Source organism: Astatotilapia calliptera, chromosome 14 (genome assembly GCF_900246225.1).
Source record: "Astatotilapia calliptera chromosome 14, fAstCal1.2, whole genome shotgun sequence".
In the NCBI taxonomy this organism is placed as follows: Eukaryota; Metazoa; Chordata; class Actinopteri; order Cichliformes; family Cichlidae; genus Astatotilapia; species Astatotilapia calliptera.
The window spans coordinates 17158163-17282776 of NC_039315.1; the positions used below are offsets into that span (position 1 = coordinate 17158163).

General features: G+C 40.5%; 7 protein-coding genes across 9 annotated transcripts; 4 read left to right on the top strand and 3 right to left on the bottom strand.

Moving 5' to 3' along the window:
* The first annotated feature begins 1401 nt into the window (after positions 1-1401).
* slc1a5 (solute carrier family 1 member 5) lies at positions 1402-8273 on the top strand. Its single transcript, XM_026192014.1, has 8 exons — positions 1402-2115; positions 5674-5716; positions 5894-5962; positions 6093-6259; positions 6722-6955; positions 7076-7270; positions 7455-7589; positions 7715-8273. The coding sequence occupies exons 1-8, from the start codon at positions 1580-1582 to the stop codon at positions 7917-7919; spliced, it is 1584 nt and encodes a 527-aa protein (XP_026047799.1). The 5' UTR covers positions 1402-1579; the 3' UTR covers positions 7920-8273.
* Positions 8274-10533: 2260 nt separating this feature from the next.
* On the bottom strand, positions 10534-13902 carry fkrp (fukutin related protein). Its single transcript, XM_026192013.1, has 2 exons — positions 13489-13902; positions 10534-13251 (listed from the first exon to the last, which is right to left on the bottom strand). The coding sequence occupies exon 2, from the start codon at positions 13136-13138 to the stop codon at positions 11549-11551; it is 1590 nt and encodes a 529-aa protein (XP_026047798.1). The 5' UTR covers positions 13139-13251; positions 13489-13902; the 3' UTR covers positions 10534-11548.
* Positions 13903-14589: 687 nt separating this feature from the next.
* strn4 (striatin, calmodulin binding protein 4) lies at positions 14590-31134 on the top strand. Its single transcript, XM_026191251.1, has 18 exons — positions 14590-15204; positions 21608-21711; positions 21885-21961; positions 22141-22219; positions 22359-22544; positions 23980-24157; positions 24249-24405; positions 24930-25025; positions 25360-25478; positions 25585-25760; positions 25862-25909; positions 26102-26223; positions 26309-26476; positions 26615-26755; positions 26888-26986; positions 27063-27149; positions 27567-27755; positions 28022-31134. The coding sequence occupies exons 1-17, from the start codon at positions 14890-14892 to the stop codon at positions 27734-27736; spliced, it is 2322 nt and encodes a 773-aa protein (XP_026047036.1). The 5' UTR covers positions 14590-14889; the 3' UTR covers positions 27737-27755; positions 28022-31134.
* Positions 31135-33798: 2664 nt separating this feature from the next.
* prkd2 (protein kinase D2) lies at positions 33799-63998 on the top strand. The gene is made up of 20 exons (XM_026191250.1): positions 33799-34058; positions 34176-34916; positions 52915-53053; positions 53503-53634; positions 53764-53963; positions 55347-55530; positions 55636-55707; positions 55894-55911; positions 56058-56217; positions 56322-56433; positions 57113-57190; positions 57281-57599; positions 57728-57780; positions 57871-57943; positions 58617-58723; positions 60197-60358; positions 60603-60701; positions 61125-61392; positions 61812-61897; positions 62425-63998. The coding sequence occupies exons 2-20, from the start codon at positions 34566-34568 to the stop codon at positions 62647-62649; spliced, it is 2838 nt and encodes a 945-aa protein (XP_026047035.1). The 5' UTR covers positions 33799-34058; positions 34176-34565; the 3' UTR covers positions 62650-63998.
* A 5111-nt stretch (positions 63999-69109) lies between these two features.
* gpr184 (G protein-coupled receptor 184) lies at positions 69110-75903 on the top strand. Its single transcript, XM_026191252.1, has 2 exons — positions 69110-69466; positions 73921-75903. Exon 2 carries the CDS (start codon positions 73964-73966, stop codon positions 75008-75010), a length of 1047 nt encoding a protein of 348 aa, XP_026047037.1. The 5' UTR covers positions 69110-69466; positions 73921-73963; the 3' UTR covers positions 75011-75903.
* Positions 75904-82777: 6874 nt separating this feature from the next.
* Positions 82778-96587, bottom strand: LOC113036346 (prolactin-releasing peptide receptor). Of its 3 annotated transcripts, none has more exons than XM_026192643.1 (4): positions 96316-96587; positions 85153-85631; positions 84476-84873; positions 82778-83655 (listed from the first exon to the last, which is right to left on the bottom strand). In XM_026192643.1, the coding sequence occupies exons 2-4, from the start codon at positions 85613-85615 to the stop codon at positions 83437-83439; spliced, it is 1080 nt and encodes a 359-aa protein (XP_026048428.1). In that variant the 5' UTR covers positions 85616-85631; positions 96316-96587; the 3' UTR covers positions 82778-83436. The 3 variants fall into 3 exon arrangements, with proteins under 3 accessions (XP_026048428.1, XP_026048429.1, XP_026048426.1); XM_026192644.1 differs by lacking the exon at positions 96316-96587 and adding an exon at positions 94329-94377; XM_026192641.1 differs by lacking the exon at positions 96316-96587 and having other exon boundaries at positions 85153-85830.
* Positions 96588-111273: 14686 nt separating this feature from the next.
* On the bottom strand, positions 111274-118827 carry gvin1l2 (GTPase, very large interferon inducible 1-like 2). Its single transcript, XM_026192726.1, has 3 exons — positions 118778-118827; positions 111663-116565; positions 111274-111574 (listed from the first exon to the last, which is right to left on the bottom strand). The coding sequence occupies exons 1-3, from the start codon at positions 118818-118820 to the stop codon at positions 111430-111432; spliced, it is 5091 nt and encodes a 1696-aa protein (XP_026048511.1). The 5' UTR covers positions 118821-118827; the 3' UTR covers positions 111274-111429.
* Positions 118828-124614: the final 5787 nt, after the last annotated feature.

The window sequence follows — 124614 nt, forward strand, 5'->3', positions numbered from 1 at the left end:
AAACACACGGCCCGTTGCTTCACAGTCATTCACTCATCACTACAACTGGGTGAGAAACAGTTTCCAAAGAACATACTGCTCCTCAGTGGCCATTCTTTGCCATCCAGACACGCCAGATGTCAGATTAATGTTATTACTGCACTTGTCGTTCCACGTGCGTTACCCTTTCATGATCTAAGAGGTTTCTTCTTCGTTGATTTGTGACTTGGGGAGAAAGCAAATAAAGCCGCAGAGGAGGGAGGGCACATCAAAGCCCCAGTGGCTTCCTCCACAGCTGTAGAGACGAACCCTGGTGGCTTCCTCCACAGCTGTAGAGACGAACCCTGTACCTCTCCTCCGCTAATGTGCCCTAGTTCAACTGCTGTTCAAATGAAAAGAGGTAATCTGGGAAGGGATTAAAGCTGACAGATATTCCAGTGGATCTGCATCATTTTTAAATGTGCCACACCCTTATTTAAGAGCCCCAATACAAAGTAAATGTAAATAGTTGTATTCACTGAAAGTTGGAGACTTAAAACTGTATCATCACATGTGGTTGCCAATTTCAGCCCTCAATGGAAGTGTTGTGATGTCACTGCATGATGCAATATATGTTGCTTGTTTCAATCTAGTGAACACCACACATCATAAAAGCATCTCATTATATAATATGAAAGTACTGTTAATATCTACAGACTTTCTCTGTGCTGTAACTGATGTTAAATTAACCAACTTTCCCTTTTTTAAAAGGTAAAAGGTCTAAAACGTCTCCTTACAGAAACACTTGTTTTTTTCCCAATCATCCAGCCAGAGGCTCATTCATGAGGCCCTTACCATATTCTTTCTTTCTTTTATTAATGTCATGGAACATGTCCCTGTTAAAACATGCCAAAATCTACGTCAATATAAAAAAGCAAGAACATTTTCTTTGTTGATGTGTGACTTGATGAATGCAGTAGCAGGCTCCACACCCTGTACCTCTCGTCAACTCATGTGATCTAGTTGTTTAACTGATGAAAGGTAGTAATCTAGGAAGAGATTAGAGCTGGCAAATATTCCTGTAGCACTGCATCATTTTGAGTGTACCACACCTTTAATTAAGAAACCCATTATAAAGTTAATTTCGACCTTTTTTTATTTATTTGATAAAAGTTGGACACTTTTCAAAGACTTTTCAACGTCTTTTGCACGTGGTTGTAACTTTCAGTTCAGGTGGTTAGGGGAAATTTTTATGCTGTCTTGCTTTTAACAATGCGTGACGCAACGATCGCCTCTTGTTTCAGGGTAGTGAAGACATCAAGCATAAAAGGCGTTGCTGTTACATCAGCGACATTTTTTTAATACGTTTCCGTCCAAAAACGCTGTTTTTTTTATAATGAATGTTGCAGCCTTGGTTAGACACGCCCAGATTACTAAGAGGTGGGCGTGGAATGCTTCCCGGTAGATAAGAACCCACGCGGTCCTCAAGCGACATTCACTAATCGCAGGAGGAAATTTGTATGCAGTTGCCTTAATTTTAGAAAGGTCTCCTGCCACGTTGCTGCTAGTTTTCAGACACGTTTTCCTTCGTTAAGTTTTAGGGGAAGTTTAAACGCGCGTCATGGCCTCGACGGTAGACATGATAGAGAGCAGCAAGGAATCCAACGGTGAGGCTCACCTCGACGAGCCCATGCCCAACGGGCTGGACAGCCCCAAGAAGAGCACCCCGGAGACGTTGTCTCAGCGCGTGCTGAGGATCGTCAAGGCCAACCTGCTGGTGATTCTCACCGTGGCCGGGGTTATCGTTGGTGTTTTTATTGGACTTGGTGTGCGTAATGTAACACTAACGAGAACCCAGGTGATTTACATCGGCTTCCCAGGTGAGATTCTCATCCGGTTGCTGAAGATGATCATCATTCCTCTGGTGGTCTGCAGCCTGGTGTCCGGAGCGGCCAGCATCGACCCCAAAGCCCTGGGCAAACTCGGCGGCTTGGCTATGCTCTTTTTCCTGATCACCACCTTGATTGCGTCCTCGATTGGGGTCGTGATGGCTTTCATCATATCGCCGGGGTCTGTGTCCGTCAGCAAGCCGGCCTACTTGGAAGAAGACGTGCCTGCGCATAAAGAAATTATAGACTCCTTCTTAGATTTGATAAGGTAAGCGAAACCTTAACTCTTGCTCACACACAGTCGGTCTACATACTCTCAAAAAAGTCGTTAAACCTTCACATGTAATTAGTCCTGTATGTAATGACGCGCGTAGGACGCTCCAAAGATCTAATAATAGTAGCCAAGTTACACAGAGTAACCTGTTGTACGTGTAGCAGTACTTGTAAGAACCAGATCGGGCACATGTCTTCTTAGTTGTCCACTACAGCCGGACAATGCAGTGCTGTAATGCCAACAAACGGTTGCATCAGCTGTGTCCTCGCTGAGGGTTAACTCCCCGGCACAGTCCTGTTGTCCCTTCTTGGGCGCTTTATAAAAAAATGAAAAGATTTTATTTTGTGTTAGTGTTTTGGGGTTTTTTTGTTTTTTTTCCAGGACCACTAAACCCATACACTGACTTATTTGGTAATATTCCACGTCTTGTCCAGTGTGACGTTTTCACGTGGAATCAGAAGACGTGCGTGAAACTTGTCCCTAATCGCAACTGTGGTTCAAACACTTCCTGCTGGGGGCTCACTTGTACTGCTGCTACACGTGTTTTATCTTTAGTCTGACTCGCTTTACGCTTACGCTCACAGGTTTTCTGTTCGCAACTTTTGTCAAAGTTTACTTTGAAACACATAACACGGAACATGGCGCAATGCCGTTTAAACTTGTTGAACTTGTTAAGTAAAAATGACTTCCGTCTGTAGGTGCCCATGCGCCCCCACCCGCCCGATATTTTTATTTTTTAAATCAATGCGTCATGTTCACAGGGCATTCATGAAGCATGTGTCACCTCTATGGTGTGGGAGAGGGGACACCCGGAAGCATGTATGACCATTGTACACAATTGCGTCAGAAGGAAATGTTCCACGTCATCTAAATAACTATTACATGTTCCTATTGATGTTGGTCCACTGTGCACGCTTCCCCTGTACCTGCTGTGTTTTGGTCTAACACTAATTGGGGGGTGAGGGCTTTTCTTACATGTCAACAGCAATTCAGTGAAGCTTAGTTTTTCTATTTTTTGGAATTTTTTTTTTTTTTATTCTAAAGACATAACTACACAGCATGATGCAACAGCATAGTCTGAAATAAAATACAGTGTCAGTGTTTCCCACCACAGAGGTTAAAAACATGTTTAGAGTGTAAACAAGAAGACTTTGGGTTTACTGTTTGGATCTGTAATCTGAACCACGAATCACGTTAAGCTTATTTGGTTTGCCTCAAGTAGACGAGATGGAACACAGACAGTCTTAAAACACCTGTAAGAGTCTGTTTACATCCAGTCTTAGTAATGCTTGCAACTATTGCATCATTATTCCTGGATAGTTTGACTGGTCTGTTCATGGTTTGCTCAGTCTGGCGCTCGGTGAATCACGGACTTGTGCGCTATGAAAACCAGAATATTCCACTCGCCACCCACCCCTTGCATCGTGACTTACCCTTGGCAACACATCCATAAAACAGTCCTTGTGCCCTGATGGAGATTAACATTTTTACCTGACGTTAATTGGCACGTTACATAACGTGGGGTGGGAGGCAAAGACAAGAGATGATAAATATGAAACCAGGGTAATGTTTGTCTTGTATTGGACACATGCCACCGTTCCACATGCACGCACATTATCCCAATAGAAGACCCGTGCCTCTCATTAGCGTGAGCCTGGTCAGCCGGTGTCCTGGTTACCTTTGACAACAAAGGCAGCGTGGAACTTACTGGGTGGAACTGACTGAAGAGCTGTTCATTAAAGTGCAATAATGGCCTGGTCATTGTTTGCAGACGCACACTCATACGAAACAGAGCAGGGGAAAAAAAGACAACACACCACCCACACACCACTCCTACACATCCTTGTTGACATATCTTATCAGTTGCATTTTTTTTTTTTTTCCCTTTTGACCTACAAAACCTGTGGGTGATTCCGCGAAGCTAGAACATGTTTTTGTTTTTTCTTAGTAAACTTAGTTATATGAAGATCTTCTATCTTTGTCATCCTGTCCTTAGCTGTCAGGAGCTCAACAGGCCTTTGAGATGCTGGGATTCATTCCCATTCTTTAGAACCATAATCTATTTTTCAGCTTAAGTGTTTCATCCGTTTGTCCACCTTATTAAGTGCCCGAAGTTTCTGTTGTTGGGTTTGATACTAAACGTGTACCATTTTCCCAAAGCAGCTGAGGGATGGTGTAACAGGATGGTGTCAAGACGTCAGAAGATCTGAGCACAAACAATTGTCCGTTTGACATAGGAGACCCACCCGCCTAATAGGCATGTGATGGCCCATTGTTTTCATACCAACATTCCAGTTAAACAATAAAATCAAGTTTATTTACATTCAAGTCGCAAGTTCACCTCAGAGTGAACAGTTTCGAAGGAGCATGGCATCCACATGTGGACTTGATTAGGATAAGGCTGAAAAAACGAAACATTGTGTTCTTTTTGTTTTAAATTTAATTAGCGCTGCGGTTTGTACCTGTGCCAAGAATAAGTAAACACAGCGGAGAACAAGGAAGTGGAAGTGTACGAGTGAGCCACGCTTGTACTCGGGATTGCCATCTCTGTGCAAATGTAGTGTACGTGTACCTATAGTCAGGAGTCCTGCCTCCCATTAATACTATACAAGGATGTGATGGCATGTGAATTCTAACAATGCTTGAAGTCTGGATTCTCTTTAGATTCTACACACAGATTATTATGCTGATCACTTTTGTGCTGATGAAACATTAAATATTTAAGCCTCTTTCCTCTCGTCATCTTACTACACTCAGACTATGCCAATCCATTTGAATATCCAAATGGTGTGAAAGCTTAGCAGCCGTTTAGTCCCCTTTCACGGCTGTTTGTGACGCAGCCGGTTTTCTAGTTCTGCCACGTCATGCAGTCACATGATCCTTAAGCTTGAAGCATTGCAGCGCCAGTGGAAGTGACTGAATGACGGGAAAGCGGTTGAGGAGTTAATGCCTTATTACTCTAGATCTGTTGCAGACAGCTGAGCACAGGGGTAACGGGTGCACTTTGGGTTTTTCGTGTGTTCTTGGGAAATTTAATACACAGCTGTACCTACTCTGTGGAAGCCAGTGTGTATGCATGCACTCGTTAGCAGGTGATGGATAAGGTCACGGCAACACGGGGGGGGGGGGGACGACCGAGATTAACAGTTAAATTCTCTGAGCTGTTTTTTACATGGCGAGCCTTGGACTCCTCTCTGTTTGAGCTGTCACTGATCATTTGAAGAGATAGCATTTGTGCTTTCTATGTCACAGGATCAGTAGCAGTATTGCTCTATAGTTAGCTGAAACTCAGTAATGAGTCACAGCAGGTCAGCCTGTAGTTTTTAAATTAAATTTCCAAGCAGCACATGTGACATTACTCAGTGTTACTATTCTGTGCTTTTTAAAAAATAAGTAAAATGTATTTTGAGAACAAACCCAAACAACCAAACCTGTTTTCTGCACTTTAGTTCCCAAACCTGTCATTTCTCTGCTCTCTATCACAACCAGTAATCCATTTCACACTGAGCACAAGAATTTGAATGTGTTGTATTTTTTTTTTTTTATCCACAGAAACATCTTTCCCTCCAACCTTGTGTCTGCTGCTTTTCAGTCTGTAAGTGTTGGATTTGAATTTTTTGGGTTGTTGTGGGTTTTTTTTTTTTTTTTTTTTTTTTTTTTTTTTTTTTTTTAAACATAGTCATTCCACTGAATTGTGTAACAGAACTATGACGATAAGCTGATTGTGTGCTAATTAGTCTACTAAACTAGCAATTTCTTGCCTCCTGTACAGTATGCGACCTCCTATAAGCTGATGAAAAAGAATGGCACAGATGGAATCACCAATTTCACGGTGGAGAATGTGAGCAGAGTGACTGGCTGGAAAATGAACTATAAATACACTCAAACTACCTGACTGTATTTTTAAACTGAGGGCTGAATAAATGTGTTTTCTTACTCAGTGTTTTGTTTTTAACATGTGTGCTTTTCAGGTGCCTTTTGGAACAGACCAGGATGGCATGAATATTCTTGGTCTCGTAGTGTTTGCCATCGTGTTTGGGGTGGCTTTGCGGAAGCTGGGAGAGGAAGGAGAGATCCTGATCAAGTTCTTTAACGCCTTCAATGAGGCCACCATGGTGCTGGTGTCCTGGATCATGTGGTAAGGACACCTGGATGCTTTTTGGGTTGGGGAAGGAATAAAAGAACAAAATGTTCACGTGTGAAGAGCAAAATATTCAACTACAGCAAAGTGTTTTTTAAAGAGGACCAAGCTGCTGTTTTGAACCTGCTATTTGAATGAATAGAAGCGTCTGCATCCTGCCACTACTGTGCATGTGCAGTTGCATAACATTGTGGCTTTATTAAAGGCTTGATTCGCAGTGTCGACAAGATCCCCGTCTCTCCTAACATTAGAGCACTCAACAATATCTTTGCTAATTATTTTTATGGATGCAGTACACCAAGACAAAATATTAAAGTTTTGCTACATTTCTGGCTTGAGTTGTGTATTTAATGGACAGATATGAGAGGAATATTGTTGTTGTTTTGTTTTTTTTTATCTTTAAGTGTGCTCTGTATCAGAAACTTAAACTACATCACTGTCTCGTCTCTTCCCTTGCAGGTATGCCCCAATCGGTATCATGTTCCTTGTAGCTGGGAAGATTGTGGAAATGGAAGATGTTGCAAGCCTGTTTGCCAGTTTGGGAAAATATATAGCCTGCTGCCTCATTGGACATGCTATCCATGGAGCACTTGTGTTGCCAGGCATCTACTTTATCATTACAAGGAAGAACCCTTACACCTTCCTCTGGGGGATATTCACGGCTCTAGCCACAGCCTTTGGAACAAGCTCCAGGTAATAAACGTTACTCTCAGGTTGTTAAATACTGAATGACTTAGATTTCTGTCTTCTAAAGCAACAGTGTATCTCTACATCCTTTCTCCACGCTCACGGCCATCGTTTCTTGCTTCTTAGCTCTGCCGCGCTGCCTCTCATGATAAAGTGCGTGGAGGAAAAGAACGGCGTATCCAAGCACATCAGCCGCTTCATCCTGCCCATTGGAGCGACGGTCAACATGGACGGTGCGGCTCTCTTTCAGTGCGTGGCCGCAGTTTTCATTGCACAGCTGAACCACGTTTCCCTTAACTTCATCCAAGTCATTACCATCCTGTAAGTCCCAAAGCCACCAAAACACACCTTTAGTTAGACAGTGACATGTAATACTAAATCAATTGTACCACTGGCTTACTTATCAAACAGTTACCTAATAATAGAGGCGATTTCACAGTGTCTTTTATAATCATGACAATAGATTTGTGTCTAACTGCTACTGTCCATGCTTTCTGTACTTTAGTGTTACAGCTACAGCATCCAGCGTTGGAGCAGCGGGAATTCCTTCAGGCGGTGTTCTGACTTTAGCTATTATCCTGGAGGCAATAGGACTCCCCACCAGCGACATCTCTCTTATCCTGGCTGTTGACTGGCTTGTGTGAGTATACAAACTTTGGACGATGTTGACCGTGATGCCCTAGATTTACAATAATGTAGGGCACACAGCTAGCTGTAAATACCCTGAGATTAAAATGGCGTGCCATCTGTTTTGTCTTCCTTCAGTGATCGTACCTGCACGGTGCTCAATGTGGAAGGTGACGCTTTCGGCGCGGGGATCTTGCAGTTCTTTGTGGACAGAGATGCCAAACGAAACGGAGCAGAGCTGAGCGAGGTCCGGCTGGAGGCCGCCCCCGAGAGCTCGCCGCTCATTAGTAAACGAAGCGATGCTCAGAAATCAGGGTCTGGTGAAAAAGAGTCAAGTATGTAATGTGACTGATGACATTTTCAAGGACTCCTGGCTCAGTTCTGATACTTGTTTGATATTGTGGGGGGAGAAAAAGAAAACTGAGCATCAAGCCCCTCATTTCCGTTGTCTGCTCTGAAGAAAAGAGTATAGAGAGAGACTAGACAATGTCTCTGACTTCAACACTTTTCTGGAGGGGTAGCTGAAAACACACATGGGGCGCATTTAGCGACCTTTTCAAGATTTTTTTTTTTTAATTTTTCATTGTGGGTGAGATTGTATTGTACACTAGACTGGCTGCTTTAACTCCAGTCTGATGTTGCACTCGAGAGTGTGTGTGTGTGTGTGTGTGTGTGTGTGTGTGTGTGTGTGTGTGTGTGTGTGTGTGTGTGTGTGTGTGTGTGTGTGTTACTAGAGAGTAAAAAATCTGATTGGTGAGTAAGTTTGTCATGTGACCAGTGCATCCACCCACAAAAGCTGGACCAATGAACTTCTACACGTAATAGGCGGAGCTTAAGTTACATGAATGCACTGGTCTGTCACTAACGTTTTGCCCCATTTCATTTGTATTATTGAACCTGCGTCTTAGTAAATTACCGGCAAACACTCCACGGGACAACGGAGAAAGCCTCTGACTTTATAAGTAGAGGACCTCCATACTGTTCACTGCACCCACTGTGTAATTATTGGAAGTTGTCAACTTTAAACATGTTTTGGCTACTTTCATGCAGAATTCATCCAGTGATGTTTTAAACTGCAAGTACTTCGTATTTGAGTTTAAGTGCATTCTTTATACTCTGCATGGAAGTAGCAGGGTTTTTTAGTCTTTTAGTGTGTTTACGGTTATTATGTGAAATGACCTTCTCACAGTGAGGGGATGAAAAGGCAATAAATCTGTCCTAGAGCCTCAGTTCGTCTTCTGAAACACACCAAATGAAAACACGTCCTCAGTAATCACCCAAAGTTGAATGAAGGCCTCTTTGCTCATGGACCTGCAATATGTAATAAAATGGGCGCATGTGGAGAAAAATGCTGCAATCACCAACACATCCTCAGGTTTTGACTTTGGCTACAAGACTTTCCTCTGCGTGCGCCTTAAAATACTCCAGGACCAAAAGTTAAATAGACTCTGCAACAGAATTCTAGTCACACTCTTTGGTCTGCTTTGCTCTTGTGCAGGTACAAGTGGTTTAACACACACTATGCAACAGTGACTGTTTGATGTTATATGTCATATATGAGCAACTAACTTCCTTACACTACAAGGATGTCTCTATTTTATGAGAATGAGAGGTGTACACACCTAAATAACTTTGGTAAAGGGAGAATCTCATAATCTGTCTTGGCTATCATGGGTGTAAATGTGGAGTAATAGCCGGGTGGCCTCCACCCAACCAAGAATTTCTGGAAGGCATTTGTAAATTTATTTCTTTAAGCTCCAAAGACATTTGTAGTATTTAATTTTGTAAATGCTAGTAATTCCAAACTTTATTTTTCCAGATTCAACTTTTGGCAAGTTGTTGGATTTGGATATTTTTATTTATCAGTCTCTTCTATTTGGTGTGAGCTACAGTTTTAAATATATTTTATGAGATGCTTCTTTAAAAAAAAAGTTTATATCAGTGGGGTAGACTTTAAGGCTCTGGAGAGAAGTTGTTAGATCATCGATACTAAAGAGATACTGTCTGGGGTTGGGGTATGGTGATGTATCCAAGAGAGCAATGCAAGTCCGGCTGGCCGGGAACTGAACCTCTTCCCTAATAAACGCTTGGCTATTGAAGTACCCAGACACTTTTTAAATGGATGAAAGTAATATAGCACAATAGTATATCTTTTGCATCCATATCAATTGTTAATTAACATCTTATATAGACATGAGTTGGGCAAATACTGTTAAATCCAAAACCAGATATTTTTTAAGCCTGCTTTCTTAGCCTTCTCATTACATTAGCTTTACAGAATTTCACATGACAATCATTTAACTGCAACCTTGAGGTCTTAGCATTTCTTATGTCATAAGAAAATTCTTTTTTTTTTTTTTCTGTTCCTTTTGTGGTGCAAGATTACTTCCTGAACTCTTCCATTATGTGGCTTGATCATGGTTTTGTTTGTTTAAAGTGGACTATGGTTGTAAAATAACTTATTGTCTGAATGTACTGTCAGCAACCTTTCAGCAATAAATGGTTTTTTTTTATACATATAAATAAGAGGATGTGGCTTTTTGTGGACAAACCCTGTTTTTAACTCTTACTGCAGAGACTAATCAGAAGCACACAGTAATACAAATCAGAAAAGACACAAAATACTTTGTCTTTATGTTTAGAGACTGTAAAGCAATGCAGCCTCCCACTGATACATAAGCCTGGGCACATTAACCAGGCCATATATGAATACTAGAAGCAAAAAAACAATATAAACACACCTCTAGGGACACAATATGTAGAGCAACAACATGGGAGAGGCTTGATTGTAATGCTAGTTTGCATGACACGTTGGGTTTGTGATGAACACCTGAGCCGTGTTCCTGTAGAGTTGTATTCCTGCCTACACTCCACCCCTTTGGTCGTCACAACAACAGCACTTGGCGTTAATTAGTTGTGTTGCGCCATCTAGTGGTAACAGCTATTTACAAAATACATGAAACTTATTCTTTTATTGTAGAAGTACATGAAATCATTTGACACCCTAGTACATTAGATACAGGAAAAACTACAGGAATCATGTGGCAACCAGGGGAACTGAGTAGAATACTGAATTTCCTTTTCATAATATTTATAAATATGTAATTATTTACTTGAATTCTAAGGCATGGTAGAGCAATCGTCCATAACAGCATGAATAACACAGGTGTGCTTCTCATTTCATTAGATGGAAGTCTGCTCAGCTGCAGTTACCAGCTGGCTCTACCACAAACTAACATTCACTCATAAACTGAGACGTGCAAAACAAGGCAACAGAGTTCAAAAATCATAAAATACCTGTTAGGCTAAAGCCACTTATTTAACACACATACGTCTGTATAATACCTTAAATCCTGCTTAAGATAAAATACATTTTAGTTTTTAAAAAATCGTTTTTTTTTTCAATTATCTACCTTTTTTTTAAATTTTTTTTTATTACAGCAGTAGTAGTTCAATGTTTCTGTACAACACATACACACCACAGCCTTATGTCAGTACACTAGTGTATGGATTTAAACTTTTCAAGTGTGCCTTTCAAACAAAACGCTACCGCTCAGGCAAATAAATAACGTGTGTTCAACATTAGACTTTACATCCGAACCACAGGAAGAACAATCTAAGCATGCAATACACAGTCTTCTGATACACATGTGGTGAAGGTAACAGTAAATGCAGTCGTTTTGGCACCATATTAAATCTCTTTTTCACACATGACCTCCAGAAAATGTTGAGATGATTAGATGTGGATGTCACACAGACAAGAGGTACTCGACCATTTACGGTCAGATAAGAATGTCGGACATTTGTGCTCTCACGTGAATCTCAGTTTGGTAATGTCTCAAAGCATTCAGGGCTGCAGTGCACGTGTGTAAAAGGCTTTACTTTCCATTATCTTTCACAGACAATTATTTGAGGCAAGATTTTCTTTGTATGTATGTAAACCTAAATGGGTCTGTAGCCCTCCGGTATGACTCATAATTTGCTTCTGTCCAGTCTCTTTTTTGCAGGGTTGGGATACTGGGGGTTCTCAATCGCCCCCTCTCCAAATTTAAGTTCCAAAAAGGCTCTGTGGTTGTTAGGGCCATAGGCAGTGATGCCAGCAAAAGGCATGGGTACCAGTGGCTGCAGGAAGTGTTCTGGGAACTCGACATCTTGTTTATGTTCAGTCCACGTATCTTTGGTCATGACGCCATTACGTGGATAGAACGGCCACAGGTCAACGTGCAGGTGGTTAGCCTCACTGTACTGGACCCTGTAAAAGTCTCCTTCCACCGCACGCTCCCACACATAGCCATTAGCATCCACCAGAGAGCCCGAGTCCAGGTTCTTTAAATGATCGCAGTTGGGTACATCCTCCAGATAGATACCAAGGTCTACATCATAGTCCCATGGGATGATATCTTGATGGCGTACGGCGCCCAACAGAGTACCTCCCTCTAGCCAGTAGCGCACACCTGAGCGCTCCAAGATATTGACGACATACTTGGTGGTTTCCCTGAGTGCTCGCAGACAGCAGGGAGGTGTCCAGCGGTCCAGATAAAGATAGTCTGGAGTGTCATCCTGCACAGTGCCAAAGCAGCGTGGTGTCTCTTTGCTGCAGCCGTACCACTGTTCCCTCCCATCAGGCAGCAGAAGACGCTTCAGACCGAAGCTCCTCATTAGCTTCCCCGTGGCCTCCTTTAGTCGAGTGTCAGCCTTCCACTGGTTGTGAGCAGAGCTGAAGAGAGGCCGATGGTTTGCAGAGAAACAGGGGCCTTCCAGGAGTTTGACCTTCCAGCCTCTCAAAGAAGTCTGGATGAAGAGTGAAGAGAAGAGAGGCCTTCCAAGAGGGACAGAGAGGTTAAAAAGATCCTCAGTCCGAATGAGTACGACTGCATCTCCCTGTAAAGCTGTACATACACTCCCACTGCTCCCTGATGCAGCTGTTGAATAGATAGCTGTCCACTCTCTGAGGTTCACCCGCAAGTGGAGACACTGCACAGCAGATCGAGCCAATACGGGTGCAGCTACTAACCTCACAGGCCCTCCACCCTCTCCTTCCAACTCTCTAATTAACCTCTCAATAGCCCTTGGTTGCTCCAGCTCCACTCCATCAGGCACTAGCAGCACAAACTCTGTTTGCACGTGAAACTCAGGCCTGTGAGCTTGTGGTGGTTGGTCTGGGCTGGGGGAGAGGATAAGAAGCCGAGCACCCTCCGGAAGCACCAGTGGAGGGTACGGTGATGTGTCAGCTACAGCCAGGAATGGAAGCTCTGGCCTCTGGTGAAGGAAGGAATTAGCCACATCCCCAACATAGTTTTCAAAATGTTCAAATTCCCGAAGTAGAACAGTTACACGTGGGCCTCGACTGTGTCCCTCCACTCCAACCACTCCAGGCTCACCTCCAGCTCCTGCAAGTAACCCTCCGAGACCAGAGGCTGGTAGGGCAGCCCTTCTTGTGCCCCTGCCAAGTTCTTTCCTCTTCTCCATCATTTGCTGCTGGGCTCGGGACACATAATAGAGAATGAGGAGGTTGAGGATGATGGCAATAGTTAACAAGCCCTGACAGAAACTGATCCGCATGGCAACTAATATTTCCTTTGCAGTTTATTTCAGGAGAATAACTTAAGTTTGAATCAAGAAATCCAGTGGCTGGTCTCGGACCCCCATCAGTGTAACAGAGAGTCGCATACAACCTGTAAATGACAGAAAAATGTTGTGCTTTGGTTCCAATACCACAGGCTTACGTATAAGTATAATGTATTGATCTGCATATGAACATCACAATTTGCACACAGGATATTTAATTTAAACAAAGTAGTCAGTGAATGACCCAAGCCATAATCACATTCTTGTGGAACTAGGACATGATTGTTCCATGACAGGTTCTAGTTGCATTAGAAATTAATGAAAATAGGATAGTAGCAACTCACCTTCATCTGAATGTATCGGTTTTATTTCATATAAGACAATCGTTTGTAGGGCCATAATATCATTCAGAAGTTAAAAGAGGCTTTACCAACGTTAAGCCAATTATGCCCGTTATGCTCGCTATATGTGGATTTCATGATGATCTTTTTGAGCTGGTAGCGTAGTAGCTACCGAGGTTGAATCGGCAGCAGCAAACACAGATATTAACTTGAGTTTAGCTCATATTTGTACGGCTGTGGAAGAAATAGTCTCCAATATTTTTTGGAAGAAACTCACACCTAATGATCAAAAGAATATATCAAAAGCGCAAGGCTTAACACAATCCCAAACAAGAAACCCAGCTGCACGACTTTAGCATTAAGCTATCACATTGTTGCCCGCAGCAACAGGACAACTTCCGGTTGAAATCCTTCAGAATAAAGCTATTGTAGGGGGTGTCCAAATCTGGACCAATCTATGAATCTATTTAATGAAAGGCACATATTTTACGCAATAACCGCTTCAGAGTTATCCCAGTTACCTGGCGTCTATACCTAATCTCTTACGTTTTAAAAGAATAGAAAAGCATATTGCTATAATATAAAATATGAGATATAACTGCAAATGTTATTGCAGAGGTTATAAGGATATAAGCAATACAAAAAAATATAACTATAAATATAAAGATGATATGGGGAAAAACTATAATTCACGTTAACATGTTATATATTACAAATGTGTCCCAAAGGCTTTTGTATTGCTGTTCTTGGCTATGGCTGTCTTCGTTTCACAATTTATTTTCCAAAAATCAAAAATCAAAATCAAAGATAAAATCTCGACCGGAAATAGCATTGTTGATCACTGCAGCTAACTTTTTCGTTCCCGAAACCATTCCTGCTCACAAAATGGCAGGAAATTCATTCCCCTAGCGACATGTTTATTGTCTATTATAGAAAACATGGCCCTTTATTTGTCACCCGCACTGGGCATTTCACGAGGAGGAAACTGATCTGGGATCCGGGATATACAAAATAAGAGCAGCAAAAAAAAAAAAAGGTTAACGTTTATTTTCAGGTGCATTACATTTAATAAACGCTGCCTGGTGTTACTTTATTTTGATGTTAGTTTTAAGACTGCACGTAAGCCGTTTTGTGAAAAGGGATTTGTTACGAAATCAATGGGGCCACGATGTTACACTGCGGTTAGATTGTGTTTTGCGCTGAAGGCTTGGAAGCGGAAGTGTATTATTTTACCAACAGAATAGTAATTTTTCTCTGTGCGTGTGAGAAAGGAAGAAAGGAGGGTAGCTTATAGTGAAGTGGAGCTGGGTTTGGAAAAGGGCACGGGGTACTTTTTTTATATTTATATTCGTCCATTCTGCCCGTTCCCATCTCATTATCCTGGCGAAAGGTTGAACAGTTAAAATGGAGGCGGACAGAACCGGCGGAGGATCTAACCCGAACTCCGGAGGCGGCGGCGGCAGCAGTGGAACGGGGCGCAACCCAAACGGGCCTAAAGCAGGACCGGGCCAGGCGACATCAGCTGGTGGGACCGGGGCAATGGCAGCGGCCGCAGCAGCAGCCGCCGGGGCCGTCCCCGGACCGTTGCAGCAGTCACGGGAGCCGCAGGACGGGGAGTCGGGGATGACGCTTCCTGGGATCCTGCACTTCATCCAGTACGAGTGGGGACGCTTCCAGGCCGAGAAATACCGCTGGGAGGCTGAGAGAGACGAACTCAGGGTAAACGTATTCATCACTAACCCCGCGTTTGTGTAGCTGTAACGCCAAGGAAAGGCCTGGAAGGATGTCACCGGAGCTCCTCCGGTGTTGCTTCGCGGATGTACACATGCCCTGCTATCGGTCAGTTAGAGGATGACAAAATGCTAATAGGGCTAGCATTACAGTTGACCAGGATGCGTTATTACTATACAGTAGATGACAATGTGGGAGCTGTTTGACCTCCAGTTGGAAGAAGAAACAGCCACCAGCACTCTTTTAAACATAAAATATTTTTTGTGTCAATAATAATAATAATAATAACAATAATATATATATATATATATATATATATATATATATATATAATTGTTATTATGTTATTATTATATATATATATATATATATGCCTTAGAAGCCTTCTGGGCTTCTAAGTCGATACAGTCAATACAGATACACACCACAAGATTAGATAATAGACTTTTATGTCTGCCCGGAATAGCAAGCAGGCTGTGGTGCAAATAAAGAGGTAGGCAAACAGTTTAGGTGTGGCTACCTTGTCTTTCCATATTATTTCGTGCAGGTACACATGGAACTCACGCTTGGGTCACACGTTATTTTAAGATTTCTGGCATTTTACTAGGATGTGCAAATACACGTTAGTTTGTAAGGAGACACTTATCTGATTCTTTTGTACCCCACACAGACAACTCAAGTGATCTGTGAGTCTGTTGTTGTGGTTAAAAAATGATAACAGTGTTAACCAGCTTTGATTTCCCTTAGCAGTTGCTGCATTCAAAATAATAAATGTGTAAGCATTCCTAAACTGCCCTTACTTAAGACAAGTCTCCCTAAAAACAGTAATTTGATGGCTGTGATATGTATTTATAAAATAATTTGCACAATTGATCAGTTTGACCTTTGAACTTAGGCGGACAACACAGAGATGAAGTTCATGAAGGGATAATGCTTTGTGATCTGTAGTACCAATGCCTCCATACCCATGGCACACACACAAATCAGCATTTTGAGCTAGGACCAGTTACACACACACACACACACACACACACACACACACACACACACACACACACACACACACACACACACACACACACACAGTCAGTCAGTCAGTTGTGTGGTGTATCTGTGTCTATGTATGGACTAAAGTTGTATTTTCATTAGCAATGATTAATACATGAGTATTGATGAATAACAAGTGTTAGGATGAAAATTTGTAGTAGTCTATCTGCAGCCAAACTTGTGCTTGTACTTGTGTTTGTATATATTATCTTTACTATGAATAGTGTGTGATTAGTGTAGATTGACCTTAAAAACAATGCATCTGCCTATAGGCTAGAGAAGTTGACTTTCATTCTTAAAGGTAAATGGTTTAAAGCTGTAAAATACCCGCCCTCCAAGAAAACGAATGTGAGCTTGTGACTCGGTGCCATAGGAAACCCCATGAGCAATACCTGTCACAGTTATTCAGATGCCAACAGCAAAAGACAGACGTTGTACTATTCACCTCAGCTGTATGCATAAAATTAAAAGGCAGAGAGCATTACTGGACAGATTTCTCCAGGATTAAGAAAGGTTAGGAAAACATACAAACATATTTTACCTCTGCATTTGGACAGTTCATCTTTTGTGGTTATCCCTCAAGTAACTACAGTTCTTTTTTGTAATAAGAATGAACTCTGGAGTTCATGAGTTCGACAGAACCACAGAACCCCCCCCCCCCCCCCCCCCAAAAAAAAAAAAACAACATATCATTTCCCACTCCTCTGTCACTGTGCTTCTCACATTGCCCCTAACTCAAACATACATAGTTATAAATAGTGGCTTGATAAAATATGAATGAACAATAACAAATGGGCAGTGCTTGCTGCTTTTATAAAAACGAGGGAAGAGCAGGGAATAGAAAGCAGAAACAGCCAATTGCTGTGTCCGACATGCCATTAAGTGCTTGTTATGGAACTTTGTATGTGCACATTGGCTGCACATGGTCTGGCTTCACGGGTACAATTAGCACCACGCTTGTGCTGAGAGAAAGAGAAGATAACTGGAGTGCCACGCTGAAAAACTGACCTAGCTTACAGTTTAACACCCACGGGCCAAAGGCCTCTGGCTTTTGTTGCCAACATGCTCTCCTCTCACTGAGCCAGTTAGTGTGCCCCCTGGTCATAACCTGCACAGTTAACATGCTGTAAATGTTTCCATAGTGTACTTTGCTCACATGTTGTCTGCACATGGTATTTTCCACACTTTAATTTCAAAGGCTTTACTGAGTCACATGCAAAATTAACTCACAATCATTTGAGATCTGTGTGACTTTGTGTGCAACAGAGGAGATCTCTTCATGTGTGTCTTAGCATGTCTCTGCAAGATCACGACACGTGCGCCGCTAATGTGTTGGTGTGTAAAGCCACCTGTGGCGCTGTGTCTTCACTGACAGGTGGCTGTGGCTTTTGCCTGTCTATAATTCAATTACTTAAGAATCTGCTCTGTGAAAACACACACAGTAGCAGTCTTGTTTCTAACTAGGCATTGTTTTTGCATGAGAAGAATCCTAATTAAATCTACAGGGTATTCCTCAGATAGTCATTTATTCTACAGAGAAAAGGGATGACCTCAACCTGTTCCTCTTTAAAGTGTTCTCATTTTCAGCCATTTCATTTTATTAAGGATGTTAGTAGACATGTAGAATAGATTACTGGTGACCCAAATTACATCACGTCCTGTTTGGTGTGAGTCTTGCAGTCCCTGGGTACGTATCTCTAATTAATAGCTCTGTGTACTCAGCCGTGACACACATATGATGTCCATGTGTATTGTGTTGTTTCACAGCACTGCTCTTGCATTTGCAGTCTTCAACATGCAGCGTTCATCCTTTATTTTCCTTATTTAAAAATTTCCATTCCCTTTCTCTTAAAAAAAAAAAAATTATATACTGTTTGTCAGTCAAGCATGTTGTAACCTTAGTCATAAAATCCCACTAATTGGGATGTCATTATCTATCTATCTAGCTACTACTCTTGGACTGCACACACAGTGTCACTAGCACACTCCAAGCACACTGTCCCAGAAAAGATTTTTTGCTCTACTTGTTTGCTCATGGATTCTCTCACGGGGTGCGAAGGGATAAAAAGATGGAGAATAGCCAGTGGAGGAGGAAAGCTGCCCTTGACCCTATTCTGCAGCTAGTAGAGAAGGACTGACAGAATAGGCTAAATGTGGATGCGCTCCATGCAACAGCAAACTGTGGAAAGGTCAGCGGCAGCGGGCCTCATGAAGGAAAACCCACCCACAGGAAGGCTAGATCAGATGGCGCGACAGGTTTGCTTGCCCCGTAGGCCCTTTGTACTTTAGCCTTTGTTAGTTTACCAACATATTATGAAGAAAGTAACCACAGTGTCATTGTTAGCTGGGCTATGATAAATGACACCCTAGTGGTTTTATTACTCTTTGACCTGTTTATCAGATGGAAGCAGATAGTTCTTTTGCTTTTGATATTAAAAGCAGTGATAGGTTTCTATCTGCTGCTCCACATCTGTTGTGATTGTCTCAACAGCTTCTGTTCTGACGTTAAGTGACAGTCTTGCAATAAGAGCACCTTGACTAGTGGATGAATGGACGGCCTTGTCTTAAAGCTCCTGGCCTGGATCCCTCACATGAGTGAAAACAAGAATTTGAAGCAGGCAAAGGGCAGAATGACAGAGACAAATGAAAGTGAAAAACAGTGCGGTTATTACATCCCCTTGTGTAATTACACAGTCTGCTGTAGCAGTCCCATGGTACAGCTTTTTTTTTTCTTGTTCGTGTAGAAATTTTTAGTTTTAGGACCCTATTTTACTCACAAAGTCAGACATAGAAAGCAGCATTTGTTCTATTTTTAAAGTGAAACCGTAGAAAGGAAGAGCTGTTGGTAAGTCCTGCATAAACACTTCCATATAACAATAAACCCTTTGAACCTGTGTTTTGGTTACCTTTATGTATCAGAGAAAGGTTGCTCTTGCATTGTACTTGGGGTGTGTGTGCACAAATGCAGCCTTGTCTCCAACTTCGCCAACAAGACAGTGTCAAGGCTTTGAGGCATGAACCTGTCCTTCTAGGAGCACAGGGCGAGACTGGTACACAGGGGTGTGATGGTTATCCGTGTCCAAAGGCAAGCTGTAGCTTGTCTGTGTGTGAGTAAGAGTAGAAACGTGTGTCTTTGCCCCACGAGGGTGAAGTAAACACATTGATTTAATGCCTTATTCTTTTACACAACTGATCAAATTTACGCCATTAAAAGAGTTAAGTCATTATTCAAGAAGAGATTTACTGTTACTGTGTCTGTCTACAGGAGGCTGCTGCTGATTTAAGCACTTTTGTTCACTGAAGTACAAGTCTGGCTTATAATTAAGTTCACAAAAAGCACCTTTCTGCATCTGGTGTTATCTACATAACTTTTAGTCACAGTCTTTTAGTAAGCTTTTAAGCAGGACTTGTGTCAAGGCTGTCAGTACACTAAAAAATCTGTCTGAACAACTTGTTTACATACACAAAACCTCCCTGAAAATTCCTCAAATACTGACCTCTACTTAAATCATAGTACACAGAACTGCTGATGTAAAACAATTATAGCATTTAGATTTGAAGTAGGTTTTTTTCCAAGCTCGGACTGCATTCCATCTGTGCTCAGCCATTTATAGTACACAGTATACAGTGTACATGCTGTGCCCACACCATGACATCGCCCAGCTTTGCCTATGTGGTAGTTTAGTAAGTTTATGCACATTCACATCTGATTATGTCGCTCTAAAACAAGTGTTTTTGCTTGCATGTAATGTGCAAAATACATCTTCTGCATCGTCTATTACAGAACCCAACTGCACAATTACTGCATGCATGTGTGGGAATGCAAGCCACAGAAATAGAGCAAATGAGTGAGACTGTGTCTTATGGATGGCTAAGCTAAACTGGTTTTCATTTCATCTCAGTTAATGGCTTAGATGTTATTTCAGTTAATTCATTAGTTATTCTACTTGTGAAAAGACTTTAGATAATGTACATGTACTGACCTGCTCCTCTTAGTTTAGGCCAAGAATAACCCCACAAAATCTCTGTTTTTCATGCCCCTATTAGCCCATGTCTACAGTGTTAATGTACTAGCTTTGAGAGTTCTCTCCAAAACTCTCAGATAAGCATATAAATTCACGTTGCATTAATCAGGATTACTCAGCAGCAGTAGCAGCAGTAGGAAGGTTTGCTTGGCAGATTATCCTGTGTTCCACTAGCCCTCCTAGCTGGTTACATGACTGTGTGTGTATGTGTGTCTGTGTGTGTGTGTGTGTCTGGGTATATATGTGCGCTTTTTCTCAGAGATTGACTACCCTTCCGAGCAGACCAAGTGTCTGCCCCGTGAGACGGCGTTTTTAGATTGTTCTAGTTTTATAGAATTGCGTATGTGTGTGGGAGCAGACTCGTGGACACAGACAGGGGCATGCAGAGGAGAAATGGGCTGTAAAACAAGCTGTATTAATGCTTCAGCACCACTTGGCACAGAGAGAGAAAATGCCTGTTGTGCTTGCAGTCACCATCCTGGGAGTAGAGACAGGGTTAGGGCTTTTTAACCTACTTCTGACAGGGATCACTGTTTAGTTAGTTAGTTTGTTAGTTGTTTGTTTGTATTGTTTCTCCTCACTTGGGCATTTTTTTTCTCCTTCTAAAAGCAGGCAGGATATTTGTTGCCTGATGTTAAATGGGTTTTGCACAAAAGTTGCATACTGTGAGCAGGCACAGCCGGGTTGAAACCTGCATTAGCAATCTTTGTCATTAAGTCTGGCAAATATTTCACATTTTTGTCAATTCTTGCATTATGATGGCTTACTCAAGGGAAACCCTGTCTCGGTGTAGTGCTTGGAAGCCGTGTCATCACTCTGTAGTCTCTTATTACCTTTCTATCTCTCAGAACTCACTGGGGAAAAGTCAGAACAGGCAGAACATTTCTTTCCTCAAGGTAAGAATTTTATCAGCAGTGAGGAAGGAAATGGACAGGAAATGAGAGAGGAAACACAGCAAAGGATGGGTCTTGAAAGAGGGTGTTTGAATTTGGCTGCTCCATGTCTTGTTTTTCCTCCTTTGCAGATGCGCAGTGAGGCCTCGGTTAGGAAAGTTAAAATAAGAGCCCTATTCCACAACCCTCTACTTATTGCTTATTCTTTTTTTTGCACAGCTAGTCACATCAAACCTTTTTGTTCAGTCTCTCATTGCGATGTTTTGTTGATGTTGAATGATTTACTTTTCACCCCAAACCGAGACGGTGCATGCATTTTGTAACTAATTCTTTTCCAGGTCCCAATTTATCTTACTTTTGTTTATGCTTATATGGACAGATGTGGTGTGCGCGTTCCTCACCATGCTGTGTATATGTGTGTTTCAGGCTCAGGTTGCGTTTCTTCAGGGTGAGAGGAAAGGGCAGGAGAATATGAAACAGGACCTGGTGAGGCGAATCAAAATGCTGGAGTACGCCCTCAAACAAGAGAGGTAAAACGAATGCCTGGAAAGCCCCCCCTTTCTGTCCTAGTCTCCTTATGTCTGTTACTCTTTCAGTCTGTCCTGGGAGTTTGCATGCTCCAGGCATAATGATTCTTCTAGTGAAAGATGTATTTGTGGAAGCTCAAAACGTTGCCCTCAAGTGTTCCTTTGTTGCATTACAGGGCTAAGCACCAAAAGCTGAAGACAGGAAATGACCAGAGTCCTGGGGACAAGAAACCAGAGACAGAGGCAGATCAACGTATGTTTGACCAAGTCCTTATGTGCTCTGTAACTTGGACCCATTATGTTGTCTGCTTCTGTTACATTTAGATTCCTGTTTAGCGTTGAGCGCAGTTCGAAGTTTCTGCTTCTCTCTTTTTCTTCTTTTCTTCTCATGCCCTGCTGTTGCATCACTATTGAACAATCTATTTTCTGTAGTTCCCAATGGGCCGGCTGAGTCAGATTCAGAGCCAGCCAATCAGATGTCCTGGAAGGAGGGACGTCAGCTACTACGCAAGTAAGGCTTCATCATCATCCGTTCCTTTTTATCTCAGTGCCATATTAATGTGTTCCATCACAACTTCATCGTAGACATTACAATTCTGATCTAGGCTTAAATGATTCATTTATATGACCATGTGTGTATGTGGATGTAGATATCTCGAGGAAGTGGGTTATTCAGACACCATTCTGGACATGCGTTCTAAGCGCGTGCGCTCCCTTCTTGGGCGGAGCAGCCCTGAAGCTAACGGGCCCCCACCCAGTGAAAGCTGTCCTGAGCCTGAGCCACGAGCAGGTGGAGAGTCCTTGTTGGTCAGACAAATAGAGGAACAGATAAAAAGGTGAGACAGTGGAAACACACGCCCCTCTTTGATCTTACACCACAGAAGAGCTCCAATGTGAACATTGATGACAGAGTAAACATTTGTTTTTTGCAGCACAAAAGCCTTTTTCTTTTCTTCTTCTTCTTCTTCTTCTCCTTTTTTTAAATAGATGTACTTGATGTAAAGCTACTCCTTAAAAACTGAACTTTTCACTGCTGCTTGTGAAAGGCTGCAACTTGTAAAAATTTGTCTTTCACAGAAAGCATTTACTTGCAGTCTCGTGCCAAACTTTACAGACAAGTACGATTTTTACATCACTTCATAATCAAACTAGTTCACTAACATGGCAGACTTGCATATGAAGCCATCCCTTAACCTTCCAACAAACACTTCTTACATTAAGTGTATCTGCGTTTGACCTCATATATCAGGATTTGACCTGTCTGACTATTTTCCAGTATGGTAGTAGTTCATGGTATCCTTTTATAAACAGTGGACAATATCCAAATTATAAATCCATTTGTGTCTTAAAAATTAATTAAGCGATGGGTTGTTGTATGAGATAACTGTCACTGTATCATGAGACTGCTTAGTGAACAAGATTCGTGTGGAATCTTTCTGCACAAGCAGAAATGTGAAGACGGTGAAACAAAAGCACAGTTTAAACTCCGAAACTGGCAAAATAACACATGACAGAAGAGGTCTAAAAGTGAGGGGATTCCTCATCATGCAAGTCAGGATTTTTAATGAGCACTGGAGGTAAAATTAAGATAGATGTCACTGAAGTGTGCAGAGAGGCTCAGAAGTAAATTTTATAGCTAAATGTGGCATGTTTCATTTTTAATTCATGATAAATAGGGAGTTAAAAGGTCTGGGGTTGATTCTAAGTATTAAATTTGCATTTGATAGCTATTCATGGGACTCTCAACCTTCACTTTGAGTTAAGGAGGCCACCATTCAGCTGAAAATAAACCATACCAAATAGCAGAGATTTTAGCACTAACCAAATTAACAAACTGGTACATTCTTAAGAAAGAATGCAGCATAAAATAGCCCACTGAAAACAACTAAAGTGGGTGATTGCAGAAATATTTCCAGCCAAGTCTGTGGAGAAGGTAGTTTTCAAATCTAGAAACACCACAAAAGGGTTTACCACAAGATGCAAAGCAGTGGGAACACACAAGCACAAAAGAGCAGGCTTTGAACAGAGAAAACCAACAGAAGGAAACAACAGATCAAACGGTCTTCCGTTGAAATACTCTGATGGTGTTGTCCAGAGGCTACTGTGCTACCCATAATTCACAGGTAGCTCACAGCTGTTACAACTATGGGTTTTGAAATAATTTAAAAACAGTAAAACAATGTAAACAATAAATATATAAATAAGCAGTCCTTCTGTTGATCTTTGAGTGAAACATGCAGTCAAGATACTCAGCTGTGCATCTCTTTGTAGGAATGCGGGCAAAGAAAGCTCTAAGGAACGTGTGGGGGGTTCAGTGCTGGATAAGATCCCCTTCCTTCATGGCTGTGAGGACGATGACGAAGACGACAGTGACGAGGAAGATGAATTCCAAGGCATGGCCACCGATTGCATCGATGGCCCGCGCAAGAACAAAAAGTCTCGCGTGAAGGTACGGCAGGCTAAATAAAGAATGACCAAGAAATGTTTTCACAAAAAAATGAATAAATAAACAACAACCTTGCTTTCTGCTGTGTTCTCAGATGGGTTCGGAACCTATGACCACAGATATGGACCCTGAAGACGAAGAGGACGAGGATGACTCGGAAGACGCCCTCAATGAGTTTGACTTCCTGGGCTCAGGGGAGGATGGGGAGGGGGCGGGAGAGGCCCGGATCTCAGGGGATGGACGGGAGTTAGGTACGCTGTTGCCTTAGCAACATCATGAGCACAAGCACTGCCAGGATCACTGCCATAAATGTATCTGTCTTTATTGCCCCTATCCTTGCTCACCTTTTTTTTCCTTTACTTCTCATTGTGTCTTGACATCTCTTCTTGTCAATAAAACCAACCTCTTTTCCCAACCACCTGTCTCTCTGTCCTGTTTCACAAGCTGTCGGTCTGTGACTCCTCAGAGCTGTGTAGCTGTCATCTTTGTCTCTAGATGTACTTTCTGTGGTCCAGGGCCATTTCAGAGGTTACCACGCATGCTGCCTTTTTTTTTTATGTGTTCACATTTCATATTTAGAATCATATTTGCACTGTAGATGTGCTTTTGTAAATAAAATTGTACAAGTTTATGTTGTCATTACACGTAAAGAATGAAGTTTGCCTTTTAGCTTCTTTCTGCCTTTGTCTCTTATCTGTCCAACTGCTGACCTCCCCGGCCTTCCTCGACCTCTCCGCATGACGGTATTGTGTCTCTCTCCTCTTGCTGGGTTCAGAAAACCGCAGGAACAAGTTACAAGGAATGATGTCAGATTTCCCCCCTAAACCTACCCCGCCCCCTTCTGTATCCGGACAGGCTCGCTCCGGGGAAGGTAAGACTTCCCTACAAAATATGCCAATAAAAACATCAATTATTCTCTGCCGAGCATTGCGTTTTTAGTCTTCCCCCGTGCAGTTGTAGCTTAGTTGCTGAATCTCAAATTTAGATGTTTGCGTAGGGGTATGCTTGCAAGGTTTCTCCTGCAACTATAAATATTTCCTGTGGTACACAGTGTGGGAGTAGGGAAGTGGAATAAATGACACTGTTCTACAACTATCTAGGACTTATCACGATATTTCAAAGTGATCTCACCATCCTTTTCTAGATCCCTGACATTTGTCAAGATGAAATCATATCTCTTGTGCTTTTCCATTTACAACCTCCAGGTGGTGCCCTGGGTTTCTCCTCTGATGTCTTCATCATGGATGCTGTTGGCGGAGGTGACATGAACCTGGGAGAGCTGGCTGATCTCACTGTTGCCAATGACAATGATCTTTCCATGGATGTAATTGCATATTTTGTTCTGATCAATACAAACTATGCAATACAAGCTACATACGTACAATGAAAACATTTGAATGTTCCCTCTTTTCAAACATGTGTCCCGTCAGTTGCAGGATAACAGAGAAGAGTTTAAAAAGACATGGAACCCCCGATTCACACTACGCAGCCACTTTGACGCCATCCGCGCTTTGACCTTTCACCCGAGCCAAGCAGTGCTGCTCACAGCCTCTGAGGATGGCACACTAAAACTCTGGAACCTCAACAAGGCAATGCACTCTAAAAAGTAAGAACCCTACTGGTGACGATGTTTTTAAATGAAGACGTGTTATTCTCTGCCACACAAATATAAACTCCAGATCTCATTTTAACGGTGTCTCTCCACAGGAATGCGGCTTTGGACGTTGAACCCATCTATACATTTAGAGCACACAGGTGAGTTCAGCCTGAGAACAATAAAAATGCTGCAATTTTTTTCTAAAAATGAATGATTAATGCAATCATTTTCAAATTAAATGCTGTGAATACAAAAAAAAAAAGGGATGAACACGAGGTTTTTGTTTTTTGTTTTCTTGGGGGGAAAGGGTGATGTCATTTATACCTGCTTCTCTTTTGGTCTTGCTCTAGTGGAGCTGTTCTTTCACTGACGATGGGTGAAGATGGAGAGTCCTGCTACAGTGGAGGTCTAGATGGATCCATCAGGTGTTGGAAGATGCCGGACCTGAATGTAGATCCCTATGATAACTATGGTGAGTCATTCTTAACTGCTAATTATATAGCAGAATCACAAAGTTTAGTTTTTCTTTTTTTTTAATTATGTGATTCTTTATCCAGATCCTGGTATTGAAAGCAGTGTACTAGCAGGCCACGAGGACAGCGTGTGGGGTCTGACTTACTCTGCAGTTCACCATCGTCTTGCCTCATGTTCAGCAGATGGCACCATTCGTATCTGGGATCCTCAGAACTCATCCCCCTGCATGTCTGTCTTCAATAAGGAGAGAGGTAGACATTTGTCTTGACTTTGTGGGTTTGCTTTGGCGCTTTTTCTATTCAGATCCCACATCCTCATCACGTTCCATTGTTTGTTTGGTTTTTTGTGTGTGTGTGTATTTCATTTATTTATTTATTTATTTTTCCTAGAGCACGGAACACCCACCTCAGTGGCGTTTGTAGCCACTGATCCCAACCAGGTGGTGGTGTCATTTGATGGCGGTGAGACCCTCCTGTATGACCTCAACACAGAGCAGAGTGTCACTATGCTAGATACACAGACCAAAGATGGTATGTTCTGGACACAGTCTCCAACATAATGTGCAACACTTTTTTTTTTTTTTTTTTTTTGCCACAAATAATAATTTGGTGAAAAATCATTAAATTCTTCTATTAGACTGAATGTGATGTCTTCCTTTGCAGGCAGGGAACTGATCAACCGTGTCGTCAGTCACCCTTCTGAGCCCATCTCCATCACTGCACACGAGAACCGCACCATCCGCTTCCTAGACAACAAGACAGGTATGTGCAGGAGGTGTACTGATGATTACTGAAATGTGTTTTCTCACATGCATCTGAATAAAAAATTTTTGTGCAGGTAAAGTTGTCCACTCGATGGTTGCGCACTTGGATGCGGTCACCTGTCTTACTACAGACCCTAAAGGCACTTACCTCATCTCTGGCAGTGAGTACTCGGCTTTACTGTGTGCTTACTTAGCTAAGTATCCTAGGCTTAATTTTTAAAATGCTCCTCTGTACACCGAGAAACATCTGTTTAATATCACCTGCAATCTGTATACAAGTAGCTTTTTAAATCACAAATTAATTGATAGTAATAGCAAATTTTAAACAGGGAAATTAAATGAGTTTTTTGTTTAGTTCTTTTGAAGAAATAGGAGATTATTTATGGCTTATGAGCAAAAAGTACCTTAAGAAATCCTGTAAAATCTGTAGTAACCGCAAAATATAACATATCACACTGTAGAAGAGGCGTGTGTTAAATCTAGGTTGTAAAAGGATTCCTTTACATTGTTCTCCGCAGTCATCCCTGCCCCTCGTAACACTGCTGTCTTTGCTTCCTCCCACTCCTCACCTCTTACAGGCCACGACTGCTCGGTGCGCTTATGGATGCTGGACAACAGGACGTGCGTGCAGGAGATCACTGCCCACAGGAAGAAGCATGATGAGGCCATTCATGACGTGGCCTTCCACTCTTCCCAGCCCTTCATTGCCAGCGCCGGCGCAGATGCACTTGCCAAAATCTTTGTCTGACATCACTGTCGTCGTTCTGGTGAGATGGAGGGTGCCAGGAAAGAAGCAGTATGGGGCGAACAGGGAGCGGGTTTTTTAGGAGATTTTTTGTGAGGAGCCATAAATAGTGAAAAACAGATGGCAATGTCCTCTTGTTATTTACTAACAAGAAAACATCCCTTTATATATTGTTGGATTTTTAAAATCCCTTTAAATACCAAATTGTGCTTCTGTTGTCCCCTTTTTTTATTGGTGTTTCGAGTAGTTCTGAAAAGCTGCTTTCTTTCCCTCCCTTTCTACTTTTAGAGTCCTACATCAATAACTGGGCCAAAAAAGACTGAAGACTACAGTGGATACATTTCACCTGCTCATACATACACACACACAATTAGTCCTGCACCCCACTGGCTGGGTCATCGCCACAGGACGTCAACCATCAACTTCCTCCCCCTCCGCTCCGAAAACTCCTCACAGTTCTCTAATGCCTCAGTGACTTCTTGTAATACTAATCACATCTTGTAATGCTTTTTTATAACTTTCAAACTCTGGCTGCTCTGTTTTCAAGTAATCATATTTGGAGTAACACTTTTCTACACTACAATATTCTGTTCTTTTTTTTCCTTTCCTTTTCACAAAGTACTATGTGTGTACGCTTGTGCGCTTCAAGTGCTTGCACAATGCTTGCATTTCACTGAGAGCCGAGGGGAAAACACTTGATTTTAAATTGTTTCTTTTTTTTTTTAACAGTTGAAACATTGCTTGTGGCTAACACACATACGTAGGCTTGACTTAAAGGAATAACAGTTCTCGGCATTGACGGAAAACACCTGACCTAACCTCTGCATTGGGAATCAATGTGTTGCATTCCAAAGACTCGGTGAGGAGGATGTGTGTGTGGTGTTGGAGGATGTTTGAGTTAGTCGTGTGTGCTGTGAGGAGGCACTAGAAAGCTGAATAGTGTTGATTGAACAACCTAGTTTCATTGTATGTCTGATTGCTATAGCGTCCCCATGATTCTGCCTCTACGTATGTGTGTGTGTGTGTGTGTGCGTGAGATTAGATGTCACTTAGATAACTCTCACAAACTTATTTCTACAGATGTACAGTGCGTATAGAGTCTCTCACACCGCATGAACCAGCTTAGGATGGATATGACTGAGCATAGTTAAAGTCTGTAGACTAGAGAGGTGCGAGGCTGGTCTGGTGCTTTTTACTGTACAGAGGAGTGTATGTGAGTGTGTGTGTATGTTTGTATATGCACTAGTTCAACCACGGTGCTATGAAAGACTTCATCAGTCTTGAGTCAGAATCAGGGACATGTTTTGTGAGTGTTTCTCTCTCACTGGTCCACACGTGTACGTTCAGTAAAATCATCATTCGTGTGACATTTCGCTGTTGGATCATTTCATTAATTGTGGTCAAATTTCAGAATTGACAGTCCATCCTAGTTATGTTTTTCATTAGAGGGATGTGCATATGGTCGGCTTTGAGTGTCTCCGGCTCGAGCAGTGCATCGAGCTGGTAATTATTTTACAGTGGAGGAGCTCGGATGAGAGATTGTCTCTTTGAAGTCGGTGCCAGTTTTTTTTTGCAGGCTGCTCGCGTCTCGTGATTGTTTTTATTTATTCGGGCTTTCACAAAAGGCTGACATCACCTTTACTCGAGTGATGAGGTGAGGATTTCTTCTTCTTGAATGATGAACACAGGGAGCACATTAGCCGCAGAACTAATCTAGTGAAGCGTGTGTCCTCTTCCTGAAGAGGGATGCTGGACGGGTTTAAAAAAAATAAACAAATACTCCATTTTAAATTCAGCCATACAAAAAAAGTGTTGATTTAAGACGTCTGACTCAGTTTAGGAGGTAAACTGTCAACTTTTGGCTCAGCTGGAAGCATCATTATTTTGAGACCCATGTTTGTTGATGTCCTGCATTTGTGCTGTTGACTACAGGACAGTTTGTTTGCTTTAAGTTGCCTCTTCACAGCTGACCTCGTCCCAGATTATTTTTTCATTACCTTTAGAAAACCTCTAAAATCTGCACTCGGTTAGGCGTCAGCTCTTCAAGATTACACACTGTGTGTCACACTGGTGGTCAGATGACAGCTTAACTCTTTACCCCTTGAAAGCCTACTAGAGGTAACCCTTGAAGCGCTTTCCTGACTGAGCGGCCTGCTTATAGAACAAAATGACTGAGTTTGCATCAGAAGTTTATGAGGGTGGTCTCTGCCTATTCAGCTACCCTTGGAAAAACCCAGAACTATTCTAAAGGTCATCAAACCACACCTGCATCCATATGTACTGAGGCGGCAAAGCTTCTTATTAAGAATACAGGGGAGGTCATCAGATGTTGTCTTTATGGGGGAAAGAGTTAAAGTTGGCTGGAGCTAAACACTTTTAATCACTGGTGACACTAGCATTCATAGTTCATTTATATATATATGTAGTGAGAGATTTTTTTTTTCTCTCCAAACAGAGTGGAAGACTGTTGTGTGAAATTAGACAAGATGTCACACTGCTGTTCCTTTGACACAAGTCTGTCAAAGACAACAACACGGGGCAACTACATTATTATACTGCTGCTGGGCATGACGTCCTATTATCACGTATTAACTATTTGACCCCTTGTTGCACTATATCTAAAAGTGAATGCTTTACATTACAAGAGGATAGACAGGGTGCAGAAACGATGTATTCGATCTGAAGCGAATACTACAAACGTGGAACTGTTGCCGTTCACGGTTATATGACAGCGGGCGTTACTGACACTTTCTTCTCGCTCTGAGCTACTATGTCCCCTGTCTGAGAATGACGACAAATCAGTGTGACTCATCAATAAGAGGAAAACAAGAGGAACTCGAAGCAGAGGTTGTAAATGATGGTTAGAGTTGCCATTATGTGCTGTAAATGTCCATCATTTCTTTGTTTTCTTTCATTTTTTTCTCTCTCCTTTGGTTATGAATATGATTATTAAGATGTAAGAATACTGTAGTATCATAAGTGAATCATTCTTCCTTGCTAGGCATAGAACTTGCTTGTGATTGATAATGGCAATGTAAAACTTGTAAAAAAGCAAAACGATTAAAAAACACGAAAAACAGACGAAAAGAAGATTTAAAAAAAACAAAATCTGTTACCAGTCGGAGGCCAAGGTAAAGAACTCTCATTTCTTTGTGTTTTTTATTTTTTTATTAGCAATTTATCACTGTGTGATATTTTGTACATCATATTAAGCTGTATTCAAACAATTTCCTCCAACTACAAGGGATAAGAGACCTGCTTTTTATTAATTTTGTTTTATTATATATTTTTGAACTGCATTTTAGCTTGTATCAAATGACTTTTCTCTTTTTGTTTACGGGTCCCCTGTTGTATGTCATTAAGGAAGAAAAGACAAAAAAATGAAAATTTTGTACAGTGAATTGAGAGTTGAGTTTTTTCTTGTCTGTCTGTCTTTCTTTCTACTAAAGGATGCCGTACTTGGAAATACATGAAGATACATGAAGGTGTGATCACTTACACTGTAATCCTTACTTATGATGATCCGGTATAGAAGTAGGGTGATGAATTACTAGGAATTTATTTTCCAGCTTTCACACAGTAAAGTTAAAGATTGGTCTGAAGATTTACATCAGAGACTTTCCTGACTTTCAGGCCTTATGTATACAAACTCCACATGTCCTATAACATGGCTTGATGTCGTCTGTCATGGACTCTCTGTGTCTGGTAAATTTCATGACAGTCTTTTGATGTCAAACTCTGCATACATTGTTCATACAGTGTAACCTCATAATGACTTAACTATTCTTGAAACTAGTGTATAAAAGAAGTTAGGTTTTAGTCGTCAAATCTTGCAGTTACAAATGCACTAATTTTCACTGAGTGAGTGTGTTCATTATTACATGTTCAACTGCATAGTAACACAAATAGCTAAGCAGCCAATCACGTGGCAGCAATTTACAGCATTTAGGTATACAAACATGGTGAAGATGGCCTCGTGTCAGCAGAAGGGGGGAATAAAAGGGCTTTAAGTGACTTTGAACATTAAGTATTTCACAGATCACTGATCTGCTGGGACTTTCCAACATAACCACACAACAGGATATACACACTCACCACTTCATTAGATGCACCTCGCTAGCGCTGGGTTGGACCCCAGAACGACCTTAATTCATCATGACACAGATTCAACAAGGTGCTGGAAGTATTCCTCAGATATTTTGGTTCATATTGACATGATAGCAAAACACAGTTGCTGCACATCCATGATGTGGCTAGCAACAATACTCAGGTAGACTGTGGTGTTTAAAAGAATAATCATTTGATACTAAGGGGCCCAAGGTGTGCCAAGAAAATGTCCTCCACACAAGCCAGGATGGACCCAAGCTTTCATATTGTTCTCACTAAATCCTGACCCTACTATTTGAATGTTCTTTTGTCCAGTTTTAGTGAACCCCTGCACGTTGTAGGCTCAGTTGTCAGCTGACAGCAGCGATACCCAGTGTGCTGCTCTGCTGCTGTAGCCCATCTTCTTCAAGTTATGATCGCGTTTAGCATTCAGAGATGCTCTTCTGGTTGTTACAAGTGATTATTTGTGTCACTGCCTTCCTATCAGCTTGAAGCAGCCTGGCCATTGTCCTTTGACCTCTGGCAAAAGCTTTTTAACATAGGGAACTGCCACTCTCTGGATATTTTCTCTTTTTCTCTTTGGACCATTATCTGTAAACCATAGAGATGGTTGTGTGGAAAAATCCCAGCAATGATGCCACTTCAAAGTCACTTAAATCGCTTTTCTTCCCCAATCCGATGCTTAGATTGAACTTGTCTTGATGTTAACCATAACCCTAAGTGTACTGAGTTGTTGTCTTGTGATTTTGCTGGTTATTTGCTTAAAAGTATTTGAGCAGGTGTGTATGTATGTAATGAAGTGGATGGTGTGTATAAAATAAATAGTAAGTATTTATTGTTTGGCTAACATGCAAACATGCAAACATGCACATATGTATTTAACGCATACTCATTGTGGGCTATAGCATGTTCTGGTACATGGTGGTTTAGTTTCATGCCTTCATTCAGTGGTTCTAAAACTTCTTCTCGCAGTTCACACTTCCTGTCCCATATGTTTAAAATAATCCTTTTAGAAAGTGAAAAAAAGAGGATTTAAACAACATCACAGTTCCCCCTCATCAGAGAGGAGGTGGCAATTCACTGGGGAGCAATTGCCTTTTAAGGAACATCCTTTAACATCATCAAACACCTGATTATCAATTTCCCCCCATGTCCCCATGTCATTTCTAACCTAAGATGTAACCTGCAGCTTAACTAATGCTTGGGAATCAAACATTTTATATCCAAATCACACAGGGTCTGTAAGATCCGATTTTATCCAACACTGCCCCCTTGTGGTGGCAAATCGAATCAATTCAAGCGTTTTGTTTTCTGTCTTGTTTCATTCAAGTCTAACTCGCCTTATTTAATTTGTATGAAATGAACATCGGGAGATGCCTTCACAGATATAAGCGCGACAGTGGCACTGAGATAAACTGCACACACTGTTTTTTTGCTTAACCAATCAGAGCGGTTTATTAGAACTTCAACTAGGAAACCACAAATTTCACAAGCATTCTTACTGTGTTAAATGATTAGATTACCAGTGAGGAGTCACAGTCACGCTGATGACTGCATTAACCAAACGTTTTTTTTCCTTTTAATCTGCTGCATACAGAGTGTCATTGTCCAAACCCACCCAAGTCACCACTCTCAGTCCATGAAACTTCTCAATTTTCATGAAACCTGGAGCATGGAAAGAACCTTCCATAGGTGCGGTCCTTTTTCTGCAGTTTATGAGAGGCGTGTCTCCCCCCCCAAAAACAAAATACAGAGGAAAAATAAGGCAATTTTAGGAAAGACAGAAGGTGGCTTGTGAACTTAAAGGAAGGACGAGGAAGCGGTGGGAGGGGTTTTATGCGTGAAGCAGCGCCCTGGGCCATGTATCTATGCTGTCTCCGGCTACAGGAGGGACCAAACAAGACAAATGTCCCTAAACTAAGGAAGGGAGCCAGAAGAGGAAAGGGAGGAGGGGGAGGTTTGGGAGTCAGGACTTTCTGAATGCCTATTGGCTTCAAGATGTGTCCGTCATTTCACTTCCTCCTTGTTTAGCGTAAGATGCGAAGGCAGGAGGGAGGGTAGAGGGAGGTACCCTCAGACAGCGCTTTTCGCTCTCTTCTTTTTCACAAAAAAGACCGAACAGGGGTTGAAACTGAAACAGGGCAAGGTCTCGTAAAAAGGAGTGCGGTCTCTAGCTCCCCTTCATTCTCACTGTTTCCTGTTTAAAGGAGGCCATTTTGTAAGTGAGCCTGGAGAAGAGCACAACAAAGTTTGGGCATTGTTGTTGTTTTCTTTCTCTCTCTCTCTGCCCGCGGCGGAGAGTTTCACAACCAAGTTTGGACTTTCTCCTCTGCAGAGCAGCGCCTTTTGGATGCGAGAAGTGAAGGAGGGGTGGAGGAGAGAAGGCTGGAGGTGTCGTGTTCTCAGACTCTTTACTTTGTGAGTGTTTCTCTCTCTCTCACACACACACAGGCACACACCGCTCACGCCTGCCATGCCTGAACAATAAGCGAAGCCTGGAGAAAAGAAGTGCTCCTTCCTGGATAAAGATTTTCTTCCTTGAGCTGCTGGAAGGAAGCGGGTTTGACGCGGGACTCGGAGGAAAGCGGAGCCGTCCACTCAGCGTGCGTGCGCGTGTGTGTGTGTATCCATGTTTCAGCGTGTGTAGCCCTCCGCTTGAATGAGTGTTGCTTTTCCGAAAACTTCAGACTGCACCTGCGTGTTTGTGAGAGCCAGCGGACTCTGAATGGCTAATGCTAGCCCTTGTATGCCCTCGGGGGCGGCGATGGCTCAGGTCTTCTTCCCCCCAGGTGGCACCTTACCATCAAGCTCAGCTTTGATCCAGCAGGGGACCCCCATCGCCATACACTCTTTGCCCACACCGGGTGGCTTTCCTGTGATGGAGCTGACTCCAGGGCATGGTGGTGGTGCTGGGGCTGTGATGCCCGTGATCCCCGTAATGCCCACGATGCCCCAAACTCCAGCAGGGGTGTCCTTCATCATCCAGATTGGTCTGACCAGAGAATCTGTCCTCATGCCCCAGGCTGCTGACCTGGCCTATGTGAAACAAATGGCCTGCTCCATTGTTGACACCAAGGTAAGAAGCGGGTGGGTGTTTGTGTTTTCTCCAGATGGAAACCGTTTTAGGTGCAAGCCCTTCGTGGCATGTGTAGTTTTCATACCTGTCAGGTGAACAGTTTTTGTTACACCTTTCACTTTCAGCCTGTGTGTGTGCTGATCTTGCAACAAACTCTTTGCGCGCACTCCATTGTTATCAAATTGTAATGAAAGTGGCAGAAGTTTCTAGAATAAACAGGTCCGAGGACAGCGATTAGCATTTTTCCCTGTTTCCCTTTCCCTGTTTTCCCTGTTTAGTCTTCCCTTATTCAGCGTGTATGCGAATACAAAGAGGTTGATATTTGTCACTTTTATCAATTAGTTTCTTTCCCATTGCGTAAAAAGGCTGATTTAGTGCAGGTTAGTGGCATCTACATTTATACATATATAATTAGACGAGCTTCGCCCATTTACTGTGACCTAGGGTTGTAATGGTCAACGTTGCTTTCACTTCTCCATGGCGCAGCATCGGAAGTTTTGCATGTCATGGCATACGAACACATTTGGCCAATTTTAGTTCTGTGCCGTACGCTTCAGTGATCTTTTTTATCTTCTGCTGTCAGTGATCATCAACACTTGTTTTTGTCTTACTTTGCACGCACTGTTTTCACCTTAATGACCTTAATGTGTGTTTTTTTTTTAAAGCACATCTTTTAAAGGACTTGTAGCCTTCTCAGGTTTTACATGTTCAGTAGGAAAATTGTAGATTTCTTGCACAAAACCCCCAAAACACCCTTTTAACTGAAAGAGAAAACCTCAAAAAACACACGTGCAGAGAAATGACTTTTTTTGGGGGGGAGGGCAGTGACATCCTCTTTATAACAGGAAGCAACAAGTGTTATGGGAGATATTACATCTTTTTTAAAAAATTGAGAACTGTGCTGAATTGTGCTGATTTATTCAACCGTATAGTGTAGTTCCAGAGAACGGTTTTCATTTTAGTGTGTATCCACACGCATACAGGAAATAACATTATCCATTCACTTAAGGTGGCAATTTGAGCAGTTTATGTGTTTTTTATTTGCCAGCTAGGCTGTTGGGTGATTAGCAGATTTCCACAGCCTGCTCAGAGCCGTTCTGTAAAACTCTCCATTACTGAAAATGTTCCAGGAAGCAGTGGTAACTCTCTCCAGCCAGTTTACCCTCTTTGCTAATCTGTTCCTGTGCACAACAGTCTTTGTTCTCCTTGGTCATATGAGTGGCTCACCGCCATGCTCTTGGTATAATTCGGAGACACAGATAATTCAGCAGTGCATCTGCATCTGATGCTTTATTTGTATCAGACACAGTGTTAGTCCAACTAAAGAGCCATTTGATGGCAAAAGATGTGTTGAGTAATGTAAAGAGAGGCTGTTTCCTTTACTCTGCTATTTGCTGTTTTCACACTCAGTGTAGCCCTCAGGTATTTCTTCTTCTTTGTCCTGCTTTTTCCAATTTCCAAACTGTTTCCAGGTTCCGTAATTTTAAAACCCCCCTGCAGCTGTTTCACGGTACATCTTTCCTTGGAGTCATTAACAGTTTTCTGTTGTTAAAACTGTTTAGTTGCTCCTCTAGCTAATTAGTCAGTTGCACAGATTATCTTGGTGTAGGACAGTTAAAATGAGTTCAGAACAGAATGCCAGTAAAAGAACGTACTGCAAGCAAACGATTATTTTGATAGTCGACTAGTCACCGATTATTTTTGCGATTAGTCGACTAATCAGATCATCATCCATTGGACGTACAGAGTACAGCTTATTGCACCAGCAGCATCTGGTCTTATATAACTATCATTAGCTTACAGCTTGAAGTGTTTGTGCTAACTAAAAATAAAGACAAGATGGTAGTTTATTAATTTTTAATGAAATTTGCAGATTGTTTCGGTGAAGTTTAATAAACTCCTTGCTTTCTAAAATATAACAGGACACTGGAGTATATTCTCCAGCGTCTCACACTTCTGATAATCAGCTGTCTGCTTGACAGTTTTAGCTGTGCAAAAACTATAACTTTAATCTCAGCCAAACCGATTTACTCAGGAACAAATAAAATACTAAAGAAAGCCAAACAATAACATTTTTAAGTTATCTAAGTGACTTATATATATGTTTAACCTGACTAGCGAAAGACGGAGGTGGGTTTGAAAACGATTTGCCGGGAGTCCGGTGTTCTCACGGCTCTAGTTAGCCTTGCCCCCGCCTAGCTAACGAGCTAGTGGGTAACAGACGTCTCCGAAAACGTCGGAGCGCTTTTGAAAATATGTGGTGTCTTGATAAACTGAGCAGATATTTGAGGTTTACACAGCTACATTCTCGCCTGAAAATATGTTAAACGTTTATTTTGTGACCCAGAAAGAATAATAAGAGTAAAGTTAAAACTAACTAGCTGCCGCCATTGTTGACAGCTGCGCTATGAATTCTGGGACACAGCTTCTTCTTCTTCGGGGTTTAACGGCAGCTAGCATCCTTGTACATGCAGTGCTGCCATCTTCTGTTTCAGTCCGTTATTACACTCTTAAATCCTACTACTCATTCCTGCGTCCTTTGTGATCTTACAAAGCTTCAAACGATGCGTCGACTATTAAATCAGTCGTCGACGATTTTAATAGTCGACATAATCGTGACTAGTCGACTAATCGTGGCAGCCCTACTGCAAGCTGAGAGTTTGTCATTTCAAGCGTGCTTGTAGCAAGGCTGAAACATCATTTATTTTTCTGTGTGAACTAGGTGGCACCTGTGTCCATTTCTATGGGATTCTTCATGCGTGTTTCCCCTTGCATGTACTTTTTCTCTAACTCCACAATGACAAGCTGGGGAAGCAGCCAGATGTGAGACAGGAAGTAGTGAGGTGGGAGTCACGAGCATAATTTGCTTATGTGGTATATTTGGTTGATTAAGTTAATTGCCCTTAACTGAGCCTGGTTCTGCTGGAGGTTTCTTCCTGTTAAAAGGGAGCTTTTTCCATCCCACTGTCACCCAGTCCTCGTTCCAAGGGGGTTTGATTGTTGGGCTTTTCTCCGTATTATTGTAGGGCCTTGACCTTACAATATAAAGCGCTTTGAGGTGACTGCTGTTGTGATTTGGTGCTACATAAATAAAATTGAATTACTGAAGAGGCTAGCAAGGCAGAGGAGCTGCAAATGAGGTGTTCTGCAGGGCCTGTGTGAAATAAATAAATTATGAAAATAATTTATCAGAGCTACATTTCCAGAGAGCTTTTCTAATATGGCGACTGGCAACAAGGAATCGTGTCTGCTTTTTCTGACAGAGAGAGGAATGTTGTTTCCACAGCAGAATGATAAATACACATTTTGGGTACCACTTTGTGGTTCTTGCGCCACAGCATAAACTTTAGAAAAAAAAAAAGAAACAGCTTGGCTTTATTTTTTGCTTTGCTTCAGTCTTGTTGTTTTCAACATCTTTGGTCAGGCTGTCTTGGCTGAAAGATGCCAAATGTTGGGAAGATGCATAAGCTTCCAAGCATCCTCCAAATGATTTGGTAAAAAGGTGCAGCCCTAGAAGGTGTTATACTTTAAATATTTTCCCTGCTGTAAATGGGACATATAATTCTTTCAGCAGGGCATTGGTTGATTTCGAGCTTATTACCCAAGCTTGATAAGCATGGTTTGCTTTATTTACATATGGTAGTGATGTGTCATGTCAATTGTAATATAACTGCACCTCTGCTTAGTTTGTCCTGCGTGGGGCTTTCCTGCGTTTCGGCTGGATTGTCCATTTCTTCCTCAGTTTACTCCTTAAAAGATAAAAGGTAATGCATGAGGATGTTCCCGCCTTTCTTTTTGACCAAGGCTCCAACCTCAGCAAGCTGCTCCTTTCTTGTAAAAGTTGTAAAGATGTAGTAGTCGTGAAAGAAACTCTGCTGTTCAAATGTCAGCGTAAGGGACAGCGTGTTGTACAGTAACTGCTGGTGTTTCAGCCTCAAGTTTATATGAAAATCAACACAAATCTCTGATCGAGGGGGATTAGATGGTGTGTGCATTGTAATGTGTTATTTCTCGTCTGTGCGTGATGTTTACTGTTTATTTTTATATAAAAGAGAGGGAAAAATGTGCAAATGTAACCGAAACAAAAGGGTCATGTAGCCTTGTCAGACCTTATTAGTTGAGTCTTTCTCTCTCTTACATGCACACGCACACGCATGCGCACACGATTAGAAATCCCTGAAATCCCCTAAGCAAAAAAATTCCTGTCCCGTTTGGAGCTGCAGCTTTAGGTGGGAAAGTTGGACAATGGGTGGTTTGTCTTGGCTTGGCCAACACCACCACTGCAAGACATGAGGTGGACTGCATGAATGCCTACAGTGGTGTGATTTGGGAGGTAGTGAAGGTAGTTTGGTATCCACACCGCCACCCCCACCTACGGTCATCTCTCCCATCCCAGAAAGGGTGAGTCATAGACTCTGTTTATTCACAGGATCCCTCCTTGTGTTCCATTGACACATTTTTCCATTCACTTCTGACTGGAGAAGCATGCTGCGCTTCCAACACAACACCCCATCTTAATTACAATTCTGTTGCTTTTTCGAGTCTCCAGATCGGAGCATTAACCTCAGCCAGCAACACAATGCTGCCTTTAGTCACAAGCACTATGTTGTTTCTAAACTTTTCCAAACAGTGCTATGAATCTAAGATCCTATGTAGTGCAACCCCTCTACTCCTGATGGAGGACGACCTGATAATGTGGCCTGGAAATCAGAAGTCTGTCTTCATTCAGCCATATGCTGTGGCGGCACTCATGCATTTGGTCTTGTTGGACAGGCCTCAACCACTTTCCTTTCTGATCTTTCATGATTTACTTTCCCTTTTCCGTGCAGGTTTCTGCCATCTTTTTAAAATTATAGACAGAACTCCTTTCCTTTTGTAACAACAGCTGTTTCTGCTAACTGTCTTCAGGGTACCAACCTCCTGGACTTCTTCCCTCTTTGCCTTTTGATCTTGTATTTCCTCTCTTATCCACTCATCTTCACTCCCTGCCTTATCTTCAGCCTCCTCCTTCCCACTGCATCCCATCCACCATTCATTCACTGTAATCTCTTTGGTTCTACCTTCTGCCACTACCTCTACCTGCAGGCTGATCTTTGTATCAGCGTTTTTGTTTTGTCATGTTTTTTTGTTTTGTTTTTATTTGTTTTCTCTGTTGCAGACGAAACATTCTGCTTTGTCTGCAATAAGAGAATAGTGGTTTGAACATTAATACTTTCTAGGAAATAAGTCAAATGTCCTTGTTACCCCCCCCCCCCCCCCCCCCCATGGCGGCCTCATTCAGCTAGTTTGACAAAAGGCGTGCCGCAGTAGTTAAACGTGTCTTTTCTTCCAACGAAGACAATCTGTTGAATTTCGTCATTAAGTAGATGCAGTACAATCTGGCTTGACGTCACTGGGTGTGTAACAGTGTGTGAGAGTCAGCATGCGAACACAAGCGAGAACCTGTCGAGCCCCGTCAGCGTCAACTGTGTCACATTACCGGATTGTTAAACACGTCTGTGATCTAATCCGCGGTGACACACTTAACACGCACTGAACAATGTGGGATCCAGCAGTGTTTGCAAGGAGTCGCGCTGCTGTGAAATCTTTTAGATTTGTTGGAATTACTGTTAAAGTGCTATATATAAAAGCAGTGCATGAATGTGTTTGAGATTGGTTGAACAAACCTTGTAGTAGAAATGGCTTTGAGTGCTTAAACTGAGTAGAAAACTGCCATTGAAGTACCAGTCCATTCCTTAAAAACAGAAGTATATGGAGCCACACACATGCACGCTTTGTGTGTCACACACAAAAAAATATACACGCATACAGCTGCGACTGAGAGCCCCAGCCCTGGCCATTGTTTCCATCTCCGTTTTGGAAGGGGCTGCTGCTTTATCTCCCTCCCTGGAGAAGAAGTTTGGCCCTGGGAATGGGATCGTACACACCACCTCCTGTTTACCTCACTTACTTATACAAGTATAACACACAGAGACGCACACACCAGTGTAAAGTAACTCAACAGCTGGCCCTGATTTTCCAGATAAAGGCCCAGTGTGACAAACAAGGCCATAATACTCATATGAAATGGCACAGTTCCTTGTTGAGCGTTGTTGAAGGTGAAAGCAGTGGCCACCCTACAGTTACACTTTCATTCACTGTAGTGATCTAATGTTGTGTGGGTTTTAGCTTGCTGCTTAGATTATTAAAAAGCCTCCCGTATGTGTCTGAGCTCCTGGGCAAATACACTCTGCTTATCAGAACAAACCTTTGTTGGTCTGTGAATAAATGCCTGTCAATTAGCAAGACACTGGCAGGTGGACGTGCAGGTGAAAGAACAAACCCTGCCTTACGACATTTAATGATTGAGTGAAAATAATGCAGCAGCTCACCAGTTTAAGCAGCCTTAGCCAAATGCTCTGATCTCACTGTGACCAACGTCAGCTAAACCTTTATTACTATAAAGGAGCTAGTGTTTTCAAAGGGGTTTACCTGCACATACACATGTGTATGTGTGTGTATATGTGTATGTATGTGTATATATATTCACCTTACCTAAACCCATCGCTCTCACCCCCCTTGATTTGCGTAATAGCGGAACAGCTTTGCATGACTGACTGTGCCTGGTGTCTCCTAGCTGTTGCTGGTGTAGGGGAAGCTTAGCCTGCACAGGAGCATTTGATTATTCAAAGCACACGCTTCTGCCTGCAGTGCAGTGAGGAGGATAGTTATCAGAGAGAGAAGATGAGAGGTGGGATGAAAGAAGGAGATTTTTTTTTTTTTCTTTCGTGTGTTTGAAACCTGATTTGCTGTTGAGATTGTTCACATGAAAGAATAGATAATGGCCAAATCAAATCCCTTGAATCTCTTGGACGGGGGGGAGGGGAAACTATTTCAGATGTGTTGGTGTGATTGTGAGTGCAAATGGTTTTCTATCTCTCTGATGTTAGCCCTCGGTCAGATTAGGGACCTGTCCAGGGTGATGGACACCAGCACCCCTACAACCCTCTTAAGAATAAGGGAAACAATTTTCTGATTATTAGGAATATAGTTTCTTTTTGTTCTCAGTAATGAGCCCTGTCTCTAAAAGTAAATAAAATGCATTTGTATAAAAATCACAAAGTGCTTCACAATAAAACATAAGACGATATATAAAAGGTTAACATATCATGTCATTGTAAAGCAATAAAACACAACAAAGTTCTACTGCCAGTGCTGTTTCAAAAGAAAACTTCCTGTCTACTGGAACATGAATTTGTGAAGTTTCACAAACACATGTTCTTCCTTTTCTGTTGTAATTCAATTTCAGGTAATAAATCATATATTAAATGGCCTTCTGGTAACCCTGAAAATGAAAGAAGCCTTTAACATGGTTTACTTTATGGAAGAGTCTAATTTAACCCAACCATGATGTTTGGGTTAAGTCCTGCCTCAGTAGGTAAACACATGACATCAGTACTGACGGGAATTTGGGGTTAGTGTCAGTGTAAGAAGCACACAGCTCTCAACATGAGATATATAGAGAATATATACACCAAATGCTTTATCTGTGCCTTGTATAATGATCACACCTCAATCATTAAATGGATATTTTACCGATCGTAGCAAACATTAACGATCAGTTACAGGCCTTTGTCCTTTTCATGCACACACGAGTACTATAGTGGTATAAGAACTGTTTGAAATAATAATAATCACGATAATCATAGATTTATGAATTTGTGTATCATAGATGTCATTGCAGTCGTGTAGGATGCAGAATAGCTCACTGACCCATTGCACGTGTCATGTGACAAGAGTGTGCATACAGGCATGTGGGCAGAGCAAATAAGGTTTACCGTAGTATGTTTAAGCGGATTCTTGATTTGTTTTATTCATTTTCTATGAAAAACAGGCTTTGTAAGAGCAGAAGCAACACCAACTCATTTCTATAAATGTGTGGCCACACTTTTATCATATGACTGGAGTTCAGTGTTTAGCCTCTGGCTTTTTCTTTCTTCTGCTCTTTCACTTCAGTGCTAAAGCCAGGCAACACATGGGGAGAGGAAAATGGGGAAAAGAAGAGAGGAGAGGGGACAGACAAAAAAAGAGGAGGGGGATGACTCAGAGCGCAGTAATGTGGCCCATTGTGGCCCTCAGCATGCAGCTTTGTGTGTTTGTGTCCCCATGGCACTCTTGGCACATGGGGAATGTACAAACAGTCCTCACACGGGCCATTGCATGTGTGCTTTTTCTCTGGAGAACTTCTTATGGTGTATTCAGAGCAAGTTGAGTAATGATGATTAGGGAAACTGATTGTAAAGAGGAAAGAAAAGGAGAATAGAGAATCGCTGGTGTATCAAGGACAGGCACAAGGTGGTGTTCTGCATCAGTTCTGTGGGTCTCATTCCCGACATAGGGATGGTTGTAAAGGACCCCTAGCATATAGGGTTAGTGATGCAAAGGGGCTGGTTAAACCCAAACCACAATCTTTTTCTTAACCTAACCAAGTAGTTTTTGGTGCTTAAACCTAACGAGAAATGAAAGTAAAAAGGGTGACAGAAAAAAAAACAAGTCGGTGAGTGTAAAATAAATTAAACACAGGTCCAAGCATTGATTATGAAACTTATGACTTATTATACCGCTACGGCTATAATCTCCAAATCGTTAGCTTCATAGCATAAGTGCCTAAGTCATTTGACTAAGTCAAATGACTTAGGCACTTATGCTATGAAGCTAACGAAATGCGGACTTTGACCCACATTAAATATGAACTGTTACGTCTCGCTGTCCAGCGCTGCTACAGCCATTGTGACAAAGCAAAAAGCAAAAGAAACCCAACCCACCTTGTGCGTGTCTCAGTGACGGTTCTGTTTGACACACTGGAGGGAGAATGCATCGTTTCTGTCAATTATGAGTCGCACGTTTGCTGTTGGTGTCATGTTAGAGTTGGATTTAAAGGAGTTATCTTTTCCAGAACTTTGGGGGATTGTAGCACGCAGCGAGATCCTGGAACGTCACACTGTAATTCAGAAGCAGTCATGCAGAGAAATTCCCAGCTTTCCTCCTATTCCGACATGATCATCACTGTGAATGAGTCATTTCTGTCAGTTATGTGGAGACAATATGTTACTTAAGGTTTATACAAGAGCTAGCTAAGCTAGTTTTTCATGATGCAATCAGAAAGGAATCTTCAGCTCCGTCTACTTTCAGTCCAGTGATCTTCATCAGCATGTAGTTAAAATACAAACAAACATTTGTTTGTATTTTCATTTTTATTTATTTATCTATTTTGAAACATATTTTTTGGGGCTCTTCCTTAATGAGTTACAATTGGCTATTTGAGTCAGATGAAGCCCTGTTCCCCCCCCGCCGGCTTCTTGTCATGAATCAGTAAGTTGCACGCAGAGTGGATTGGGTCCGGTGTTTCAGTCGGCTTACCTTCCCAGACCTGTGCCAAGGAAAGGGAGAGGAGGAGGAGAAGGGTGGTGGTTGATGCAGACAGGAGCTGCTACCAACAAAAGACTGGTTCAGAAAGAGTAGTGTGCGCCTCCTTTATCCCCAGACCCCTCTCTCATGCCTGGTTACGGCTCTCAAATTACCTCTCCATCCTCCGTGATGCTTGGAACAGAATGAGATGCTTTGTCCCTGCGCTCCTGTACACACACACAGACACACACATTACACATAACCTTTTACCATTTTCGTTTATTTTAGCTTGATCTATGTGCTGCATGCACTTTTAATATCATGCACAAGAGTGCCTAACAACAGTTTTTGTGCGTCATTAGCTTAATGATTTTTTTTGTGATGATCTTTATGATTAAGTGTTTTCCAACTTTATTGCGTGTATGTTATAATCTATGTGCTTGATGTGTGAATGTGATGATTCGCACTCCCTCCCCTTCCAGTTTCTCTGGTTTACACAGAAATCTGTGGTATTTAGAAACCAGCACGCCGGGAATGTAAACTTGATGGCTTTGCTTTCCAGGACTACATGGGTACACAAGAACACTTTACCAGAAACGCATGAGTCAGGCAGTACCACCGAAGCTGTACTAATTCAGAGGCTTACATTAAGTTTTTGTTCAAAATCCATGCTGGGAATCAGCATCTAACCAATCACCAGTAATTTTACAATTAATCAGCAGTAAGTCATAGCTGACCAAAAAGACTGTGTGAAGACTACTACTGACTACTGTAGAAATCTCACAGATGACTTAGTTTTCTTAGTTTTTAAAAGTTAATCCAGTAAAAGTAAGAAAAGTATATGGGCATCTGTGCAGAGCATGTTACTTGGAAGAGATTTCCTCAATCATTTGTTTGGCAAATCTCGCCCTACTTGTTTAAGCAGCCACTCAGACTGGCACAGATTCACTGCATTTTGCTTGTCTTCAATGTTCAGGCTCATGCAATAAATAAAGCAACCTTTGTTTGCCAGTAGATGTTTATTCATATTAGGTTACTCGATGCTCAAAATGCTTTCCTAGTATCACGTTTCAAACAGGAAGCTCATCAAATCCAGGAAGAAAGAAGCTTTTGCATCTGACCTTCAGTGTGCCTTTTGCAGAGATCATGATAGTAAAACGATTTTCATTATTTCCACTGATAATCTTGATGCAAAATCTCTTGACTTGCTTTGAATCTTTTACGACATGTGTGTATGCAGTCACATTCACACTTTAACAGTTAAACAGATGAGACTTTCTAGAAGAAGCCGGAAATTTCAGACAATTCCCCACTGTTCACAAGTGATTTACTTGGACGTAATTCTAGTGACAGCATGAGGGCATAGTTTACTTTACTGCGTTATTTACATTTCATTTGTGCTTCTTTTACTCATCCTTGTTTTGCTTTCTTTCTTTATGTCTGCCAAGCCCAGCGGTTAGCTGACGTCATGGGTTTTGCTTAATTCCTTGTAGTCCTGGCACAGAGCTGTCAGTCACTCCTGCAATTTATTATGTGACATTTGTGTTTCAGAGACCACAGCTTTCTTTTCTTTAAATCCAGCATGGTGCACTGTAAAGAGCAGGGATGATTATCATATTTATTTTTTTTTTTTGTGGACTCCATCTTTTCACCAGCATGTGACCTCACTGGGGTTAAAAATAGAACAACCAGCACAGTAACGCGTTTGTTCCATCACGAACGCTGTCAGCACAAAAGGAAAAATTCCTGCGCTACACCAACTTGTTGTTAGGATCTAATGAGGGCAGAAACGTTGACGTCTTTACGTGCCCGTTGCCATGGCAGCCCCTCATTAAACACCTCATCATTTTCAAAAAGATGGGGTCCTTACAGAGTCCCGTGCCTGACATGTTAACAAGGATGGTGGGATTTATGGTGCAGCCTCAGGGGTGTGTCTGACTGAGATAAAAAAGCAGAAAGTGAAGTACAGGTGTACCTCCACCCATTATCACCCTCATTCTCAAGAGTGTGGCGTCCGCGCACACGTGCACTTTTTGGGGGGAGGGTTACACAGCAAGATGTGGATGCTCAAACAATGTGTGTTGTTTGAAGGGATACAACATGTTTCCTGTCTGCTATAAAACGCCTGGATCGGGTTCCTGTTGTGATAGCCAGCTTCTGCTGCAGAAACACATCACTGTGGAGGACCATGTAAGGCTATGGAGGTCACACTGTTTACAGAGCATGCGGTGTACACAGCGACGCTGACGTCCAAGTTCTTGTCACTGGAGATTGGCCCAGCTGATTCTGAAGAGCTGCGGTGTTTTGGGGTTTTTTTATGTTGTGTGTGTTGCTCTTAATGCTGTTTTGAAAATTATTCAGCCGTGTTGCCAAAAGGTCACAACTGGTGTTCTTTGCATACGCAGCTAGGGAAATTCAGTGGCTTTTGTCTAAACTACATGGTTAGTTTTTTAAATAAAATTGGAAACTTTTTTTTTGTCTTTGACTTAACACTTTCATTTGTGTGTGTGTGCATGTGTCTGTGCTTGTGTATTCAGTGACAATTCTAAGTGCCTTATTTGAACATGTCTTACTCTCCTTCCTCAGGCCCATATTTTATGTTTATACATCCTTTACACCTTCAAAAAGCTATAAACCATATGCTCATGCCAAGTTTGCAATTTCCTGTTGTGGCGATAACAACAAATTGAAATAAAAGGATAATATTTCTCTTATTAGTCCTAAAACATGGCCGCCTCTAATTCATTTAATCCACCAAGTTAAGTTGAGTTAATAAAAATCTACAATAGTAATGTAAAATGATTGATGCAGAGCTTCCTGCCGTAAGGTAGTCAGAATAGTTTTTTTTTTTCTTTGTTTGTTTGTCTGAGGTTTTGCAGTTTCCCTGTATTGTCTGAAACAAAATTAACAATCATCATTTCTCGCGAAGCATCATGCACATTCAGTGAATTCACAACATCTAAGCTTTGTCAAATGCAGTAAAAGTGAGGAGGATAAAGATCGAAATTTGCTGTTTGTAAGCTGCATAGCTATGGCTAGCTGGCACCGAAGAAGCAGCTGCATTCATTGTGCATACCCGAGCATACATTCTTGCGTGGCTTGGTGGTCGATGATGGCTGGTGCAGAGCTTCAGGAGGGGAAGTGATGGGGAAGATGAAAAGCAGAAGCAACTAGCGAACTCAGCAGGACATAAAAGTCTCTGTTCTTCACACATGCAGTGCCTTTTATATAAAGAGGGTCTATATTTAGAAGCACTGTTCTGTAGCTGTTTGACATAACCTCAACTTTGAAATGGCGCTGACTGAACTGGACATCAGTGGTAATGCTTTACACGTATGCAGTAATGCTTTGGTTAGATTGTAATGACCTGTAGCCGATGTGCTTACTCAAATAAAACATGAAATAAAATCTACGTGCTGCTGCTCCTGCTGCTGTTTTAGTAGAATTAATTTTGGCTCGTCTTTCATTCATTCCTCAGAACAACTCATCATTAGAGGAGGCGAAAGTAGCCGATGTGTACAAGGGGTATTAAGTTAAGCAAAATAAAGTTTTTCGTCCCTTCTAGAGTTTGAAAAACTTGTAGAATATTTGAAAAAATGATCTAAACTGCCTGCACTTGTTTGATGTCAGATAAAAATCGCTCTCTTTACCACTGTGCATGTGACCTGCTTTATATGACCAAAACCTGAGGTGATTGACAAGGAAATAAAGTAAGAGAGGAAATGGCAAGCATTGATGTGACCTCAAGTGTGCATGTGTCTGGGTTTTGTTTTTGTTTGTTTCTTTTTTTTCTCTCCAAGCTAAAATTTCCCAAAAGCCAATACTTTGATAGTATCTGTGTGAGGGCACAAACTGAGATGCTTTGTGTATAAAGAGCACATCACTTATTATGTTTGAATCATTTTGTGTGTGAGTCTGTGTTCCTGTGTAATGTGGTTTAAAAATAAATAAAAAAAATATATATATATATATATATATATATATATATATATATATATATATATATATATATATATATATATATATATATATATATATATATATATATATATATATATATATATATATATATATATATATAAATAAAAATCATCTCTTGCTCTCATTAAAGTTGAAAGTTGCAACAGCACACAAAGGCCCACATCAACAAAAAAGTTGATGTGGCATTGTTTAGGGTGACAATGGTCACCTTTGCTTGGGTTATGAATTTAGATACATGGCTGTTCACGATTGCCTTCTGAAACTACTTGAACAGCTTCCTGTCAACCACATCTGTTCATGTAATGCCACCGCTTACATGAGAGCAGCAATTGATCCGTGTGAGGCTGCTCGCTGTGAGTTAGTCTTTGATTGAAAAAATTAAAACAGTTTGTTTCTTAAGACACTATTTGTTATTACAGGTTGTTATAGCAATCTACAGATGTGTATCAGTAGCATGTTTTAGATGTTTTCAGTCAGTGACAGTGTTGGACTGCAAGGCAGCTTAGCACCAGACTTACCACGAAGCCATGTGTTTTGTTTTTTTTGTTTTTTTTTCCCAAACATGCAGAATATGATTTGGCATTGTCTTGCAGAAAGAAACCGCTGTCGTGACACCGTTTAGTACTCAATAGTCCTTGTTGCTCATTATTAATGGTGCCTCCATAGGGTTGAGATATGATCTAATATGTGATTTTATTAAATTTTTTTTGTTGTTTATTTCAGGTTGTTTTTACTAACTTTTAAGACCTGTTAAGGTCCAGATTATTTTTTATTGTGTCCATAAAATCTTAGTATCGAAAATTTATTTATTTTTTTACCGTAACTGTGTGCTATCATATAGCCTGTTATTTAATAATGTCCCGATTAGATCACGAATCAAACCTTCTGAACAAAGTGTGTTAGTCAAGTCAGTGATGAAGTGAGAGATCTATCTTCCAACTTTACCGTGACATCACCTTGAGTGAGAGGGTGTGAACCACACTAAAGAAAATGTCGGCCTTTATTAGTTTACTTTATAAGGCAGTTGCTGTCCTGTTTCTCATCAGTGTGTAGACAGAAAAAAAGGAGGAAGGAAGACTAATCAATAAAAGAGGCCATTAAAGGACAGTTAGTATTGAAGAGGAAATTAAAGGTGACGGGAAAACAAAGGCAGGGGACATAAAGAAATCCTAGTTCATAATTCATTTCACTCATAATGGCTTCATTGACCTGAATAGTAGAGGGAACACTAGGCAACCTGATCCCTGGTACCTCAGAGAAAGCAGCTACAGATCCACTCCTTCTGCAGCCAAACCTCATCACACTATACTACATCTAACTATATACTACAATACCATCAGGTGTTTGTGCACACAAGGTACACAAACAGATATATTCAGACTCCACATCTTGTAAGAATATAGCTTTTAACCTCACAGCAAAATATACAGTGTATGATTGTAAGGCAAATGTTTAAATTTCTCAGCATGCTGACATAGATGAAAATTATTTGTGGTACTTTATTCTTATTCCACCATTACAAAAAAAAGAAAATGAGTTTTTTTTCTTTTGAGGTAGCAGTGGTTTTACGGAGCTTGGATTTTGTGCTTTTCAGCCTATCTGTAAAGGCTTGTGGTGTGCAGAGACGTGGCAGCTGCAGTTATGATTATTGCATTGTGTATGTTTTGGACGGTACAATGTGCAGAATAATATGACTAGCTGCCTTGATTTGCCTGCTAAGAGGCGAGCTGTGACATCAACAGCGTGAGGTTAATCGCAGAGAGGCTGGCATCAAATAGCGTCACGGGGCTCATAGAAGACGGCTGTCTGTGGATTTGGAAAGAGCTTGGAGTCTCCTCTGATCTGGGCTCTGTGGGTGTTTTGTAATTACTAATGGCTGCAGTTGGTCTTAGTTGTGGCAATCCCTGGTACCGATGCATGTAGCTATTACATGATTCACTCCCATCAGACATCAATCTGTGTGTGATTGCGGGTTTTTAAGTCTGTACTTAGGGAAAGGTTGGAGCCTCTGCTCATTTGTATCTGCAACGTCGGCTTGACTCAAAGCCAAAAACTGCTGTGCCAGAGTGTTGGGAATAAAGGGTCATTTAAGTCAAATTAGAAAACTGAACAAACAAAAACCGAACCATAAAAACATTAAGAACATTAAGATGGTTTCAATTACAACAATTGCAATTCAATTGCAATTGTTGTAATTGAAACCGTCAAATTGCAACATTTCGTTTGTAATCTGCACGATTAGTAGAAGTGTTTTCACAGCAACTAATATTCAAGACTGCGTCTCCACTGTTTTTCTTTCTCATAGTAACTAAACAGACATGAGATGTAGTAGTGATAATGAGAATGCTATGCCTCACTCTTTTTACTGAACCTCACATAAAGCTATGCAGAAAGCTTCCTGCTTTCACCACTATTGTTGTTCAAATAGGGTCCCACCCTCACGCCAGCATCCACTTGGTTAGTTGACTAAAAAGAAGGACCTTTAATACGGTCCCTGGTAAAGCTACATTTGTGAGTGACGAAGCCGCTTCACTGCCTGTGAAACCCGTCTCCTGGGGTGGACATCTCTCAAAATTCTGGTGTAGGTATTTTTTTTTTTTTTTTTTTAATCCACCGTTTCAGTGTATACATCAACACTGAAACTTTAGAAAAGGATGCCCCATAAAAACCAAAACGACAGCCATGTGAATTTTTTATTTTATTTTTCTGCATCCACTCCATTGTTTCAAGCTTTATAATACTTTGGTATCAGAGAAGTTCACGGTCTGCAAGCTGTCCAGATCCTTTGGCTGCAAAACAAGCCAAAATCATCACTCTCCCACCTCCGTGCTCAACAGTTGTTTGTGCGGATATGCCGTGTTTGGTGGCACACGTGCATCACGGCAACACAGCTCCACTTTGGTCTCATCTATCCAGGGGACATTGCTCTGGAAGGTTCAGATGCACCTTTGCAAAGCTAAGCTGTGCTGCCTTGTTCTTAATAGAGAGAAGATGTTTTCTGATTGGTAACCCTTCAAAAAAAGCCATACTTGTTCAGTCTTGTTCTAACTGTACTATCTTGAACTTTATTCTGTATTTAAGGCTTGTGGCTTTTTTGTTTTAGTTCACTCTCACCACTCTTATCACAAACAAAATCTTAAAAGCTCCTTGCCCAACATAAAAAGCCAGACAGAATTACCAACTATGGTTTTTTTTGTTTTTAAATCAAGGGTGTGTGTTCATGTCTAATGTTCAAGCCCTTATACCTGTGACTTTTCTGGTTGCAGTGGATGCTGGAGACCTTTAAGTAAATGCCACTATATGTGCTTTTTGTGACTTTTTGTTGACTGTGTGGTCAGTAGCAGCAGGCCAATGTCGGGGCGTGGTGAACTCACTGTGTAGCTTGGCAGCAGTACAGGCCAGGCCTGGATTTCAGATGTGGTGATGTGGAGTGGCTGTTGGGGAAACAGAGGCAGACTGTCTATGTGCAGAGGAGGGGAAAAAAAGGGAAATGAGGGGGGAGAAGAGAGGGTGTGTCTGGTGGTGGTTGTGTGTGTGTGTCATTGTGTTGTTTCAAGTTGGAGACCTGGGTTCCCTTTTCTGTAAGCGATTAGAACTTAGCCAGAAGCGGCAAAGAGTGTGTCTGTGTGTTCATCTTTCTGGTTTCATTTATGCTTACTTAAAAAAACAAATTATTATAAAAGCACACAAAGGTCCTGCTCCCTCTCTTTCTTTGGTGTCCTGTGTGGCGTGGCCACTGAAGTGAGCCAGACTGCATTAACTATTCAAGAGAGCAGGGTTTCCCTATGACAGCCTCTCTCGCTCTGCTGACTTCTGATTGACACGCTCATCCCTCATATCTCTGAAAGAACTTCATGGAAACACCTATGCGCGCTTGTGTGTGCCATTGTGCGACTGACAGGAAAAGGGGATAAAGTTTCTCCTTTGTCTTGCCTTCCATGTCGACCGACTTGCTTGATTTGTGGAAATCAGCTTGTGTTTCTTGTTTAACAGCGATAGCATCAGCATGTGTTTGCGTGTTGGCAGTTATATATCCCTGCAGCGTTACATAGCAGAGCATGCTAGAATTAGTTGGAGACATACAGTAGAAGTTAAGCTTGAGAACATGCATAGACATGTTCACACTTTATAATAGCGGGAGAATCTTATAACAGATCTTGTTACTGTTAATGGCAAATGGAATGAGGTGACTTAAGTTGTAGCTTTAAGTACATAATGGACTAAATTTGCATTGCTAGCAGAAACTCTAACAGCCAACCCTTAGATACTTTATTTAGTAGCATTAAAAATAGGCTGGTGTGTTGAGTGGTCTGTGTTGGCAACAATGAGGCCTTGCTTGAAATTCAGTCGTCTGTCTTTAAAGGGGATCAAAGTGGACACAATGTTCAAGATTTGTTTTCCTTGAAGGGTCATAAAAATGCTATCCTTGTATATTATATTTAAAATTAAAAAAACGGAATGACTAAATAAAGTTTGTCTTGTCCTACAGCAAATGTCCATTCACCATCTTTCTAGTTTCAGGAGCTGAGTCATTTATTTGTCATTCATTATTTTGAATGAAATATGACTTAATCAGGGTTCTGCCTTGGCTGCAGTTGATTCTCCTAACCTCTGTTTTTGTATTTTCTAGTTCCCAGAGTGCGGCTTTTATGGCATTTATGACAAGATATTGCTGTTCAAGCATGACACATCTACCAACAACATACTACAACTAGTTAAAGCTGCCAGCGAAATCCAGGAGGGAGATCTGGTGGAGGTAGTGCTCTCTGGTAAGCTCTTCTCTTCTCTTCTCTTCTCTTCTCTTCTCTTCTCTTCTCTTCTCTTCTCTTCTCTTCTCTTCTCTTCTCTTCTCTTCTCTTCTCTTCTCTTCTCTTCTCTTCTCTTCTCTTCTCTTCTCTTCTCTTCTCTTCTCTTCTCTTCTCCTCATTCCATAAGATAACCATATCAAAAACAAAATCATCTTTCCATTTGTCTTATCTATCTTTAATTACTTCATTGTTTTCATCCTTATCTGCTTATTTTACTACAGGTCCTACTTTACACTACCCTAATCTGTTCTTTCATTGTTTCAAGCTGTAATTTCCCTCGTGTCCACAGTCAGAAACTTGATCTATTTTTCCATCCCGCTTGTATCTCATTCATCTAATCGTTTTCCATTTTGCTCCCTTACAATACCGTGATTGTATCTTGTCCTAATGTGACGTGTTATCTATTTTAGCGGCAGCTACGTTTGAAGATTTCCAGATTCGGCCCCACGCGCTCAATGTGCACTCGTACCGGGCCCCGGCTTTCTGTGATCACTGTGGAGAAATGCTGTTTGGGCTGGTTAGACAAGGACTGAAATGTGATGGTGAGGGAAATAATGAGAAGAAGTGTGAATAGCACTAGACGCTCATATGGTGAAACAAATTTGAACACTCAGTAAATATGGTCCATCTCTTTGCTCCCCCCGTTCTTGGATGCATGCTGCCCCCTGCAGGTTGCGGGCTAAACTACCACAAACGCTGTGCATTCAGCATCCCGAACAACTGTAGTGGGGCTCGCAAACGGCGTCTGTCCACCACGTCGCTGAGCAGCAGCCAGTCCCTGCGCCTTTCGACCACTGAGTCGGTGTACAGCGTTGGGACAGCCTCCACCTGCGCAGAAGAAGCGAGTCTTATTCGCTCACACACTCAAATGGTACTGCCTCATTTATCCACATAATGCTGAAGTCACTTTTAGAATTCTTTCAAGTGCCACATTTTCTGAAACACTGAGTAGATTCCTCAGACATTCCTAATTCCCAAACACTTTTCATTAAACTTCATTAAGCAATATTTTTTTCCTTCTCTGTGTACGCTTTTGAGATATTCATCTGAAACTCTTCCTGTCTGACTGCATTCCGCTAAAGGGGCATTGCACTGCAATATCAGTGAACTTTAAGTAAATAGATTAGGTCCGTTGAGGCTATAATACTTACTGCTGCTGATTTCCTCTGTTCAGCAACTCTATTTGCAAAGAAGATGTAGAAAAACATTTAATTAGATGGGCAGTAACACTTATTACTGACTGATTTCCCCTGGTTATTGGCTCCCAATTTAAAAAGAAGTAGGAAAGGCGTCTAATTGGAGAGACCACACACGCACATGCTGGCACGGACACGCATATATATGATGTACCAGATAAAATCATAAACGTATGACGAGTTAATTATCACCCAAAACTGCAGCCTCCTGTGTTTTTTAAGCCATTTTCAGCTGGAAATTTAGTTACAATAGGAAGATGTTTTCAGAGAAGGAACTGAAGACAGTGTAAACACTCCGTCCAACAACAAAGAACAGACAGATACACAGCGACTCGAGGGTGAACAAAGTTTCGCATTCAACAGCTAAGGAGTCACATATTTCCCTTGGGTGTTGTTTGAAAACAAAAACGGAGCAAAAAGAAACTCATTATAAGGGACTTTTGTGAATAGGGAGATCTCAAAAAACATAACAGTGTGGCTCTGTAATTTCTAGATGTGAGTAGCTGGGTCATTCCATATACACCTGCAGCATCTGCTGATTTATTTTCTTTTTGGGGTTGTTTTTTTTTCTTTTTCATTAAATTAGTGATTACAGGTCCTCAAAGTAATTAGTGGTGGCCTGACATTTGGCACTTGTTAAGTTGCCTTCTCCCCCCCCCCCCCTAGCTATCTATATGAAATGACTGAAAGCTCATTGAGGACCTCTTAAAACTGCAAACAAATCCGTTTTACAGCACAGCTTCAAGTGTCCAAATCTAGTAACCCTAACACACATTTTACTTCATGGCCACTTTAATACTGCTTCTACTGTTTACATAAATAATGAGGGCTGTAGGAGGGTAGATGGGAAGCACTTGCTGATGTTCCATAGAGTCACTCAGCTGTTTGCTGACAAATTCACTGATCAAATCAACAGTTATTAAGGTTCGGAGGCTATAAGCAAAAGTGAAGTAATTAATTACTTTGGCTACAGGCTGAATAGCTTCCAAAGGTTTTGATTTAAGCACCTCAACAATTGTGACTGTCGCTAAAAATTTGTTTCCTATTTATTCTGCCAGCCACGGACAGCTAGCGACGCCCGGCGTTTTTACACGGGGCGACCAGTTCATCTCGACAAGATGCTGATGAGCAAGGTAAAGGTGCCCCACACGTTCGCTGTTCACTCATACACTCGACCGACGGTGTGCCAGTACTGCAAGAGGCTTCTTAGAGGACTTTTCCGACAAGGGCTACAGTGCAAAGGTGAGCGCAGCTGAACAGAGTGTCTTCTTTGTATGGCCTTCAGTGGGATGCAGAATGCTCACTGGTCTTTCTGGTTTACCTAAACTGTTTCTGCAATCTTCTCAGATTGTAAGTTCAACTGCCACAAACGATGTGCATACAAAGTTCCTAATGACTGCCTTGGCGAGACCATTGGAGGTGAGTAAAGATGAATGTATTAGCTTTTGTGGTGTGTGTGTGTGTGTGTGTGTGTGTGTATTACTCTGTTAACCCTGCATGGATTTGATAGCATGTGTTTCCATTGTCAGAATTAGATTACTTGAGAGTATAACACTTTATCTAACAGCTCTGAAACTCACTATACTAATCTTTTTATCTTCTCAGAAAACAGAAGTAACTCTGGTAAGTATTCTTGGTGTTGGTTTGCAACAAAGTGAACTAGCTTCTGTAGCATTTTAGAATTAGACGAATGGTAATAGCATTTGTTTCATAGTATATTTAAGGCTAAGCTGCACTTAAACCCTTCTCTTGTTTGTTTTTTGGCTCAGACATGTTGAGTCCCACTGCGGACCCCGAGGTTCCAATGGACTTTAGCAGCGAGTATGACGGCTCTGACAAGTCTTCAATAGATGACTCGGACGAGGCCTGCAGCATCCCTGGTTCCTTTTCACCTGACAACAATCAGGACGGAACTAATGGAGATCAAAGGTGTGAGATGTTTTGGATAAGAATATTATAGACAGACTGATAGAAATATAATTAAACTCATATTTTACCTGCTGACTACCTTAATGCTGTCCTTTTCCTTCTAGTGTTTACATCCCTTTAATGAGGGTGGTACAGTCTGTGAGACAAACAACCCGTCGATCCAGCACAGCTATAAAGGAAGGGTGGATGGTTCACTACAGCAATAAAGACACACTGGTAAAAACACTACCCATGATTCCTGTACTGCCTTCTTTCTAAAAACTATACATGAACCACTCTGAAATTCTGCTAGTAGTGGAACACTTGGAGACTTAAATTAATTTATTGTAGATGCATGAACTCACTTTCTTCACTTTCTCTTCTATGATTTATGGCAGTAAATTCCTTCTAGACATCTATTTTTTCTGTCTAGCAGCTTGTTGTGCAGCCATTTCCACCTTGATGAGGTGCCCGCTTTCATGCACTTTATTGCTTTCTTTTCTGTAATATTTCTGTGTATGAGGCTGAAGCACTCAGCAGATATAATAATTTCAACCTAAAATCCATTTCCTGCCTTCTTTCTCTTAAGATCTAAAATCTATATTTGACTTTCTAGGGCAATTTATTTACCTTTTCATTACTTGTTTTGTTTTGTTTTTTCTTGTTTTTTTTTCCCCCTCACTGGCTGAACTAACACTCTTCGTTCACTTTTTCTTTCTCTCGATTCCCACCTGTTCATCTGGTAGCTTAAATTCCTTTTCATCCTTCTTCTCCTTTGGCATTTGGTGACATCCCCTTTCATTCCTGAAATTTACCCCCCCGCTCCATGCCCCATCCTTTATACTCTGTCCTCGCCACACCACGCTCATTTTTGTTGTCCCATCCCAACATCTCACCCTACTCCAACCCCCAACAGAGAAAGAGGCACTACTGGCGTCTGGACTGTAAGTGCATCATCCTTTTCCAGAATAACACCTCCAACAAATACTACAAGGTAACGACAGCTTTTGTCTTAACAAGCTAAGATTCATTTAAAGTCTGCAGCCCTTTTCTTTTGCTAACCCGTTCATTCATCCACCTGCAGGAGATCCCTCTTTCTGAGATCCTGGAGTTGCGTCCTGCTTCTAACTTCAGTCTCGTCTCCCAAGGCACCAATCCCCACTGCTTTGAGCTTATCACAGCCACTATGTGCTACTTTGTAGGGGAGGATCCCAACACCCTCCCCTCTGTGACCCAAAGCCACCCCCAGACTGTCCCACAGACACCTCCCTCCCCAAGCCAGGTGGCGCCCAACAGTGGCATTGGACGTGAGGTGGCAAAAGCATGGGAGAGCGCCATTCGACAGGCCCTTATGCCAGTCATCTTTCAGGACGCACCGCCAGCTGCGGGGAACATGCCTCACAGTAAGTTGAGAAACAGGTTGATGAAATTGTTTTGTGGAAGATTGTATTGCCAAGATGAAAAGACATAATTTAGAACTATTACACTGCATAACCTATGCTTTGTTCCTATCACTGTTTTTCTTTTCCAGGACAAGCTTCTGTCAGCATATCTGTGTCCAACAGTCAAATCCAAGAGAATGTGGTATGACTTGTGGTCTAATTAAGTAACTTCTGTCAATATTGACATCAATTATACATTAAGCATTATGCATGAAATATTGCATCCCTACAGGATATTGGCACAGTGTACCAGATTTTTGCTGATGAAGTGCTTGGATCTGGGCAATTTGGAGTAGTGTATGGAGGTATGGAGACCTACATCCGACAATGGAATTGATCAGTCCATTGATTTGATGGTTAAAGTGCTTTGCTGAAAGCAGTGGTGTCTAAAGTTTGAAGCTAACAAGAAGCAAGATTGTATTTCACAACCTCTGTGTATCATGCACTGTGCTAAAATGTGTTTTTAGAGTTGACCTGATTTGACACATAATAGGCTGTTTACAGGTTTTAAGGAGTGTTTTAGTCAGTTTTCACAAGTGATGTTTCTCATGCCAGCATTAGTCCAGAGTAAGTGTTAGAAAATGGAATAAAAATCTGGGTGTGTAGAGATAGATGTATATGTATCACAAGTTAGCATTTTAATTGTTAAAGTTCATGTCAATATAGTTAGAAAAGACTGAACAAGTATGATGTGCTAGGAAGGGATGCCAGGGTAAAACTGTATAAAAAAAAGAACAAAGCACCGCCGCTTAGGTTTGCAAAGTTGCATCTAAGCAAACCACAAGAAATCTGGAACAATGTCCATTAGACGGACAAAGCCAAAGAGAAGATGTTTGGCCATAATACTCAGCACCATGTTTGGCGATAACCAAACACGGCAACAAATTGCCACAATGATGTGCATGGAGTATATATGTATGTATATTCAGTTTACTGTCACAATGTAAACAATCTGTTACTTGCACAAACTCCCTTCAGGAAAGCACAGGAAGACGGGGAGAGACGTGGCCGTCAAAGTCATCGACAAGCTTCGTTTTCCAACCAAGCAAGAGAGCCAACTGAGGAATGAGGTGGCCATCCTGCAGGTAAACGCACGCATTTCACTGGACTTTCTCTCAGAAGAAATTATGTTAATGATTACGTCTAAAAGTGTCTGTGCAGGTTCTTAATCGTTCAGATCATGGTCGTCTAAGAAGCTTGAAAAGAAAGCGACTGCACTTCTCATCCAAGAAGCATTTTGTGCTAAAACCATTATTAATCATGTGAGTCATTAAATGAGCCAAGGTGTGGAAAAAAAGGCAGAGGTCATTGCTAGCAGAGGTTTCGGGTAAACCCACTGTGAGACCTTGCCAAGAGGTCATATGTCCTATTGAGGTCACAGTCAGCCACCTAAAATACAGTCTTGACATTCTTTCCCAAGCACCTCAGCCCGCACTCACAACCTGCGTTAGGTGATCTCAACAGGTCACGTGATACTGTGGTTTTACCTGAAACATCTGGTGGAAATGACCCATGCCTTTTTTACTTTATCTTTTTTTACACCTTGGCTAATGTGATGACTCACACGATTAAAAGTGGGTCAAAGACTCTTAAGAGACGACCCCCACTAGGGTTTAAATACCTGGGACTCTCCACCGTTTGGTTTTAGAACTAAAGAAGCATTTTGGATGAAATGTGAAAAGTCTCCACAAAACTTAATCCAAATGCTTTCTTTCCAAGCTCATTATGCCTGAAAGAAAGTAAAAAACCATTTGTAATATTAAAAACTACCATTAAACACAGTGAGACAGTAATAATGTAATAGTAATCTGTGCTTTGTAGTATCACAATAACCAGATTTTAATCTACACTATTAAAAAAGCTCAGTTTTGCTTATTTAAATGATTAATTTCTAATTATTTTACCTCGCAGTCATTGACAGTATTTAAATAAGTAGTACTGTTTCTCCTTTCCTTATGTGATTGCAACTTCTGAAACGAGCAAAAATGAAAGTTTGCATATAGAATTCAACTAAATGACACGACTGTATAAAACCATTTAACATTTTCATTCATGCCAAATATGTGACAGGGAAAGACTTCACATTAACAACGTCTGTTTAAAATATATATTTTTGAAAAATAACAACGTATGTTTGATTTCACCTTCTTGGGCGGCAGACTTTTTTCCCCAGCAGATGGAGGTAGTGGTGCACTAGTCAGTCTGAACTTCCCCCTGCAGCTCGGCATTTTACACAAATGCAGTTATGCAGTCATTATTATTTATGGAACATATGTCATATGTGTGACTTCTGCAGAATACTTATATTGTTTGCCAAAACAGAGTTCTGTTCTCTGCTTCCTTCTCCTGTGGTTTACTGTCTGGTTGTCACGGTCTGGTCCTTTCTGTTTATCCCCTCCTGTGATGTTCTTCCTGTATTGCCCAATTTATATTTGCTTCTTAGATTCACACTCTATCACAGTTTATTTCTGGTATTTCATCTTTTTACACACAACATATTTTTTCTTATCGTCGGCCTTCTCCCCACACTCCCCTCACCCTTCTGTTGTTTCTCTCAGAGTTTACGTCATCTGGGCATTGTAAACCTGGAGTGTATGTTTGAAACCCCAGAGAAAGTGTTTGTGGTCATGGAGAAACTACACGGTGACATGCTGGAGATGATTCTCTCCAGCGAAAAAGGCAGATTGCCCGAGAGGCTCACAAAGTTCCTCATCACGCAGGTGTGTATGCATTTTCAAATAAGTCCCATAGCGGTAGAGAGTGGGTAGTAGAGACCCACAAGACTAAAATGGCATTCTGATGCTGCAGTGTTTCGCTGCATGCTTCCTCTGCTGTCATCATGAACATTTACTGAACCTTACATTTCTGCATATTCTAAAACGAAGCTTTGCTGTGTTTGATTTTGTTTCGGATCATCTTGCTCCCGTGGTTTTGGGTATGCACATGACGTCGGTGTGCATGCAGATTCTTGCAGCTCTGAGGCACCTGCACTTTAAGAACATTGTTCACTGTGACCTAAAACCTGAAAATGTGCTACTTGCCTCTGCCGATCCCTCCCCACAGGTAAAAACACACACACACACACACACACACACACACACACACACACACACACACACACACACACACACACACACACACACACACACACACACACACACAGATGGATTTCCCAAATCTGAGCTGAGGAAAGTAACAGACACTTGCTAATGGCGTTTTGGTTACATGATTCCTGTTTCTGTTTCTTTCTCTTAACATTCTTTCTCATAACCGTTCAGCTATCTTAGTGAGGACCTTCATTGACATAATGGTTTCCCTAGCACAAAGATAGCTAGACAGGAACACGCACACACGCACTTGCCCAACCAGCTCGTTTGCAACACATGTGGTTTCTGCACTTGCTCATATACATTTCCTGCCATTTTGTTATTTTACCAGATGCCTCGCAGTCATGTGTCTCTGTTCTTGACTGTTTTCTTCTCTCAGGTGAAGTTGTGTGATTTTGGCTTTGCCCGTATCATTGGAGAGAAGTCATTCCGCCGTTCAGTGGTTGGCACACCTGCCTATCTGGCTCCAGAAGTTCTGTTAAACCAGGGCTATAACCGCTCACTAGACATGTGGTCAGTCGGCGTCATTATGTACGTCAGCCTCAGCGGGACATTCCCATTCAATGAAGATGAAGATATCAATGACCAGATCCACAACGCAGCCTTTATGTATCCTCCTAATCCCTGGAAGCAGATCTCCAGTGATGGTAATCTCAGAGAGGGAATCAGCTAGAGGAGATTTCTCCTGTTAAACACAACCGTGAGATGGACGTTGATGTACACTTACAATACCTGCAAAAGCTATTGGATTGGTTTTTGTAATCAATATATAAAATTGTTATTTAACATCACCTTTGCCTAGTAGTGGAGAAAAAAATAAAACGTATGAGTGCATATGAGAAAGGGCAGCAAAGAGTGACTAGTACTGAATGTTGTTTTCAGAATGCAACCAATCTGATCTGTGATAAGTTGTACTTCAGTTTTACCACAACTAAAGTCGGGTTTAGTGTCTAGACAAATAAGGTATGATAAAGAGATGACAACTCTGATGGTTTCTGTGTGCTTGCGTGTGTGTGAGTGAGAGGTGGTTTGATTTTTATTGAAAAACATGTGTTTGTGTTTCCAGCTATTGACCTGATCAACAACCTGCTGCAAGTTAAGATGAGGAAACGCTACAGTGTAGATAAAAGTCTCAGCCACGCATACTTACAGGTACTATATTAATGAACTGCTCACAGGCACACATTAGAATGAATGTTCCACTCTATCGTTCCTACAATTTTTTTTTTATCCGTTATTATTTGCTATTAAACATACAAGAAAAAGCCCCCTTTTCTGTGGTAAATGCTAGTAACTGTAGTTTCTGAGCAGCAATTTAAGTCCTTAAAATTGCTTCAATAAAATTTGTTGCTTTTAAAGAAAATTGCAACAATAAAGCCGAGGTCTATGCACACAAATCCGAGCGTTGAAATATCAGCTCAAGGCCGGAAGTTTTTAACTTTATTGAAAACATAACAGAAAGGGGATTAGTTAAAGAAATTGTGTTTTCTTTGACTGCACAGCTCTTAAATGCCTGCTTCAAAACAAAATGTTTAGCGGTGGAAAAGCAGGCTGCTATTGCTGTTGTTTTTGCTGTTGCCCCCGCAAACAAATGCATTGGCACATGTATCGATCAAATCTTTGCGATTCCCGACACTCAGATTTCATCACCGTGTTTATTCCTGTTTGTCATTTCCCAGGACTATCAGACGTGGCTCGACCTGCGGGAACTGGAGACTAAGCTTGGGGAACGTTACATTACCCACGAGAGCGATGACAGCCGCTGGCAAATGTATGCCCGTGAACACACTCTGCCATACCCTGCTCACTTTGTGCCGCCTCCTCTGGCGCAGGCTTCCGATGACGAGGACGGCGGGGAGGATGCAGATATGCAAGGTCTCACAGAGAGGGTCAGCATACTCTGACCACAGAGAGGTGGAGGACTCACGCTCATTTAGGAAGGATGAAAGAAGCGGGGAGAAGGGGATGGTGGCCTTGTACTCTAAAAAGACACACTTGCAAAGAATCATGTGGTTTTTATAAAATAAAGTGTCTGACTGATTAGAGCTGCGTGAGAGCACTCGGTTTTACAGCTATAAATCCAATTTCTCTCCTCCAGCCTGAAGAAAACCTTTAAAGCATTTACTCTGCTTGTCTTGGTCCTCTTTCATCTTTTGAATTGTTGAATTTCTTTTATGATAAAGACTGCTCAACTCTATTTCACATTCCCTGTTCATCTGTTCAGGGTGCCTTTACAGATAAAAGGTGCGGAGTGAACCGTAAATCCGAATTTGTCAGAGGAATGAAAAACAGCATGTTCTTTCCCCCTGTCAGTGTAGTGTGCATCAGAGCAAACAAGGAAATGGCATTTTACCACAGGTGCAGATAAGAATCAAAGAATCAAACATTTTGCTATACAAACAGTAGTAAAACCCAGCCGAAACGTTACGAAATTAAAAGCAACGCGATGCTTCTTTTTTTTCTTTAATATATTATTTTAATGGGACTGACTGGAATTACAGAAAATTCAGTTCAATCTCTTTTCAGTGATGGAGCTCTTTACAGCAACAAAAGACTTCCTCTGTGCTGGTAATTACTGAAGTGAGTCCACTGAGAGAAGCCATCTATATTCACAAATGCATTCCCATAAATTCGTGTTCTATAGTGAAAACCAAAGGTATCGATCTGGCGACAGCAAATCCTCCAGTAATTACTGCAGGTTTGTGGCCACAATGGCCTTTTAGAAAATTATATGTAATTAAAGATGCCATTATGAGTTTAAATGAACTAGCGTGCGGGCAGTGTAATACTTCCACTCACCGGACAATTTTCAGTCGTGAGATTTCGTATATCGGTGACAGCTCTCTGTAGCTGCTGCTGAAAATTGCTTTTTATTGTGTTATCATTCGTTGTGAGCCATCTGAGGTCAAGCAGGTCACTGAAATGATTTGTACCGTTAATAATGAGCAGATAAATGAACGCATCTTTCAGCAAAAGCAGACATTCCCCTGTGATGTAAGTGTATGGGTGGACAGTGTGGGTCACTAAACTAGTTTGGACAACTTATCTTGTACAAGTATTGACTACCTTTCATGTCGATGTGTTACATGTTTCTGTGAAGTAGCATTATCTAGATTCATCATTGAACATACTGTAGTTACTGTTTTATGAATGTATAACCTGAAGCTTATATAGCTGTCAAATATGTGTAGACTGTGTATAACTTGTTTGAAGGATGATCCTGGCTTTTAGATAATACAAACCTCCTACAGCATTGTATTTGTCTTGGAAGTTTTATTTAACGTGACGTCCGTGCATGCTTAACTGGAACCTGCTCATTTTCACCTGCTTCCTGAGAAATTGCACACAGGCCTGAGCAGATACGGATTTAGTCCTAAAATATTTGTCAGCCATATACAGATTATTTGCTTTTTCCCTATAAATATATTTATAAAACAAGGGCCATTACTGTGCCTTAGATTGTCTATGGAAAAAGACGTGCTTCATTTAAAGCATAACAAAAGAATAAGGACGACTTGTTCTGCACCACTAGTTTTCTACTCACAGGCTGACAGGCTGTTATTTCTTTTACTCTCAAAAGAAGAGGAGATTTTTTCCCCTCCAAATATGCTGCTGGGTACTTTGGTACAGACGTAGGCAACATGGACTAAAGAATTATGATGGAATTGGAACCAGAGACACACAAAAAAGTACTCCCAGCTCTCAAAGCACAGACAGTGGGGTTTTTTTTTTTTGGTGTTTTTTAACACCCCACAGTCTGAGTGGCACTCAAGAGGACCCTGTGGCAATGGAGGCAAAGACGCTGAATTTTTTCCCATTGTGAAATGAGTACTCTTCACTCAGTTATACTGGTAGAAGTGCACCCTTGTTGCTCCTACCCTACACCCGTCGTCATTCTCAAACAATGCCAGATGATAGACTCTTCCTTTTTCCTCCCCTCCTTTTATTTCTTTCAAGTGTCAGTAACTTTCGTTCTATCTCATCAGCTTCAATCTTCCAGCCCATTGTTTTTGCACTGTCATGTAGAGCCCTCCACTTAGTAAGCAAAAGAGACAGGCCCAAACCTCCAGAGAGACGTACCTGGCACCAGAAATTACATTTCTATTGAGTTTTATCTGCGACAAGCAATATCAGTCTAGTTTGTTAGAGTAGGTGGAAGACAGCTTAAAAATATTTCTGTTTTCACTCAACGTTTCCACTGAAAGCAAAAAAGCAGTCGGGCATCCAGATTAATGACCTTGTGCTTCTTAAATGAAAGTGTTCTTTTCACCTGCAAGCACTAGGTTTAGCAGTCTACACACACACACACACACACACACACACACACACACACACACACACACACACACACACACACACACACACACACACACACACACACACACACAGAGGAATAATTGATTGGCTTATTATTTAACAGAGTTAATAATCAGATGGCAGCAATCCAGTGCATTTTGGCCCATAGGACAACCTGTCAAAAGGAACATAAAAATGGGAAAGAATGTGACATAGTTGCTGGTCTGAAAGCGAGAACATATTCAGTGAGTGTCAGTTCTCTGCGTGAAAATAGCTTGTTGATGTCACAGGAGCATTGTCAATACAGTAACTCATATGACTGCTCGTTGTAGAAAAGGTATGCCGAACAGAATCTGACATGCACCTTAAATGCACCTTATGAAACTTAAAACTTAAACAGAAGACCACACAGAGTACCACTCCTATTAGCTAAGAACAGTAAACTGATGCTACAATTCACACTTCTTACCAAAACTGAATAATATAAGATTGGAAAATGTGCCTGCTTATGAGACTTTCTGCAGCAACATTCAAATGGTAGGGTCAGAATTGGGTATAAATGGCATGAAAGCATGGATCCAGCCCTCCTTTTATAAATTGGTCAGATTGCTGGTGGTGGTGAGGATATTTTCTTTGCTCACTTTAGGTCCCTCAGTACCAAATTCACATTTTTTTAAACTACCTGAGTGCTATTGTCCACCATGCTTATTCATATATGACCACAGTGTATCATTTAGGAATGTATATTTCCCACCAACTGATGGCTGCCTCCAGCAGGATAACATACTGTCATAAAACTCAAATAATCTCAAACTGGGTTCTCATGATGGGTTCTCTGTACTCAAATGGCCTCTACAATCACCAGATTTGCATCCAGCAGAGCATCTTTGGAATGCGGTGGAACAGGAGATTCACATCATTGTTTGATGCTATCATGTCTGTATGGCTCGGAATTTCGGAGGAAAAATTCTAGCACCGTGTTAAATCTTTTATGGGGGCTTTGAAGGCAAAAGGGAGGCCAGTGCAGTGCTAGAAAATGTACCTAATAAGCTCAATGAGGGTATGTGACTGTTGTAAACAGTACATTCAGGGTTTTTTTTTTTCTGCTGTAGATTAATATAACACAAAATTGTCTGTCCATGTTTTGGTTGTGAATTAACATGTAATCTTGTTCTCATTAGTGTGCTCTTTTGTCTTTACCACAGACAGTTTTCTTGAGAATTAGTTTGTGGTGCGATAGAGACGCGGAGGGTCCAGAGAGTGGCGTAATAAAGAAGCCATTTTAAATACACACTCATCACACCACAACTCTTCTCTACCCCTGCTTCCCCGTGTTTTTAAACACGGTGGGCGTGATTGCGGATGCCGTGCCGGTGCTTCCGCCTGGCACCGCCGACCACGCCTCACCACATAGTTCTTTTTGATTTTGTTTTTTTTAAACTAAGAAATATATTAACAATAATCGCAACTTGATACTTTATTAACGTACTCAGAAGTGTAATGTGATCTTTGAACTTGTATTATATTAGTGTCGCTTCCATACGGAAAGAGCTACTGATTACTTATTTCCATAGCACGTTTTGTCATCTAAACCTCTGAGACCTCCCAGTGCTCATTTCTTGTCAGCTTTAGTGGAGTCTGTTTTGTTCTGCAGCTCTGCTTGGGGTGCATGCACATGCATGCCAATTGATTTTAGCCAGTGGGTGCAATTCCATTTTCTCTCAGGCTTGTTCAGAAGTTATCTGTATTAATGAAGTCTGTGGGAGAAAGTGCTGTTTTTCCACAAGAGGCAATTGGCTGTGTGCTCAAAAGGTTACCAGGAGTGTTCATAACTCAGAGAGTGTCATCTTATTTGAACTGCAACTACTCCTAGAACAATTGCAATTTGCACTCTCAGTTTATAGCTGCACCTCATCTGGAAAACACATCAGCTTTTCATTAAATACAAAAGAAAGTAGTGCACGCATGCGGAATTTCGAGATAATGCTACCCAATCAAAATAAGAACTGAACTCCAGAGTTTTCAGTCATTTCCACTTTCTTGTTATTTCATGCTTCTCGAGATAACGATCTGTGTAAACACTGAACACAAAGCCCACAAACCATCATTAGCTCTGGAAATGTTTTGTTTGTGATTGTGTAACATGATCACAAATTCTGATTGCACTTTCCTCCACTTGGTATGACTGCACAACCGATGACCTCCAGCTTGGCCATCAAGTACATTAAACGGCTATACCAGCTGCTGAGTTTGCCCCTGCACTCAGGCGTAATGCATTTTGAAAGGCAATAGATCAACTGTGTAGAGCAATTTGCAAAATTACAGAAAATTGCAGCGCATTTCCGGTTGTCATGTAGATGCATGACCAAAAAGGTACTAAATCTCTTTCTATATCACACCACTGTGTGATGCAACAAAAGCTAAACCCTAAGCTTAAAAACCACTGGGAGGTGTGAAATACTTGCAATCCTACCATTATCATAAAATGTCAATATCTGTATTTATATTACATACAAGACTGTTTTTCTAAAATGACATTTCCATAAATAATCTTTTAAATAGTTTTTATGGAAAATTTATGATGGCAAAATTCACTGTATGCCTACTGCTCTGTCTCATTAGTGCCCTCTGACTCTGCTTCATGTGACCGCAAGTTGGATGCTTGTTACCAAAAAACAGGCAGGTAAACCAACAAAATGATTTATTTTAAGGTGATAGAGGTGAAGCACACTATCATGTGAGGAAACAGTTACAAGAAACTGAAATGCACCAAACATATGCCCACTGCCTTGTCTTGTTCTCTTTTGCCAAAATAGCAAAGAATTTTCCATATATCAGTGTCATACTAAGGAATGAAAAAGGGAAGTTGACAAATTTAATATCCACATGCACAACTTTTAAAAAATATTCTCAGCACTTAAACTTTTTGGCATCACATTATTGGCACCTTGAGGTAGTCGTTAAAAAAGTGTAAAAGCCACAGCAGAAGTGACAGATAAACTTGTTCTGTATTTGAGTTTAAGAAAAAATAGGTTAGTAGCATAGGTAGGTAAAATAATACATCACCAACATGGCCTTAAATAGTATTTAGACACAATTAATGTGGTTGCTAAGTGATGTAAGCTCTGTAAGACTACATTACAGACAAAAAGCTGGATCTGTTAGAAATGACAGACAATAAAAGCCTGAATTCAACAGGAAAATGTACACATTCATGTAATGTTATTTAATCATTTGTTTATTAGAGAAGAAAAAAATTAAAAGAAAGAATACCAATAAAAAGAAAATTACTCATTCTTACTCATATTCTGCTGAAATGCAGTGACAAAAAGCTGAACTTATTGAACATGTGTGTGACATCAAAGCATTACAAAGGAAAGAAGAAACAATGCTTCAGGTGGTGGAAAATCAGAGTATCTGGAAATTCCCCTTTTGAGTATTTTATTTCCATACATTTATCGTTTCCGTTTCAATAATCGTCTACTTTCCTTTCCTTTTTCTTAACGTCATGTAAGGAATGTGTTCTTGCTGTCAACATTCACATCTGTACACTGATGGTCACTCAACGCATAACCAGAGCAACCTCAAGGTTTCGTCACAGACTCCATTTATAAACATGTGAACAGCCTCGACTGAGACCTACACGGTGCTGATACCCAGTGTTCACATCATCTGAAACAGAGCAACGTTCTTTATCTTCTTCGTGTTTTACAGTGACGTGATTGACACATTTTGGTTTTCTCGTACTGAACCAGACTGAAAGTGATCAGCCAAACTGAAAAAGACATTTAGACCAAAAAAAGGAGTGAATGACCCACTCATTAAGAACTACAACTACAATGATGCTATTTAAACAGTCACTGTGATGTAAAAGGGGAAGACAGGAGCTATGCAGCTCCCGACCCATAAGTTACAAATTTCCCTTAAATCGGAGAGGAGGAGGAGGGGACTTTTTTCTGGTCTCATAAGAGCATTAACGCATGATTCATATCTTTTCTATAACCGTTTAATTTTTGCCCAGCCCTGAACACTTCCTGCACGCACGTGTGCAGAAGCAAACCTCCCTCCTCCTACGTGTGTCTTCCCCTTTCTGTACTTCGCCCTTCCACACTTCTTACTGACATTTCAGCTGTGGCTGTCAACGGGAACTAGCAACGAGAGCAAACTACACAGTACAGAGAAAAACAACCTCTTGCATCTGTAGCTATTGAACATGCTGTTAATGATCTGGTTCATTTGAGATTATGAGGAACTGCAGTGGCTTGGCTGCATGTCAGCAGCTCTGAAAAGTCTCTTCTGAAGCTTTTTTTCTGATCTTCCTGGACTGAACTCTGCTGAACCTGAAGCAGGTCTGGAATGCGTCTAACACTCTTCACCCACTGGACAGCTTTCTACAAGATACAACTTTCTATCAACAAACAACAGGTGAGGTCATTCATTACTGACTGGAGTTCTGGAAACCAGATGAGGGAATTTATGTAAAACTTTTTATAAACTGCCCTAGAAAAGGACAAGTTCAAAGGTAACTTTTATTATGTTTGCCAAGTTCTTAAATGTAGTAATTTATTTTGAAACCGCACTTCATATGCTGGGCTTCTTTTTGTACCCAGTGGACTGTTGTCAAGGGAAAGATGGAATGCTTGAGGTGATGTGAGTAACCACTGCAAAAATAATTAGGTTTGAAATGTTGATTCTCTGGAGGGTTGAATGTTTTCTGTGATTCTCCCAGCGGTGGTCACCACAGCACGCTGGAGAGGGCAACAGAAAACTGCTCTGGAAGAAGAAACTGTGGACTGCTTTACCTTTGAAACACCACTTTGGTATGAGGGAGGCAAGTTAAAACGCATATTTCTTCTTTTTGTTTTAAAAGGGGGGCATCTGGCAATCACCACATCCCCCTCTTTAGAGATAAGGCTAAAATGCTGCTCTCTTAACAATTCATAATGACAACCAGATTTACTTCAGCACATAATGCTAACAAACACATAGTTGGCTCAGATGGAAAAAACGAGTGAATCAAGCCCTGGCCAGCTGTGCAAAGTAGTCGTTTGTTTGGATTTGAAATGTACTGATAGAGACAGCAAAAGAACAAAAAGATGTATGCAAGAGGAAAAAAGAAAAAAAAATATTGTTTTTAAGAAGGACCTGAACAGGACAAATGAACCATTACAGGCATTAGAGGTAAACGCTATCTTTGTAATAGGGGAATACCTGTTTGTCATTAGTCATAGTATCCTAAGTGGTGACAAACAACTGAAATATTTTAGAAAAGTTTTGATTTATGAGGAAAACTTTCCTATAATGCAGTCATGATAAGTCTCCCATTTTTTTTTTTAAATTTTATGAATAATCCATTAAATCAAACCCATTTCAAACACACCTGCACACAGGCACGTGCAGACACACATTATCGTTCTCTGAAGACGATCTGTCTCCAAATGGCTTCTCTATTATTGAGTTTTCTGGACGTTAATAGCATTAGATGCTTCCTGAGCCTATAAACACACCAGGGTCAAGCCTGGAAGAGAGAGAGGGAACAAAACAAAGAGAGGAAACAAATATCAGCAAAAGCCACAGAAATAACGAGCAAAGTTTGATCTCCTAATGCTTAAATTTTATACAGCAAATGGAAAGAATAAAATATCTGTACAAAAATATTTTAGTCTTGTGGTCTACATTAAGAAGAGTGTGTTAACCATTGGTTCCCATTACCTGGTAAAATAATTAATGTGGATTTTTTTTCCAGTGGAACACAAACTAAACATTAACCCCTTAATCGTCACAATGAATGGGTGTATAAGATTGTACTGATGGTGTAAATATGAATAAATACTTCGGTTATTAACTGAAACCAGAGGACATTTTCAAAAAATTCTGTTGTGATAAACTAAAATTTTAAAAAATGTTCAAGGCTGATGACACAGTTTCACAGACCAATAGAAAGCCTATAAACAGTCTGAAAGGAAAACCATAACACAACCAGTTGAACTTTGTAACAGTTCCTCTGAAACAACATTCCTAATTATGTAGTATTCATGTGTGAGTTCTTTTGTACAATCAGGTTCTGGCCTTAGTTAGCCTGTCATAGTTTCGTTGAATTATTTTTGAACCAAGCTGAACTCATGCTCGGTCTGCCCAGAAATATCCTTCTCAGTCAGCATCTTAACATGTCTGTTTAACCGCACTGTTAGCATCTGTAGTCAAAACATGGCCATGCTGTAGGAAATCCAAATTTACCCCGAATAAACCACTAAACTGTTTTAACTGTGCAGCATCTTTTGTATTTTTAATGCATTAGTCGTCAATTATGACTATATATTCCAAACCATTTTTAGGTTTCATATTATTTATGAATGTGTCAGAATTTAAAACATTAACAAGAACGCGCGAATAGCCTCCTTCTGTAACAGTTAAGCTTGTCACTCTTTAACTTTTACATTAAACAGAGTAGATTAAAACAGGGGGACAAAAAGCCTAAAGCTGTGCATTACTAGAAAACAATTAGGTTTGTTATGTTAAGAGATGGTCATGTCCCATATGAAATGTGTAGGATTTCATTGAAAACAACTGGACTTTAAAAAGTGAAAGTTTAGTGAACTCTATTTATTTGTACTTTGATGAGATGTATAATTGAGTAAAACATATAAAAATATTTATCATTTATACACATTAATGTGTTGCAAGCCCTATGATGTAAGTCATTTTCTGTTAAGCCTGCAACGTGCTGCACAAAATTCATGCGACACGCCTGTAATGTAACTGATCGTTATGCCTGCACGATAATATGTATGGGATATATAAACGTCATAAAGAATTAACTTTATTAAATGTTAATAATAATGTTTTGCTAAGTTATGCACTTTTATGGACACTACCTAATTTTTCAAACAAAGTTGACAACTTCATACATCACATATTGACATGAAGAAAGACAATTAGTGTCATGTGATCATCTACATGTGTGCTCCAAATAATTTTTTTTTTTTTAAATCTAGAAAATCTGTATTTCAAAAAAGTCCTCCTGCCGTTCAAAAGGCATTGTTTGCACCCCTTACTTGTCTTAGTCTGCAAAATAGGTATATTTTGTTATCTTTTCTGGACATAAAAAACTGAAAGAGCAGGAAATGCAAATGTGATCCATCATCATTTCAATTATATTTTCAGTCATAGAGCCTTTTATTTTTTTCCCCCAGGAGGTAGCTTACATGGCCTTCAGTAAGAACTGGAATCTGTTCATGGCCTTTGCATTGAATTATACTTCTTCTCTACCAAGCTAGTTAGTGAGCCAGCATTACCATTATAATAACAACAACAACAACAACAACAACAATACATTTTATTTAGGAAAGTGCCTTTCAAAACACTCAAGGACACTGTACACAGCAGAATAGAGACAAGCAATAACAACAACAAACATAACAACTTACAAATTTACAAGGATAAAACATAAAGCAAATAAATAAAAGAGATTATGTGATAATGCATATTATGGGAAATAAAATGCAGCTCACATGTTACAAGTCACAGTAAGCTACAACAGATTGTTTGCAGTTATGCTAGCTTGGCCAAAAAACCTCACTCATCAGTGTATTACAAAGAATACCCAACAAAGAGCGCAGAGGTTCTCTCAGATGCCTTGCCCACTGACCTTGTCGTTATACCACAAATCTCTCACCTTTTAAATGTCCAAGTTCAGTCGAATAGTTTCGTATCCTCTCTGAAACTGCACTGCTAGCTTTACTCTCATGGAAAAGAAGACTTCTTCAAAGAGGAAAGGTTCATGTCAAAATAACAAAATCAGTCTCACAGCAGATTATTTGACCTGCTCTTTGTCTTTTATCTTTTTGAAACAGAAAGTATTACTGGATTATTATTAAATTCATTTTGAAATTCTTGTCTCTGCTGGGTTACGCTAATCTTTAAGATGTATCTGGTGTGAATTACACTCAGAGCTCTGTGATGGACCAGGTGTGATGGTTCAAATCAGGGAGAGAATTAATTGATTCATTTATAGAGTGCATGAGTTTCACATTACTCATTCTTGAAGCTGCAGTAAACAACTACCTTCGTCACATCTGCATCTGTTTGTAACGTCACATTTTCCACGTGTGGGACTAATAAAGGTTATCTTATCTTATCTTTAAATTGTAAATAACTGGTCCAACTCACTATATGACTGCCAACTTTTTTGTCCCCCAGAATGCAATTCTGTGGGAGCCTGCAAGGCTCTTATTGTGCTGAGAAACAAAAAGTAACCTGTAATCTGTGATTACTGTAAAATGCAAATAATCAGTTTGCCTGTACATTCTGTGCGATCCTCGCCTGCAACTTAGACCACGCAGGAGAATAAATGCAGCAATTTATAGATAATTTAATAAAAAGTAGCATTAACAACAAGTAATGTTGATCGAGTGCTCAGGTGATCGAGTGCAGAAGATTCTACATCAAGTTAATCTAAAAGGTATCAGTTCCTTAATGCTGTCTGTTTCCACAACAACGACAGCTTACCTTATGACATGTGTTCTCCATACAGTGCAGCTGAGGCAATTTCACTTTCTATTAAAACCGTGGGTGCAAACTGTTATCATCAAGCAGCATGACTAAACCCATACTAGGAAGCGGAGGACTCCCATCGACACTATGCCTGAACACCATATAGTGTGCAGAATCAAACTATCTCACATTGAGAAACATCAGGACAACCAAATTATTTTTTTTATCTCTTGAGCTCAGTCAACCATGAAATAGAATAGGGGATACAAAATATCTAAGCTATATTATATGTTTTTAAAGTATTACGGTGAAGTCGTGTTACCATACAAATTGTTACTGTATTTATTTTAATTTCATGGATTTAATGATGTATTTTTGTCTTGCAGGTGATTTTTTTAACCAGGGGAGTTACAGCTAACTAAAGGAACCATGAACTCCACTTTTAAACCAGAAACAGGCAACAACTCAACATGCGTTAACATTGGAGAGAGTGTTGTCAGTAACTTGCTGATGTCTGTTTACATACTGGCCTTTGTTTTTGGTTTGATCTTCAATGTACTGACCCTGGGCCCCATCATTCAACAAGTGAGGCAAAAAAATGTCCTGGGAATCTTCCTGCTCAACCTGTCTATCTCTGACTTCCTTTTCATCATCACTATGCCCCTTTGGATAAATTATTACCGGTTTAACCACCGCTGGATGCTAGGTTCTGGGTCCTGCAGTGTAGCTGGCTTTGTCTACTACTCTAATATGTATATCAGCATCTACCTGCTTTGCTGTATCTCTGTAGACCGCTGTCTGGTGGTTAGCTACCCACTCCGCTTCAAGACACACCGAACTTCTTGCTACGCCTGGATGCAGTGTATCGTAGTTTATGTGGTAGTGGTGGTGATACACATCATAATGCTGGTCTATGATAATCTCACAGACGCCCATGATGAGAACAACAATAATGACCGTTGTTATGAGACCTACCCCATGGAGAAGCCTATTGCTCTATTCAACTTGCTCAGAGTAGGCTTGGGCTTCCTGCTACCCCTGCTAGTGCTGGCAGTGAGCTACTGGAGGGTGTTAGCCACTGTGGGCCGAAGTCCCGGCCTGAGCGCCCAGGTTAAGAGGAAGGTCCGTCTTCTCTCCTTTGGAGTCATTGGGATCTTCTCAGTTTGCTTTGCTCCATATCATATTCTTTTGCTCATACGCTCACTAGTATTTTATAATAACAATTTTGATAAGAGTCACAATGGGAGTTACTGCAAGTTTGAAGAACAAATGCACTTCTTCTTCTCCTGTACGCTTGCACTGTCCAGTTTGAATGCTGTGGTGGACCCAGTGCTGTATGTGTTGGTGAGTAATGGAGTCTGGGAGCAGATGAAACTAACCTGGAGATGCCGCAGACGGACTGAACAAGAAGACTGTGCACTAACTGCTTACAAAGGAGGAAAAGCTGCCACTACTGCCACTACTAATTTAATATGAATAATAAGCTATATGTGATAGACATGTGTACAATTGTATGTGTGTGAGTGTGTATTGAGATATTATAGGATTTTGCATGGCAGCTTTTTCAAGTAAAGTCTTCCTCTCATGAGTTAAGTAACGGGATTATTTCCATCCCACTTGTGTATGTTATTTTGTGTATGTATAAAAGGCAATCTTTGTTGTTACATTTGTATGTTATATCGAGCACAGTGTAAGGAGGAAGCTGAATAATGTATGCATCTGAGTCCTGGTTAATGTGATATTAGTCTCGGGTTCTGCTCTCCCACGAGTTCTTCAGTGTAAGCCACTTCTGGTTTTGTTGTTAGACACTGTTGCCGCAACTGAAGAGCCATTGTATTTTTTTTTGTCCAATCTATGCAATCATAGCGTGACTGAGCAACCCTGATATATTTAAATATGCATTACCTCCAATGCATGCCATACAAAGCCTTTGTTAGCATAACTTTGTGTGCCCAGTGTCTGACATATTTAACAAGAAATAAATCAGTATTATGTCCAGGTGCTCAGAGTTTTTTTTTCACGCAGACAGTATGCAACAATTAACCCATACACCCAGTCTCTTAGTCTTCGCCATTAAACATATAGATAATTATAAATGCAACATAGCTGCGTGCTTCACAAGTGTCAAGTTGAAAAGGAAGGCAATAATGATGGATGTATATAAGTGTGTGTCAGGGGTGTGAGACAGAAATGGAGAAAAAGAATAATAAAGTGAAAGAAAGACAGCAAAAAGACTGAAAGAGGAAGCGTTTGAATCGACATTATGTCTGTTACTTGGTTCATAATTTATACAGCAGCTTCCTCATGCGTCAGCGGAGCTTTTTTTAGTAAACATCATTACAATCTAAGATGAACATTGACTGCATAGTATAAACCCTGAATAAAACCAGTTTTGTTTAATTAAAGGTCTATACTGCTGATTTCCTGAATTGTACAATCATGTATATCCTTCCATAAGAAGCAGTTTTGGAGGTTTGCTACTCTGGAGAATTCTGGTATCTGTTCATATGATGCCATGATCTTCCCATCAAATTCACCCTACCATGGAGCTATGCTCATAGAAACTACAAAAACCCCAAGAGCAACATTTCAGACAGGTCTCAGTTAACCTATGACAAATTGGCCAAAAAGGGGAAGGACACAAGTGTTACAATAGCCCAATGTCCAGACCTCAAGTCAACTGAAATGCTGCGACAGGAACACAAATAGCTGTGCATAAAAGAATGGCCGCAAACCTCAATCAACTTAGTCAATTTTATAGAGAAGAGTTCACCAAAATTCTTCCACAATAATGTCAGAGAATAATAAATGAATACAGAATGACTCCTTTAGATATCGCTGCTTTGGGTCTAGCAAAGTGTTTTGTTTTTTTAAAATAAAAGGATAAAGATAAAGCCAGGCTTTTTTCCTCTGAAGTACAGAAATGTTCTGGTTTCTAAACCTTACTTTATTTTTAAACCCTCAGATACATCATGTTTAGATGCTTGAAAAGCTCTGTTGGCAAAAAAAAGAAAGCATGTATCTATTTTTGAATGGAAGTCATAACTGGTGATGCTGAAGCTGCCCCATTAACTTCTTTTCAGATGGAAAAGAAAGAAAAACCCATGTTATTTTCACCACAATTTTAAAGCTTGCAGCATTTTGAAGAAGCGTTAGTAAACGAATCAGGTTTAAAGAAATTAATGTTGCAGTCAATCATCTTGTGGCATTAGCTCCAACATCTTAAAGATCCATTTTCTCCAGACTCAGCTTTTAATGAGCTAACTCAGGTTGTAGCCAGACTCATAGGAAAATCAATGCGACTCCATTGATTAGCTGTTATGACTCATAGCATTGTAATGCAGGCTTGGTCTTAATGGACTATACCAACAAGCTATACTTAGATCTTATTTTAAGCATTTGGAGTCTTTGGACATATATAACGGAGCACTCAATAGAATGAAGTTTTTAATTTCCTTTTACCCTAATGAGCTGATTAATAATTAATATTTCTACTGAAACGCAGCAGACGTCCTGCTAATTATGTTTTGTATTTCATAAGAAAGAAGCTCTCATAATGAAACTCTTTTTTTTTTTTTTTTACAGTGTACTGTCTTTGTGTTTTTGTTTTATTTTTTAAAAACTATTTCTGCTTATTAAAGAGTGGACCTTAAAGAAAAAAGATAATTGAAATATTTTAGAAAAGGAAGACAGCAAAGTTATTAATTGTACAATAAAGAGTTTGCGATTTACTTGTGCTGCATCACATCCACTGAAGCATATTAAATTGAATGACACTTAGGAGGGTTTGTCTCATCAGAGACTTGTTCATGTATATTTGTGTGAAGCCATTGTCCATATCTTAACTGTAACAACAAGGGTCCGAAAAATTGAAGCACAGCCAGAGATCATACAGGAAATCAGATAAAAGCCAAGCATCCAAACTTTTACATGCAAGCAAAAACATCTTACATGAGTATTAGTCAGAGGAGCAATTTACACAAGAGAAGAGGCAAAAATGCCCACAAAGGCTAGTTATACATAACAGTGTACAACACCGGCATCATTTTATACACAAGGAACAAGGAAAAGTTTGGAAGTTGAGTGGAAGAATCTGAAAACACAGCCCTGCCAGAAGCTGTCTGGGCATACCACTGAAGATGATCTTTAAGGGCTCATTCGAAGAACTTTTTGGTCACACATTGTATACACAGCAGACTGACACTGGTTAATAAGACACAATTAACAGAACAAAAGCAGTTAAAAGATCCTACATACATATGTTCCCAGTCACACAGGCCTAGAAACGGTGTGTTACCACAGTTGCAATGGAAAAATGTGAATTTCCTGACCTGTTGGCAAATGGTTGCTAATGGTTGTCACTAGATAAAATTAATCGCAAAGAGGTACAGGATACTGCAACAAAAAAGTCCTTGAAATCGTTTGGTTTCTAGTGGGTTGCCATAAAATCCCTGTAATTGCATGGAAGATACGTCAACTTCTCACTGAGCAGTAGTGAAACAATAGCATTTTTCTTTTTTTAAATGTTGAGGCGAGCAACCTCGTTTTACAGTTTAAACCACATGTTTCAGTTTCACTAATGTTCAGAGAGAAGCTGGCAAGAGCTTGCAGATAAGTTGGCCTCTTCCATGCAAACTATGTGCTGCTAACAACAAAAGCAATCACAAGAAGGATTTACTGCAGTTCCTTCTTGGCAACCAGTTTAACAAGGTGACCAGCTGGTTGGGGACTACACAGTTAGAATCAGAATTACCCTACAACTTCTCTTTACCCTGTGTGACTGCGGCCTACGGTAAATGATTTACAAAAACAAAACATAACAGATGACTACATAGATGAGGAAGATGAAAGTCGTGCTGCGAAAAGTGAGAGGTGGAAAGAATTCTTCTTTGACACCAGGAGGCAGTTGTAGGGTTAGTCACATGTGAGTGTGCACAAGAGAGTTTCTCTGGCTTAATACAGTCACATAAATAATGTCCACTTGGCTGCCTGGGAGCTGGGTCTCTTGACACAGTAGATATATTCCAGACTCCTCAGACCAAAAAAGGTTGCCTTGCACCCTCCAGTGCTTTCAATCTTCCAAAGCCAGCACGATAGCTAACAGCTTCCATTTCCTAAAGTCACAGTTACTCTCTGTGGGTGCCAGTTTTCTGCAAATAAAGGCTAACAGATTAATCTTGTTGTCAGCATTAAAACACTGGGGTAGCACTACCCCAACCCACACATTCAAGCATCGACCATGTTGCGTAATTGCTTAGGAAGATTTGAGGATGACAGAAGGGCAAAATCCATGTTTAATAATCTTAAACACATGCTCTGTGGCTTTTGTCCAGTCTAAACAGTACAGCAGAGCAACGCAACAGAGCAGCGGTGATGTATAAGTTAACTGTAGCTGTATACTTTAGCAAAGCCCAGTAACGGTTTTTAGTGCACTAACACTATGTGCACTATGTTGTAGCCAATTAGGATGTGCATTGAGCTTAGAATTACCTATGCCTCATGAAACAGAAAGACCGAAAAGAGGAACTGTGAATTATTTAACTACAATTTATCTGTTTGTCTAATCTACTGATTAACTAATGTGACACAGATGTTACGAGACAGTGATGAGAAAAATAGCCCAAATCAGCAAGTCAACAACTGTGGATACATGGCGTAAGAGATGTATAAGTAAAAGAGGAAACAACAGCAAAGTCTAAGTGGCAGTGCGGTAATGGAGAAACATTAGAACTCAGTGAAAGTCTCAAGTGTCCAATTGTCATTCTGAAGGAAAAGGGACTTTCTCTAAATCACATCATGGCTAGACTGAAAGTTTCCCAAGTGTCACTACACGGCATGCTAAAATGTTTTGCAGAAACTGGATTAATTATGTCCAACCACAGTGACGCACAACAAAAATGACCATACCAACCGAAGATCAATACACAAAGCTTTGTTCACTGAGACACAGAAAAACAACTTGGTCACATACAGAGAACTTACGAAAGAAAACAATACGTGATGTCAATTAGCAAAAGTATTCACAAAAGAACACTCTATTAGCAGTGTCAGTGGATGAAAAGACAAAAAGTAGAAATTTGTGTAAAGGTAGAGTACATGGCAGAGGTCTAGGACTGGTGCCCATGAGCTTGTTGTATGTGTACCTAAGAAAACATCAAGCGTGTACGATCATGTGAAAAAGGGACAGGAAAAAGCACATGCAAATTTAAGAAATTTATGAAACTTCACTTCAAGTTGCTGCAAATGAGGTTCTGCAAGATATTGAATCATGGGATATACTTAGTTTTTCACAGGAGTCTTTTGCAGTAAGTATAAAAATAGTAATACAAAAAATGCACATTTTTTAATGACTAACTATACTTACTAAAAAATACACACTTTTACCATATTTTCCGCACTGTAAGGCGCTCTTAAAATCCTTTAATTTTCTCAAAAATTGATACTGTGTCTTATAAACTGGAACACCTTATGTATGAATTCTGGTTGTGCTTATTGACCTCGAACCAATTTTATGTGGTACACGGGCTCAAAAATCTGTCAAAAAATGTTTTAGTACAACTTTGGTAAGCTATGAAGCCGCACCGCTTAATGGATTCTTGGAGCATTACGGCTGCAGTAGTCAGGAGCCTCGCGGAGTAATCTGGGTCCAAAACTCCGTCCTTTTCAGGTCCCAAAGTCAAACGAACAGTGCGGCATCACTGAGAGTTACAAACTGTCTAAATTCTTTCATCTTTAATAAAATGATTAGTGTAGCTGCTTTACCAGGTGTAACAATTACGTTTAACATCCAGGCCTTCATGAAAACAGATTTTTTTAAAATTTAACGGAGTTAGAAGTTAGCAGGAAGTTAGCTCGCTAGTTTCCACCTAAACATGATATGCCTTGTTCTGACTGAGAGATTTCTGAAAAAATTAAAACGTAGAGCTCTACTATCACTTCCAACATAAATGAACACAGAAAACTAAACAGCAGTGACTTTTTTAGGGTTACTGAAGTTGGGTTAACTGGTACATAATGATGTGCTACGTGATCAATAGCGACACAGCTATGTTAGCATAACATAAACAGTGAAACTGGAAGATGAACGCTAACTTTTTTCCACTTGATAAAAGTTAACGTGAGGGTTCCCGATGGTTATGGAAAAATGCAATCTCATGGGAGGATGCTGTAATCGGACCAAATTTCAGTCAGGAGAACAACTGAGATAATCCATCCACAATACGAGGTTAGTCATTAATATACTGCAACAACATAGGAATAGAGCAGCTGCGAGAGAATTCAAGATTAATGAATTAATGGTACGGAAGTGGAGGAAACAAGAAGAATAAGTTGAGTAAAGTTTGACTTATCTGACTGTTTTGTTTCGCTTAATGCGCCTTATAACTCGGTGCGCCTTAGGGTCTGAAAACTATGGTCAAATGTGTGTGTGTGTGTGTGTGTGTGTGTCTTCTTAAACACAAATTAATATTACTGTCAGTTCTAATGTATTGATTCTATGAACAAACAAACATCATCCAATGAGTCTTACCATAGTTCACTTCACCGCATTTCAGGCTGTTATTTTATAATGTACAACATGTTGAAGTACATAGTTGTGAGAAATGGCACAGAAATTGTCATTTTTTAAAAATTCAACAATAGCAAAACACAACAACCAAAACATGGAATTTTTGAAATTGGCTTAAATACATAAGACCTGGTTTTCCACCCATTACTCTGCTTGCACATGCATGGTTGTTCAGTAAATGAAATGAACATATAAAGCCACAGTTCAGTGTCTTTTTTTCTTCATTGACTTAGTCACAGATAAATAAAGTGGAAATGTTAGCAGCTTTTGCACACTCATAGCTTACCAGCATAATTTACAGTTTACAAGAGAATACTTGAAATGACTCATACTATTCACACTTTCACACTGGTACGTCATGAAGGTATCTTTATATCTTTATGGTTGGCAAGGGTATATTTTTTAATATTCTTTTGTTGTGGAACACTCATTAAAATAATAGATTTTTAGTGGGGAAACCCATGTCCACATCTGATGAAGTACTGTCTTATCATCTATATAACCAAAGTTTACATTGACAATGACATAAATACATTCAGGTAAGGAACATTGCTGCCATCAACACACAGAGTGGGGGTGGGATCTGCAAGTGTCTATTATGTGTAGCAATAGGGCATTTGGCGGAAAGAGATGAAATTCAGTTAAAAAAATACAAACAAGCAAACAAACAAACAAAATCCCTTTTAACAACAATAACTATTTTAAACCCTTTCAGAAAAAAGCATCAGGACAAAAATCCAATTGAGTAGGGGTGAATGCAGTCTCAAGGTTTACTTAGAGAGAAAAGCCAACCAAGCTGCCAAGCAACAGACAGCAAAGTAATTTGATTGTTAAAAGGTGACAGTTGGCATCAGCGAGCATTAGCTGGGGAGCGGTGGCTCATTAGTTTGCACTAAAGGTTCACTGGATATGTTTGAGCAAATGGTGTTTGCTATTTTTGAATGGGCTGATTAGATTTGTTGATGGACATTTTACCCTGCATTATTGCATTTGATGCACTCTATCTATCTATCTATCTATCTATCTATCTATCTATCTATCTATCTATCTATCTATCTATCTATCTATCTATCTATCTATCTATCTATCTATCTATCTATCTATCTATCTATCTATCTATCTATCTATCTATTCATTCATTTATCTGTCCAAATAGAGAGCTCTAGACAGATCTACATAGACAGAAATTAGCATCAATGAAAATTTTAGCTTTCTAATTAACCGAATGAAAAAAATTAATTCTGCTTGCTTGCAATTTAGAGCACATTAGCATGTCCTCTGGTGAGTCTTCATACCCAGCCTATGAAAGCATTACTCATACTTGATGGCAAGTCAATGAGAACGGCATCAGCAGAGTAATGCTTTACAGTTATTGTTTTTGTCTGTGCTTTAATTATCTAATAATTAATTATTGTGCCAGTCTCTTTTGTCAGGTAGAGCCAGAGCACTTAACATTTAACTATGAGCTCTCACTCAAGTAAATCCTTTATTAATTTGGTATTGATAAGATGTAATTGAAGACGATTTCCAATACTGCTGCAAGGTGTCATATACAGTAAGATGCATTTTTATCATTATTGCATATACTGTGGTTTTGACCTGCAGAAAATGAAGAGACTGCATACAGCATGTATGCAAAAACACAAATATATATTTATTTACACATACAACACACTTAGACTGTACCACCTAATTACGTTTAATAAACCTAAAAATAGCCAGCAATTTGTTATCCAATAATATATGTAAATAATTGAATGACATTCAGTTCTGTGGACAACATAAAGCCATCATTAGTATTTTCCTGATCCACGTCTGGTTTGAGGAGTTCACTGTACGGTCAGCTCCCTGAAGTCAAGTGTTTAATGTTTAAGCAAACCGGTCCATGTAACCAGAGTTAACACCCATGATCTCAAGCTCAAGCATAAGTCTGCTACAGCTGAATACTGTTTATACCCCCGCTGGCCTTTTCAAAGCTGCAGCGTCTGCGTAGCCTCTGCAGCACTGCCATCTAAGCACAACACAGGGATCCCAGTGGACTCTTCACTGGTCTTCTTTTTCTTTACCATCATTGGATTTCTTTGTAAGCAGTGTTTTTTTTTAGTTGTTTTTTTTTTAGCTACTACCTTTGGAGATGCTACAAGAAAGGACTAAATGCCATGACGTCACAACATGCTGGTAAAGCATGAAGAAAATGGTTTAAATAAATTTTGAACAGCCTCATTGTATTCTCCTGGATGTCTCAGACATTAACGCTCATGCTGGGGTGCAGGTGCTAGCTTGCGGATAAGAATGGGCTCTGCATATCAAGAGCTGCTACAGTCGCATTGTGGGTTCAACTGGATCTCTCCACCATCCTTCTCTGGTGGTTATGGCAAGGACAGAGATAACCTTTGAGGTGCATTCGCACCTTGCTGTGCAGTGAGGCATAAATGAAAGGGTTGTAACATGCAGAACTCATAGCCACTAAGTGGCAACATACTTGTAAGACATTTATGTAGCGCTTGCCCATAATATGGAAGTCCGGGTCCAAGTCCAGCAACAGGTTCAGCACCTACAAAACACAATGGAAAAAGTTGTTATTGCATCGAATCAGCACTGACTTCTTAAACTATTAGGAACATTTTTGAAAAAGTCTGACCAAGCTGCTCCTCTCTTTCTGCCTAGAAAATCACAAATTAGAAGGCAGCTTGAACTGTGGTAATGGATTTCAGAAATGTGAAATTTGCCAGCATAATTAGATTTGGTTGAACGCTAATACTAAATCATTCCACGTCACAAGTTAAGTTTCGGTGTTTAGCAGCAGGATTTGCAACATGCCAACTGCAATTTATAAAACCAGATCATTTCACTTTTGACTCATTTGGACACGTTTCACTAGCCATGACAAATACCCTTCTCCTAAGTCATGAAGGAGCCTTGCAGAAGCCACGAATTTATCAATTTGCATGCAACATTGACTTTAGAAATGCGACTCTACCAACACTTACGATCTGCATTTAAGCAGTGCACGCAAAGTGCTTTTAGTGAAACAAGGCTCTGAGTGTTTGCAGCCATATTGCAGTGTCAACTTTTCCTTCCAGTTCAATAATGTGACAATGAAATCCTAATCTGTTAGCCTTTTACATGGCTCATTGTGGACATAATATTGGCTTTGTGGACACAAATATCTGATGTTGGGTTTCCATAGTTAATGATGCATAAAATTGAATCATCCTAATAGTAGTTAAACCTGCAGTTTTGCATCATTTTGCTGCTATTGAGGTTATGAGTTTCGAACAGATACATATAGAAAAATGTTACTTTCTTTGTCTAATGCCTATAGATAAGGATTAATGGAGTAATGGTTAGAATTCATCAATGTCTTGAATCACCTGGAGAGGCAGCCAACACAGGGCAAAGGCCAGCACTGAGGCCACCAGCAGAGAGAACGTCTTCTTCCTCCTTTGGCTCCAGCGCTGCTGACTGTTTGATGGCTCCCCAGGCACTGAATAGCGCTTCAAACTGATAGTAATGGCACAGTAGGATACGCTAACTGACAGCAGTGGGATCATATACGAGGTTATTAAAATGAAGCAAGAGTAGAGAAGCCGCAGATTGCCACTATTTGGCCAGAATTCTTCACACACTACCAGGTCAATGCCCGTGGGCCGCAGGTCCAGGTAGTCTGTGTAGTACGATGGAGGTGCGGCCAGGGCCAAAGATAAAAGCCAGACACCCAAAGTCACTGCACCGCAACCCCACACAGAAATCCTCCTCCGTACTGGATGAGCTGAGACAAGGAAAAAATACAGATATAGTATATATTAGGTAAAAACAATAAGGATGTTATTTCATACCGAAATTAAAGTGGCCATGTATAGAAGTGTGTAAAAATTAGAGAAGTCTCTAATTATTTTAGCTTGGTCATCTCAGTATCAGGAGACTAAATCTGTGTGTGGTCAATTTGCATTTCGCATTACAGAAAACACATTTTGGAATATAGTAAGGTTAACTTTTGAACGTACAGTAAATTACTGCTAATCAGTAATGGTAATGTCAAGTCCCTTACCTACAACAATATAGCGGTCCACAGCAATAGCAGTAAGTGAAAGCACTGATGCAAAGACTGTGGCACACTGCAGCAAGGGAACCAAATGGCAGAAAGGTCTTCCAAAAGCCCAGCCATGGCTGTCGAAGGCGTAAGACACTGTCAGCGGAACACAAGTCAAACACATCAACAGGTCACCTGCTGCTAAGTTACCGATGAAAAAGTTGGTGGCATTGTGGAGTTTCTTGTCAGCCAGGATGCAAGCCAAAAGGAAGGAGTTTCCAACAACAGCTACTACCACTACAAGGCAGTACAGAGGCAGGAAGAGAGGCTTGTATCGCTGAAGGAGCTCTATGCCTATGAACATGTCCAAGGGGTCGCTGTGGTTGAGTCCTTGGTCTTTGTTTCCTTCTATTCTTGCTCGTGATGTTTCATGACTTGTGTTGCCAGTCATACTGAAATCCTTGTCCATGAAGACATCCATGTCTCTGCACGCCAGCCTTAAAAAAGACACCATCAACAGTTATCCAATAAATACTGCATGGAAAATCAGCCATTGATTTTTGTAGTCTTCAGGGATCCAGTAGACTGACAACATAATAACGCTGAAGTGACAGAATTCAATTATAGTGGGTAAAAATTCATTAACCTAAATAACTTTATGTTTGCAGCAAATTTATAGGAACAATTTCTCCAGTGGTGAAGTATGTGTAATATAAATAGTGTTCATAGAGAGTTTTTTCAATGCAGGTTTTCAAGGTTGCTAGCTGCATATGTAAAATGCAACTTCCCATTCTGATAATGGCACATTAACTCAATTATGTTTGGAAAGTTGACTAAAACCATAACAAACGTTGGTTCCTTTATAACTTTACAGTACAACCACAGCTCTGTTGTATCACTCTCTTCCTTGAAAGTATATTGAGGCTGAAAAAAGGCACCAGGACTCCTTTACATTTGTGAAGATGTTTCACTTCTCATCCAAGAGGTTTGTTCAGTTCTAAAAACAAATCGTGGAGAATCCCACGTAACCCTGAACACAGAATGTAGATATCTGTACTCTGCATGTTAGTAAGCTAGATGACCTTGTTGCATACTGAGTCTTTAATGTGAATGAGCTATGTCTTGTGGCTTTTCAGCTTCTCATTTCACCACATTGACTAATATGTTGTTTTGATCCAAAAGTCACCTGTTAGTGATGGATCTTGATCTAATGTGTACTCCTGTATATTATCTCTTAGTTCTAAGTGCCACGAAGGTGCTTATCTGTGACAGCAGTTAAAAATGGTGGATCTGATTCACCTTAGCAAATATGTCATCAGACTCATAGTTCATGATCTTCATGCCAGTGCAGAGGTTTGATTTATTTTGTGCATGAATCAGGATACTAAAAACTCACCTGCATAATTCTTCTGAAACTGTTATAGGAAGAAATGAATAATGTCTAAGTTACTTTCTTGTGTATGAGGTTTGAGAATAAATGGCTTCTTTTGAGAAATGATTTAAAAGATTTACTGAGTTATCCAGTGATCCACTTTTTTTTCCATCACCTTGGATTTTTTTTCAATGTAATGTATCATGCACTAGAATATTATACGCCTTCCTTTCCCTTAGAATAACTGACAACTCCCAGTTCTAGGCACCGCTAGCCCAAATGCAGTCATTAGAAGCGGATTATCCACAGACCAAAAAGATCATAAAGAAGAAATGACTATGTACACCTCTAAAACTTTATTTTGCATGAATTTTATGTCTTAGATAAATCATTAATCTGTGATTGTTATGGATAGATGAGTGGTAATATGAGGGTGTTTTTAATCTAATAACAATTTACTACACAACAGGGTGCACGGACATGCCCAGACATCTCGGGACTGGTTTCAGGAATATGTCACTCAAGGTATGATCATCATTCAGGGTAATAATAACATATATAATACTGGGTATTACAACTGTGCTTAACGGTCTTTTCACCTTGGGATTCTGTGTATGTGTGTATGCATTCATGACAAATCTTAACATCCTAGGACCAGGCGTCCACATATGTGGACATCACATTTTGGGATGTCTAGACCAAAATAATAAATTCTGCTCTACAAGGGAGGGATATCCACTTACAAGGACATCATGCTGCCACCGTTCTATCGAAATTTTAAACATATGTCCTCATATGTGGATCAAATTTTTCTCAGAAACAAAAAACAGGTAAAAAAAATCAAATCTGGAAATTTTTTGTTTTTACATTCATCAGGTCCCAACATGCCCAAATATCAAAGAGAAATTAAAAATGCATGCCATGGAAGAGTTCGGGTCTTAGGAGGTTAATCGTGGAGATAATTACTGGAGTGAATGCTAGCAAGTGTTTTTTTTTTTTTTTTTAATGTCTGACAGTTTACTCAACACAGTAGTGTCACATTGTTGCTAACTAATTTTAGACCCGACCTTGCCTTGGGGCTTGCATTTTCCTAAGAATGAGGAAGTACATGAATGGACAGTACTGTGCAAAAGTCTTCCCTTATTTCTTTATATTTTGCTTCCAAGCAACCTGAAACTCTTGTATTTTTTAAAAAATGGTCTTGATCAGTTGTTTTCCAAGATTTCTGAAGGTCTTTCAGCAATTTGTTTTTTTCTGTTTTTGTTTTTTTTGTTTTTACATTGGCTATTTTTTTCTCAGTCCAGTTCTTATACCTGTTCATTTATAGAGGAATGTTTTTTTGTGTGTGTTAAGCCACTTAACACTGATCTTTGAATGATTCAAACATTACATAAAAAAGGCCTAACCAAACAAGGGAACTAGTGTTGTCTCTACACATAATGAAAACTTATCAATCAATCAATCAATCAATCAATCAATCAATCAATCAATCAATCAATCAATCAATCAATCAATCAATCAATCAATCAATCAATCAATCAATCAGTCTTTATTTATAAAGCACTTTTCATACAAAAAAATGTAGCACAAAGTGCTTTACATAGTTAAAAGCAGCCAACCCCACCCTCCAACTCACTCCCCACACTCTCATTAACATAAATGATGTGAATACACACATATATCCCCCCCCCCCCCCCCCCCCCCCCCACACACACACACACACACACACACACACACGCGCACACTTAAAGAGTAAAAATTGGGCTGGGTTCGCATGAGCCAATTTTTTATTATATCTTTACGCCCTTTGTTACTGCTAAAACACAATTTGTTTCAGTTTCTTTTTGTTTCTTTGATTTTATAAATAAAAACACAGTTTGACATGTGTAAAAGAATATTATTGCACAAACAAGGAGACTGCCAAAGAGCAAATGAACAGTAAATTAAATTTATTTCATGAAGAAACTGGAAAAATCCATCAAAGAATCTAACACAGGACTTGAGACATGCATCTAGCCTTTTAATTGAGCCATCTACTGTTCACCAAAGCCTCATCAGAAATGGTCTCAGAGCACCTGTGGCTTTTAAGAAGCCATTCTTGAAGAAGGGAAACAGGGAGAAAAGGCTGAAGTATACGAAATTTAAAAAGAATTAGAGTGAAAGTCAGTGGTAACAGGTCTTATAGGTTGAATACAAATTTAAAATTATTGGTTCAGATTGTTTTTGGTATGCAGGAAGGAGGTCAGGGGAGGTCAACAGTGAGTGTCTACAGCCATCTGTAAAGCATGATACCCGATCAGAGGCCTCCTCCTTTATAATAATAGCTCTTTCTTTGTACAGCGAGGAAGAGAGCAAATATTGCCAGAGACCTACAAAATGACCTCCAGTAGGCTGCTCTTGTGGATGCTTCTTACCAAAATTAGACTCCGTTAGGGTGGCATGAAGGCCCATCATCCTTTAGTGTGATAGTCCAGCACCATACAGTCTGAATGGCAGAGCCATTTGCCAGAGAACACCAGAACTGGCACCTCTGATGCCCCACAGATGGGAGCAGGTCCACACTGAACACAGCTATAAAAGAATCTGGAGACACCGTGGTAAACCTTACACCACATGTGTGGCAACTGTAAAGTGTGCTTTCTTTTACGCCCAAATATCTGCCAATGTACTTTTTCGTATAAAGCTTTATTTGTTTATTTATTATTCTGTTTACACATTATTTTAGTTGCCGTGAGGGGCCAAAATAAGCTGTCAACGACACATTACTGCCAATTCTGCAGAAGAAGCGAGTGAAGTAGACAGAGCAAGGTGTGGGAGTTAAAGAGAGTCTGTGCAGCTTTACCGACAGCGCAGATGGCAACAACTGACTAATGTGTGCATGGACCAAGTAAGTAGTGTAACGACTTAGTTCAAAGCCAGGACCTCCACTCCATCACGGCAAGCTTGTCAAATGATGATGTCAGGGCTGAGATGAGGGTGGAGCTGCAGAATGAGAGCAGTAGTGCTGGATTACTGTTGCTTTGTACAATGAAAGTGAGAGGGCTCTAAAGATTAAAGCCACATACAAAGAACTACGTACAGAGCAAGTTTGAAAATATGGCACAGAGTAAAAAGAAAATAATTTTCTAATGAAACCTGTTTAGATAACTAACTAAATAAAACTGGGTATTTACAAAAAAGAGGAAGGTAATATTGCAGTCAGGGAGTTTACAGATCACTGTTGCAAATATCCAGTGTGAGAGAAAATCCAAAGAAAACTAAGGTGCCTTTAAGGAGGTCTGTCAGCAGGAACAAATTGATCATATTTGGTGGTGATGTACACTAGGTAAAAAGGTGCAGAGAAGGATACAGAACCTGCCGGGTAGCTGAAAGACTTTATGAATAAGGGACATGTCATGACCTCAAAAAAAAAAGCAAAAAAGTCCCAAAATGACCCAAAACCAAAGCTTAGCTCCCCCAGCACTCATGTAAGTCTCCACAAAGTGAGAGAAGGAGTATTAAAAAATCCCCAGTCACAAAACAAAGGGAACGACTGTCTAAATCATACAAGCCTTACACGAAACACAAATGGTAGAGCTGAAAATGCCTTGTTTGTAAAGAAGAGTTGCTGGATATGAAAGCTGCCAGTGGGTGAGAAATCCCCTTATCAGTGTGTATCAAGACTAACCTTAAACTTTATGATCCAAAGGCTAAAATAATAGGGCTGATGAGATTCCAGTTCCAGTAATAGTGAGTATGTACATAGTACATAGACCACTATTAGTGTCTATGAGGAGATATTGAATGAAACAGAAAAATGACTCGTGATTTTGAAGGCTTAGCCAAAGAACTAGTGGACAATGCTACGGCTAATTCTCCCATTTGTAACATTGAATGACCAAAATTTACAAAATCAATTATATTTTTATTCAGTGTGAAAAGAAAAACAGACTAAGACTATGAATTTGGCGGCAGCGCAATTACAGAGGTCAAGAAAGGAGGCTATTTTCCCTTGAACTTGTATAGGACCAGCAGCCTTTTTTCCATTACAGCTATTGCCATCTGGTATTTCTAGCACTCACATGGGCCGTTACAGACAGTTTAGAGGCAGTGATAATAACTCTGTCACTTATGTGTTGAGCACAGCTAAACTGAAGTCACAGGGCATCACTGGTTGACCGAGCTGTGTGATTTTAACAGAACTCTGACATTCTGTACAGATGCAGACTTCCTGTCCTGTAAATCTGTGAGTATGGGCTGTCCATGTAAAGAACAGTGCTCCCCTGAAGTATTAGGTTCCATACTTAGTGCAGTTTAGACTCAAAAGCACTTGGACTTGATCTCAGCTATTACAGCTATTAGCCTACACATTCAAGAGATAACTGCACAAAGCGAGCCAGATATAAAAATAACACAGACTGAGTTCTTGCAAGTGCAGTTTCAGGACCCTGCCATATCCCATGTCCCCCACCTGAAGATGTCTGGGTGGAAACCATACAAGGATTTATAATTGATATGTTCTCCCTTTTTTCTTTATCCTTTGGCTTTCCTGCTAAAAAAAAGACTAGATGGTGAAGAATTTGAGAACCAGCTATTCGGGCAGGTGCAGAAAGATTAAAGCATTGCAAATTAACAAACAACTTCTTTTCACTCAGAGTGGAACGCAACAGAAAGATTTAATTGGATCTTGCTATCAATGCCCTGGACTTTTTATAAGGAAAAAAGGGAAATTGCAGTGGCTATGTAAACAAAGTCGTACACACCCATAACTGCACAACCAGTGAAGCGCCTGAGTACTCTCCCTTTTATTTGCTTTATGATACAAATCACCATCTGCCAGTTGATCTTATTTTTTGCGATTAATGATGCGGAAGAGTGTAACTCTCAACTGCAATATCCTCTAAAGTGGCAACAACAAATGAAAGCAGATTATGACATTGCATCCAAAAATATCCAAAGGTCTACAGCAAGAGTAAAACTTACATACTGTGATCAAAGGAGCTAGAGTACAGTTCTTTCACCTTTTGACATAGTCCTCATGTCAGAGCATTGTGGGTTTGGCAAAAGGCACTTGTACTGGGGAGATCTAATGCATATTGTGATCTTGCGAATGGGAGAAAATGTGCAGTAAAGGCTTAACATAGCAGAGAGAGAATCTGAGGCCTCCATTGCAACATGAGCTTTTGAGGAACAATTACAGAGTACTATGTACTATGTTGATCAAAAGAAAGCACATTATGCCAAATTAAATTAAATACCAGAGGACCCAGCGAGCTCAGATGAAACGAAACATTACTAAGCAGAGGATCAGAGGTTTGGTGTTAGCTTTTTTGGGCTGATTTTGAATCTTGCTCTCAAAAGGTTGATGATTTTGTATTTCCAGTGACATCTTATTGCTCTCAATAAATTACATTGTCTTTTATCAGTAAAGATTTTCAACTTGACTATTTCTTTCTTTTAAAATGTGACATATGAGTCAATTGTTCCCTTAAGTTTTTTTTTAAGCAGATCATGACTTGTAATAGACTGGTCTTCATCTACTAACAAAAACAACATGCCCAGTTCCAACTTAATTGTTTGCTGTGGATACTGAGTGCAAAGTGTTCCAGGAGACAATGCACACCAGTCAGGACAGAGCTTTCACAGAGGAACAAAAACAAAGCCTCAGCCTCCTTCTGTGTACAGGGAAACACATTACCATTCAGAACACTAACCCAAATATTTATGTGTCATACATTTTATTTGTTTTCCAGGAAGGTGCCTGGATAAACTTAAGGTTTTCCCTGAACAAGACGGAAGTTTAAACATCTGGTAGCTGAATTCTACTCAGTAATCTATGAATAATGCATTTTTCAGTTTTTTATTCTTACTGTAGTCTGCAGCAACTGCATTTAAACAGTATATATGGGGGTAAAACATTTAGCATTTAGCATACTTTTATCTATTGCTCCTTTCCTAACTCTGTGTTCACACATAACGTAATGCAAATTTGTGAGGCATGTTATGGACTTGCACTTAAAGAACACTTAAGACTTGCTGACCACTCACAGCGAGATGAGTGAGTGAGAAAGTGAATGGAGCAATGCAATCAGGAGCAACTTAAAAATAGAATTCACTTCATCCACCGAAAGACATTCATCTCAAGTTCAGTGGCAGCCCATCCAATAGTTTTGGAGAGACTTCCTAAACATGATGGTGACACAAAAGGAAAATTTAAAATTGGAGTACAAAATTCATGGCAATCCAGACTAGTAGCACTGACATCCCCAGAAGCAAACATATCAAATGCTAGTTTTTGCAGTGCAGTTTGTGCAGCTGAATGGGTTGATGCTTTCCAGTCAGTAGGTGTCAGACCAATTCAATATGAGCAGAAGATTATAGGCTGACATGTGTGACCTTTCCAGAGCATGTATTACTTGTACCAGCTTTAAAAAATTTTGCAAAAATTCTTATTTCTGCAGTGCACACACATCAATAAGTAAAAGATTCACCATCACAGCCAAAAGAAATCACAATTTATGAGTCACTTTTTGCCACTGATATTAAATCCTGTCTGACAATTTTTCAAAGGGTCATGATCCCAGTCAGGCTGAAATTAAGCCCATGGCGAAGCTGCTGTAGAATGCTAAGATCCTCAAGATGGAATCTGCCTCTCAGGCTTTTGTATAAAGAATAAAGAACACAATAAAATATCAGTATTTTAATTAAGGCCGAGCTCTGAAAGGTGGGAGCACATCTGAGCTATCTGTCCCTTCGCACAGAGAACAAATGTTTCAGACTGTTGATCCAATCGTTAGTAGAAAGATCCACTCTAGTGAATCAGTCAGCTCACTCAGCATGTTTGACAATTTTCCATGTTAAATTCAGAACCTGTTAGTACCATCACTTGCTTAGCAGCATTCGCCACTTTGGAGCTTGCTAGACTCGCTGGCAGACCGCTCTGTGTTACATTTACAAATTTGTTCTGCACGTGCCAATAATCAAGAGCAGGAATATGTTTTCTCATCCCATCTGGCCTCACTCTATCTACCTTATCTGACAGCTTGAAAGAAATCTACCCTTGCCTAGTAACACTGTTGCCATGGCCTTTGTGGAAGCCATCCAGACCCTGCAGCTAATTTGTGAAGCGTGATGGGAATTGAGAACCCTCAAAATGCAAAACAGGAAGAGCAACTCCTTTAGACTCTCTCGCACCCCAGTTTGTCTGCTGTCTTGTCCTTATTTTTCTTTACGTTGACCTTTTTGTGGCCTCTCTGACTCTACTGACATTTCCTAACCCAAAACTGATAAAACTCTTGTATTTCTGTCATTGTGAGGCTGCTGAGGCATCCTGAGAGAAAAAGAGGCAGAGGTTGGACAAATATGAGACACAAATGTGGTCAAGGTTCAGTCTATGAAATTCTGATGAGGTAGCTTAATGGTGTCCCTCATTATTTGAATTAAGAATGTAGGCTTGCTCCTGGACGACATTATTGCCTGTTGATGATTCCAGTGCAGACCCCTCAGCGACTGCTGGCCTAACAACTTTGGATGGCATATTTTTGTCTCTACACACAAGACGCTCTGTGTGAACTGGTGCTGTTGCGAAAGTCTAAGCTAGATCCTATCTTAAAACATCCTCAAGACAGTAACAGTGGAATTATAAACAGCAGCATTACTGTCTTTCTTAGTCTGCAGGGCTAATGATTGACTCCTAAATGTTTATGACCTTCTGACCCTTTAATTAAGAGAGGTCAGAGCCTGCCTAATAGTATTGGCTCTGTCTAGGAACAACTTAAGACTTGTCCAGACACACACATATAAACATTCAGTGATTGCAAGGGGCAGAAAAATTTACACTTACCTATGGGTATGATGAATTAAAACTAAAAGACGTAACCATTTCTTTCCAGTTAAGAAGATCTTTTTAGAAGAAAGCATTTAGAGCATGTTATAGCCAACAAAACAGATTCTCCCTATCTGGCTATTCTATTGCCACATCCATGCAAGGACTTTCAGCAGTTTAATTTCCCAATTTTGTGGTCTTGTTTGCGATCACGTAGTAGTGTTCAACTCAGCATTTTTTATTTTTTCCAAAATCCACACATTGTGAAATTCTTTATCCAGGCTCATATTGGCTGTTTCCACATTCACGCAAGAAGAATTTTAGTTCCTGATTTTGTGGTCTTGTTTGCGATCGTGTGTGTGCGCACATGCGTGTGTTTTAACCTAAAAATCTAATACTGTTCAGTATTTGGCTAGGTAATTGTGGCAGTGTGCACCAACCACTCTGCATCTCTATTCAATTAGACATGCACAGAGATGCAAAGTGCTGCAGATGCCATGGAGTACCAGATTTTTTTCCCCACAGATTGTGAATTTATGTGCCTACGCTCATGTTTAGAGAACGCCAGTGCTGATGATGGTTTTTTTTTCATCTAATTTTTTATTATTTCATTCGTTTTTTTGTTGCAAAAAATTAATTCCTCTGTTTTGCTCTGGATACATACGAGCATTATGCAAACTTGAATGAATACAAATTCAGTAGTGTGAGCTGGATTCCCAAAACAAGCAACACAAAAATGAAGTCACATCACTGAAAAATTCAGTACAGTACATTTTTTACCTCTTCACCCACGACGATGACACTTGCTGCACAGCAATCAGCATGTATTGGAAGATGTCGATGTTTGGTAAGTGGGTGCATCTCTAATTTAATACCTTCAGTTTTTTACTTTGATTGACCATAAATGACATATCTTGTATTCTATTGTTAAAGATATACACATACCTATTTTTTGTGTGTTTTATCCAGAAAGTTTGTAATTGTATTTCTGCAAGTTATCATCATCGTAAATTTGTCATGCCCAAGAGAAATGAGTTTGATTCCGTAGCAGTTCAAAATTATAGTTGGCTCTAAATCTTTATTGGTGTTTTGCACGAGTACATTCAATATGAGACCCTGGACTGTGTGTTTTTGTGTTATGTGGATAATTTCTATCTTTGTTTTGTAAAAATCCCTTGATGTAAAATCAATAAGTAATAATAACCTCATAAGTAAATTCATAGAAATGTCATCAAAACTCCTGTATTTTATAAAATGGAAACATTTCTAGTTTGCACCTGAACACCCTTAAATGATTACTAAATAGAGCACAGACACGTTGTTCTAACATGTGTATGCAGTCAGAAGTATGAAATACACCAAGTACCCCACAGCCTGCAGAAATAGTGCGCGTGATGAAAAATATACCAGATTATACAATAATGATTCAGATTTGATGGCTGGCTTTCAGGACTAATAAGCACTGATGCGCCTTGTCACAGATGCCTTCCCTCTATGCTTTTTAATTTGCCTCATTCTCCCCTATAAACACTGTTTGCCAGACTTCGTTCAAACCTGACCAATGGTCTTAATTGCCGATCATCCTAAAGGAACCCACTTTAATGACAGCGTTATTAAGTGAATACGTTAGTACAGCATTTGAGCCCCTTTTCACAGAGAGTTCCTATGACTTTGTCCAGTATGTTCCCTCTGTGATGACTGATTCATGAAGATATTTATAAAATATATATGCTAATAAAATCTAAAAAAAAATTAAATGACAGCAAACAACTATTAGAATTAGAAGTTCTGATTTTTAGCAAATAAGACTAAGACACATTATATTTATACGCACTCCTTAATTAAAAACAATCAAAAATAAATATAATAAAAAATAAACATTTCTATAAACATTAGTAAAAAAAAAAACACTATATGTTTTTGTCTGTTTCTTTACTTGTGTGAATCTGTATTTGTAAATGTCAGTGCATGCAACAAGAGAGAGGATAGAGATAAAACATCTTACCTGTGCAAATTGGAGGCACTTAGAAAATCCCTGTGTGGTATCTCTTCACTTGAGCAAATTAGGTTATTTTCTAGCTATCACCGTTACCCTTTTCCCCCCCCCTGCTTCACGCCTTTTCTTTCTTGCCACAGCTCTTAAATCTCTAGTAACAAATGTCGTATTGCAACCTACACAGAAGCCCACACTGGTATGAAGAGTCAGGCAGAGAGATGGTGTTTCTCACTCAGTCTGAGTGAGAGTGACAGAAAGAGGGAGAGAGTAAAAGGGACCTACATAACCTATCTCCCTCAAATCCTTAGAAGAAGAAGTGCCCCCTCCCATGTATTTTCCTTTATTGTGTCTGGCTCCACACTCACTTCGCATGTGCACACTTTGCACGCACAAATGTATCCCTTGCAACATGCTGTGAAGACGTGTGTAGCAAGTTTTTATTTAGCCTCAGGGGTGAGGACAGCCTATTCTTTCTGCTTTATGTGCTCTATAAAAGCCTTGATTGCTGACAGAAACTCCGACACCTAAAAGGGAACAAGAAAGAAAATTAGCACCAGTGTAAAAAAAAAAAAAAAAAAGGGGGGGGGGGGGGGGGGCGCGATATTTACTGTTTGGTCTTCAGGGAAATGAAGAAGACTCGGTGTCCAGCTGCAATTCTATATATTCAGTATAACCAGATAAGCAACTGAGTTTGATGTAAGCTCACATATACTTGCTGCTTCTGCACAGTTGCACAGTTTGCCAAACAATCATAAATTCATCCGTCTATTGTTTTTTATGCCAAATTGACCCTAAACAAAATTAAAAGATTAAAAGTATTAATACTTCTAAAGTCATGTGCTGTCACTCAATTACCAATTCATCTTGCTTTTGCCTTTTGTGATGCAATGTCACCTCAGAGAACTACCTGCTGACACATCAACATAAAAAACATCAAGTAATCATTTGCTGCCTTTTCTCTTCCTTCATTTCCTGCTCTCTCTCACTCTTAAACACGCTCACTCTATATTTCTCTTTTAAAAGCAGCTCTTTATCGCTATTGTTGGGTGTGTGATGAGTATCTAACATTGAGTACTGACCATTTCTCACTACATCAATTGAGGGCATCAATTCAATACCAGATGGGGCACTCAGTAGAACAAACTATTCTGACAAACCTATTGAGAGGTCTCACTATAAAAGATAAAAAAAAATAGCAGAGTAAAAGGAGACATATAAGGGAAAGCCGTAGATATGGATTGCTATATTTCAGAGGGACTTTATGCAACAGGTCTTTTTGAAGGTGTTGGTAAGAAACAATCCCTGCTTGTTTGGTCTGAGCCACAGCTCTGAAAGCTTGCAAAGAAACAGAAAGGGGAAAAATAAACATAGAGCATCACAAAAAGATAAATGCAAGTTTGGCTGATAAAATGCCAAACATTTAGTTCTTAAAAAGTTTGACAGTTTTGGTTTGCCAGCTCCTAAACGTAACATCTTTCATATGTGGTCATGCATGGCTTTATAATATACTGCTCTGGTTCCTTAGACTAAGTAATTATAGATGCTTCTGCTCTCCACTGATATATGAATAAGCTTTCAGCATTCAGGCTCTGAGGACATAAGCACACATTTATTTAACCTTGTTATCGGTGTGTCCCAGCCGTCTGTGTAATTGAAAGATTGCCTGTGTGTGAAATTACTTTGTTGTAGAGCCATATTGATGTGTCAAGGATTGTATACACATGTAAAATTCATTGTGTGTATACAGTAAACTTTGCTAGCCTATATAACAAGTTTAGCTTTAGGACATGTGGATTTGTCTAATTATAATAATGTTTTCTGCTTCTCAGCTCTGTGAAAAAAGATAGACAATGTTGTTAATTTTAAATGTTGTTAATTGATTTGTTCAAAGTAATTCAGTCACTTTGCCGTAAATGAAGTAGATGGAGATGGTTGAGCACGTGATCCATTGATGACCTGCCTATGGTGTAACCTGCCTATAGTGCAATGTCAGGTGGCTTATGTGCCAGTCTAGTCCAACCTTGTATTGGCTGAGAGGTTAAGAAAATGAATAGATGAATAATATTAATACAACAATTCACGCATCGGTAAAATAAGTGTCATGTATTTGCTCAAGTATGTCCACTGTCTTTATTCCTTTAGCAGAGATTTATTCATTTATTCATCGAGGTTTATTCTCGATGAAGTTGTCCTTGCACTTCCCTACAAAAAGGTCAAGTATGTGACATTGGCGGGCTGATGAATGCATTGACTCAGCATGCTTGCGCAGTGGTCAGGAAGAAAGAAAATGGGAGTGCAATTACAGTAGGAAAGCAATAATCATTATTTTTCTTTTATGGCTCAAAATGGTTTTATTTTGGAAGTTAACTACACAGAAATGGCAAAAGAAAATACTTAAATCACTATCCCAATATGAATGTAGTTGAAGTATCAGTATACTGAACACCAGTTAAGATATTGCTGAATCAATCATATATTAACAAGATTTAACCTTGCAATAGTAAGTAGGGGAAAGTACTCAGATTGCACTGTATAGCCTAGAAAAGTGTAAGTGAGAAAATGTACATCTAAACTTTCTTAAATACAAGCTGTAATATAATCCCGGGATTTGCAATTTGTATAAAATTGAAATGTAGTTATTGCCCTGAACAGTATACTCTTAATATGAATGCATCTGTTAATGTTACATCTGTAGTGACACTGGAACAGATTTGAACTTCTCAAAGTAAAGTCTTCTTTTCAGTAGGAACTGTGGAGGAACTCTGACATTATTTAGGAGAAAGAAAGCACAGAAAACACGACAACAAAACAAAATAGCATTACTTCAGGTAACCTAATGGATAAAAAAAAATACAAAAGTGAAAGCACAACAAGGGCGAAGGGAAAAAAAGACTTAAATGCACTCAAATATAAAACTGAACATTTTTCCTAACATGACGCTGCGCTTTGCAGAAATAAAGAGGACATATTCCTGTGATTGGACAGGCTGATGTCACTTCCCGTTGTTTTCATTTGTGTATCATATAAGCTAATTATGAGAGGATGAAAGAAAAGAATGTGCTAACCATTCTGCCCTATTTTCAACGTAAGACACTAAAAAACGTTCCTTTAGTTTAAGAGGAAGTCAGCCGAGTACTGTGCATATGCGACTGTGGGATTGTGTCATGAGACAGGAAGTGGTCGTTCACCACTGAGAACTTTTCAAAAGTTGTTTTTTTTTGTTGTTATGTTTTGTGTTCTTGTGGTATAACAATTTTTTTTTTTTTTTTGGGGGGGGGGGTATGTTTCTTTGAATTGCTGCTGTGTTTTGTTAAATACTGTGGTGGTTTTCTTGTAGTTGTTTTGTCTGATGGGTTTATGTTTAGCACTTTGTACTCCCTGTACTTTACTCATGACAAAGTGTGCTACAGGGAGACACTAAATTGACACCAAATTGTCCCCACCAGGAAGTGTGTGTGCCTCGCATGACAACTTGGTTGATAATGGTGTCTGTGTGAAATGTGTGTGTGCTGAAAGAGAAAGACATTGTGAAGTTCTTTGTGGAAGTTTAAAAAGTGCTGTTGAACTGCAGTGTGTTAGACTGGGCTTCACGCAATTATTTAAATAAAGCCACTTGGGAAGATTGATGGTGAAATCACTTTTCAATTAAACTTCCTTCTCAAACATTTGAAATGTGACAGTGGTCCCCGAGTATAAAAGCTGACCATGGTTGAGAATCTCTTTTAATGTGTTGTTTTACATAATTTGTAGGTGTATTTTTAAACTAAATATCATGATTTTGGAAAATTTGTTGAAACGTGGGAAACACATAGGTAAAGCAGCATTTCATAGAAAAATGAGATCCCTGCTCAAGAGATAAATGCTGATTTTCACATTTACAGCTACCTTGCCGCTGAAGTACGATGTTTCGAGGGTGTAGCAGTGAAGCATGTCTGCCTTGCTAAATGTCACGGACAGTCTAATTTCGATTCAGTTCCCCTTGAGGACACGTTTTGTAACAAACAGTCATGGCAGATAAAATTGTCTTTCATGACCTGTCTCGGTTCTGAACTCTGTATGTCTGTATTCACACTCCACTGAAGAAGCACTACAGATATGCATCAGGGAAAGAGATTTTAACACATAACTCTTGTGGTTTGTTAGACTGCACCAAATAGGACTGTTTGCTCATCATTATTATTACTGATAGCCCACTGCCTATAAATTAATGTTGCCTCCTGCTGATTTTGTCTTAAAACAAGTCAATGCTGGAGGCTTGGGGACAGAATGAGCAGTGACCTGCAAGGACAAATGAGAATATCATAGTTGGATTGTGTTTGAGAACTGTTGCTTTTGTTAGCTCAGGCACTATTTGCTGCTGTTTACTCTTATCTGGGATGGCAGTAGCTGGATGGGAGCTCTCATTTACAAGGACACAAAGCTAATGCCTTATCACACTGGCCATTTTTGACTGACGCTGGAACTGCCTTGTAGTGCCTTATTGCTTTGTAAGTGCAACAAGCTGGCCATCATTATTGCATTTAAAATAATGTGAGACTGCAGATATTTTAATTGTGCTTTGACCTTCGTTTGACCTTTAGAACATGCACAAATTTTGGATGCTTCGGAGTATTCAGAGTGTTTGTGTTTTGCTGTCATTTTATATTATTATGGTTTATGTTTTAGTTACATTAGCAGTCTTTAGGTTAGTCTGACTTGAGTTTCTCTGTGTGTTCTTGTGTCTTGTTTCCCTTTTCTGTTCCCATGTTCCCTTCCTTGTACCATGTTTATCCATGTTTCCCCAGCCCATCATGTCTGTCATGTGCTCCCTCTCTTGTCTGCCTTTCTTCCACTCCTGTGTCAAGTGCATGTATCAGCTTTGTGTTCCATATTTTTCCTGTTTTATTGTGAAAGTCTTATGTTCCATGTTCAGTGTGTTTAGTTCTACTTCCCCTGTCAAGTCTGTCTAATTTGTCTCAGCTGTGTTGCCTGTGTACTTCCTGTTCCCTCATCATTCCTTGGCTGTATCCCAATTCAGGGTCTGCAGCCTTAAAGTACGCAGCCTCAACGGTCCTCAAGGGCCGCATACTCAAAGACCGCTAAGGCCGGAAGTGTGAGGCTTGTGAAATGGGACGGTCTAGCCTCCGTTGCACTGCCCAGGTTGCCTAGCAACCATGATAGCTGGAAACGTGTGGTTGACAGAAATGAAGGAGAACATGTTTTGTTCATTTGTTTGTTTGTTTCTACACGAGCTTTGTGTGATTTAATAAGTATCTGAGGCTGTGACCACAGGACTGTAAAACATGATTGTTGGGCTTCATATCTGTACTGAACAGTCATTTAAGATTAGCTAGTAAAAAACAAATAGTTAATGTTGTTCATGAGACTAAAGTCAGTGTAAATATGAGATGGCCAATATTATAGTTATTATATTAATCATTATTAGTTATTACCAGAGATGGGCAGTAACGCGTTACTTGTAACGTTCATACTTTTATTCCACAATCAGAGAGAAAGAAACAGAGAGAGAGTGCAGGACAGACAGACAGACAGGTGACAGTCTCAGGTGTATACACTGCTACAAAACAGGAGGATTTAGTGTTTGTGTTATTACGAGTGCTAAACAAGAAGAGTTCCCAGATGGTGCAGTGGACACATGCGTGACTCCTGCGATTAAAGCATCTTTCTTTCAGCTTAACGAGTGAACCATCAGCTCGTTCAAACGCACGTTAAAGTCCGTTTGGCTCGACACCACCGGACAGAGGCAGCAATATAACATAGCTAACATTAACAGTGCAGTGAATCCTGCTTGTGCCGTGATATTCAGGACTACAAACTGAGCAGCATCACTGACTTTCAGCTTGTTGTGTTTGTGGATATATGACTGACTTTAATTATCCACAAAATCATCACATTCGCTGTAAGATTAAGGTCGACTATTGTATTATTATATTTTAAAGGCTTTGAAAGCAAGTAAAAGCTGAACGTACAAACATCGCTAATAGCAAATAAGTTTGCCGACATGTGGCCAACAGTAATGTTTTAATGTTCCTCATTATTAAACATTTGCACATAAATAAGTGACATAATATTTAGTACTTACTTTTCACAGTTTACTCTTCGGCCGCTCCGCTTCTGCCGTCTGCGGCAAAATTATCCACACCGACTGCCGCGCTATGAATTGTGGGATATGTTGGGCCACGAAGTCTACACTGCCACAGCCTTAAAATTCAGGGAAATGAAGGACGCATTTGAGGGCCGCATTTCGAGCAGCCTTTGAATTGGGACAGCCTTCGGCGTGCCACTGTGACGTAATCGGCCTTAAAATGCGGCCTTTAAGGCTGTAGACCCTGAATTGGGATACAGCCCTTGTGTATTCAAGGCCTCTGTTTCCCTTTGTCCAGTGTTGTGATCTCCCTCATGGCTGTGTGTTTAGTTTCCTGTAAGTTCCAGTTTAGCTTGTAATTTCTCTGTTCCATCACTAAGGCTGAGTTTGAATTTATTTTTACCAGTGAAACCCTGTTTAGGTCCTATCCTTCTTGCTTTACATGGCTATCCATGACAGAAATACACAGATTCGGCATACTGCTACAATGCTTTGTGTAATGGCGGTGACAATTTTTCAGGCCACATTTGTTTTCATTTATTTTCAGTTTAGTGTAAAAAATCAGCTGGCTGCTACTTTTGTCATTGCTATTCTCAGGTTGGTAGACACTGTTCTGTCATCAGTTAGTCTGTTCACTGTTGACTAAAAAGGTTAAAACCTGTGTGTCACAGGCAGTTTGCGGTCACAGTTGTCAGACAGCTATTTGCAACAAAGTCAAGGGTGAAAATCTGTCAGCCCCATCAACACCATGAGAGGCCTCATATCGATGTCACTTCTTAACCTATTTGAGGTGTCAGTGTGGCAATTGAGATAACTCTAAGTTCCACATCAAAGCTTTTGCAAGTGTTAACAAGAACAACAGTATTGTTAATAAGCCCTAGATTATGCACCTTGCTACTAGCCATTATACTTTAAAAGCATATAACACAAATGACTTAACAGGTAGTTTGTAAGAATTAAGTGAAACAGCATTACACAACCTTATTCCTTTAACACAAATAAATTGCAGATTGGAAAATAAGATGGGTTGCTTTGTAGTCCTTAGTGTATGCTCAGTTTTCACTCCATCATCTCTGGATGTTTGTGTGTACCTCCCTTTTCCTGTTTATGTGTGTATGTGTAAACAGGGATTTAAAATGGCTAAAGCAAGCTTCCACTAAGAATTTTCAGCACTGTTTGGATGATGTAAGATATAAATCTGTAAGCCACAATGAGGTCTGCTTTCTCTCTCTCTCTTCAAACTCGCCCTCGCTGCAGATCTGTATTGCTGAAATATATATGGAGAAAAAAAAAGCTTCACACACAACTCCACCCCCACCAAATTATTTGCAATTCCCTCGGGCTTGTTACCATTTACTATATGTGCCTAATTATTTATGTGTCTGATTTGGATTCTCCTTTATTACCTTTTCTATTATCTCAGCCTCCTCAGATGTTGTCCCTTTATCCATTTGGATCATGCTAGATAAGGCACATCTAGGGGAAATTTTAAATCCTGGTTTTGTTTAGTTCCTTCTGGGTTTGACAAGACACCAAACAGAAGGCTTAATCGATCTGGCAGGTAGAACAGAAAAAAAAAAGTTCTCCTGCTGGTCTACAAATGTGCTGCGTTTGGCATGCAGCTGAGTATAAAGCTTTGTTTTCTCCATCTGGCTGCAAGGCAGATCAGACCATACTGTGATTATTCATCAAACAGGCACAGCTGGAGGAGGTCATTCACTGGCAAAAATAAACCATGATGGCAGTTGGATGTTTATATGTCTGCTGTAAATAATTTGCATGAAAAGAGAGTTTAGATTATGGTCCCTTGCTAGGTATCTGTGTGTATTATAAATCCACACAGAGTTGGCTTTTTATGAAAATCCATTAATTGATGCCATAACTGAGAATATTGTTCATGCTGTTGCATGTGGGTGTTTGTCATGGTCCTGCGACCATGACTCAGTGACTTTATGTTTATGTACTTATTGTTATTACTTTCATTATTATTCATGGCTGTTTTGGGATGGTTTGTGTTTGGGATTTTAGACACTGGGTTCTGGGTTTGTGCTCCCTCTGTTGGTCCCTGGTGTTAGTGTTCCCCTGTCTCGTCAGGTTAATCAGGTCCAGCTGTTTCCCCCATCTGTGTGTGATTTCCCAGTGTCTCTTTGTGTATTTATAGCGTGTGATTTCCTCTGCTCCTCGTCGTGTCGTCTGTGTTCCTACCTGTGTTCATCCTCTGTGTTACCCTGCGTACTCTGCATCTACCCTGTGAAATCCTCTGCGTGCTCTCCCTGCTGTTCTCCCTTCGTGTTCAGGTTTGCCACTCCTTTGTGTAGTTTCACCCAGTTTAGTTCATCCGTAGTTCTGTTTTGCCATCTCCTCTTTATGTTTGTTATTATCAATAAATCACCCTCGCACCTGAATGAGTGCTGCGCTTTGAGTCCTCCTTCCACTCTCCACACGGCCGCTGCCCCGGACCGTGACAGTACGACGCGACCACAACATGGACCCAGCAGCGCTTAATCCATCCAGGGAACTACGGGAAAATCTCATCGATGCCACACAGGAGCTGATCGACCTGTGGCTGGAAAGCCCGGGTGGCACGTCCCAGCGCGCTGTAGAGAGGCGGCTACAGCGTCTGGTGACTGGTCTCCCATGGCTTCTGGGCTCGCTTTGTTCGTGGGAGCGGGAGTTCCTCCTTCTGGACCTCGGTCTTCACCCCCCGTCTGCTTTTACTTCCGAGCAGTCCGAGGCGGTGAGCGAGCGACATGTTCTGGCTTCCCCAGATTCCGAGACTCTGTTTTCTGGGGCTATCCAGAGCGGGATGGGAGACTGTTCGGATCGCTTACCCACCTTCGTGGTAACGGACCCTTCGCAAGTGGGCGTGTACAGACCCTCTGTGAAACCGAGAGACTGTTTCTCTGCTGCTCCTTCTGAGCCAGGACTCTATCACCATTCTCCGGCTCAGTTCTGTGTCCAGCCACAAGCTTCCCAGTCTGTAGCTCAACCATTAGCCTCCCTTAAGCCACAATTTTCACACTGTTTTTCCACCGCCGTTTCTGAGCAGGGAGACAAACTGTTACATTACGGACCTGTTCCTCAACAGCTGGCAACATTAGTGACTGTTACTCACTCCGGGGCTTCCCCAGAGGCGGGGTTGCTGCCCTCAGCTTACTCTGGACCCCTGGTGGCCAAGATGCCAGCTGTGAACTGCACCGGGCTGTCACTGCCTGAGCAGGGTCAGTGCTCTGCGCAGCTGCAGCCCTCCGTATGTGTGCCAGAGGCCCACGTGCCTACTGGTTTTGTTTCACATGTGCCAGAGGCCCACGTGCCTACTGGTTTTGTTTCACGTGTGCCAGAGGCCCACGTGCCTACTGGTTTTGTTTCACGTGTGCCAGAGGCCCACGTGCCTGCTGGTTTTGTTTCATGTGTGCCAGAGGCCCACGTGCCTGCTGGTTTTGTTTCATGTGTGCCAGAGGCCCACGTGCCTACTGGTTCTGCGGCTGTTTTCGCTGGGGGGCCCGAGGAGCCCGTCCAGTCTCCCGCTTCACCTGCTGGGGGGCCCGAGGAGCCCGTCCAGCCTCCTGCTTCGCCTGCTGGGGGGCCCGAGGATCCCGTCCAGCCACCTGTGGCTGCTTCTCCACCTGTGGCTGCTTCTCCACCTGTGGCTGCAGCGCCGCCTCCTGCAGTATCATCACCTGCAGCGCTACCACCTGCTACTGCCACACCTCAGCCTGAAGCTTCAGCCTCGCCTGGTTCTGGTCCAGCTTCATCCTCACCTGGCCCAGCTTCAGCTTCAGCGTCTGCTTCGCCTAGCCCAGCTTCAGCTACAGCTTCATCCACGCCTGGCCCGGTTTCATCTTCATCTTCGCCTGGCCCGGTTTCATCTTCATCTTCGCCTGGCCCGGTTTCATCTTCATCTTCGCCTGGCCCGGTTTCATCTTCATCTTCGCCTGGCCCGGTTTCATCTTCGCCTGGTCCGGCTTCATCTTCGTCTGGTCCGGCTTCATCTTCATCTTCGTCTGGTCCGACTTCATCTTCGTCTGGTCCAGCTTCAGCATCATCAGCATCGTCTGGTCCATCATCAGCATCATCAGCATCGTCTGGTCCAGCCTCCGTGTCTGCACCCTCGCCTGGTCCAGCCTCCATGTCTGCACCCTCGCCTGGTCCAGCCTTCGTGTCTGCACCCTCGCCTGGTCCACCCTTCGTGTCTGCATCATCATCTCCGCCTGCTGCGGTCCCGGCTTCCGTGCCCTCAGCCTCGCCTGGCCCAGCCTCGTTTGGGTCTGGAGCTAAACGGCCGTTTTCTGGACCGCTGGCTAGGCTACTGGCCGAGCGCCGTCGCCTGACTGGCCGCCGCTGCCTTCCGCACGGCCGGCCCCCGGACCGCCATCGCCTGTGTGGCCGCCGCTGCCTTCCGCACGGCCGGCCTCCTGAACTCTTTACGCGCCGCCGTTGCCTTCCGCACGGCCGGCCTCCTGAACTCTTTACGCGCCGCCTCTGCCTTCTTCGTGGACGGCCTCCTGAACTGTGCTTTGGACTCTGCTCCCCTGTGGGTTTTGTGTTCATCTTTGTTTTGGGACTCTGGGGCCTCCGTCCGTGGTCGTGGTCCGGTCCCTCCGTCCTGGGCCCCCTGCCGCCCGCCCGGATCTGGTGGTGTGTTTCTGTGGCTGTCGGGGGCCAGCCCTTGAGGGGGGGGTACTGTCATGGTCCTGCGACCATGACTCAGTGACTTTATGTTTATGTACTTATTGTTATTACTTTCATTATTATTCATGGCTGTTTTGGGATGGTTTGTGTTTGGGATTTTAGACACTGGGTTCTGGGTTTGTGCTCCCTCTGTTGGTCCCTGGTGTTAGTGTTCCCCTGTCTCGTCAGGTTAATCAGGTCCAGCTGTTTCCCCCATCTGTGTGTGATTTCCCAGTGTCTCTTTGTGTATTTATAGCGTGTGATTTCCTCTGCTCCTCGTCGCGTCGTCTGTGTTCCTACCTGTGTTCATCCTCTGTGTTACCCTGCGTACTCTGCATCTACCCTGTGAAATCCTCTGCGTGCTCTCCCTGCTGTTCTCCCTTCGTGTTCAGGTTTGCCACTCCTTTGTGTAGTTTCACCCAGTTTAGTTCATCCGTAGTTCTGTTTTGCCATCTCCTCTTTATGTTTGTTATTATCAATAAATCACCCTCGCACCTGAATGAGTGCTGCGCTTTGAGTCCTCCTTCCACTCTCCACACGGCCGCTGCCCCGGACCGTGACAGTGTTATGATATTTGTATATGCTAAGTGTGAGTGAAAAAAATCAGCTGTGTTTTTATTCAAGGATGAAACAATTTTGACATTTAAAGAAGTTGGGGAATAATTAGTGAAATGTGAAAATTACTTCATCTGTGCTACACCTAAATGTATATAGATGTACAGCATATGGAAAAAGAAACCTTTTCCTGTATCAGCTAATCTGTTTCTAACAGGGTTCTGATGCGCTCGTCTTTACAGTGTCGTTTCAGAGGTTTGCAGGCAGCACATCACAGGGTTGTGGTCTGCTCTTTGAATGGACCATTGCAACCATTTAATCAACATTATTGTCCCGTGGCTAGACAATGATTGTTGATTAATTTTAACCAAGGTTTAGCTCTCAGACAGATGAGACCATCTGACATCTGCCTAACTCGAGAACACTTTGGTATCTGCAAGGTGTCCTTGAGTCCTGCGGCATTAAAATGGGCCCAAATAATCATCCCTCCACCAACGTGCTTGACAGTTTGGACAGTTTGTGGTTGTGCTGTTATTCTGTGTTTGGTTTTGTCAAACCTGTTTGTTAGAGCCAGACATCTCCACTTTGGTCTCATCTGTCCAAAGGTTCAAGGTTCTTTATTTGTCACATGCAAAGGAGATCCATTAGATGTTGGATGGCTGGAAACTTTCTTCAACTAAATGAGGAGAAGACTGAAGTTCTTGTTTGTGCTCCTAAAACTTTTGTACCTAGTGTTATGGAAAACTTGGGTCCACTTGCTACATTTGCAAAACCGTCTATCAGGAGCCTTGGTGTTAGTCTTGACTCAGCTCTGACTTCGGATGCCCATGTAAAATCTTTGGTTCGCTCCTGTTTTTATCATTTGAGAAACATTGCTAAGCTGAGTCCCATTGTATCGCGCTCCGAATTAGAAATTGTCATTCATGCATTTGTTTCACCTCGTCTGGACTACTGTAATTCTTTGTTTACTTGTTTATGTAAAGCCTCTTTGGATCGTCTGCAAGTTGTTCAGAATGCTGCTGCAAAGCTTCTGACCAAGTCCTCCAAGTTTTCCCATGTCACACCCCCGCTGATTCAGCTGCACTGGCTCCCCGTTAAATTCAGGATCCAGTTTAAGGTTTTGACCTTGACTTTCAGGGCCCTGCATGGACAAGCACCAACATATATAAGTGAACTTTTGCATCCATACATTCCCAGCAGGTCCCTGAGGTCATGTGACCAGGGCTTGCTTGCTGTCCAGCACACGAGGCTGAAAACAAAAGGCGACAAAGCTTTTGGAACTGTGGCCCCCAGATTGTGGAACTCTCTCCCTTTGAGCCTGAGATCTGTGGACTCAGTGGTCGCTTTTAAAAAACAGCTAAAAACCCATCTTTTTAAACTTGCTTTTAGTTGATTTTTATTTTTAGGTTTTAGCTTCTGTGAAGCACTTTGTGATTTTTATCTTGAAAGGTGCTATATAAATAATATTTTACTTACTTTACTTGTTCAAGAAATCTTGTGGTTTGTTTAGGTGCAACTTTGCAAACTTAATGAACTTTACATTACAGCCCTCAGTTAGCATGTTTAGAGTCTGAGATGTTGCACTTGGGTGTTTTGCAATTTCTCTGAGCATTGTGCGGTCTCATCTTGGGCTGAATTTGCTGGAATGTTCATTCCTGTGAAGACTGTAGCATTGTGTTAACACACAACTGATTATGCAAACTGCCAAAACCTCTGCTTCTATGGAGGCGGTCCTACTTGATGATCAGCTGATTTGATTAAAGGCACCCGACTGCTACTTACCCAATTAATACCTATGGAAGTAGCAAAGGTGTACTTAGCTTTTTTTTTCTTTTTCATATGGCTATAGGCACAGTTTAAAGTGGGTGCCAGGTGGGGGAACCCCAAAATCAGGTGAAAAGAATCACTTATAAATAAGTCACACAATAATTTATTTTGTGAGGCTATGATTAGCTAACATGTGCTGCTACTCTGTTATTCACTGGTATTTGTGGGATCAGCCAGAATTCAGCAAGATATAAGCAGATGTTTCATGGGCTGTATAGCTGATTTACAACCCTTAGACACTATGGCGTTAGTATAAAAGCTGTAGGTGCATGAAACTCATCAGCATCATCACCTTAAATATAAATTGGTGTCTGCTACCCTTGATGTAACCTAACACTGACCATAAACATGTCTGCTATGGAGTCCAGTATATAGTGAATCACTGGGAACTTGACTGCAACATTGCAAACTAGCCAGTTAAATTGCACTTTACTGTCCCAAACTGCTTACTATGCCCACAGTACTTTCCTCCTGTTTGATTAACAGAAAAATTGTGTGAAATGATTTAGGACACAATTCCTAAATTTCTAGTTTAGCAAATGTCACTTGCTGAGCAGTCAGTGTTATTAAAAATAATCTCTAATCTCCCGCTACTATCCCAATCTTACACCTTTCTCCATCTCTCAGAGTCCATCTCACTCTCCCTGAGAAATACGGTGCATTTAGCTAACTAGCAGACACTTTTTGTGACAAACTGTGCAGAAAGAATTGTCTGTTTGGTGATATTTGTTGAGCTGCTTGAAAAAAATGAAATTGCCTCCCACTCAAAAAAAAAAGGTGCCCTGTTTATGCTTGCTCATCTTCTGCAGGGCTAGTTACTTGCATTATGTCTGTGCCTTGAATGCATCGCAGGAACGAGGAGAAAAAAAAACATGGCTTGAGGGTGTATATACATTAACAATATCATGCATTAACCTTTCTATCTGATTTAGCTGAAGGTGCAGGAAAGCTGTTACAGACAGCCCACTTCAAATCCCAGACTGTAGTGGTCATCACCACACATTCTTTACAATGTATTGAGGAGAATATGCAGCAGGTATGTAAAATTAAGAATGAAATATGTTGTTGGATTCCCAGGTTTTAAAGTTTGAACCAAAACATTGTGAAAATTGTTTAAATCTCAGATTGGATTCCTCCATCCTATATTGCCCTCTTGTGGATCTCACCATTTCACTTATCTCTCCATACAATTTTCCCCTTGTGATTCATGTTACTGATAAACAGTAGGGTGTGTACTACACGTTTTTTCTTGAATAGCCAAGAAGGAAGTTGCAAACATTAGTGTCATTAGAGCTTCCCCATGTGCTTCCAGACAAAGAGATAGTGTATGCAGCCTTTGAGATATAGTGCTTGTAAACTTTCACCTGCTAACACTTTACCAGGTGACAAAATATTTTAAAATTCAGATGGAGGAATCTACTTATGGGATGCACATGACTAAATTGAGCAAATATCAGCAGGTGCTACCAAAGAGACATTAATTGTTTTTAATTTTTAGTTTAATTTTACATGTCATTTCACAAGTTAGACTTTTGTCAGTTACGCTTCACTGTGGTGTGACATCATAATTGACATATCTGCATATTATTTTTATACTTCAAAATATAGGATAAAAAAAGTAATAATGGAAAATATATTTGATTTATGTTGATGATTTTATATGTTATAAAAGTACATTAATAATGTGCTTCCTTTTCAAAATAATAAAAAAAAAATTAAAAAGTGTTTTCCTGTTGTTATAATGTTTATACAGAAATGCTATTTACAATATTATATATATATTTCAAAGTGTATTTTTTTTAAAGTAATATTGAGTTGAACCTGTTAAAAACAATAAATAACATTCAGCACAGAGCAGTCCTTCTTCTGCATCTATTTCAAATCAGGTGGGAAACCTTAAAACCCAGGATCTAAATTCCATGGTTGAATTATGGTTTTTCACATATGAACAAATGTTCTTTCGTAGCTGAACTGAATGCAGTATTTTAAACACTCGTTCTGGTGAGGAACACCTCCTTCAGACTGTTTAAGGCCTGTTCCTGAGTGATTTTCCTCCATTCCTCAGGAATCTTTGTCGGCTCTCGTTTAAACTCCTGTGCAAACCTCTCATTGAACTTCACCAGCACATACCTGTAACAAAGAATTTGTTCATTTAATAAATTAAATTTAATCTAATACTGTCATTTCTACAATAAAGAGTGTTTAAGTCACACAGTACCTCCAGTAATCACTGGCCTTTGAGCTGTTTGTGTTGTCAGGAGAGAAGCTCCAGTCTGGGTAAAGTGAATGGAGAACACTGCTTGTTGTGGATGTATCATGTGTGTCCTTGTCCTCGCTCATGCTTTCAGGGCAACTGATGCAGGATACAGAACTAGAGGCATAAGGCTGCATGCCTTTAGGTCGATGGAGCAAGGCATTGTGACCCTCATGCCCCATATCCTCCTCCTCACACGGGGCTCTGCAGAGAGGACATTGCTTGTCACAGCCTTTCACTTTTTTGAAGAGGTAGTCTTGGGGCTGAACTGGAAGACAGTTAAGAAATTGGGTAGTATCCACATTTTTGGAGAACTCTTGATCAAGGTCCATCTGCATTGCAGCCACTGACTCCAGTAAACATTTAGCAAAACGGTTCCATTCTACAGTGATGCTAAACAGGGGTCCAGTCAGACAGGTCCTGATCACATTAACATCCCCTTTCTCTAAAGTGAGACACACTCTCTCCAGCAGTGGCTTTGTATCATTCAGGACTCCACTGATACCTTCTGTGGATTCGTTCACTGCTTCTTCAATTTTTCCTACAATCTCACAGAGTCTCTGATGCCTCCATTGTCCCAGGTTGGTTGATTCAGTGAGGTGAGCTGTCACTGTTTCCTGGATCTTCCTGAGTCTGAAGTTGTCATAGAAGAGCAGATATTCCAGGAAGACTTCAAATTGATCTTCTTTAATCATCTCTTCCAGCAAGCTTTGGTGGAAGGCCTGTGAGGAGTGATACTGCTGAGCTTTCCTTTGGATCTCCTCTGCAATAGATATCCCCAGGGGTCTGTTGATGTAATCCAAGACTGTGGGCTTGATGACCATGGAGATGAATGCTTGGGCCATCCTTTGACACTGGTCTCTTTTCCTGAAGTCATAGATAAACTCGGCCAAGTCCATACCTTTTCTTTTAGTGATACATGTCAAAAGTTCTGCGTCTTTGGCATAGCGGTTATGCAGGTTTTGAAAGTCTTGGCAAGAAGCATTACAGAGATATACTTTTAGATCCACTTCAAAAGCTGATCTAGTTTCCACAGATTTTTCATTTAAAGATTTTTCAACATTTTGTAACAGCTCTGTAATGTAACCGTCAGAGAAATCTGCTTGTTTGTTACTCTTATCTGCTATATACTGTTTGCATTCCTCTATGATATTGTTTGCTACCTGCTGAGCTTCTACCTTGTGTTGTTTGTTGTTGTCTTCAAACATTTGCTTTAATCTGCTGCGGTATCCAAAATGCTCATCGCAAACTTGGAAGTCAGAGTTCTGGTTCTGGCCAATCATTTCAAGCTTTTTCATGTGTTTCTGGAGGCCACGGCTGATTAGATTCTGTCTCAGAATATCTTCTACTCTTGGAGTTATATCTTCTGTTTCTGAAGGCCTGAATTCAAAGTTGGACAATATCTTATCCCACACAGCCTCAAATTCATCCTCTATCTCTGCATCTTGCAGAAGAATTTTTGTTGTCTTGCTTTTTTCTACTAGTGCATCTACCTTGGATTCTTGCTCTTCTCCCAGTAATGCTTTAAATTTTTTAAGCTGTGTGGAAGAGTAATGGCTCTCATAGACTGCCTCCAACCTTTCTGTTATCTCTTCAGTTACTCTGTCCTGTAGGTTGTCAATATTGCTCATTAGGATTGGCATGAATTTGTCAGATCTCATTTTGAGAGTTTCCTCTTTCATCACATATGTCTCTGCTATTGACCTGAGTTTGTTCACCTCTGCTTTGACTTCCTCACTGGCTTCCTTCTTTAACTCACTGAGAAGGTCATTTTGAATAGATGCATCCAAAGCTTCTCCCTTTGTGGTAAAGTTTTTTTTTGTTGCACCCGTTAGCCAACTTTTCATGTTGTCCAGTAAATTGTTTTCCCAGTAGAAAAATTCTGTGCACAACAAAGAAAATGCCAAAGCTATATCAGTGTTTTGGAGACCAATGGAGAATGATTCCTCTTTGATCGCATCCCAAACAGAACACAAACGCCTCATAAATTCAGGCAAAACTGGGGCTTCTGCCTTAGCGGCACTCCTCTTCAATGCTTCAAAAAGGATTTCTTTAAACTTTAAAACATCCCCACTATAATCTGTATCAACTGGTTCAGAGAGGGACATTTTGTTCCATGGTCCTTTGACAGAGACTGTGCAGCTTGTGGTCTTTCCATCTTTATCAATATTGCTAGTTTGCAAAAGCACCTGAGAAACGTACCTTAATTGTGACGCTTGTAATTTGCTATTTACGTTTTCGTTCTGGACAAAGAATTGGCAAAATGGCATGGAGCCATATTCTTTGATTCGCAGGAGAGCATTGACTCTGACACTGAGGTTTGTTTCAAAATCAGAACCAGGGTGTGAAGACATGCTGTGCATTAAAAAGTCACTCAGTCCTGTTGCAAAGGTAGCCATTTCATTGTCATTGCCCAGTATATTTCTTTTGCTGTCCAGTGAGACTGAGCAGAGACCTCTGACCTCAATTAGCAACAAAACATCACACTTCATGTCCTTTCTGAGGTTTTCAGGAAGACACAGGGCAGCCATGTACACCCCTCTTGAAGTTTGTTTCTTCCATTCAGGGAATTTCACTCCAAATAATGCAGAAAGAATCTCTGCATTCCTTGCATTATAGTCGCCAAGATTTGTCAGCACTCTTGTCCTACACTGTTCTTGTGGTAGGCGACGTTTGAGCTCTCCAAAGACACAGCCCAGCCACTGGATGGGGATATTTGAGGCATCTCCATCCATTAGTTCAAGTGGAATCCCATAAAGAAGAAGATCTGTAGCTAAGCTAGGGAGACGTAACACATTTTGGCTTCCGCTGCTGGGGCTGATGTATGCTAGCTCAAAGATTAGCCCTATCTCACGCAGAAAGTGCTCAGGACCTAATGCGCATGTATCAGGTTCATAAGAGGGATCAGCACAATCATCAAGGCTCATTTGTTGCGTGCCAGAAGTTGAATTGTCCGTAGTGAGTGTTAGCTCTGATTCATTTGGTTTTTTCTCTTTGAAGCGCAACGTGCTATTTTCTCCTGACTCTAAAAGACAGCTTTGGTCTTCAGAGGCCGAATTTAATTCATTTTCTTTTTCATTTAAAGTGATGGATATCTCCTGCGCCATGTTTGCGTCATGTTGATGGTCTGTCTGTTGTGACAGTGGTTCTGTGGTCTTTTCTTTGGATTCTGAGACCTTCAGTTGATGGCTTCCTTCAGACTGTTGCTCAGAAAGTTGCAAATTTAGACCTGCAGATTGTATTTCTGTTCCCTCTTGAAATATTGAACCAGTGTCTCCAGGGGTGTCTTTGACTCTTTGTTCAAGCTTATCCAAATCTACCAGCATGCTTTCTTTCTTTACTGTCTGTAGATTTGTGAGCAGATCTTTCGTCTTGTTTTGTTTTGTAGTTTTCTTAAGTCTTAGAGTGAGCCAGCTAAGAAAGTAAGCTCTCTTCACTTTATCTTTGGTAAAGAGAGCATCTGTAAAGATCTTCATAGCTGGGGTCATTTTGTAGCTCCTCAACTCAGCCATAATGTCATTCTTTTCTTTTTGTAGCTGGGGGTCAATTTCTGTTCTTTCTTTTCTCTGCTTACTCTCTGCTTTTTCTAGCTCTGCTAATTTGCTCCACAAAGGCCCCTGCAGAGGAAGCTGTTTACGCCTATATTCATCAGACCCCTCATCTAAACCCTTCAACACTTCCTCCACTGAGGCCATGGCTTTTTGACAAATGGGTCCTTCGTCCACATTTAGGCCTATATCCGCCGCAAATTGTGCTGCTTCCTCAAGCGTAATAAGTTTCAGTCTGTCTGGTAGCAGATGTTTTAGAGTATCACATAGCTTACTAGCCAGTGCATCCTCACTCAGACCTCTGCCCTGAATCACAGATTCTTCGGGAAGCCCCATGTACTTTTCAAGGTTCTCATCAACAAAACCAACAACTCTGCTCCCATTTCTCTCAGTGTCTAAAAGGTCAATGAGTATTAGTTTGCTGTTGGTATCCTTACAGGAAGCAAGAAGTAGTTTTTCCTTCTCCTTAAGATTTCCACAGAAAACAACTATAGCTGAAGATGCCTTGCATAAAAAGGTAAGGCATTTCTCATGCGCACTAGCATCACCCCGCAGGTTGGAGAAGACCAAAGGGACTGGGAAGACATCTTTGGTGCTATCTCCAGTGGGTAGATGCCATCCAATTTCTACCAGGCCACCCGAAAGCCTTTTGGGCAGCTGCCCTCCTTCCATCCCCCTGTGGAGAAATGTCTGACAGGAAGATGTGACTCCACGTAACATATGGTTTAGCACCTGTGACTTGGACACACTGCAACAACCAAGCCTGACAAATGAAACTAATGGCATGCATGTGGTTGCCAAATCCCCCTCTTGGATTCGCCTGTATTTATTTAGGGGGTGAGATCTCCACTGGCCCACAATCCCTCTTAAAGGCCAAAGAAGGAAGCAACTAGGCTCTTCCGGATCTTTGTTTGGAAGGACCAGTGGTATAGAAAATTGGCACTGCATCATCCGTTTGGAGATCTCTTGCTGAAGGAAAGTACTAGCAGACATATAGACAGCTGTGATTAGATCAAGCGGGTTGATGGCACCCTGGCTATCTCCTTTAAAACTACTGAGCACCTTCCCGGTAGAATTGTTGTCATCGTTTGTAACAAGATTATGAAGAGACTCACACCAAGGAGTCCGGGCATCTTTCCTGAGCAGCCAAAGGGACTGGAGGAAAGCTTTTGGTAGATCAGAGGGTTCTAGAGGAGATTGGTTCCCCAGAGTCCAAGTAATAATGTCTAGCATTGATGAGACATCCAGTGGTATAGCCTGGTAGGCCTCCAAGCCGAGCTCATGCAGAACCTCTGCCTGGAGATTATCCTTTGGAGATTCTAGTTTAAAAAAAACAACCCAAAAACACAGCTTTATCCATTTAAGTGTGACACAGACTTTGATAAAATAAGTAAGACAGAAAATAGCTACAAAAAACTAGTCCAATTACACAAAAATTTCAAGTACTGTGCAAATGCTCTTCTTTTTTGCTTTTATTTCTATTTAATTTTAAGTTCTTTACATTTATTTTTATTGTTTTCTTTTCTTTTAACAGGAAAAGAACATTATCCTTCAATCTCACTTTTCATTTCATTTGAGCTTGAAAACAGAAAAACAGTGTTATCCGTAAACTGGGCATCCCTTGGTGCAATTAACATCAGAATTTACACTTGCAAACAAAAAGCCAATTATCATTATTAACTAAACATATTGGAAAAAAAATGCTGTGCTTTTTATAATAGCACATTAACTCCTACCCAGTAAATTTTAGCTCATATTGTTTGCAAAGTCTGAACAATAGGAGCCTTCCTGCAACAGTCAGAACTCACGTTAATGTAAGACAGCTTTTAATCATACCTCTGAAGATAAAACTTGACAGATTCTTTTTCAAATTATTATGTTTGTTATGAGCACCATTTAACTTTGGCAACTGAGAAAAAATGAGGGTTCAATAACAGTTTTTTATTATTATTATTATTATTATTATTTTTCGCATTTATATAGCGCTTTTCGAGACCCTCAAAGCGCTTTACAATTCCACTATTCATTCACTCTCACATTCACACACTGGTGGAGGCAGCTACAGTTGTAGCCACAGCTGCCCTGGGGCAGACTGACAGAAGCGAGGCTGCCATATCGCGCCATCGGCCCCTCTGGCCAACACCAGTAGGCGGTAGGTGAAGTGTCTTGCCCAAGGACACAACGACCGAAACTGTCCAAGCTAGGGCTCGAACCAGCAACCTTCCGATTACAGGACGAACTGCCAACTCTTGAGCCATGAGTTTTTTGCAACAGTATCTTCAAAATCATTGTAGCCCCATACTATTTTAGGTCACCAAATGTGGTTACCAAAGGTTATCAGACTGTACTAATACTTTTATGTCTGTTTGTGGGACTCATAATAATTGTAATAAGAGGTATGCATTCTTATTAATTTAAATTTTACTCAAGAGGGCTCTGGTTATTTACATCAAAACACAAGATTATGCACAGTATTGGGCAAAAGTCTTGTGTCATCCTTCGTTTCTTTACATTTTCTTCCAAGAAACCACACTTAAATTTTTAAGCTGTCTTGAGCAATACTTGTCCAGGCTTTCTGAAGGTACTTCAAGGGTTTTCTTTGGACATTGACTGCTTTTCCACTTATTTTCAGTCCTGTCCTTGTCCTTTACCATTTTCAAAGGAATGATTTGTTTGTGTGTTAGCCACTTAACAATGACCTATGAATCATTCAAGCATAAAAGAGCAACTAATTCAAGTGCTGTTTTATACATAACAGACAACTTAGCAAAGATTCAATTTCATGATATCTTTAGACATTTTGTTACTAGGAGAATGTTTACAAAATGATAATCATCTGTTCCAATATTTTACCTGAAACTAAAATATTGGCAGGCATAAATGTTATTTTTGTACCAACAAGGTAATTCCCAACATGCTATAATAACTCAACACTTGTCATATCTCAGCATGATGTACATAAAAGAAAACTGAAGAAACTGGAGGGCAGGAATCCTGGAGATCTATTCCTGATGACTTCTTCAAAAAATTACAAAAACACTTGCCTAAGAGAGTTCAAGCTGTTTTTGAACACTAAAGGCAGTCATTCCGAACATTGACTTTCAAACTAATCAGAAGTGTACAAAGTCTATTTTTACCTTATATGCTGCTTTTCCATGTAAGTGTGCATATTTTTTAATAAATCATTGCACCCGTTTGCCATTTTCCAATCAAAATACAAAGAAACTAGTCCTTTGTTTAACCAGGTAAAAATCTCAATGAGATTTAAATCTAATTTTCAAGGGGGACCTGACATCATGTCAGCGAATGACACGTGACTGAGTTCAGTAGTGTAGTTACAAAAAAAAGTCTTTGTAGAACATAGGCATTTCTTTGGCGATTGTGCTCACTCACTGACTTTCAATATAGCTACACAATACCCACAGCATGTTCAAGTATTGTAAGTATGAAAAACAATGTTCAGAATGAAACGCATGATAATGATGCACAAACCCCAGACAAACAAAACAGAAGAACAAAAAGGAAACATACTTTTCTTCTTGCTGCTCAGTCTTTTATGACGCTTGAGCGACATGATTGAAACTGATGAGGCTGCTCTCTGCTCTCTTTTAAATGAGTTTTTCTTCAATGGTTCACCACATCACCACGTATTGGTATTGGCTGGAACCCTGTGAGCAAAACAAGCAACAAACAATAACAGCAAAAATCATTACTGGTATGTAACCTGCAATGCAACATCTATATGGTCTAATACCGCAAATACCACACGAATAGGCATTGTAAAAAGCTTTGTTGTCCTAGCAACAATACGAGGGAAAATCTCAAAAGATGGATCATTTTGATCAGAATGAATGTGGTTTGTCATGATTTCTATCTCCCTGAAATGCTTCACTGAAGCAAGACTCTCTTCCCTGTTTCATTTTTTCATTTTACTATGATAAAATCTGATCCTTGCCAAATGTGATAAACTGATATAATGGCTTCGCCTCAGACAAATCTGTACAGTGTCAGGAAGATAAAGCATACTGCTCATAGCTCTTCACTGCGAGATTATTGTAAAAAGCTTACAGCATTAAGCTCATAACTCTTTAGATTTCGATCAGTTCAAGTTTGAGCTACCTTGCACATCTGAGAGCTTGAATGGCAGCAGAATAATGGTGATATAAGATTAATAACAAACTAAGGTAATATAGTATAGCCTGCTACATAACATATACCAAGTGACTGCTAAGACTAATAATCGATTACCAAGAACAATTAATAATGAATTATTATATAAGCATGTAATCATCTGTTACTAAGTTTGTGATTTACATATGAGATATATATGTCAGTTACACATGGGTAAGTAAATACAGATTTTTAAAGAGTTGTCACTCGACAGAGCATTTAGCAATATGTTAACTCATCACTGATTTACACATTCATTCTGATTCTTTGAATGCTGAATCAGCTGTAAGCTCTCATCAGAGAAAAAAGTAAGAGAAGAGGAAGATATGAAATACATTTTGGATGTAGTTGCTGCTCTTCAGCTGCACTCTTTCTATTTTCAACAGCCTAGATCCAGTTTTGTAATGCTGCTCTTCTTCCTTTATTGCTCTTCGTGCAGTAAGTATTCTTTTTTAATATGTAATCCCTCTTAAAGCAGGAAATATAAAGAAGTCTTTTGTTAAAGTTGCGAGAAATCCTAATTTTCTTACCAATTTCTCTTCACACGACTGCCTCTGTCCTGTAGATGTGATGTGTAACCAGTTTGTCAGTGTCAGGAGCGCTCTTATGCCCGTCTGTTCAGTGATAATACACAGTGATAACACATTCCTGCACCTTTATGTAATTCCACTACTACAAAAACTGAATATTCGTTTTCATTCAGGCTCATGCGACACGTCGCCAAGTGTAAACAAAGGGCAGATAGTGATTAGTGATATAAAAATTCTTTACACGACAAGGTTGACACTTGATCTTGATAACAGCAGTGTCCTTCACAGTGCAGGGCCAGGTGAAATGTATTCACAGACACATGCCTAAAGGATTATCACTGGCCTTCAGGGGTTAGAGGCGACACTCCAGACAGTGACGCACACAGACCTTAGTCATGTGTGATCTCACAGATAGGTCTATCTCTTTAAGATAACCGCATAACTGGCATACTGATGCATCCGTTTATTCGTAGAAAACCACAGTTTCTGAATTTTAGTGTCGACGTCCTATCAGAAATCTCTGCCTGATGTACAAACAGTGTAACAATCAGTAGAGGATGGAGGCGATCAGCATTTTGAGTTTAATATTTTTTTTCCCATTTTTAAAAGATTGTTTAGGTTTGTTGTTTTTACAATAAAAGCACAACTGATCAACTTGATCTTGATAGCAAGTAAGTAAAACCAGGCATTTCATATATTTACCGAACTTGTTAGTAACACTGTGCAGGATTCTGGATTAAAGTTGCAGCTGAATGAATGACTTGCAAGTCAATAAAGTAAATCTGCTTGGCATCTTTCTTGGCCTTCAGACAACAATTCTGATGGCTAAAGATCCAAATGGGACAGGCAACAAAAAACAACAACCCAAAAAACAATAATAATAATAATAATAGGTTTTGATTACCAATCTAACTGATTGATTGCTTAATTTTATTATTGCTCTTCGTTCTACAATGTATTAAGCATTCATTAAAAGATTACCTACATAAGAACATTATAATCATGTAAATAGGACAAATACCAGGAAGGGGATTCATCCCAAGAAGGTCAGATATGATCTTTTTATTTTTTTTGTTTAACACAATTTCATAACATTTATTAAAGCAATTTGCTATAAAGTATAAACCTTTCTTTAAAAAATACCTCATTAGGAGGTAACTCTAGTATGTCTCAGTATTACGTTGTTGTTGTTCAGCTTATTAATAAGATTGCTACACACTTAACTAGAGGCTAAATTAAATTGTATGCATCCTAAATTATCAATAGCCTTTTTCTTTATTGATAAATAAATGCATGTCTGCTACTGGAAAGGTGCAATGCACACCTGAGGGATAAGTGTTGTGCATAGGAAAAGATTACTGCTTCTCTATTTCTGTCCTGCAAAGCTCTTTAGCAGTCTTACCCTTATGTGTCAGAGACTGAGACAGTGAATTGAGTGCGTTTCTTCCTGATTGCTCAGACCTGTGCCTGTGTGGATTTTTATTTTTGTTCAACAGAACTGAAGACAGCAACTGTAAACGAAGAAGGTCCTAAAGGAATAGCGATCAAGATGTTGATAACCATGCTAACAGCTATGTATATGGTGGTCAAAGTGGTAGAAACGGTAAGGTGATTATAATGGTAGCACTCTACTGTACAGATCAGAACAACAAGAATGATGACGTTGATTATTAGCACAAAGTAAGATGCCTTTTTTTTCATTTATGGAGGATATCAGCTATAGTATAGTAAGTGTTTGTAGGTAAATGGCATTGACAATAGCTTTATAAAATAAGAATGTACATGTGGATCGTGCTGCAACAGCTGGTTAGTGTAAACCACATTTATATTTACAGCTTCCAGATGTATTCAGGCAAGTTATGTTAGAGCCAACTGGTAAATGCTGCCCTGTCATTGTTCTCTGTTTTCTCGTTATTCAGTGTTCACATTTAGAGCCGAGCCAGTTGTTGACCTTTGACCCATATTCATATGTCTAAGCAAAACGTCTTTTTATTTACAGATAGGGGCGCGATTTACGCGGGAACAGGATCCTTTGCCTTATGTGGTGTCTCAGCCTTTGCCTTGGCAGGTTCACTCAGTGTCTCTCAGCCGGAGGAGCAGCAAAGCAGATGAGGTTAGTTATAGCAAGATCGATACTGCAGATCATAATTTACATTAAAAACCACATCAGTTCTGTTCATATAGCTTCATTCTCTGTATGAGAAAACTGTTGGGTAAAACTACATCCTCTATTCTTAGTATTTCTAGCCTGTATAAATATCGTCATACGATTATTATGATCTCATGTACATTAATAGTAGTAGTATTTTTTTAATCATCAATACTCATAAATGATCTTTTCTTATTCTTTGGTAATTAGTAGAAAGAAAGTCCAGAAGCACAGGACATAGAAGCAGAGGAATGTGTCTTAAAAAGGCAGAGATGGTTTGCCTCTATACTCAGAAAGTAGCAGCAAAATAATATATTTTTAAAAATAAAGTTGCCTCTACATCTTCACAGTTCACATCTGATGTCTCCTGAAGGTTTCAATATGTATCCCCGAATAAAGGAGCATATTTCAGCCCAAGTTGAAAGTGCGCACATCTTTTTGTAAAAGTGAAATTTTGGTTGACAGGCTTGTATTTTTCTTGTACCTTTTCTAAGGTTACTTCTGTCTAAAACCTCTATACAACTGAAACTTACAAATGTATCGAGGATAAATAGCTGGAGTGCTTAATGTGAGCACAAGTACTTAAATGAAAAGGTGCAACAGTCATACTCAACAAGCAGCTCTATACCCTTATGTGCTTAGACTGGCTACAGTTTAAATTTACCTTAGCTTGTCTGGTGAAAGGAGGGAGCAGACCTCATAGACAGGGTTATAAAGCCAACACATGAGACTGAACATAGGCATGAAACACACAGTCAAATTGGCAGGTAGGCATGATAAGCTGGTCCTCAGACTCTGGATTCCCTGCCGCTGCTCTGTTTGAGCTATAATCCCAATCAAGGGGATTTGTGTTTGAGGTCATTACTGTGATTGTATATAGAAAGAAAGCACAGTCATAGACACACATGTACTTTGGCCATTAGTTCCTTAAGTGTGGAACATACATTGCAGTTTAGTATTTTAGTAGTTTTGCATATGTTTAACTCTGAATGTCAGCCAGAGAAGATGGCACTACTGATTATTCTTACACATAATCTGTATGTGTTACATCTTGTGCACTAAACCAATACTTACTCTCCTTCCTGTGTGTGCCTGCACATCTATTAAGAGTTTTATAACACAAGGCTGTTCTGTTTCATTTACAGTATGATGGCCTCAGGAGAAACAGCATAGGCGTGTATAGAAAGAGTAAGTAACATTTGTAGGTAAATATTTTAAATGCAGGCTATTATTCTGATGAGTGGCCCTGGAAAAGTTGTTCTGAATAACTATGAAATCCAATTTTAAAAGATTTTTTTTCAGAAAAATAGCCTGCTTCAATAAAGGCTAATATATAAAATGTGCTTGAACTCAATCATTGCTACAGAGTTTCTCTACATGGCTATTTCCTCTACTTTCCTGGCTATTCCCTGTGTCCTGTCGTGTTCAGACTCCAATGCCAGTAACGGGACATGCACAGCGCCTGCTGTTCCTCCGCTCAGCCCTGTTGAAGTTGAGAAGGCCGCCTCTACCATCCAGAACCATTTCAGGAAATTCCAGCAGAAGAAACACAAGAACGGCAAGTAGATGGACCAGGAGAGTCTTACTACTCCAGCAAGTCTGAGAGACAATAGCAAGCAAGCTGTGATTTCATGTGATTTCATCAAAGGCTAGATGAATGCTGTGATGTCATGATTAAATTCATATGAACACTTATATTCAAATATACATACATTTAAACTTAGTAGAGGTCCCAAGATTAGTAATCCAGATTAACATACAGCAGCCTACATCTCACACAATGCTTATAAAACCATATTTTAATTTCTATGTGAACAATAAATGTGAATATTCTGTAATTCTGAATGAACAGATTTGCTGTGCTGTGATGATTGATGTGATTTTAAGAGTGCGTGAGTGAGTGTGATTCTCTAATTTATATATGACTGTTGTTTCCTGTATATAAATGTGTGGAAAAACACTGATGTCTCTTAAGAAAAAAAAAAACCCCCAGTCCATTTCAATAAACTCATCATCAGATTATGTTGTTTCACTGCCCTCTAGTGTTTAGAGGAATTTTTGCCTCACAAGTTGTATGAATTTTAAGGTGCTTATTTAATTTGATGTTTTTAAAGGTTTTAAAATATTGTAAAAGTTTGCAAAACACAATTAAAGTTATCAACAGTTATTATATGTAGTAATGTGAAAATGTTTAAATTCATCAAACTGAATGTTCACTTCAGGTCAAAGTGATCTTCAGGCCAGCGATGCTGCCAGTTGGCCAGTCCACTTCTGATTGTGTTGAAGATGTATGATCTGACACAACAATAGAGCCGGAACGTATGTTAATGCAACCAATTTATATCAAAAGATGGTGTGAAGAGTCGATGTGCAGTCAAACCTGAGTCCCACATTAGAAGAAGAGGAAATCCTGATAGAGAAGCAGAGGAATCGCCAATTCTTCTGTGGAAAGACAGGTAGGTTATTCTGGTATTCATCGGTATTGGATAATGGCTAAAGCACCTGGAAACCAAATCCTG

What these genes read in the sequence shown, in the direction of transcription:
- slc1a5 (XM_026192014.1), top strand. Translation starts at nt 1,580, where the DNA reads ATGGCCTCGACGGTAGACATGATAGAGAGCAGCAAGGAATCCAACGGT. An exon ending in CTGGTGTCCTGGATCATGTG is followed by an intron (nt 6,260 to 6,721) that starts GTAAGGACACCT and finishes CTTCCCTTGCAG; the next exon opens with GTATGCCCCAATCGGTATCA. An exon ending in ATCCAAGTCATTACCATCCT is followed by an intron (nt 7,271 to 7,454) that starts GTAAGTCCCAAA and finishes TCTGTACTTTAG; the next exon opens with TGTTACAGCTACAGCATCCA.
- fkrp (XM_026192013.1), bottom strand. Translation starts at nt 13,138, where the DNA reads ATGCGGATCAGTTTCTGTCAGGGCTTGTTAACTATTGCCATCATCCTC.
- strn4 (XM_026191251.1), top strand. Translation starts at nt 14,890, where the DNA reads ATGGAGGCGGACAGAACCGGCGGAGGATCTAACCCGAACTCCGGAGGC. An exon ending in GGACGTCAGCTACTACGCAA is followed by an intron (nt 22,220 to 22,358) that starts GTAAGGCTTCAT and finishes ATGTGGATGTAG; the next exon opens with ATATCTCGAGGAAGTGGGTT. An exon ending in ATAGAGGAACAGATAAAAAG is followed by an intron (nt 22,545 to 23,979) that starts GTGAGACAGTGG and finishes ATCTCTTTGTAG; the next exon opens with GAATGCGGGCAAAGAAAGCT.
- prkd2 (XM_026191250.1), top strand. Translation starts at nt 34,566, where the DNA reads ATGGCTAATGCTAGCCCTTGTATGCCCTCGGGGGCGGCGATGGCTCAG. An exon ending in GCTCCATTGTTGACACCAAG is followed by an intron (nt 34,917 to 52,914) that starts GTAAGAAGCGGG and finishes TGTATTTTCTAG; the next exon opens with TTCCCAGAGTGCGGCTTTTA. An exon ending in TGCGGGGAACATGCCTCACA is followed by an intron (nt 57,600 to 57,727) that starts GTAAGTTGAGAA and finishes TTTCTTTTCCAG; the next exon opens with GACAAGCTTCTGTCAGCATA.
- gpr184 (XM_026191252.1), top strand. Translation starts at nt 73,964, where the DNA reads ATGAACTCCACTTTTAAACCAGAAACAGGCAACAACTCAACATGCGTT.
- LOC113036346 (XM_026192641.1), bottom strand. Translation starts at nt 85,648, where the DNA reads ATGGTGTCTTTTTTAAGGCTGGCGTGCAGAGACATGGATGTCTTCATG. An exon ending in GGACCGCTATATTGTTGTAG is followed by an intron (nt 84,874 to 85,152) that starts GTAAGGGACTTG and finishes TCCTTGTCTCAG; the next exon opens with CTCATCCAGTACGGAGGAGG. An exon ending in TGTGTTGGCTGCCTCTCCAG is followed by an intron (nt 83,656 to 84,475) that starts GTGATTCAAGAC and finishes TGTGTTTTGTAG; the next exon opens with GTGCTGAACCTGTTGCTGGA.
- gvin1l2 (XM_026192726.1), bottom strand. Translation starts at nt 118,820, where the DNA reads ATGTCGCTCAAGCGTCATAAAAGACTGAGCAGCAAGAAGAAAA. An exon ending in ACTGAGCAGCAAGAAGAAAA is followed by an intron (nt 116,566 to 118,777) that starts GTATGTTTCCTT and finishes TTTTTAAACTAG; the next exon opens with AATCTCCAAAGGATAATCTC. An exon ending in AAGGCCAGTGATTACTGGAG is followed by an intron (nt 111,575 to 111,662) that starts GTACTGTGTGAC and finishes TCTTTGTTACAG; the next exon opens with GTATGTGCTGGTGAAGTTCA.